Source organism: Acartia tonsa, chromosome 5 (genome assembly GCF_053477335.1).
Source record: "Acartia tonsa isolate MP-2025a chromosome 5, ASM5347733v1, whole genome shotgun sequence".
NCBI lineage: Eukaryota > Metazoa > Arthropoda > Copepoda > Calanoida > Acartiidae > Acartia > Acartia tonsa.
The window spans coordinates 18,451,586-18,595,764 of NC_137264.1; the positions used below are offsets into that span (position 1 = coordinate 18,451,586).

Genomic DNA, 144,179 nt, shown 5'->3' on the forward strand with positions numbered 1-144,179 from the left:
AGCACCTTATCGTTCTACTACTATTTTTAGGCCTTATAACACACACACCTTTACGGAATTTACTAGAAAATGACCTCCCCCTTAGTTAGCAATGGAGTTATTCGAAAGAAAATTAACTTTAACCAGGTGTTTTCTAAATTACACACCAAAATAAGCAATATTCCAAAAAATTCTACATATAGACGGATCAATTTAGAATTTCAATTGTAATAATGTCTAAATTTTATTTTCAGATTTTTAAAAATGAAGTTAAAACCTACAAGCTAGTTTTACCATTTGGACTTGAGGAGGGGTGAAGTGTTCACAAATAAAATATCACACAGGGATAAATAAAATCCCTAGAAGTGAAAAATAATTTAAAAGTGGTTTAAATCAAGTATTATAGCCTAGAAGAAGAGTTTGAAAAATCAAAATGTTTAAAATAAATTCAAAGTGAAGTGGTAGATTAACAAGAACATCCTGGTTGAATGGAGCATATCCTTTATATTTATATTTTATAAGGTATGTACATTTACTTATCGCATTAGCGTTAATGGTATCGTGCTAGCTGATTGTCTGTTCAATTCCGGTATTTATTGAAGGCATATATGTCTAAGAGGAGGGATGGAAAAGGAGGTGTTCTCTCAAACTTTGAAATCTCTCATTTAGTCATTATCGAAATTTTTAAATTTTCATTAGATCACCTCCCTTAAACCTTTGAAATCTCTCATATTACCCCCGTTAGAAATAATCTTGGATTTCTTGGCGTAAAACTTGTTTTGCTGTGTAACTAACGGGAAGTGGGTAGGAAATTGTGTTGTGGGGAAATTTTCACTCAAAATTGTTTGATATTATCACTGTCCCATGTGCTCAAATTCAATTTTTAAAAATCAATTTGTTCGGTAAGATAACTCTATAACTCTCAGTTTTTGTAAATAAGGAGTTAATGAGTTGACCAAGACACTTTTGTTTAGAATCTAAAAGTTAAAATCCTTCACAATATCTTTAGAAGGTAGAGGTATAATGTCCTCTCCCAGTATTTCTTTTTAAAAAGAGAAAAACAGAAAGAAGCGGATCGATTTGAGCTAGCTTTTAAACTCCTTCATATTTTTTTTCTGTAAATAAACTAAACATACCTACATTTATTTTCTTCCAAGTTTCTATGTCCCTGTAATTCAATATCTGATTGAAATGTAGGTTAAACTGAATCAGCATTCAGGAAGTCAAAAACTTTCATGCCATGAATTCAAGTTAGAATCGAGTTCCTCATATTTTATGTTGATGAATAGAAAGTTCTAAAATACATTATTGTTTAAAAATTACCTATTCTAGAAGTGATATTTGTGGCAGAGATTTTGTAATTAAATTCAAAATTCCAAGGACATGAAATGATCTAAAATAGTTTTAGGAAAAAGGTTTTTAACCAAGTGTGATTATTTTTTCAGATTTTTTTTATAAGCAATTAGAGATTTGTTGGTCTTTATAAAACCTTCTTCTAGAAAGGTTTATGTTTTTTAGTCTCTGACGTTCACAAAGTGTCTTTTTATACCTTGATTACGAAATCCGCCCTTCCTTGGTTAAACACCTAGGTACCTACTCAACTGAAAGACAAAAATTTTTTTACGTTATTTATCTTTTTTAAAGGACTAGACGCGCTGATTGTTATATGTCAGGTGTCCCACCGCAAGTTAAAACCTTACCAAACTTTTTATATTGATTTAGGTTGGGACTAAGGGGGTGTGTTCGCCCCCTGTGCTTCCCTGACCTGTCCCTGCCAGCCTCACCCTGGAGCTGATGGAATTAGAGAATATTGTGGCCAACACTGTCTACCTGAAAGCCAGAGAAGGTGGACCAGAGGGTAGCAAAGGCCGAAGGTAACCTTTTTTTAAAGCATTCTGTCATTTTTATGTCCGTCAGTCCGTCAAAGTATGTTTAAAAAAAAACTCGAAGTTTGGCTACAATAGGGCTAATTAAATGGTTCTTTAATATAAAATGCTATAACCGATCCTAATCAATCTAGGACACTACGGCGTCCACATTATGTCTTATGTATGTCTGTCCATTCGTCCGTCTAAGTAAGTTTGTAATAAATCTATCTTTGGCTAGAAAAATGGATTTTTTTTTAGGTTAGTTTTTATTTATGTTAAGGTGAATTTAGAGGACATTATAATTTCTATATGTTTAATGTTTTTATGTCTTTACATGTAAGGACAGTAAACTTTTTTTCTAATTTCAAAAAGGTATCAGTTGAAAAAAGAAAAAATATTCTTGTTATTAATGTATTATTAGCTCTATCTTGATTTCTTTACTTACTTACCTTGAGGGAATTAAACGGAGTTTGAAAATCCCAATCAAACCATTTTATCTTCAATTTTGTTCGTAATAAATTTTACCATCGTTCGTTTACAAACAAGTTTTTTTTGTGATTTACTTTTAAAAAAATGATATACTATTATTGTTACGTAAAAATACCAACAATTAAGGGGGGGGGAAGTTCTGCCACTTTCGCGTAAACAGTGTGCTGTGGACTAGGTATTGATTTTAGATTATAGGTTATTTAGGATAAAAGTTTAGTTTTATGTATTAGTTCACGTATATTTAATCATTTTTTGAATAGGTCTCCAGGTTCAGGTGCTGCAGGCTGGAAGGTCGTTTCTGGACAGGTAAAAAATTAAAAAAATTTTGTTTGAAGAGTTAGAGAGCAACTTATAAAACAAAATATGCTTCTTTTTAAATGTTATTAACATATCTGCAGAAAAAATTAAATTCGGCCTCCAGGTTCAGGTGCTGCAGGCCTCCAGGTACACTCTGGACAGGTAAAAATTAAAAACATTTATTTGAAGAGTTAGAGGTACACTTATTTAACCAAATATGCATCTTTTTGGATGTTATTACCATATTAGAGGAAAAAATGACAATCGGCCTCCAGGTTTAGGTGCTGCAGGCCTCCAGGTACACTCTGGACAGGTAAAAATTAAAATTTCTTATTTGAAGAGTTAGATGTACACTTATTTAACCAAATATGCATCTTTTTGGATGTTATTACCATATTTGAAGAAAAAATGACAATCAGCCTCCAGGTTCAGGTGCTGCAGGCCTCCAGGTACACTCTGGACAGGTAAAAATTTAAAAAAATTATTTGAAGAGTTAGAGGTACACTTATTAGACTAAATATGCATCTTTTTGAATGTTATTACCATATTTGAAGGTAAATTGACAATCGGCCTCCAGGTTCAGGTGCTGCAGGCCTCCAGGTACACTCTGGACAGGTAAAAATTAAAAACATTTATTTCAAGAGTTAGAGGTACACTTATTTAACCAAATATGCATCTTTATGGATGTTATCATCATATTTGCAGAAAAATTTAAAATCGGCCTCCAGGTTCAGGTGCTGCAGGCCTCCAGGTACACTCTGGACAGGTAAAAATTAAAATTTCTTATTTGAAGAGTTAGAGGTACACGTATAAAACAAAATATGCATCTTTTTGGATGTTATTACCATATTGGAAGGTAAATTGACAAACGGCCTCCAGGTTCAGGTGCTGCAGGCCTCCAGGTACACTCTGGACAGGTAGAAATTTGAATTTCTTATTTAAAGAGTTAGAGATACACTTATTAAACCAAATATGCAACTTTTTGGATGTTATTACCATATTTGAAGGTAAATTGACAATCGGCCTCCAGGTTCAGGTGCTGCAGGCCTCCAGGTACACTCTGGACAGGTAAAAATTAAAATTTCTTATTTGAAGAGTTAGAGGTACACGTATAAAACAAAATATGCATCTTTTTGGATGTTATTACCATATTGGAAGGTAAATTGACAAACGGCCTCCAGGTTCAGGTGCTGCAGGCCTCCAGGTACACTCTGGACAGGTAGAAATTTGAATTTCTTATTTAAAGAGTTAGAGATACACTTATTAAACCAAATATGCAACTTTTTGGATGTTATTACCATATTTGAAGGTAAATTGACAATCGGCCTCCAGGTTCAGGTGCTGCAGGCCTCCAGGTACACTCTGGACAGGCAGTTATAATATTTTTTGATACTTTTTGATTTGGACACCTTACCTGGATCCTGGTGACCACTGGTGAATGCTTGTGGCCGCTGGCAAGGTAAATTCCAATAAAGGTAATATTTGATATTAGAGGAAAGGTTTCTAAATAGAAAAGGGGAGGAGCGAAAGTGACACTTTTTGAAACCAAAACTAAAAGTCAAAGGAACTCAACTAAAAAAAGAGTTACAGGTCTGAGATTTTGCATGGCAGTTGCTTTATAGGGGTACAATATGGAACTGTGAAGAAGCGGCGGCGCAACCGCCGAAAACCGCCGAGAAAGGGCAAAAAAATATTCGGCGGGAAACGGCGGTTTTCGGCGGTTGCGCCGCCGTTTCTTCACAGTTCCATATTGTACCCCTATAAAGCAACTGCCATGCAAAATCTCAGACCTGTAACTCTTTTTTTAGTTGAGTTCCTTTGTTGAATTTTAGTTTTGGTTTCGAAAAGTGTCACTTTTGCCCCCCCCTTATTAAAATATAATAATATGACAAAATTTATTAAGTAAGTCTTCTATTTTTGTTCCAGGCAGGCTCTAGGTAGCCTCCAGGAGCCTGCTGGACAGGTTTAAAAAATCAATTTTATAATTTGTTTTATTTAGATGAAAGGTTTGAGTTGTGCTCCAGATAGGGTCAAGGTGGCCTCCAGGAGCCAGCTAGATAAATTTATAAAGATGCATATTTGGTTTTTTAAGTGTACCTGTAACTCTTCAAATAAGAAAGGGGGGAGGCGGATGTGCCACTTTTTGAAACCAAAACTAAAAGTCAAAGGAACTCAACTAAAAAAAGAGTTACAGGTCTGACATTTTGCATGGCATTTGCTTTATAGGGGTACAATATGGAACTGTGAAGAAACGACGGCGCAACCGCCGAAAACCGCCGAGAAAAGGCAAAAAAAATTTCGGCGGGAAACGGCGGTTTTCGGCGGTTGCGCCGCCGTTTCTTCACAGTTCCATATTGTACCCCTATAAAGCAACTGCCATGCAAAATCTCAGACCTGTAACTCTTTTTTTTAGTTGAGTTTCTTTGTTGACTTTTACTTTTGGTTTCAAAAAGTGGCACATCCGCCTCCCCCCTTTTAATTTTTACCTGTCCAGAGTGTACCTGGAGGCCTGCAGCACCTGAACCTGGAGGCCGATTGTCATTTTTTCTTCAAATATGGTAATAACATCCAAAAAGATGCATATTTGGTTAAATAAGTGTACATCTAACTCTTCAAATATGAAATTTTAATTTTTACCTGTCCAGAGTGTACCTGGAGGTCTGCAGCACCTGAACCTGGAGGCCGATTGTCAATTTACCTTCAAATATGGTAATAACATCCAGAAAGATGCATATTTTGTTAAATAAGTGTACCTCTAACTCTTCAAATAAGAAATTTTAATTTTTACCTGTCCAGAGTGTACCTGGAGGCCTGCAGCACCTGAACCTGGAGGCCGATTGTCATTTTTTCTTCAAATATGGTAATAACATCCAAAAAGATGCATATTTGGTTAAATAAGTGTACATCTAACTCTTCAAATAAGAAATTTTAATTTTTACCTGTCCAGAGTGTACCTGGAGGCCTGCAGCACCTGAACCTGGAGGCCGATTGTAATTTTTTCTTCTAAAATGGTAATAACATTCAAAAAGATGCATATTTGGTCTAATAAGTGTACCTCTAACTCTTCAAATAAATGTTTTTAATTTTTACCTGTCCAGAGTGGACCTGGAAGCCTGCAGCACCTGAACCTGGAGGTCGAATTTAATTTTTTCTGCAGATATGTTAATAACATTCAAAAAGAAGCATATTTTGTTTTATAAGTTGCTCTCTAACTCTTCAAACAAAAAATTTTTAATTTTTTTACCTGTCCAGAAACGACCTTCCAGCCTGCAGCACCTGAACCTGGAGACCTATTCAAAAAATGATTAAATATACGTGAACTAATACCCAAAACTAAACTTTTATCCTAAATAACCTATAATCTAAAATCAATACCTAGTCCACAGCACACTGTTTACGCGAAAGTGGCAGAACTTCCCCCCCCCTTATTATTTTTCTAGCTGTCGTCTAACTCTTAACCGGACGTAATATAACATGATAAGAATTTTATTTATTGCATACTAATAATAGTTTTGTTAGATTGATATTAATTTTGCATCGGAAATCCTGAAATTTTTACTACTTTATTATGAAGGAAAAGCAGCTTGATTAACAATTTGACGGTTTTAGACTATTTTAGGGTATGAGATACATTTCTTTTAGTATAGCCACTCTTTACTTACAGCCCATTAATTGAACACTTTAAATACTTTAGGTATAGAAGGGCAAAAAATTTCTAATTAAGGTGTGTTTGTACGTCCGTGCATAGGCTCTTACACTACCACACAGACACGCATACATAGTATTATAGTGTACTGTTTTTTTATATTTAAATAATGTACAATTGTTGTTTTTTTGCTCTATTTATGGACGTAATTGTCCTTGTTTATAATAAACTTTATGACTATCCATAATACATACCTACTTATTTTTCTTAATAAATAAAGCAAATATTTTTATCGTAAAAGTATTAAATGCAACGCTACTCCTGAGAGATGCAGAATAAAAGCAATTTCCTTTGCTATAAACAATAACATGGCTTAATGAAACTTTTGACTTTAATTAAAAAAAGGAAAAATGTCACGATATTAGGAATCTTAAACATGCAAATTAAGTTTACTATTTAGGAAAAAGGTACCCTAAATATGCATTTTATTTTTCAAAATAATTTGCTTGGTAACTCCGTTGGGGGAAGTGTGATTTGCTTGGCTGTTATAAAAAAAAGACAGCTGAATTTTTCCTATAACATATGCACCAAGTAGAGAAATGAATTTGTCCGTCTGTCGGCAGGTTTATTTCAGGTTTTTTTTTTGATTTTCTCTCTTTCTTTCTTTGTTATGACAATTAAAAATTTGCTCTCTAACCAGGGTTTCGGATCCGCATTGATTGTATGCGGATCCGGATCCTCAAAATTTGGTCAGTGCGGATCCGGATCCGGATCCTACCGGATCCGGTTCCGGATCCTTGACAATAAAAATAAAATCACCCAACTTTTCAAAAAAAGGGGGGGGGGAAAATGTGGTGACTCGTGCCACGACATACCAGCAATTTTATTTTGGGTGCTACTCCCTTAGTTTTAGAGATAATTGGGTGAAATCTTTTGGGCTGGGTCACTAATTACCCCAACTAGAGGTATCTTTCAAAAAAAAACGGCGGCGGGTCCGCCGCTCCCGCCGTTCGCCGCCATTTTCCGCCGCCGCCAAAAAAAATTTTTTTATTGCATTTCTCGCCGAATTAGGCCATTTGGAATCATTTGAGACCATGTTATTTTTTTCAAAAATTTTTCCCCTTATAACCAACCCTGCAGGGGGACTTAGTCATTTTTTTCAAATTCTCGTTTATTAAGGTATATCTTAAATTCAGGGCCTCTCCTAAGCTTTTAAAGATATTGAGACAAAACCTTTTGAGATAAATCAGTAAAAAATATTTGAATAAAAAATGGCGGCGGTACCGCCGCTCCCGCCGTCCACCGCCATTTTCCGCCGCCAAAAATTTTTTTATTGCATTTCTCGCCGAATTAGGCAATTTGGAATCATTTGAGACCATGTTATTTTTTTCAAAAATTTTTCCCCTTATAACCAACCCTGCAGGGGGACTTAGTCATTTTTTTCAAATTCTCGTTTATTAAGGTATATCTTAAATTCAGGGCCTCTCCTAAGCTTTTAAAGATATTGAGACAAAACCTTTTGAGATAAATCAGTAAAAAATATTTGAATAAAAAATGGCGGCGGTACCGCCGCTCCCGCCGTCCACCGCCATTTTCCGCCGCCAAAAATTTTTTTATTGCATTTCTCGCCGAATTAGGCAATTTGGAATCATTTGAGACCATGTTATTTTTTTCAAAAATTTTTCCCCTTATAACCAACCCTGCAGGGGGACTTAGTCATTTTTTTCAAATTCTCGTTTATTAAGGTATATCTTAAATTCAGGGCCTCTCCTAAGCTTTTAAAGATATTGAGACAAAATCTTTTGAGGTAGATCAGCAAAAAAATATTTGAATAAAAAATGGCGGCGGTACCGCCGCTCCCGCCATCCACCGCTATTTTCCGCCGCCCACAGGACGGCTTGTAAGGGGAAAAATTTTTGAAAAAAATAATATGGTCTCAAATGATTCCAAATTGCCTAATTCGGCGAGAAATGCAATAAAAAAAATTTTGGCGGCGGCGGAAAATGGCGGTGGACGGCGGGAGCGGCGGTACCGCCGCCATTTTTTATTCAAATATTTTTTACTGATCTACCTTAAAAGGTTTTGTATCAATATCTTTAAAAGCTTAGGAGAGGCACTGAATTTAAGATATACCTTGATAAACGAGAATTTGAAAAAAAATGACTAAGTCCCCCCGCAGGGTTGGTTATAGGGGAAAAATTTTTGAAAAAAATAACATGGTCTCAAATGATTCCAAATTGCCTAATTCGGCGAGAAATGCAATAAAAAAAATTTTGGCGGCGGCGGCGGAAAATGGCGGTGGACGGCGGGAGCGGCGGTATCGCCGCCATTTTTTATTCAAATATTTTTTACTGATCTACCTCAAAAGGTTTTGTCTCAATATCTTTAAAAGCTTAGGAGAGGCACTGAATTTAAGATATACCTTGATAAACGAGAATTTGAAAAAAAAAATGACTAAGTCCCCCCGCAGGGTTGGTTATAAGGGGAAAAATTTTTGAAAAAAATAACATGGTCTCAAATGATTCTAAATTGCCTAATTCGGCGAGAAATGCAATAAAAAATTTTTTTTTGGCGGCGGCGGAAAATGGCGGCGAACGGCGGACCCGCCGCCGTTTTTTTTTGAAAGATACCTCTAGTTGGGGTAATTAGTGACCCAGCCCAAAAGATTTCACCCAATTATCTCTAAAACTAAGGGAGTAGCACCCAAAATAAAATTGCTGGTATGTCGTGGCACGAGTCACCACATTTTCCCCCCCCCCTTTTATTCTTTAATTCGAAGTCAAAAATACTTTTAATTTTCAAGTCTGAACCTAAACCTTAAAGATTGGCTCTCATCAAGAGAATGTCTGAGATTTTATATAAATTTAGGTAGATTTTTCCATTTTCCCCGCATTTTTTTGAGTCCAAGGATCCGGATCCGGATCCTTGGAATCAAAAATATGCGGATCCTTGCGGATCCGGATCCGAAACCCTGTCTCTAACACACTTCGTGCGATTGTCCATCCATGCCATGATATTTTGGTTCTTCGCTACTCAGTACTCATGGATGTTGTCAACCTTCTTTTTTTGATTAACTTTTTTTATTTTTAGTAAAAAATGGAAGAAGCTGTTAACGTTTCCGCACATATCAGAATGTATTGATCTGGCTGGAACCTTGAAATCTGACACTTACGGGTATATAGTCGGGGAGCAACCCATTGGAGCTGCTCTCTTTAGAAAGTTCTGCGAGGTAAGTCTTAATTATATCTCAGAGAAAATTTTGTAAATGGATAATTCATTGTAGACATTTACTGGGTTTTAATATTTTAGATAGGGAATCTAAAACAAAAACGTTGCCGTAGCAAATGTCCATTAAATTTGTCGATTTGCAATTTTGAGACACACTAAGCATAAAACCATGATGATTAAGTTTTAATACCTAGGTACTTTTCATATAGGTAACTACCTATTTAAAATCATCAAAACTTTTAGTTCTTTTAACTATAAAAATTAAAATTGTGTCATTTGATTTTATTTTAAAAAGGAGTTAGATACCTACCTAATAAACTAGGTATATAGTGAAAAGTTAGGGTTATGGTAGAATTCGGAAATTCCTATCAGTGAAATATAGGAATGCCAAAGATGTTTACTTTTTTTCTCTTTCTATAGGAAAACTCTTTTTATATAAGAATGTGAGTTTGTTTTTGTGTGAGTTTTGGTATTTGTGTGGGAGTTTGCTTCTGTGTGTGTTATGTGTGATTCTATGTGTAAGTGTACGTTTGTTTTTGTGCAAGATTGCATTTTATTGTAGGGAAGATGATAAAGGTTCAGAGATGTTTATTGGGGTTCTATATAGGATTTCAACATCTAGACTTTAGATTCTACCTAGGGCTAAATTTAATAAAGTTTTACCTACCTATTGCAACTCATAAATAGTGTCTAGGTAGTTTTTAAAGATAGGTGCAAAATTGCGAATATCAAATTATGATTATTCAAAGAAATGTTAAGTTTGGAGTCAATGCTTTAAGTTGTAGCTTATTTCATTTTTAATGTTCTGTCAACTCCTTTTTAAAAAATTTTTTTTAATGCTATCATCAAAATTGTGTTCTGAATCTCCCTTCCTGTGTGTGTCAGGAAATCTACTGCAGCCAACGTCATATAAATTGGATTCATTTGTTGTGTTGGGTAGTAAATACATCTCAAGGGACACTCAAACATTGAGGTTTTATTCATTCATACAACCTTACTCAATAGGTAATCTAATTAAAGACATAAAGTTCAAGCCCATAGCTTTTAAAAAGGAGTTTACCTTTACTTTAATTTTACATATTGATCAAAAAATCTTTTAGGGCTCTTCTTTTTGAGATTTTGACCTATCCTTGTACCTTCCCTAAAACATACCTGGGAAAAAAAAGTTACTTTCATGATAATTGTAGACAAAATATTGTTGTACAGTTTTATAAGTATTAAAAAGCAACATTTTTATACCTAGTATAAATTGAAAATGGCGAGAAAAATAAGATTTTTAACTAGCTGCTTTTTTTTATCCAAATCTTTCAATCCCATATTAACTAGGAAATGAATAGGTACCTAGTCACTTAAGTAAAGCTAAATTTCAAGAAACCAAAATAGAGAAGTTTCCATTTAATTGCAAATGCTATATATGCTTTATAAATCTTTGTTCTGGGTTTTGAGTCCAGGAATAAGGATGAAGGTTTCGAAATTTAAACGGCACAGAAAGCTATTTTCCCTAAGTGCCAATTTTATAGTTCCCTTGTGAGGTTGCTAGGCGCCCTTTTTATTCATAGAATTACTTGATTTGTCGCTTTTTTATAAAGAATATTTATACCTGTTCTATAATCGCTGTGATACCTTCAGTGTTTTTGCTTCATTTTCTCAGTCCCTATTGCACCATCTATAACTCTATTAATTTTCATCAGATTTCACTTTAACCCCCTCAATGCTTTTTTGTATACCAAAGCTACTCTATTTATATATGGTGTCCAAAAGATTATTATAAATATTTGCTTATTGGAACCAAATAAACATTTCATATTAAGTGATTTATAGACATTTTTGTATCAAACTTGCCATATTAAATTTAAACTGGTGTTTTTTTTTGTGGTACTTTAGATATGATGAGGAAATTGTTAATAAATGTTGATGAAAAGAATTGTATCTAGTTGATATGTTGGTAATGCGAGCATTTTGCACGCCTCAAACTTTGCAAGGCCATGGCATTCCCGGCGGTGTGCGTTTACTTCCGCATATTATTAGATTTGCACAAGTTTTGTGTGTGTCTCCCCTACAGCTGAAATTATCATTATTCAATTTTTAAGAGTTTGAAATTGGAGGTTAGGTTTTAGGCTATTTTCTGGAGGCAATCATACACCTCCCCGTTTAAAGAGATATTTGGCAGAGTAAAAAATAATCCCACGCCCAAAATAATATTTTGAATGAACTGATCCCGTTGATTTTTGTAGCGGTAGTGAATGTACACTATTTCCTACACACTTTAATAAGATTAGGTTTCATGCAAGCTGTTTGCATATTACAGTGCACGAGTGGAAAAGTATTTTGATGAAAATAAACTTTACTTCATTTTTTGCTAATTAATTTCATGTCATTTATGTGATCATCCTTGGATTTAATGGGTTGGGTATTTTTTTTAATTATTCTACTTTTTAGCCAAAAGACCTTTTTTTAGAATCTCATCTTTTGCCTTGTAGTAAATCCAGTTTCTTAAGTTTGTAACTTTCACAAATATATTTCATGATTCAAATTGTTCTGCTTGCAAATATTATAATCACATGTTACGCCCTTATTAAAATTGTGTATTTCTACGGAGTTTTATCACTTTAAAGTAGTGAAGCTACTCTACAGTTCACTTTGTCCGTCAGTTAGTCCGTAACGCTGCTATTGAAGTTGGACAGCTAAAATTTCAGTAAAGATTCCTATGACATATGCGCATATACTCTATAAATTGTTTGTTCGTCTGCCTGTTGATCATGATCATGCTTCAAAAGACATAAACCTTATTTTCAAAGGTTTTGATTATCTTTGTTTTTTTTCCTTATTCTCTTTCTTTTCTTTGGTATGTCGTCACACTTGTTCGATTTGGTAATGCACTAATATACTATCTTTATTTTCAGGCGTCGAACAAGTCGTACCACTACTACAATGACTTCTTGGACGCTGTGGAGGATTATGAAACATGTTTAGAGGAACACAGGGTCAATGAGGCTAAAAAGATAGCCGCCAAATACCTCACGAAAATTAAAACAGGTTAACATATTTTTGAATACCACAAACTTTTCGACTTGAAATCACAGAAAATTTGGTACTTTTTTTTCGGTGAAAACTCGGGATAAATTGATTTGGGATGTAACAAAAGAGAAGTGGGTATTCAGGAAAGATAAATTGACTGCTAGAATCCTGGTATCTTGTCCCTTTTTAAAACGAAGAATTCTTTCTGTATTATCTTTAGCAAATATTTTTAGTTGGATTTCCCTAATCTTGAGATTGTTTAAAATGTTAATATATCAGCAATGACATTTACTACGTAATTTGTTACCCTAATATCATGATTAAAAGATTTCTGTTATCTAAATGAATAACATGTTGCGTTCCTTTTATATAATGTTGTCAGTTGGTTAATATTACGCTACTTGTGTACATGATTTTCCTTGTGTTACAGGTGACCATGACCTCAAAGAGAATGACACTCTTGACAACGGGAAGACTGAGGACAATTCCAAGGTGAGCATCAATGACATAGATAATTCTACACTAGTTACCTAAAACAAAAATTTACAGATCTTGCACTTCAGATAGTAATGGGGGGTTTTTAATGCAACCATCTCGTAATCAATGTATAAATGGCATTTAGAATTCGAATTTTGATCTGAAATTTTGCATGAGTAATCCTTGGTAGGTCTTTTTTTCCCTAAATCAAACAAAAAGTTTAAAAAGTAACGGCTAACGGCTCAGCCGTTTAGCCGTTTTTTGACTATTTTTAGGGCAAATCTGTCATATATTACGTAGGAATCAACTTTTTGAAACATATTTTTTCTTTAAATCATGTGAAATGATACCAAGAAACATTTTTTAGATTTCTAGTACCAGCAACTACTGGCTAGAACCGTCGTTTGAAAACGTTTTAGAGCGGAAAAGAATATTATGTGGAGATAGGTTTCGTGATGGATTTGAATTAAAAATAGCCCGATGGCTACAACAACAACAACATTAAAAGTAGCCCAAAAATAACTAAACGGCTGAACCGCCAGTCGTTAGCCGCTTCTTATCCAACTTTTTGTTCGATTTAGGGAAAATAGACCTACCAAGGATTTCTCATGCAAAATTTCAGATCAAAATTCGAATTCTAAGTGCCATTTATACATTGATTACGAGATGGTTGCATTACCCCCCCCCCCCCCCCCCTTACATCTGGTTTAATTTTTGCGGCTAAGCATAGTCATTTATCTTATCGCATATTTTGTACCTATTTTTGTAACATCTACAATAAGATTTGTTTTTATTGCCTTTACTATATTCACCCCTTTCCTACAAACAATCCGATCAAACAAACATACAACAAGACAAATTTTTAATCTTTAATGATCATGATTTTATTTGTTCTTTGCTTTACTGAATTTTGATGAACGCTACTTTTCTATCGGAAATAATCGTTCTTGTTTTGTAAATATGGTGTGTTTTTTAATTAAGCCGTGTGTGGTTGGCTGTGTGTGTGTGTGTGTGTGTGTGTGTGTGTGTGTGTGTGTGTGTTTAATTGTTTGTTGTATATTGACCTCTCTTCCTAATTTTTACTGCAGATAAATTAAAACAGAACATTAATCAGCTCAGAGCTAGTGATTTGTATAGATACTAGGGTTGGGCCGGATATCTGGCCAACGTTCGATGTCCGGCAATTTACCGGCTATCCGGCCAGATAACCGGATATCCGGCGTCAAAAATCAGCCGGATATCATGTAACCGGATAGTTTTAATATCCGGTATCCGGCCGGACATTGAAAATGGCCGGATATCCGGCCCAACCCTAATAGATACTAACATGGATGACAACGTCCATGGAAATTAGTTACAAAAAGAACTAAGTAGTTGGACGGATAAAGTGAGTTGAAAAATAGCTTCTTGACAATTACATTTTTCTCGTAGAATTCGAAGCTACATGAAAGGACAGCAGAGATTGACAAATTAAGTATAGAGTAGAAGCTCATTGATATTGTGAATCACGGAAAGGAATTTAAGACATCTATCTTTTAAGCAGCTAAAAAAACTTGGACGCTCTTGGCTGCGAATATTGTTCTGTACACTGTGACTAAACTTTAAATTTTTGTTTAGACTGACACAAGACTCGACAGTGGGGATGAAGAAGACTCGAATCACGAAAATCAGGTAAATTGATTTGGGATTGTTCCCTGGGTTCTTAAGGATTAAGACAATGGATGATAAACTCTTGCATATTCCCAATAATGACAAACAAAATTACCCAGCCTGTAGATTAAGATTATTGGTTACCTATACAGTTTGGACAATAAAAAGTTTGAATTGACCCAAACTTATTGCCTATTATGTAAAGAAGTAAGGTTTTTTCTCCGTTAATATATCGATATAAACTGTAATAATTGAAATTTATGAATTAGATAATAATAGGTATTTTACGACTAGAATCATATTTCGAACAAGGTACGTTTTCCCTGATTTTCTACGCAGATAATGCGTCTTATCTTTTTATTGCCCACAATAAAACATTTTTACTGTAATTCATTTTCTTTTTGTATTTGATTCTCAAACATTGCATCGCAAAGATATAAGTTAAGTTTTGTTTTTTAGCATTTAATTTACTCTAGTTGCATTATTACTTCCGCTTAGGATTATTTTATTTCTTTGCTAAAATGAATCACTTTGCAGGGAGCTATAGCACACTACTTGTTCCTTTATAGAGAAAAATACATCAAATCTGATAAAAGATATTTTAGATTTCTGGTGTAAAAATACAATATTTTAGTACCTCTTCTTTTGTTACAAAAATCAAAAGAAAAAAGTACTAAAATATTCTCCCATTTGTCCGTAACTTGAGATCCAGTTAAACACGCTTCTTTTATATACAATTTTTTTTTAACATCACACCCTTTCTTTTGATATTCTTTTTCATAACAATTTGATGGATTTTACTTGCAGCTTTACTTAAGGACATATTTGTTGTACATATTAATAACATACCTACATAATTGTGAAATGAATTTGAATAGAATATTAAGATATTTCAACAACAATTAATGGTTTAGTCATAGACAGAGATAAAGATTATTAAAAATAAATTATAATCATTAATCTAAAGATTGTTTTCGAAAATAAATATCTATCGAGAGCGCAATATTTGTAAAGCCTCAAATAATATTAATTATGCAAGGAGGGAGGGGACATTGTTTTTTTTTTATTACATAGAAGGTATAATTTTGTGTTTCATTATTGGTGATGTACAACAATTTATGGGACAATGTCTTATTCCTTTAGATATTCGTTAAGTATGGTAATATATAGGTAATCTTACGAACTCAACTTATTAATTTTTTTTTCGTGTTTTGATTCTTTACAACCTCGTGTAGGTGCGATCTCCATATATTTAGACTATCAGAACTACCTTTATTTTCTCTGCAATTATTTGAAGCTTATACAACCATATTTACTTGCAAGTGTATGTTTTTATTTAAGTGGTAGAAAATTGAAAACTAATTTTGCTAAATTACCACTTTAAGAGCCACTTATATAAGTGCCCGTGTATTCAAAAACAAATGTAGAAAATGGTTGGGTACTTATTATGTTCGTTTTATTATTCATCTAAAAAAAACGTGAATGACACTTCTCATTTATTCATCGTCTCAATAATCATCAAATTACGTGGTTGTAACAGGTTTTCTTTGAAAATCTTAAAAATATGAAAATATTTGTTTGGAAAATTACCTTGTTTATCTAAATTATTAACCAATATAATATTGTCCAACTAAATTGGCTCAATTGATCTCAGTTACTAATATAATTGATTACCTAGTGGAAACCCTACATTTATTTTAGTAATAAGTTACTCAATTTTACTTCTTGACCATCAAAAACCCTTATTTTAATTCTTTTAAAGGGAAAAAAGTATTTTTCTTAGCCCCTGTGGTGGGCTTTATCCTTGCTTGGCCCCAACCCTACGGGGTATTATTTCTGTGTGTATCATTTAACATTTACCTACTAAATTTAACTTAACTTAAGATACATTTTTTTCTTCTTAAAGTCCGTTTAAGGTCTAGGTGTTATTTGATATGAAGGAATGCACTAAAATTTGCCATTTCAAACTTAATACTTAATGAAAGAATTCCAACACGACACGCTAAAGTTTGAATCGTTTGCTTTAAATGGGCTTTAGTAGATTTTTTTTCAATACAAAGGTTAAGTTTCCAAATTGCTAATTTTGTTATAATTTAAGGTTGAAAACAAGGACGGCTCTGGTGATCAGAGGCGGGACACGAACCCAGACATTGATGTTATCAAATATATCAATATACTAAGGTAAAAAAAAAATTACATACACTTGTTGTATTGAATGCCCTCAAGTATGAGATGTAATGGTTCTTTTTCTTCAAAAGGGATACAGCTGCCCCCCTCTTTCCTTCTCTTTTGACAAAATAAAAAGATTAAATAAGATTACAGATATAAAAGGAATAAAATAATATTTTAATATTTACCTAAAATTTTAAAGTTCCTACTGTTAATCATAGTTGTTCACCTTCCATACTCAACTCAGGCTAGGTTTCGATAAGAAAAAGGAAGTTATGGTTGAATAAATATCAGCAAAAATCTTTGGAATCCATAAATAAAACAAACTTACTTGAGAACAATACAGTCTTTAGCTAAGCTTTATGCTAGGTTAGTGCTTGCCCAAAAGTGTCTAGTAAGGTACCCTGTATCCAATAAAACCTAACCTAATCTGAGAAATAAACTAACAAACTATATCCATCGAGATATTGTCAATTGAGAGGCCAATCAGCTCAGTCCACAATTTTCCGTACAGCTCAGTTTTATTTCAGGACATGTTTTAGGCTATTTTACCTATCTCTATTTATCTGAGTTTAGCTATGTTAATAAATTGAATTAGCCTATTTGAATTGGAAATGTCCCTACAGAATTTGAACAGACGTGATTTCTTCAAGTTAAGAGAGGTCTAATACAAAAATATATTTTTATTCAAAATACAGATTTGAAAAATTAGTCTTAGTAGTTCTTTTTTAGAAGTAGTTTTTGACAATAATATTTTGTTATCTTTTTTAATTTCTGGATTGACTGTAATGTTTTTTTTTTTGAATATGGAGGGGGCTTTTATGTATGTTAGGGGCGAATTAATTTTTTCTTGAAAACTTATCAAATACTATAGTAAAGTCAGAAGAACCAAAATAAAATAATTAAATATTGTTATACAAAATTATATAGGTATGTTTGATGGTATACTTGTAACTTATGCTTGAAATCATTTTTATGAAATGCACTTCATGCGACTATTCCTTTGTGTCAAATTTTAGGTGTCATCCCAACCAATTCATGAAAGGTTTATCTATTAAATACCTTCCCTGAACCTCACTTCAATGTCTTTTCTTAAAATAGATAGATATTAGAAATTTAAGATGTTATACAACTATTTTTACAATAACTTAATATTCTATTATACTTTCTTTTCTTTCAATTATATTAAGATCAGAGAGAGGGAACAATGATATTGTCTTTAAAATTTTATGAAATCGTTGAATCATGATTTACGATTGTAAAATTTTTGAGTTATCTAATTTTTCTTTCATAAGGGGTAATTTTATTTTTTGATAATTTGGGGCTAATAAATCTATATTACATTGCCCTATCTCTTTATCCCTAATAATCATGTTGGTTGAGAAAATAGAGGAGCATTATGAAACTATGATCTTTTTTTAATAAAATTTTTGGAAACAGTTGTGTAACTATTGGTTCAATATTATAGAAGAAGATTATAAATGAGTTATTTAATCTATCGCTCGATCATTTATTACCTTGGGATTTAAATATTCATTTATGCTAAATTTTGTTAGATTAAATAACATTCTATTGCAACAAAAAGGTGATGTTAGTAAATGATTTCTCGAATAAAATGATAAAACGTTTTTTCATTTAATTTTCTTTATTTTACTGTTTTGTGTTTGTTTAACTTTTATATTAAAAATAAAAAAAATCTTCCAAATTAAATAGAAAAAATCTTTGAATTATTGGTTAATTTAAGTTCAAAGATTTTTTTTCATTATAAAAATAATTTTTTAAAAAAATTTTAGAAAAAAAATCTTCCAACAAAAAAAAATTATCATAATCCAAGATGGCGTCAATACATGTAAAATTATTATTTTCAAAACAAAAATTAAATCTTGAATATCTTTTTTCACAGATTGAATTTCAAAAATCGGTCTGACAGTTTTTCCAAAGTCGGTATGATCTATCAAATGGAAAGGTTTGAAACTGATAGAATTTTTCTTTATACTAAAACATATTTTTTCTCACGTTTTTTCCAACAGTTTAAAAAAAATGAAATTAAATGGTTCTCACATTAAAAAAAAATTTCCCACGGGTCACAAATATGAAATTAAATGAAAAACATTTGTACCATTTAAATGAAAATTAAATGGTTCTCACGTTAAAAAAATTTTCCCACGCATGAAATTCTTGAAAAAACATAATTAATTGAATATTTAAACAAACCCAATATCGCGTTTTTTGCAATAGAATGTATATTCGGATACCTAAGGTATTATTAAATATCCACATTAGTTTCAAATTTTGTCCAAAATTCATTATAGTTATATGTATATGTTGTAAAGCAAAGCTTTAGTTACTTAAAGTTTCTTCGTCTACCTGTCAGTAGCGGATAGCTCTTATTGGCTGTTCAGAATCGCACCATTGATTTCAAACTTTGCCTTGGGTTCTTGAATATTACAAATATTAACTTTTTGGTTTCACTTGATAAGAATTCAATACTTATTTTAATCCGCTCTCACATATTAATTGCGGTGCTGTTATTCAAAAAAAAATTCCTAATCTAGAAGGATGTGCTTTCCCTCAAGGTGCATATCGAGCCCTTGAATGTATTTCTAGAATTCATAAATAATAACAATGTATTTCTAGAATTCATAAATTAATTTTTATATCAAAACATGGAAAATACTAACTGGCATTTAAATCTTTATTCTTAAACAATGCATGGATTTTCTGTTTTAAGAAAAACAACAAAAATACCTATATTTTGTTTCAGTGATGAGTTGGTAGAAGAGACCAAGATGAAGCTTGACTCGAAGGCTCGGGACCTGTTCAGATCCTGCGTGGACGAGGTCAAGGCATTCCTCTCTGAAGAACCTTACAAAGAATTCAGGAAATTAGAAAACATATTTCGTTTATTTTAACTGAGTTTTTTAGGTTTACTGAGGTGGGTGGTTTTTTTGCCATTGTCTCAACGTTTTGAAAAAATTTATTTCAAGAACTTCAGCAGAAAGTGTACCTAGATAACCTATTTATCTAAGACGGTTAATCTTTGCGAAAAAAAACCAGTTTACAAACAGAAATTTACACAATATAATTTGATTTTCGCTTTATAAAGTTGTCGATATTTCAGTTTTGTTGATTTTTCAATCTTGTTGACAAACTGTTACAAATCATTCAGGAAGGAAGGAAGTGGATTTCGGGGTGAGGGATTTACATTATTCAGAAAAGTTTGCCGATATTTTGAATTTGGATTAAGAACACTTAATTCTCATTAAATTCAGAGAAGACAATGTACAATAAATTGACGTGGATTACATCCCCAATTATGACGGACAAAATTAACACTATTGCAGATAAAGATTATTGGTGGAAAATTTTAAACATTAGACCACGAATCAAGATTTAATAAAGGCCTACTTTTTTATGTAAATGAATAGGTAAAGACACGAGTTTATTAAACTTTGGGATCCAATATAATTTTAATTCTTATACCGATAATTTTTGTATTCCCTTTTGAAGTCTTTTTGATCTGTTTTTTAACACTATTATCTCTTTCACTGAAGGATAAAAAAATGATGTAGTGTTGATAAGAGGGGGGAAATTGGGAGAGTAAAAATTTGTCCGTGGGTTATATATATGAGTTTAGGGTTTAAAATAGCCGAGAGGATAAATTGAGAGAGAAATATTGAACTGGAGAGAAAAAGGCCTCCATGCATTGTTTATGCAAAACAGTTAAAACTAAGATAATAGCTACAATATACGTAAGGATGATAGGACAATATAGAGTAAATTAGTATTTAGCCATTGCGTAAAACTCTGCCTTTTGAAGTTTGCAAACTTTCCTCTACCACTTGAAGAAAATCCACGAAATTAATTTTTGTCTGGATACGTGGACACCAACAATGTTGCAAAATTTATGTAAACCTTGAAAATTCTTTTGCAGAGTTTTTGCATTCTATAATTTAGCTACAGGGCCCTTCCAAAATATATATAGTAATAAGTAAAGTTTTATATTTAAAGGAAATGATTTTAAAGTGAAATTTTTGAAGAGTTATCCATAAGATCTGGGATGCAGTAATTTGAATTTCCCCTTCGCCTTATTTAGTTTCTAATCGTAGGGACAATTTAAATTGAGACATAATCTGGTGCTTAGGTTAATTTGATTAGGCCTTGGTTAGAAATGTGCCTCTGATATCTGATGATTGAATCATTGATGAGAGTACAATACGCTAAAATCATAACTAAGTAGGGAGGAACATTGAATTGAAAACCATTTTGTGCCTTAAATTTTTATATAATATACAAATTATTTAAAAACCTTGATTGGAATTTGATCCAGCAGTTTTTTTCCCCTAATGATTTTTAATCTAAAGTAGCTGTTATTCTTTTTATGGTCATTATTTTATCCTTTAATAACCATGGCTAATATAAAAATAGTTTTTTGTCTCTTAGGATTTTTGTATTTTATCCTTATGTTTGAAAACACTAAAGTTAAAATATCAAATGAGAATACTTATTTCTAAAACATCATGAATATGAGAATACTGGAATTGTTACACTAGCTAGTACTAGGACCCTGTCAGACTTACATAATATCCCTTCTGCCATTATTTCCGCCAACCTCATCAAAAGTTATCAATATTACCCTGCTTTTTATGCGGTTATTGTTTTTATCATTATTTCATCTTTTTGCGATTATGTTAACATTTGGTATTTTGAGAACAACACTTATAACAAACTTATTTTTTTTGATTTTTTGGCGGTCCTATGAAACTGGCTACGCGTGTGTGTGAAAGTGATTGCACACAAAAATGAAGGGCTTTCTATGTGTTGCTCATAAAGTTTTTGTACATTATTCAACAACAATAAAAAAAATGTTTACAATTTAAATATTTTTGGCTGCCTTTCTAAAATGCTATAACACTTATTACAAGGGATTTGTTAGTTGAAGCCAATGATGATACACAAAATTACCCCCTCTGGTTGTGGACCAACCTATCAAAATTTTAAAAAAGTCCCTAATGTTGTTAAGCCAACGAATAATAAAACGTTATTCATTTGGGGTTTAGTGTATTTAACAGCCCAATTCTCCTACCTCCATTTACATAAAACTTTAAAAATTGTTCCAACGGATGTAAAATATGAAATATCTTGTTAGACCTTCATTATATTTCAAGCAAGATCCTAAAAAAACTAAAATAAAAATAATCTTTATATTTTGATTTTAATATATTATTTGGGTCAATTTGATTCCTTTTCAAAAGTTGGAAATAGAAACGATTTTATAAATTTTTAAGTCATCATTATTTTTATCCTTATAAAGAAGAATGATTTCTATTAATATTTTCAATTAATCAAAAAATAACATTTGGTACAAAATTTCTTTAAAATAAGAGAAAAAAAGGATGGCAATATTCATAAAAGTGATGATAAAAAAGCCGGACAAATAGACAAACGAAAATTTAAAATTGTAGATTAGCTATGTTTTTGATAGGTATAACTTTTTTCTCTAAACACTCAATTTTTTGAAATTTTAGCTTAAAAATATTCGGTTCAGCGGTTAACTAGATCATTCGGACACACACACAGATCCTATAACCTTCATGTAAGGATAGATAGGATGAATTTAATAGCTTATTTTTTTAGATAAAATTCCTATAACAGACATACAGACTAACTCATCCTAATTATAAAAAAAAGTGTCAGTTAAATATGGATTCATGGAAGCACATATGAGGTTTGGTAAATAAATTTAATGGAATATGAATTAATAAAATAGAGAAGATCCTATAACCTTCATGTAAGGATAGATAGGATGAATTTAACAGCTTATTTTTTTAGATAAAATTCCTATAACAGACATACAGACTAACTCATCCTAATTATAAAAAAAAGTGTCAGTTAAATATGGATTCATGGAAGCACATATGAGGTTTGGTAAATAAATTTAATGGAATATGAATTAATAAAATAGAGAAGATCCTATAACCTTCATGTAAGGATAGATAGGATGAATTTAACAGCTTATTTTTTTAGATAAAATTCCTATAACAGACATACAGACTAACTCATCCTAATTATAAAAAAAAGTGTCAGTTAAATATGGATTCATGGAAGCACATATGAGGTTTGGTAAATAAATTTAATGGAATATGAATTAATAAAATAGAGAAGATCCTATAACCTTCATGTAAGGATAGATAGGATGAATTTAACAGCTTATTTTTTTAGATAAAATTCCTATAACAGACATACAGACTAACTCATCCTAATTATAAAAAAAAGTGTCAGTTAAATATGGATTCATGGAAGCACATATGAGGTTTGGTAAATAAATTTAATGGAATATGAATTAATAAAATAGAGAAGATCCTATAACCTTCATGTAAGGATAGATAGGATGAATTTAACAGCTTATTTTTTTAGATAAAATTCCTATAACAGACATACAGACTAACTCATCCTAATTAGAAAAAAAATTTTCAGTTAAATATGGATTCATGGAAGCACATATGAGGTTTGGTAAATAAATTTAATGGAATATGAATTAATAAAATAGAGAAGAGAAGAATATTTGAAGATAAATTCTTTTGAAATAAAATATTTATTCTCCACATTCTTCGTCAATATCCTAGATTACAATTGTGAATCACACATAAAGCCCCCCCTCTTAATTATTAAACAGGGTGTGTATATTCTGTATTTGATTTCCTACTAAAGGGGGGGGGGGGGGATAAATATATGTTAGAGGGGGAAAATATGAAGAAATAGTCATTTCCATATTTTCCCTCTCCTTCGGGTAGGAAAATTAAATATTTTCCACCCCTGGAAAAAAATCTTGTGCAGAATATACACCCCTGTTTTTAAAGCAGTTGTAGATGTACCACCCCTTGCTAAATCATAAGACACGCCCCAGCTGGTTACAAAAGTAATTCTATTATCCGTATTCATGAGAAATAATAAGAATAGGATTTCTTCTTATGATTATTGGACATGAAATTACATAATTCTGAAACATACCTCACATTGGAACCCAATACCAAAAATATTTAATCATAGATTATAAATATTATTATAGACAGCTTTACGTGGATATTAAAATAAAAAATCATAAGATTAAAACTGGTATTAATTTTATGTTTTTTTTTCATATTCGTGAAAAATTGTCTTTAATACAATGCTATACATTAGTTTTTCCAATATGACTGAGTAACGGTTCTAATTCAGTGAAAATTAATCGGTTTCGAAGCCATACTGTAAAATGTTTAAAAAATGTCAACGAATAAGAAACTGTAGTAAAGCATATAATTAGTTTATTGTTTGTATGCCGGGGCCTACAGTCATTCGGGTCCAACAAAACAGGAATTGATTCTACAATTTCATTTTCTTATCCTTGGACAACTGTCTATAATACCATACAATAGATAAATATTTTCTTTTGGAAGAAAAGAAATTGGCAATATGTGGGGTAAGATTCTAATCATCTACAAATTGTTACAACCAAAATTTGTTTTCAAAAGCGAAGCTTCTCCAAAACATAAGATGCAATATGCTCAGGAATTTTCTATGTGTACTCCTTTTTATCTATAATATAAAACTCAATTAATGCCCACCTCCCCCCCCCTAGATATACCACACTTTTCTGGGATCTTGCCAGATCAAGTATCAACTGTGGGGAATACCAAAGGATGACTCCATGCTAAATTTGAGCCGGATCCGGCCAAAACCGGCCGGGATTTTTATAAAAAAACGTTTTTTTCCGGTTTTTAGGGGGTATCTGTAAATCAAGCCCCCTCCTGGGTACGCCCCAATGATGATTTTTGCTTTAAGGTCTGATCTGAATTCCTCAACACTGGATATGACCCCTAGAGTTGAAAAAATGGTTAAAATCCGGTCTTTTGACCGGTTTCCGGCCATTTCCGGCCCAAAAAAAAAATTTTAAAAATCAAAATTTCATCTAAAATTAAAAAAAAAAATGCTTTGAATTACATTTTTCATTAATAATTTTTCAAAAACCAAAAACCTTAGGTAATGAAGATAATTTTAGCAACTTAAAATGTGAAAAAAGGTTGAAAATTGACAATCTTGTGTCAATTTGAAAAATGTTGGTAAATCTTAAAAATTTGACGGATTTATACATACATTAGAATTTAGGTTGACTATGGTCTTTAAGACACGCCATATCCAATAAAATTGAATGAGAAGGTCTAAATGTTTTTCTGAACCAAAATTCTACATACCCTGGCGGTTCCAGGGATATATCATTAAGGCCGTACGGCTGGCCAGAAAGCTTTTAACAGGTGGCCGACTAAAAGCCGGATTTGATAGTTATCAACCGTAAAAAGTAGCGATTTTCGTTTTTGTGGCCAAAACTCATGCAGGGAGTTGTTTTTTGAGATTGACACACAAAAGCAAGTTTGTACAACTTTTTGGGGCGGACATTTCTTTACTTACGCATTATCCGCCACAGGTGAACCGTTTGGCCGTTATTTGCCGCCAAAATCGCGATTTTCGGCGATTTTGCCGTTCACGAGGTTTTAACGACCATTTTTGAGGGGAAGGAGTCATCCAATCAATATAACTCTGAAATACTTCTCATTTGAAAATTAAATTGGCTACATTTCATGTGAAGTAAATTTTTTTGTGCGTCCAACCGTTTTTGTTCCAGTTGAAATTTAAAAATTATTACTTTTTAATTATAATTATTTTTTTCTTGTAATTTTAAAACTAATTAAACACTAATTGTTAGTACATCATAATTTTGATAATTAACTGCACATTTCAATCACTGATATTTACTACTTGGTAATTTTTAATTTATCTTTTAATTATCTGATTAATCTCTAATGATTATTACTTTGTAAATCTGAATAATTATTATTCATCTCTAGCAATTATTTATAAACTAAAAAGTAATAAAAATTACTATAATATATGTATTAGGTTAGGTAGTTCAACTGATAATCAAATAAAGTAATTTAGAAATGGCGATAGTTACTACATTATAAAAAAAAAATTATAACAATATGAATAAGTATTGATAAATTAGTAATAGGATATTTTATATGATTAATAATGATAAAATCATAAATAATAAGTAATAAAAAGTTAATGATAATTAATATGAGTTATTATTGATAGATTTAAAATAGGTTATGTAATATAATTTATTGATTGATTTGTAATAGGTTATATTATATGATAATTAATACTTATAATACTATAACTGAATAATAATAATAAGATAATCATAATTATTATGCATAAATATGGTAAGATAATAAAATTTATAATTATAGTGTTATAATCAATAATAAGATAATTTGGAGCCTGCGTCTTAAAAAATTATTTCACCCAAACTTGTTTCTTGTGGGGGGGGAAATACATTTCATAGGGTTGGTGTAATTAGTAATTGTTTTCCTTTTTTTAAAATTTCAACTGGAACAAAAACGGTTGGACTCACAAAAAAATTTACTTCACATGAAATGTAGCCAATTTAATTTGCAAATGAAAAGTATTTTAGATCTATCTTGATTGGATGACTCCTTCCCCTCAAAAATGGTCGTTAAAACCTCGTGAATGGCAAAATCGCCAAAAATTGCGATTTCGGCGACGAATAACGGCCAAACGGTCCGCCAGAGGTGAATGATACATAAGTAAAGAAATGTCCGCCTCAAAAAGTTGAACATTAATGAAGAAGTGTCCTAAGTCGCTAAATCGGCTCTGTCATTTTCCTAAAGGGGCAAAAAACCAAGATTTTTTGAAAAATCGTCAAAAATCGTGCCTTTGGCGGCGCGTATCGGCCAAACGGTTCACCCGTGGCGGATAATGCGTATTTAAAAAAAGTCTGCCCCAAAAAGTTGTACAAACTTGCTTTTGTGTGTCAATCCCAAAAAACAACTCCCTGCATGAGTTTTGGCCAAAAAAACGAAAATCGCTACTTTTTACGGTTGATAACTATCAAATCCGGCTTTTAGTCGGCCACCTGTTAAAAGCTTTCTGGATATATCCCTGGAACCGCCAGGGTATGTAGAATTTTGGTTCAGAAAAACATTTAGACCTTCTCATTGCAATTTTATTGGATATGGCGTGTCTTAAAGACCATAGTCAACCTAAATTCTAATGTATGTAATAAATGTATAAATCCGTCAAATTTTTAAGATTTACCAACATTTTTCAAATTGACACAAGATTGTCAATTTTCAACCTTTTTTCACATTTTAAGTTGCTAAAATTATCTTCATTACCTAAGGTTTTTGGTTTTTGAAAAATTATTAATGAAAAATGTAATTTAAAGCATTTTTTTTTAATTTTAGGTGAAATTTTGATTTTTAAAATTTTTTTTTTGGACCGGAAATGGCCGGAAACCGGTCAAAAGACCGGATTTTAACCATTTTTTCAACTCTAGGGGTCATATCCAGTGTTGAGGAATTCAGATCAGACCTTAAAGCAAAAATCATCATTGGGGCGTACCCAGGAGGAGGCTTGATTTACAGATACCCCCTAAAAACCGGAAAAAAACGGTTTTTTAAAAAATCCCGGCCGGTTTTGGCCGGATCCGGCTCAAATTTAGCATGGAGTCATCCTTTGGTATTCCCCACAGTTGATACTTGATCTGGCAAGATCCCAGAAAAGTGTGGTATATCTACCCCCCCCCCCCAAAAAAAAAACTCAACCCCTTGCACTTAGTTAAATATAATTCCCTATGATTAATTGTTAGCTTTGTTATTACGGATGTTGTCTTCCTTGTTTGTTCTCCATACCCATTCTTCCTTTGCACAAGCAAATCCATTTTATTTGTTTCTATGTGGCATATCTGTATGAACCAATCTAAAATGTGTCTGGCAATTGTATGTAGACCAAGGACGCAGGGATCTAAGGGGATAAGACAATGGCCCATAAATTTATGTACAATTACATCCACAATGATGATACACAAAATTACATCTTGTGTAGATTAAAGTTAGTTGTTGTAACTTTTGGTCACTCAACTTAATGAACCAACCAATCAAAATTCATAAAAAGTCCCCAAAGTTGTTAAGCTAACGAAAAAGAAAGCGTTATTAGTTATTACAAAACTTTGGGGACTAGTGAAATAGACAGCCCATTATCCCCTCCCTTCCTGCCAAGGACGTTTTATCTTTAAAATTACAAGTATTTGTTAATGTTTCTTATTTAATATTTTATTTAAACATCATGTTGCTAAAGATTATATAAAGACAAATCAATTTGAGTTTTATTAAGCCATTCTATTATTTTTAATGACATTACGTGCTTCATGGTTGATTTAAGTTTTACTTATATAATAAAAGTATTTTTGTTCATTTATGTATACAGAAGCCCACTTAGTTTATTTACCATAAAAATGCTAGAAAGCACTTGCCCTTGTTCCTTCAAAGTGTTCTATTAGGTTGTCCCTTTGAGTTTAGAAAAGTTTTCTATTTAATGCACACTATTCGTTTATGTGGCTAGCCAACAAACTTTTATATTTCTAGAAATTGTTATTAGAAAAAGACGGGTGGGTTTATTGTACATACAATTAAGCAATTAAAAAAAGACTTTTTGTCCTAATTTGTTTTTTGATTAAACAGCCAAAATTAATATTAGTACCTATTAATAATCTATTGAAGACTCATAAATTAAATTGAAGTGACATCCTACTAAAATTTTCTCCTTATCATGTGATTACTAAAATGTACAAAATATTTGCTTGGATATGTAAACTTAGTAGGGATATGGGTCATAAGATAAAGAGAATGCGAGCCCCAGGTATATATACAATATCATCCAGGGACCAAGACAAACATATTCAATAGGTAACAAAAAAGTTATTTGTCAACATAAATTTGTAAAATAAACAGGCATCTGAAGGAATAAGACATTTTACAATAAAAAGTAGTCACATTTTTTATCCATATGGCATAATATAAAATGCTTAAAAGATTTTGGATACTTTGAAAGCTTTCCTAAAAAAAAACAACCCAAAAATCCTAATTGATGTTAAGTATGATTTTATAATAATTTCAAGTCTTTGCCTTCAAGATTTTTATTTATGTGTGGATATTATTCATGTCCCTGTCCGAGTATAAGGAATATAAATACCTTTTATTTGTATAATTTTGCAAAGCTAAGCGATATTTTCCCCATCCTCATATAGGATAAACACTTACACAATTTACCAAACCATATGTTCTAATGAAAAACTTTGGGATTAGTCCCCTTCGTGTCAACGCCCCTTAAAGGGCGATTTGTAATATTTTTAAAATTGCTTTTTATTGGTTATTTTAGGTAGGTTAGGTTATATTGGGTTAGGTGATTGCCAAACAGGGATAGGCAATTGGCCCAGCAAGGTTAGAGCCCCCCCGCAGAGGCAAGAAATATGAGAAAAGCTTCTGATAAAAAAACGAAGAATCGCCCCTTGAGGAGCGTTGCCACGAAAGGCATGTTTGAATCGTCTTATCAAATTTAAATCTTGCCTGAAGTTTCCTTTAACAATAATTTTTATTAGGGTCTGTCCGTCAGAAGTATCATATGGTAATTTTCTGTTATCTTTTTAATACTATAATGATGATGAATAAACACAATTACTCCAGATTTAAATAATTGGTTGAAACATTTTGACACAACTAGTATGGAACTTTAAAACATAAAAATTTCATTCGAATACCCAAAGTTTTTAAGCCACGAATAAGTCACGTGTTTATAAATCTTTGGGTGCCAATGTAATTTACAGTCCTATGTCCCCTCCCTCCCTGAATTTAAGTTATAACCAGAAATATCCTTAAGGTTTATTTTAAGTCAATAATTTTTATATATGAGTAAAGTTTAATTGTTAATCTTAAATATATATGTATATAATATATGTAAGAGATATTATCCTTACTTTATAGCCAGGATTATAGCCTATCCACCTCTCTTTTATTTATTTCAGTAGTTTTATAACAAAAGGAAAAGTGTGTAAAGCTAAATCTTTTTAAAAAAAGAATTGTAAAAAACAACCGTATCAGGTAAAGAATACCTAAATAATTAGGAATCTTAATAAGCTTATGTGTCATACAACTGATGAAATCATATGTTCATTAATACTTTTAATATAGTATAGATTGACAAATATAGTAAAGGCAAGCCAACTGTGCATCACAATATGTTTGCGTAATAAAAAAACAGATTTACATACGAATCTTAATTAAAATTTCCGACGTCTATCTTATTGTTGCAGCTATTAAAGTCCCCTTTAATAATATAATAATATCTCCGTAAGCTCAAAAGACAAAAGTTTATTAAACCAAAGTGAGTCATAGAAAGAAAAAAAGCATAAGCTATGTAAATCTTCACAAAAGAGTATTCTATGCCTAAAAACAGCCTAGAAAATGTCACGAAAGAATCACTATATCAAATGAATGAATTATGTTTTCAATTTATATCAACTTTTAGAAAATCTATGTATTTTGATCGATATCTGCAATGGAAAAGTTTGGAGCGACAACCAGTAACATACAAAACCTTCAGAATGTACAGAGTTTTAGGTAAATATTTTATAATTGATTGTCAGAACTTTGTCTATTAGTTCTTTATGAAAAGTAGGTAGATCCAAAGCATTCAGATTTTTGGTAATTATTATCCCTTGATTGAATGACATTTGTATTATTTTGCTTTTAATGATTAGTTTTTAAACCTTTAGAATTCAGGTAAATTTAGTTTTAGATAAATATTATCATTTGATTACCTAACTTTTATCAAAAAGCTATACCCAGAGACAAAGGAATTATATCTTGACAAACAATTCTAAAGGAAAATTTCCCCACAACCCCCTTCCCCTTTTCCTCCCCTTCTTACCCACCCCTCTTCACTTACATGAGAAAACAGAATATACTTCCACATACTTTAAAAGGTTTCGTGATTTTTTTTTTTAGAATTGATTGTTACAATAGCTACCCCTGGCTATACCCTTCATACATTCCAGTCCACCCAATTGATTATTAGGGTGATATTTGATTTTTTAAAAGCATAATGCTATAATTTCACATACTACCCTTTCTAGCTAATACTACAGGGATGAAATAATCAACACTAATCCTATTAATTTTGATAATGATATTATCTCAAAAATAAGCACAAAAGATGCATTTCATCTCATTCATCATCAAAAAGATATGGATAAGTTTGATAAAAAAAAACATCTTTAAAGTAGGACATTTAATAAAGGAATGGGGACTAAATTCTATTTTCAGCTTTTTAGCATAATTGTATTTTGAATTGAAAACTATGAAAGGGTTGTTAATCTCTGGTCTGTCCAACAATTTTAATATTGAGAACACTGATTCCCCTCTCTGATTAAGAGAGAAAATAATGTTCAAACTTTTAATCAATTTCCTAACCTACCAAGTTTTCTCATCGAAAAAAAACAAGATTTTAATATATTTCATAAAAATGTTAAAACAAGAACAAATATGTTTATAAAAAAAATCAACAGACACATTCAAAGGATGGTACAAGGTAATAATGAAATTAATCTTATGCCTAACCTCTGGTAAAATATTTTCTCATGTATAACTAAAACTCAAGGAAGGAGGGGACACTGGCCGGTAAAATAGACTTTTACTTAGAAAGACATAAATACTATTTTTTTTTATAATTTCTTACTTTGATTTATCGCATGTTATCTCTCTTTTTATGGCAACTTAATAAATGCTCTAAAACTCACTGTGTCCGACTGTCCGATATAATTTTTTTGTATCTCGCCACTTAATGATGTTGTCGTCCTTGTTTTTTTCATTTTGATACCTACATAAATCAAATAAATATTGATTTCAGGTAAAGGTGGTTTTGGAGAGGTATGTGCTTGCCAAACACGTTCAACTGGCAAAATGTACGCCTGCAAAAAGCTGGAGAAAAAGAGGTAATTTATTATGATTTATTGCCACAATATATGATTTTTCTTTAGTTAATAAAGTAGTATATTTTCATATAACAAGGATATTAATTGTCATTAGTAGTGCAGCTAACACAAATCAATAACATTTTGAAGAGTTTGGCGATGAGTGAAACTAAAAATGAAAAAGGTTAATTTTGGTCATTACCTGTATACTGTATATTAATATATATGAACCTGATTGAAGTGTTCTGAGAGTTTAAATACGAACATTTATTACCTACTCAACTTATTTAATTTCATAATCTCTAATATTATGTAAATGAGATAGTTAAGAAGATAGAAGATTAAATAAATCTTCTAATCATTCTAAAATATTAACTATTAAATATTAAATATTAACTACAGGGTTTAGCAGTTGATGATTTGGAAGAAAAAATGGTTAATGCAATATAAAAGTCCATGGGAGGGGGAGGAGGAGAAAAAGACCGGTGTTCCCCCCCCCCCCCCCCACCTTTGAAACTTCTTATTTTACCCTCTTCAAAATAAAAAGCTTGGACGTCCCTGTGTTGTAAGATCTATTGGAAATGCTTTGTATTATTGACTGCGCTTGTTTTCGGATTTTACAGAATAGGGCATATGGCTAAATTTTAATTAAAAAAACTGCGGCTGACAGACCATGACTAAATATAATGAGGAAAATAAAAAATCTCATTTTGAAATGTAAAAGATTTACCTATCCAATTTATATAAATTTGAATTTTTTATATTAATATGTTATTGTCAATAATTAAAAGAGTAGTTACTTTATGATTAGTGTATGTCTGTCGGTGTAAGCGAACATCCGGATGTGAAAGTATTTTAGATGTCCTGTAATATAAAATCTCTTAAATCCTCCCATTAACCACTACCAACACTTTTTTAAGTTCAGTAAAAAGGATTGAAAACTAACTTTTTGTTTCTTATGCCTCATAACCCCAAATTAATTTTCTATTTAATTCACGCTTTAGTTTTAATATGTGCCTATTATCTTGAGATTCATGGATAAAGTCACAGACTTCAATTTATTTCCCCCAATAAGTCTAATGTGTAAAATTCTGCCTTTTGTACTGATATATCTTGTGAGGGTAGTCAATTAAACCAATACCCCCCCCCCCTGGCATACCTCTCTATAATTTCATTTTTTCCAGGATAAAGAAGCGGCGAGGTGAGTGTATGGTGAATACTGAAAAGAACATCCTACAGAAGGTCAATTCAAGATTTGTGGTCAACCTGGCCTACGCTTTCGAAATGAAGGACGCTCTATGTCTCGGTGAGTAGAGCCTGCCTTCATTTTAATTTATCTAGTCTCTCCGTCTCTATTGTTTATTTCTAACCAGGAGGTAAATGGGCTGATTATTACACTAGTCCCTAAAGTTTTATAATAACGTTGTCTTATTCGTTGGTTTGACAACTTTGGGGAATTTTTTTTTATTGATTCAATTTTGATTGGTTGGTTAATTAAGTTGGGTGTCTCCAAACGTTTCAACTACTACTAATTGTAATCTACAGAAGGGGTAAATTTGTGTATTATCATGGAGTATTTACATAAATTATCGTGGGGGGGGGGGGGGCGGAAATGACACTTTCTGAAACCAAAACTAAAAGTCAAAGGAACTCTAAGTGGAAGGCTGCTAATGCAGGAGAGGAGAAGCGTGGTTTTACTAGAAGTATGATGCCGTTCAATTTATATATTTGCACTTATCTCATATTTGAAATATTACAAGTGTGTCCAGTGAAAATAAAAAGGAAATTTTTTATAAAATTGAAAGTTTATCTCAGATGATTGAAAATTGTCTAATTTGGCGGTTCCGCCGCCGTTTCTTACAGTTTCATATTGTACTTCTTCAAAGCAACTGCCATGTCAAATCTCAGAGCTATGACTCATTTAGTTGAGTTCCTTTGACTTTTAGCTTTGGTTTCAAAAAGTGTCACTTCCGCCCCCTCCCTTTAAACTTTCAATTTAATAATTTTCATTCTGTTATCCCACAAACAGATCTATAGTATAGATGTATATACAGATAAATACCTCCCTTCTTTTTTCATTGATCTTTTTCATCTGCTTCCAAATTATTTTATGATACTTGTCTGTGATAATATAAGCGACATTATTGGTCGATTTTCAATGACCCAATTGAGAGTTGACACAATGACACTACGATGGGGAGATACAGTTATTTAACCCTTTCTTCCTCTAGTGTTTTACTCTAATATCCCACAACACTTAGTAGAATTGAAATTTTCTGTAAATAAGTTTAACATTTATTTAATATTTATGAAGCTTTTTTGACATTTTGCTCGAACTTTAGTTAAGTTTACTTGTTATTTTCATGTTTAAATGATATTAAATAAAGTTTTTTTTCTAAATGTTACTATAAGCTATATTTTAAAAGGGGACTATGCACAAACGATAGCAATTGATTTTGAGCACCTTCCAGCAGTGAAACTAAGTTAGTATTTTTTAGTCTATATACAAGGTTTATGCTCAATAAAGTTTTATCAACAAAAAAAATTTAGTTTCACAATGGTTTTATATAAACTTTTGAGGTGTTCCTCAATATCATTAAATGTTTTGTAGATTTCAAAAGACAAAATAAATGAACACGGCAAAAGATCATCAAATGCTGTAAATTGCAGAAGTATATGAATTAAATTGTTTACAATAAAAACATTTGATGATATTTCATCAAAAAATGCTCATCATTTCAAAGTTTTTTTCAAAGGTATAAAACCATAGAGAACTTAATTTTTTAGTGGATATAAAATCATTTCGTTGCCGCAAAATATGAGATTAAATTGATGTAAAAGTATTATAAGAAGAAAACGAATTTCTGATCTGTCTAGCAATGAAGCTCTTTTTAATGAAGAAAAGGACCTGTATAATACGGCCTTGAAAACAGCAGGTTACAAGCACAACATACAATACAAACAACAAGCACAACACACAACCAACACAGCGAGAAAAAACCGCAAAAGAAAGGTTAATTGGTTCACCATTCCTTACAACGCTGCAGTTAAAACAAACATAGCCAAAGAGTTTTTAAAACTAGTAGATAAGCACTTTCCTCCAGGCTCAGAACTACACAAGTATTACAATAGAAACACCATCAAGATTTCTTACAGCACAATGCCAAACATGCAGAGTATAATTTCTACTCACAATAAACGCAACCTTGGCGATTCCAAAATACCTACAATTGAAGGATGCAACTGTAGACAACCCCAAACATGCCCATTGGATGGTAAATGCAAAACTTCAAACATGGTCTATAAAGCCACTGTGACACTAGATTCAGACCAGAGCCAACATCAATATATTGGCCTAACCTCTGCAACTTTCAAGCAAAGATATAGTAGGCACAAATCCTCTTTCTCACGAGACACAGCTTGCACAAAGCTATCTGATTTCATCAAAACACAAAGACAGAAAAACACAAACTATAAAATTGAATGGTCAATTGAAAAACTAGCAAACCCTTACAATCAAAATTCCAAAAAATGCAATCTTTGCTTGACAGAAAGCTTCGAAATAATGAAAGCTTTCAAATCTAACATACAAACTTTAAACACCAGAAATGAAACCTTTAGCAAGTGTCCACACAGAGAAAAGTTCCTTCTTTCAAAGTGCATGACGTGAAACATATTCAAAGCAGTATTTTTTTTATATAATATGTATTAATTTGTAAAACTGCAAATGATAAAATATGACCTATATTTTTCTCTTTAAAGATTCTCTTTAAACACCTCCCCCGTTTTATATAAAGATGCTAATTCCCCCCCAACCCCAAGAGGATATAAGCAGTAAAAAACCCCGCAGGGGGTATAATTTTCTAACACTTCTTTCTTATTTAGTCTTTTAAAAGGATTCAAAATGCAAGGACATATATTTTTTTAACTCTTACTTTATACATCTTAATTGGAACTGATGATCTATTTTTATAGAGAAACATATGTATTCCATCAATAAAGAAAGTTAAAAAATTAAACTGTGTTTATACATATAATAAAATGATTAATAAAATATAACATTTTTGTCATTTTTCTTTCTAAAAATAAACATTTACGTAATAAGTATTTGTTTCGTGACCAACCCTTATAACATGTTTGGTAAGGAAAGGTGCATTAAAAGATTAGCCTTACAGGGTGTCCTTTTTATATTTTTAATAGAGAATCTTTCTTTTCATACTTTGGAAAGCAAATTATTTTTATATTTATGATAGATAGGTCCTCTTCTCTGAGCTGGATCTTTAAATGTGTAGGCGTAGCCGTGGCCGTATTCGTAGCCGTCGCCAGTGCTGCCAATAAAACATGGATTTTTAAATGTTTGAAGTTTTACGTATTATTATTATTATTAGTGGCTGTACCTCTGGCCACGGCTACGGCAACGGCTACACATTTAAAGATCCAGCTCTTGATTTTTAATTAAATTTGTCCTAAAAAATGAATTGTGGACATAGTGACATGAGCGTTAAGGTTGAGAAAAAATGAATACTGTATGTCCGTATATTTGTTTTTAATCTTCATATTCTTTGTATTTGTATTTGTATTATTTGTATTTTCCGCTATTAGAATATGTTTTTGTTTAAGTGTTAACAATAATGGAAGGCGGAGATTTGAAGTTTCACATTTACAATATGGGCGGAGAACCTGGCTTTTCTGAAGAACGGTGCAGGTAAAGTGTGCCCTCAATTCTACAAATCATCACATGCACATTAAAAAAAAGCTAATTAATAAGAAATTGGTGTTTTTTTTTATTTGAGAAAGGTAAGTTTATGGACAGTTTGTGCTTTAGTATTGATTAATGATTAGAGTTACTTATATTTTGATGATATGTTGATTTGAAAAATCTTTAAAAGCTACATCATAGATACCCTTTTCTTTTGATATATTTTAATTAATATTTCAGTAATTATTACTTACTATTACTTTCTTATTTATTAATACACTTTTTTATTAAAACACTTTAATTTAGATTTATTTTGCAGGTTTTATGCCTCAGAAATTTTGCTTGGTCTAGAAGATTTACACAAAGAAGGAATTGTTTACAGAGATTGTAAACCAGAGAATATTCTACTAGACAGTAGTGGTCATGTCAGGTATTAATAATATAGTCAGGGAATGTTTACAGAGACTGTAAACCAGAGAATATTCTACTAGACAGTAGTGGTCATGTCAGGTATTAATAATATAGTCAGGGAATTTTTACAGAGATTGTAAACCAGAGAATATTCTACTAGACAGTAGTGGTCATGTCAGGTATTAATAATATAGTCAGGGAATGTTTACAGAGACTGTAAACCAGAGAATATTCTACTAGACAGTAGTGGTCATGTCAGGTATTAATAATTTATATAGTCGGAATGTTTACAGAGATTGTAAACCAGAGAATATTCTACTAGACAGTAATGGTCATGTCAGGTATTAATAATATAGCCAGGGAATGTTTACAGAGACTGTAAACCAGAGAATATTCTACTAGACAGTAGTGGTCATGTCAGGTATTAATAATTTATATAGTCAGGGAATGTTTACAGAGATTGTAAACCAGAGAATATTCTACTAGACAGTAGTGGTCATGTCAGGTATTAATAATAATTTAATCAGGGAATGTTTACAGAGATTGTAAACCAGAGAATATTCTACTAGACAGTAGTGGTCATGTCAGGTATTAATAATATAGTCAGGGAATGTTTACAGAGATTGTAAACCAGAGAATATTCTACTAGACAGTAGTGGTCATGTCAGGTATTAATAATATAATCAGGGAATGTTTACAGAGATTGTAAACCAGAGAATATTCTACTAGACAGTAGTGGTCATGTCAGGTATTAATAATATAGTCAGGGAATGTTTACAGAGACTGTAAACCAGAGAATATTCTACTAGACAGTTGTGGTCATGTCAGGTATTAATAATATAGTCAGGGAATGTTTACAGAGACTGTAAACCAGAGAATATTCTACTAGACAGTAGTGGTTATGTTTTAAAATTAATTCAAACTACAAAATTTTGTACATCTACTTTGATATTGTTCAATTTTAGTTAAGTACAAAATCTTTATTTATTTTAGCAAAAAGTAAACATGGTTAGCAAACATTTTAACATTATTTTCTGCAACTTTATCCTCTAAAAAACTTGTTTTTCTCACATCTTTTTTTCACGCACAAACGTTTAGTTTCAAGCTTCGTCTCCCGACTTGGTTTATTTTTTTCTGCTTCCATTTTTGACCTAACTTTGACCTCTATGGTTTTTAGGCAATGAACGATAAGTCTATGCATCCTCAAAAATGATAAACAAAATTAAGATATGATTTATTAAAAATAACAAAAGTTTTCAAGCCAACGAAGGATGAACTTGTTTTTAATAGACTACAATTTTACAGACATCTTAACCTACCTCCTTGAGTTTTTGCCTACATACTACCTTTTTCTTACATTTTGTTATCCATTTTACAATTTGTGATTATTATAAAAAGCTAGGTATCTACTTTTATTATTTAAAAAGTCATTTATTATCATTTTAAGAAGTCATTATATGTTTTGATTTCATCTTTGTAAGTTATGACTATATTCGATCTTGTTTAAGCTTGGTAACGTGAATACGGATAAGATACATCCATCCATCCATATTTTTTTCATAAAAACCAACATGTTTACATCATTCTAACAAAAACATCAGATAATATCTGAAATTAGGACATAGCTACAGAGAAACATTTAGCTGGAAGGACATAAGCGAAATTTGATTGCAGTATTCTTCTAGGGGCCTCAAATGGTTATGGTTAAAAAAGTGCTATAAAAATAATTTTTTCATTTGTAAATAATAAAAGAGCTTATTTATTTACATAATTATCATAATTAGTATTTTTCTTTACAGAATGGCTGTCTTTGTCCCTGGTTTATATTTACAATTTATTTTTACATCAGTTTATAAAAGGAAATGAAAGAAATATTTTTCTCTAAAGAAATTCATCCTAAACATGTAAAAAGAAGATTTCCCAGTGAATTTTCAATTTTATTTTTCGTAAGAAATTTAAAAACTATTTTGTAGGTACATAGGTTGTGCATTTTTCTGTTCAATTTATCTGCTAGGTATTTCATATTCCAGATAAATTGATTTTTTAATTAAATCATTCAGCTAAAGATTTAGTATCATAAATGAGTTGAATTTTAAAATAAGCAAGGTCAGATAATAATGTCCTTATTTGTCATATGTCTCTATACTAAATATTGTGCGCATGATTTTTATATAACCCGTAAACTAATACAATTGCAATACATTTGGGAAGGTCTGCCTTCCACTTTTTTTCACTTCTTTTGTTAATTGCTGTGCATGCGTTCTACCCTATTTATATATTAAACAATTTCAGGATTTCAGACCTCGGGTTGGCCATAGAGATCCAGGAGGGCGACGCGGTCCGCGGCAGGGTGGGCACCGTGGGATACATGGCCCCGGAGATCATTGACAATGAGAAGTACACCTTCAGCCCTGACTGGTTCAGCCTGGGTTGTCTCATCTACGAGATGATTGAGGGCAGGGCACCATTTAGAGCCAGGTATGGTAGAACAAGGTAGAGTTTAACCATTTTTTGTCAGGGAGGGAGGGGACATTGGGCTGTTTATTACACTGGCCCCCAAAGTCTCATAATAACGTTTTCTTATTCGTTGGCATGACAAACTTTGGGACTTTCAAACGTTTCAACCAATAATAGTATTCTACAAAGGGATTAATTTTTTTATGGCATCATTGGAACGTACATTAGTTTATCGTCAATTGTTTTACCCCTTTAGATCCCTGATGTTTTGAGTAAAATTTGAGGTTATAGGTTATAATAAATGCCATTTTTAAATAAGAGGCTAATTGCTTAATTACATGTGAATTATAAATTCATCTGTTATTTGATTTTCCTAATATTTATATACTTTATAGTTAAATACAAGATTAAATTACTATTGTAAACAACTTATATCTAACAGTTGATTCAAACTTGATGGCTTTAAGTGCACTTACTCTATAATTAGGGTTTGTTATTTATTGTCCCTCGCTCAACCATCCGTCATCGTTTTCAATAATGGCTCTTCGATGGAGGAATTAAAGTTTTTTTTTCTTAGTCATAAATCTTTATATATATTCACTCTGATTTTATAATTGTTAATTTTGTTTCCTAGATAGCTAGGGACGTCCAAGTGTTAGGAGGAGGGGGGGGGGGGGTTGAGAGATTCCCCCCCTGCCCAAATTTAGGGTTACTATTAGCCCTCAATTTTTTTGTGCATAAATTAGGATAGAGTTTAACTTAAAGTCAAGAAAATAAAACATTATGATAACCCGTTTTACCCCATCCCTTATCCTCTACCCCACTTTTGCTTTCATTACAAAATTCTTCCATCCTAACTTAACAACGCTATTCAATAATGTAGCTCACCAAATTTACACATAAGGTGACGTTAACATGGGAAATACATATAATTAATTATGAAAATAATATATCCAAGTGCGTCTGTCGATAAAAAGAGAAAGACGCAATAAATCATTTAGCTCTTTATTTTAATTTTTTAAGTTTAAAAATATTGTACTCGGCTATTCCTTGGCCGATTTAGGCTTTTAATCATATCCTGGCCGAGACAAATTTAGACCGTTGACTAATCAAAAATCGGTTCAGTTAGAGGGATACCCAACGTCTCAATTTATTGCTACCAAAAGTCTTATAACTACGTTGCAATTATATAAAAACCCGTAAATTGAGTTTAATCAAAGGAGTATACTACACATTTCAATCACGCCCCCATCCCATGATACAGCGTGGCATTAATTTGTCATCGACCTAAATTAGATTTAAACCTCTTCTCCAAATGTAAATTACCCCTGTCCAGACCACCCCCCCCCTTCCACCAATAAAAAAGCTTGGACGTCCTTGGTACCAAGTTCATATTTCTGATTTTTTCCTAACCATTACTATTTTGTTTCAGAAAAGAGAAAGTGAAGCGAGAAGAGGTGGACAGACGGGTCAAAGAGGTGGAGGAGACTTACTCAGAAAAGTTTTCAGCCAGTGCCAGGTACTGTTTAGTGAGGACTTTGGTACCCAAAGGTTTATAAATATCATCTTTTATTTGATGGCTAAAAAACTATGGTACTGTTATTTAATGATGAATTTATCAAGGGATAATTTGTATGTACATCAATTTGTCCATTGTATTTTCTCTCAAGGTACCTGAGTTGGAAATTTATTTAACCCTTTCTAAAATTTTATAGCTTAAGATTTCAAACTACAAAAATTCAAGATATTGAGAACTATCAAGACTAATTCAAATTTTATTTATTATTCTAGATTTTTGTGTGAAGGGCTTTTGAAGAAATCTGTGTCAGAAAGGTAATCATGTTTTAACATTACAAGTACCTAAGATTATTAATCCAATTTTGTTAAGACAAAGCTCGCAGGGGGAGAGGGGACATTGGACTGTAAATAACACTGGTACCCAAAGTTTTATTACTGCTTTTTTATTCGTTGACTTAAAAACTTTTGGTACTTTTATTTGATTTTGTTTGGTAGGTTCAAAACAAGTAGTTTCTCCTCTTTCTTTCTCACTTTCTCTCTCTCTCTTTGCTATCATAATATTTCGTATTAAAACTTTATTTTTAACTTTACATGCCAAACTATTAATGAATATAATAGTCCTTGCTTTTGATATTAACATTCTTTGGAAATTATTAAATTTTGTGATCAAAGAAAAAGTTTTTCAAAATTCTTTAATTTTCTTCCTTATTCTTAGGAATTGGAAATTTTAAATTTAATTTATGTACCTAAAGAAGAATTCTTTTTTTTTTATTAAGGAATGATTTTCTCTTCCCCACATATCCTGTTTTGAAAGTGGGTTTTAGATGATATTAAATAGGGTAGTGCGGGGTTAATGCGGTAGGGGGGTCTAATTACGGTCACTCGACCAACTTTTTTAAAACCGTTTTTTAACGGTGTTCTAAACGTTTGCGAGAGATCTTCAGAAAAGCAAAATTGTAGTTTATTGCCTATACTTTCATTTCTTACTTCAGCAAATTTTTGTCAGATCACTCCTTCTATGATTTTTTTGCCCTCAAAAAGTTGCAAAAAAAAAAAATTCAAAATAGGCCATGTTCAATCTAAAATTGTGAAAAAATGGTAAGTCCTATCGACCCCCGGGTTTTTGTAAAATGAAAGATATGGCATTCATTTATCATTTGCAATTGGAGGCGTTGTTCTAACTTGATTTTTTCATAATTTTTTTTTCGTCTCAAAAAAAGGGTCTATTCCGGTCACTTTTTTTACTTTTTTTTATTACTGTATTTATAAATGTATAATACCCTAATGTTTTTTTCAGATGATCTGGAAGCATGAACAACCTAAATGCATGACCTAAGCTTTAATCATTGCCTTGCCTGTTGTTAGATTTACATTATTAGTCATTTTACTGCTTGTAATATGTCATGTTTTGTTGCCTAAGCTTTTCAATTTGTAAAGACATTTAAATTTTTTCAGACACATTTTTATAGTAATGGGAAGAGTATATCACCCAAAGGAACGCCTTAAATATTTGCCTGAAGATGTATCAGCTGCATTGGCTCATGTAAGAAGGGGTATGTCTATTAGAAAGACCGCTAGAAGATTTAAAATTCCATATGAAACCCTTGCATCTTTTTCGTATAAGAGGGTGTTCGCGATTTTTGCGCGGTTTGGATTTTTTATGTCAAATCGGTTAGGATTAAGCTAGAAAGGTGTTTAAGGTGTCTATAGAAAGCTCTTTGCATGTCCTAACAAAAACTCCCCAGGATATGGGTTCTATCTCCAAGATTTAGAGTACATATTCAAGATTTTGCATTTTCAAAATTCCTGTTGCATAAAATGTGTTGAAATATTAGAGTTAGACCCCATATCATTTCGAGTTAATTGTCAGGCATGTAATTTTGCATCTTTAGACACCTTAACCACCCTTGTAGGTCAATCCTAGCCAATTTGAGACAAGAAAAAATGTATTAAAAACTGCTGTCAAAACTGGCAGGATTTTTAAAATTAAATTTTTTTTGGAAAAAATCACTTTTTTCAAGAAATTCCAAGACCTGCGAATCAGAAATTGCCTCTAATTTATGTATAAAGCTTAAAAAAAACCTAATCATAAAATAAAAAGTATGATTTTTTTTTAAAAGTTTGCATGAAAAAAATCGATGTTTTTTTTTGCGATTTTACCGACTTTTTTAAAATGGGCAAAATGTGGTCAAAAAATTTTCTGATCTGCATGCGACTAGTACCGTTAGAAAGCTAATGACCTCAGCTTTCTACTCATAGTTTAAAATGTTAAAAAAATATTTAAGGGGGTGTTCCACCCCCCCAAAGTCAACTGACCGAAATAGCCCCACCGGTGGGGTTATTCCGGTATAGGCCAACCGCCGCCCTTAAAACCGATTTTTGACCGACTTCTAGTTGCGAGATCTTAACGGGACCAAGACAGGCTTCTTCGTTATTGCCATATCTTTCAAAAAGTTTTTGGGAAGTATGTTTTTTTTAAGTTGAAGCAAAAAATTGACCGGAATAACCCCGCACTACCCTACCTTCCCCCGCATTCTTTAAATAAGAATTTATCTTAAATAAGGCTCATTGTGATAATTTGAATTATTACTAATAGTCTTGACAATTAATCCTTATTATATGATATCAGTTATTAGAGGGGAGGATTAGTGAACAGCTACACAGAAATGTATTATAATAACAATTTTTTTTTATGAATAAATAGAGTATTTTTTAAATAGGTGTGTCAAAATTACTTTGGAATACAGGGATTCAATCGTTTGCCCCTAGCTTCTAGAAGCTATGCCCCAAGAGGTTTAATCAACATAATTTTTCGTATATTTAATTTTAAAGAAAAAGTACCTGAACAAAATATTTGGGTTGGGGGAATTTTTTTTGTGTGGGGGGGAGGGGGTTAGTCGACCCCCTATAATTAATTTCAACTTTGAAAAGAAAAAAAAATTCGTGTCCCACCCCTCCCCCCCTAAGAAAATAGCTTAAAACCATTACAGGACCAGTAGGTATATTCCCTAAAGAGTAGAGCCCAATTGGGTCAGTGGTTACTGTGATCTTAAGCTTTAGACAGACAGACAGACGGACGGACAGATAGACAGACAGACATCGTTCTACTTTGTATTATAGATTATTGGTTGAAAAGTTTGAATACTGTTATTTGTACCATATAAACTTAAACCAACCTTGCACCCGAATGGGGCTCAAAATCACTTAAAGTCAAATGTAAAATTACCTAGGTATTTAATAGGTGAAATTGAAATCCTGATATAAATAAATCCTTAACACCTTGAGCAAGTAGAAACTGTAACTAAAAAGAATTCTGAAAAACTAAACAAACACCTGGAAAATTTGATATTTTATTTTAAATATTGTAGAAGTACTAAAATTTTGATAAATTAAAATACGCCTTCTTAAAGTTTAATTACTTTGCAAGAATTTTATTAAGTGATGATACGTAGGAGTACTATTAACACATTTCCTTGGTAAATACAGATTCAAGATGTTTGGTTGTCTAGAATGTGTCATGTATAGGAATGAGTTACAGTTATTGTTAGCGAATAAATGCATGTAAATTTGGAATTAACTAATCATCTTGTCTATTAGATATTTCAACATTAGATATAGGTCCTATATTTTTAAACTGGTAGTCTTTTAGGTCAAATTCGTTCATTTAACATAGCAGGAGTAGGTACAAATTTGACTTTCTTAGTTATGACGCGGTTTGGGCAAAGATTCGACCCCATCACCTACCCATCGACAAGCGGATGCCCAGCGGGTTACGCTACATTCGCGGATGATAACCTGAACACTAACCTAAACCGTGCCAAGGCTTGGCATTTGTTCTACTGTAATTTGATGGGGTCTAAAACCTTTTCGTTTTTCAGACTTGGGTGTAAAGGTGGGCGGTACGGAGCTCGTGAGGTCAAGGCACAACCCTGGTTCCAAACAGTCAACTGGCGACGGCGGGAGGCGGGCATGGAACAGCCGCCGTTTATACCTGATCAACACGCCGTTTATGCCAAGGTAGGTTGCATTCTTTTAATTGACAGTTGTCTGCCAGTTGTCTGTCTATACAATACATATGTACAACAAAAAGGATGGAATGTAAAGAATATTTATCTACAACTAGAATATTATATCCAGCCCTTGTCGTTACTAAGGGATGTTTGAGTTTATAAATAACTTTTTTTTAATAATTCACGCTGCTCAGTTCATAATTCAAAAGTTATTAAAAAATTATTTTTTTTAAAGGATGTTTTGGACATTGAACAATTTTCCACGGTGCGCGGAGTGAATATAGAGAAGGATGACCATGACTTTTACCAGAAGTTTTCTATTGGAGCTGTGTCTATCCCATGGCAACAAGAAATACTGGATACTGGCGTTTTTAAGGTAAAGCGTTTAAAAAACCAAATACGTTAAATAAATGGAGATTTTAATGAACAATGGTATTTAAACACAATGTAGAAATTATTAAAGTGAAGTGTTAGTCTAAATAAATTAGAAAAATAATGTTAAAGAAAGTTCGAATTAGGTATTGATTGACTTATGCAATACTTTATATTGGCGTTATTTACGCAGCTCGAAGTTATAATTAATAATGCCACTTTATTCTGTTTATAAAATCTTTTAGGCATTTTTCATTTAGGTGTAATATGATCACACCTCTATTTAAATTTGTTACCAGGTAGTTGTAATAACATAAGTAGTGAAATATTAAGAGATGTAAAAATAAAAGATATACAAATCTGTCAAATTTCAGTATTTTTGTACTAATTTTGTATGCTGTTATTTCAATATAAACAATTTACTTTTTTCTAGGAGTTGAATGTTTTCGGGCCGAACAACACCCCAAGTCCGGACCTGCGACGGGACCTAATTCCGGAGCCGGAACAAAGCTCCGGGTGTCTTCAGTTTTTCCGGCGGAAGCGTCGCACAAACACTCTCTCAGGCCAGGGAATAATTAAGGAATAATTTATTTGCTTGGACGAATTTTCAGTTGCACATATGCTATAATTTCTAGTTTTTTTAATCTTTGCAAAATGAATTAGTTAAAATTTAATAATTTTTAGTAGCGCAGCTACTCAAATATTGGGTATGTCCGTCCATACGTAGTACGTAAAATTAAATATAACACCTACGCTTCAAAACCCTCAAAAATATCCTTTTTCTTTTTTTCTGTTCATTCACACACAAACACACACACACACACAAACACACAAACACACAAACACAAACACACACACACACCAAAACGCACAAACAAGCGGATGCACTACAAATCAAACTACAATCGTGGACTTTCAATTTTTATGGATGCATTTACATTTATTTAATTTTACACTTACATAACTGTACTAGTAGATGTTATAGTTGGGTAGTACGAATAAACGAATGCATAAATTAGCTGAGAATAAAATGACTTAAAGGTTTTAAATAAAGCTTAAGATTGTTAGTAATTAATCTAGCTTTAGGAAGCTGGAGGCCATTATTGACTAAGTCTCTTTCTTGGCAATTTGACTTATTGACTTTTCTGGGCAATTTGAATTTTTTTAATATCTTTCTTGAAAAATCAAAAATATTACCTATTAAATCAAGAATAAAAAATTCTCTTTTGTAAAACTAACTTAAATAGAAAATGCGACTATTTTTAATATTAAATTTGATATTTTTTTTGTTTTAACTTTCATTTATTATTTTGCAGATTACTTTGCAACCAAATAAGGAAAACAATTTAAACTTGATAGGATACGAAATTCTTTACATTCTTTACATTTACTAACAGGAATTATTGTAGCTTAGTGGCAAATTTTATCCTCAAGATTGCCAAAAATTAGGGGAGGAGAGGACAACAGCTAATATTTATACGGATTGGGATCTAGTGCATTTAACGGAAAATGCTCTTGGTGACGATTATATCCAAAAATCTATGAACTTCACAGGCTAATTGTTGTCAAGCGTCTAAACATAATGAAATGCCCGCACACCGAGGTTAGCGGCATAAGAAGACCTATAAATAATCTGCAATAGCCAAGATCCAATAACGCGAAGGGAAAGCTTCACTGGAGAATAAACGCATAAAATAATTCTGTTTTGCGCATTCAAGTGAATCGCAATTTAACTACATCATTGAATAATGACTAGGTTTTCCAGATTAGTTGTAGGCCTTTTTGGTCGGTTAAAATTTGTGCGAGCATAATCTATACGTTCCAACGTTTGGCCTTTAACACTAACAGCATTAACTGTTCATAGATTTTTGAAGTTAATTATTGCCAGGAACATCTTTCCGTGAACTGCATTGATCCCAAGTATATTAGGAGGAAGATTACCTTAAAAATGCTGCGCTACTTATGTACTAAAGTGCTAAAAAAAAACCAGCAACTGTGTTAATTATTAACTGTGACTTAAACTGCAGGTAGTGAAAGCACCCCTGCCAGCTCTCAAAACAGTGCCACCAGCAACTCGTCTTGCCCAGGTAATGTTTTCCATACTTTCATACCTTGTTCAGCACTACCCCCCCCCCCCCCTACCTCAACTTGTCATTAAATAAATTTAAGATAAGGGGAGGCTAGTGAGATTACAGTGGGTATTTGGTGTCCTCACAGGGTTAGGTCACCGCAGGTAAAGGCCTCGTATGGTTTTTTCCCATAACCATCCTCCTTATTTTTGATTATTACAAAAATCTGAGTGCTCAACATGCATCCTTCTTTATTGTTCTGTTAGCTATGGTAACTTTAGGTTTGATGCCTGATAAAGTATTATATCAGGATATACATGAAACATGATAGGATATACCAAAAATTTAAAAATTCTATGGGGGGGGGGGGTTAAATAACAGCTAAACCAGGGAGAAGAAAAATGCAGAAACAGAAATTCGAAAAAAGATTTTCTCAATATTTTTATTTTCAGACCGCTGAAAAGTTGATAACTACAAATGTGCACACAACTACAGAATATATTACATAACATCTACAAACAATTAAACCTAGAAATCAATGCAAGATAAATAAATAAAAAAGATTTCATAAACATTGCGTCTGAAAGAAATTTTACAGAATAAAGTTATTTTCTAACTGCTTATTTTCAAGGGATTCTAATTTAGAATTCCTAGAAAGACGTTTCTACTTTGTTACTGGTGAAACAAAATTAAACATTTAAAAATGCTTTGATAATTAATAATGGAAAAAACTTTACCTAAAAAAGATATTTTATAAAGAAGTGAAGATGCTTAAAAATTATAAAAAAACCATCATTCATGCAACCAAAAAAATACATCAAAATCATCGCACAAAATTTTGCATTTCAAATTTTTAAAAAGTGGACATTTGTCCCCACAACAAGATAACTCAAAACTTCCTTTGACAATTCTTCCCCTGCTAAATCTTCCCTATTTATACTGCTACCCTGACGACAAGGACAGTTTAATTGGCAACTGCTGAATCAAAAGTGATAAATTATTGAATTAAATACTACAAGAATTTTTATAATTATTCTACCTAAATATTTTCTAGTTATTATTAATATTATTGGTATACCTATTATATTCTGAGGTTATATAAATTTTGGTGTCCTAGTGTAAAAGAAAGTATTTTATTATTGTTCTTATCCACTGTAGCTTTCCTCATATGGAACTCAACTTCCTGTTTGTAAATCAAATGTTAATGTATATTTATCGTATGATTTTATAGGCAGTTGTCCGCGCGTAGGCCTGTGCATTGGGATCTATAAAAAGAATGATTTTAATTTCATTCTTGTGGACAATTTTTTATGAAACTTACATGTTAACATTTTTTTTAGTATGGCTCAAGACCGGCTTTATTCCAGCGGAAATGAATCTGATTTTTAGCTATACGTTTTTCTTCATTTTATAGAATAACATGATTCTTTATTATACTCGACACAAACATTTTCACACTTTTTTATATCTCAATATTGGCACACACAAAAAAAATAATTTCCCTCCTCAATAAGAAACGTTTTTTTCTTCGAATATAAATCGAGCTTTTAGCTTAAACAATTAGAAATAGTTTTGATACTTCTTAATGCATGTTATAAGTTTTTATTATTTTTATTTGCTTCATTAACAAATGAAAAAAATTTTATAAAATTTTTAAAGCTTTTTAAATGAACAGTGCTAAATCTAAAATTCTCAATTGATTTCTCTAACATATATCCATTTAACCGGTTCATATTCAACACCTCTTTGAGCTTCAACAATAGAATATTGTTTGAATTATATTGACAAGAGATTTTAGTTAAAATTATAATGTACTTTATAACAACCCCATTTCTTTTTGGAAATGGATATTTTGAATATTTGTATCTGTAAATAATGTTAAAAATTCTGATTTAAACTTGAACTGGTTGATTTTACCCCACAACAAATAAATAAAATGTAAAGCTATTTGCAACAAAAATATTAATTTCATTCGGTAAAATTATTTTAATTTGTTGTCACCCAAAAATAAAAATGACAAAGGAATAAATATCCTCGCCCACTTTGCACAACCTCATTCTTGATAGCTCAAAACAATGGGTATTTTTTAAAAAATATTGTCAAATGCATCTAAATTTCATGTGTATAAATGTTTTTTTTTTCCATACTTCATATATTACTGGCTTTAGTAAAGTTATATTTTTAAGTGAAAATCTTGAAATTTTTTACTTTAATACTCATTTTTGATGAGTAATTAAATTTTTTTATTGATATAAGGATAGAAAGAACTTCTATAAATTTATGCACCCCCCGTTATGATTAACCAAATAATCATTTTTGTATATTAAATTATTTGGTGGAAACGTTAAGACATGATGAAATGGGTTTAAGATGGGACAGTATAAATTACAGACCATTGTCGCTTTTATTAGTTTTATTTCATCAATAAAAATTATAATTTTATCTAAAGCCCTAATTGTTCGATATTGTTCATCATAACACATTTATAAATAACACATAACTCATATTTTTAAGTTTTCATGACCTGATTGTAATCAATAGCTTGCCTAATTTTAGTTTTTATTAATTTTCTTGAAATTATTTTATTTTGTAATAACTACGAGCTCCTACCTAGACCTACCTTAACACTTTGATGTTTAGTATTTTCAATGTTAAGTCCCTGGGGGAAAGAATAATTATTCTTTTTAAATCACTTACAGAATTTTTGTACAAAGTAGGTAATTGATAATTGACAAATTTTTAATTCAAACAAACTAACGTTTCAAAAAGGGATGTGGGGGCAGAAGTTTCACAGCCCAAAGCTTGTTTCTTTGTGGCAGTTTCTAAGTGACCCTTCTTACAACCCCACCCCGCCCTCTTTAAAAAAAAAATAAATAAATTTTTTAATACTCTTGTTAACCTTTTTAAGGAATAATTAATCTCTCCCCTTGGTAATCTAAATAGAAATACTAAGTGTGTATGTTTTTGTTTTTAGAATGGCTTTTATATCAAATCATTAATGACTGACATTGAAAGAATGTTTGAAAAATTATTTCATTTAAAATCATCAAAAATATAATGTTTTGAAATAAGGCGTTGATTATCTTATAATTTTATATTTGTACAAAAAATTCTGTTCTTATATATTTAAACATTTGTAATAATAAAATTGATTTTATGTTGAAAATTTAAAGAAATAATTAGGCAAATGATAGTAATTTACATATCTAATTAATGTTTTTTGTCCGATAAAAAAGATTGAGCTTAGCTGAAAATGCTTTCTGAATTTTTAAAGTGCCAAATAATTTAAACTTTCTTCCTTTCTTAGTTCCGGCTCTAAATTTATACTAACATAGAATTTATAATTTTAATTTAAATATTTTGAATGTTTGATTTTTATTTGAAAAGTCAATTCAATAATGAAAGCTTGTTTTGTGTTTTTAAGGCAACATAAGTAATGATCCCCGCCCTTTTTACAGTTCCTTTATTTTGTTTAAATTTGGTAATACCATTTCAGAATGGCACATTCCAATGCAAAATAAATTTATTTTCATTAATTTGGACAGAAAACTTTATTGCCATACTTCAAAAAAGCCACTACTTCCTACTCACTAAGAATTATTAGATTTAAAATTGTATTATAGATAAATTTTTTGTTTAGTTTAGATGCTTGTGGTTTACTTTTTTTTTTGGATCTCCAAAGGGATATTATAGGATCTCAAATGTTTCACTGAAATAGGATTTTTTCTTCTGGGAGTAGGTAAAAATAATTTGTAAACCTAGGGACAATATTTATCTAATACTAATAATCTTATTACTTCGTGTAAGTGTGGTAGCGTGTGGTTACTCGGGGGAGGGCCCTCCTCCGAATCGAGGTCAGGGTTGCCATACAGCATGGCCCAGGGTTGCCGAATACCACATAAGAAAGATTTGTCTGTAATTCTAATATTTTTCAAATTATTTATGCCTCATCCCTAGGTACGTGCTAAAAAATAATAAAATATCTCCCGTAGGTATATATTTTTCTACAAACTGAAAGAAATAATAATATGCTAAAATTTTTAATTTTTTTGATAGTTTATTCTAAAGATATTTTATATGTTTGTAGTGTGCCTGGCTAATGTGTGTTTGTACTCGTGTTATTTCCCTCAGTAGAATTCCTATAAATATGATAAGAATAGGGTTAGGTAGAGCCCTGCAGGGCTTACATTTCATTCTAGCCTAAATCCCTTAAATTTTATGATTATCCCTGCAGGGTTTACCCAGTCCTAATCTTGTGAATTGTGTGTAATATTAATTTAAAAGCCAGAAAGAATAAATGCACAATAAATGTTACTCAGTCAATTAGTTTTTTTTTATTATTTGGTAGTTTAGCTATATGATGATATTTCAAAAAAAACACAGCAAAAACTTAATTACAGCTGTTTTAATTCAGGTGTATTTTCCGTAAAAAATAAGTAGCAATTGCCGGACTTATCATTAGCTGCCTAGATCAACTTTTTGGATTTTTTTTTCATGATACTTTTTGGGTTATACAAAAATACAACATCTATAACATAGAAGCTTTAAAGATTGGACAAATTGAAAAATTGAATTAAAATGAAAGGTGCTTAGGTATATACTTTTAGTTTTAATTCTTAAGGAATCATCTTTTTAACGGTCAAGTTATCAGATTTATGTAAAAGATTAGACGCTTTTAACATATATCAAATTCGTATATTAATACATATTAAGCAGTAGGAATAAGGTATAACTAACAAACACGAAATGAATGGAAACTAATATTTGGACACAGATACCTCGAAGCGTTGCGAAAAATCAGCTGAAATTACCAAACATTTTTTTCGAGTTAATTCAGTCGTTGGTTACAGCTGAGTATAGTTATTTCTCGTGTCGTATTATAAACAGCTTTCCGCAGATATAAAAATATGTACAATTATAAGATTTAGCCCCGAGGTGCCGAATGCACCGGCTAAAAAAGGATACGAGAATAGTTATTTCTCGCATCATATTATAAACTGCTTTCCGCGGATATAAAATGTACAACTATGAGATTACCCCCGAGGTGCCGAAGGCACCGGCTAAAATAAAACTGGTTTTAATCTTATGATTGTACATTTCTATATTAGTAGAAAGCTGGATATAATACGATGCTAGACATAGTTTTTTTCGTATGGATGAGAACCGGTTCCTATCCACCGGATTCGAATGAATACAAGAAAAACTGTTCTATGCCGTTGCTCTATCCCCTGTTCTAATCATGTAGTTTGTTGTCCATCGAGCTGAAAGATTCAGACAAACAAGAAGTAAATCTTAGCAAGGTATGTTTAATTATATGGTCACACTCACAAACATAAAATATTTCCATAAAAATGGGGTTTTATTTATTAAACGCCATTCTTTATTCAAAAATACATTAATTATAAATATTCCATCCTGAGATGGGTTTTTGAAAGATGAATGCCGCGTTTTTTTCGACATTTGTTAGACATTGATGTGTGTACTTGTTTAAGACAGTCTAATATCCAATCTCACCAAGACAAACATAGAAACCAAACGAAGCTTTTTCTTCATTTAGTATAAAGTTGCTTTAGTTTCCTAACATTTAATTCAAAGATTATCTGTAATTAACTTTTACTTTAGTTTATATACTCGTCAGGATAGAAAAAAATACAACTTAAATGTAGTTATTTCTAAGACAATTTGGTATAATTTTGAAGGTTCATATGACTATTTCATTCGAGATAATAAATCATTTAAATCATCAATTCATTTATTGACAAAATTTTTAAATATCATAAATTATTTTAAATCACAATACGTAAAAAAAGTATACATAGTCTTAGTCATTATATAACGTCAATTTATAAATATAAAAAGTCAACAGAATAAACATAATATTACATAAAACAATAAAAGTATGCTGTTTTTAAACAGTATTATTTAAACATTTTTGTACATAGGCTTGGTTCCAAAATGGTTAGGTCTGGTTACCCATCAAAGTAAGAGATTAAGAGCCCCGAGGACCAGAGTACCGTACAGGAAGGCTGGAGCTACTACATGGTAGTCATTGAACGTTTCCCTGAAAAAAGAGAAAAAAAATAAATTGTATTGCATGCGAGAGAAAGAGGAACAAAGAACTGTCATTTATTCTTTCTGCAATTAGGTCTTGTTTTACTGTTAGGTCTTCTGTCCTATTACGTCTTTTGTTTCATCAGGTCTAATGTCGATTAGGTGTTTTACTTAATTAGGTCTTATGTCCTTTAGTTATCATGTCCTTTGGGTCTTATGCCTTTTAGTTCTCTTGTCTTTTAGGTATTTTGTCTTTAAACGTTTTTTGTCCTTCAAGTTTTTTTTTGTATTGTAAGTCTTTTTTGTATTATAAGTCTTTTGTTTTTAGATCTTGCGTACTTTAGAATGTTAAGGTCCACTAACGGCCAGGAGGGTTAATGCATACTTAATTTAGTAGAAAACAAAAACTATTTTTTTGGGGTTTCACCTGATATCTTTGGCAAAGAGATTGATAAACCAGCAGAATCCAGTTGAAAGAAATAATATAAGAATAAATCCATAAGCCATGATCTTATCACAACTCTCCAGTTCATGGTAGTGCTTCCTAGGTAAAGGTTTGTTTATAGAGTGGCCTCGTTGTCTTTACAGCAAATAATTAAGATGAGGATTATGGATGTATAACAGGGGTACAAGGAGTGAATATCTCTCCTCCCATTATAATTTAATGTATTTCATGTCATTAGCCTCCACCCCCCCCCCCCCTACACACACACACACGACAAAAATGGAATAGATGAACCCTCTGAAACCTTTCCAAAGTCCTTAATCTTTAGATTTTTTCAAACCCCCTTCGCCAAAAAAACTCCATCATAGACTTCCGGTGGGTAAAAATAAAAGCTGATATTCCAGTAAAAGCAAAGTTCAAAGCTATACTTTATGTATAAAAAAAAAACTAAACCTATTAATTGTATAAAAACAAGATTTACTATAGAATTACCTTAATCTTCTGGCTCTTTGAATAACTTTAGAATCTCCATTTTTATCCAACAATCTGGCTGCTAAATCTTCTTCAGAATTTTGCCCTAATCCTAATACCAAAGGATTATAGTCTGGAAGGCTATAAAATAAAACAATTATTTAAAAACAGAATTAGACCAAAGATTTAGAAGGTCAAATCTTAGGTAAAGTGGATATTAGCAGGAATCTAAAGGCCTATAGATATAATACATCCCCATTGATGATATACAATATTATCCCTTTAGTGAACTACAATAGTATTTGAAAAGTTTGGGCACTTTACTAAATGAACTAACCAATCAAAATCCAATAAAAGTCCCCAAGGATGTTAAGCCAACGAATAAAAAACCATTATTATAATAACCTGTCTAATAAACAGCTTATTGTGCCCTTCCTTTCTGGGATAATACCCATCTGAACTTGATGGTGGGCTTTAGGAAGTTAATACCCTCAACGAATTTAAAAAAAAAGTGGAACATGCCTGCCTTTAGCCCTCCCAACTTGGGACTGATTTATAATTTACGGAGTTGCTCCAATGCTCATCTCCCTTGTCAGATTTTAATAATTAATTAATAATGCAAACAAAATCAGGGAAGTTTCTATAATAATCCTTTCCTAAGCTTCTATCGTCAATAGTTACATTTCTTAATCTGCGTCGGGTTACCTCGTCCAGTCTCATCGTCAATTGGTCATCTAAAAACAAATAAGATTAAATGATTAAATTATGTCAAATTGACTTACTTTTATCTTGATTCAATTCTAGCCCACAGTGAATTATCATCGTTTTAAGACAAGCAGATAAACATAAGATCCAGGTCCTAAAGTTCATTTAACCCTTTTTTACCTGAACTGTCGGAAACATTCAGGTTGTTATTACCCTCTTTCACTGGAGAATTATTCTCGGAAGTATCATCTTTGTCAGTAGCGTCAGCAATTACTCTGTCGGTTTTATCTTAACAAATTAATAGAAAAAGAATGAGAGAGAGAGAGAGAGAGAGAGAGAGAGAGAGAGAGAGAGAGAGAGAGAAAGAGAGAGAAAGAGAGAGAGAGAGAGAGAGAGAGAGAGAGAGAGAGAGAAAGAGAGAAAAGATAATAAAAGTGAGAGAAAAAAAGTGAGTGAGTTAGTATGAGTAAGTGAAAGAAAGAGATAATGAAAGAAAATAAAAGACATACTAAGAAATAAAGAAAAACAAAGACAGAAAATATGAAAAAGGGAAAGAAAAAAGATGAGGGAATAGTTATTTCTCGCACCGTATCATAAACAGCTTTCCGCGGATATACATTTTTATATTCGTAGAAAGCTGGATATAATACGGTGCGAGAAATAGTTTTTTTCGTATGGATGGGAACCGGTTCCTATCCACCGGATTCGAATGAATACGAGAAATAAAATTAAATAATAGTTATTTCTCGCATCGTATTATCAACAGCTTTCCGCGGATATAGAATGTACAATTATAGGATTAAAACTAGTTTTTTAAGCCCCGAGGTGCCAAAGGCCCCGGCTAAAAAAAACTGGTTATAATCTTATGATTGTACATTTTTATATTCGTAGAAAGCTGGATATAATACGATGCTAGACATCGTATGGATGAGAACCGGTTCCTGTCCACCGGATTCGAATGAATACGAGAAAAAATAGTATAGGATACTGTATGTCAAAAGTACATAAGCACAAAGGAACTATAGTGTAGTCACTAAAAGACGGAGATTTTACAAAAATTTTATCAAAAGATGAATATTTGAAGTCTAAATAACCAATACAATAATTGGCACAACAGTGTAGGAGCAATCCGATTATATTATTGGTTAGAAAGGGTACAAAAGGGCCGTCTAAAATTTCGTTGATCTTCTTACTGGATATGTCACTAAAAATATAAGGGATATTGGACTGTTTATTACATTAGTCCCAAAGTTTTAAACAACGTTTCCTTATTCGTTGGCCCAAAAACTTTAGAGGCTTATTATTGAATTTTCATTTGTTGGTTCAGGGGTAATTTTGTGTATCATCATTGGGGATGTACATCAATTTATAAGTAATTGTCTTATCTTTATAGATCCCAGGTAAGAAATTTATTGATTTACTCAGAAGTATTTGTATGGTTGACCATCTAGATTAATGAATCTAATAACTTTACCTTCAGTTTTATTAACAATTCTTTCTGTATTAATAAATTTTCTTAATTGGTGGGTAATAATTCTACTCATGTGTACAGCCATTTTCTCTGAATGAAAAAAAACATTTTACTGTCATAACATAAGTCTTTCATAACAAAAATAACAAATTTTAATGTACAATTTAGGTGACATGCAAAATTTAAGAAAAATTTAAAAGATTTTTTATCAAACAATTCGGATTTTTAAATAAACTAAAGGCTTTGTAAAATAATTTTTAATACTTTTAAAATAATACATAAGAGACTCTGTTGTATTGAGTTTTCAAAAAAATAGTCTATATGATCTTTTTAAAACCTTTTTTCAATACACTGCAATTTTAATATGTAGGATTTTATTTTTAATAATTCTTTTCTAAAATAGCTTTTAATAAGCAGTCTGTAATATTTTAGTGACAAAAATTAACAATCATACATTTATTGTGCAATTATAAGTTATGGTATGCACAGCGATTCACCAGGGGGGGGGGGGGTGATACCTTGAAGAGTTGGAAAATGTTGCATTTTAATCCAATATAAAATTTAAGGGGGAGTTGACACCCCCCTTCCGCACGCAAAATTAGGAGTAATAATATAAAGAAAAGATTTTGTTAATACAATATATATACATACATACTAGGCTAGTAGTTTGTTTTTAAAAGTCAGAATTAGTAACTTAAAGCAGAAAAGCATATTTGCTGATACATAATTATAGGACAATGGACGATAATTGATATTCTCATAAGGCGAAGTTACTCTGCAACTATTCTAATAATCTCTGATGGTCATGTGATGAGAGTTGTGTGAATAGATTCTGCTGTACATCAAGTCTATAAACCGGATCCAGAAATCTCGGTTCCTAAAATTGAAATAGCATTATTTTTTACCAGGTAGTTTTGAATAAAAGGTCTATGATATATAAAATAGTATGTTGCAACGTAACAATATTTATCAATAGATAAGGTGAATTGAATTAGCTACTCTTTAGTATTTAAAAATTCTCATTGTTTATTGATGGATTTGTATAAAAATAATAGTGTTCAAGAAATTTAATTCATCTTGTAATAACGTTGGTCGTGTTTATTAGGTATGTTAAAAGATTAGCATCTATTAGACGTTATCGTCCAGGATTATTTTGTTTGTGACAAATTAATATCATGCTATGGTAACCATCAAAATAACAAAATAAGCAAAAATGTGAAATGTCGTCTTTTTAAAATTTCTAAATTAAGAAAATAAATAGGGTCAGGCAATAACTTACCATCAACCCCCCCCCCCCTTTTATTTTCAATTTATTTATAAAAAAGAGGGGGTGCAATTTTAGGGAAAACATCGATTACCTATCAAGAGGATTGTTTCCAAACTGATGATTGAAGCCAGGTGGATACAGATTATTGTCATCACTGGCGTCTATAAGGTCAGGTAGCTCATCAAACTCAACAAAGCCGTGGGGTAACTCACCATCATCATCATCATCATTGAGGTCTTTTAATTCAAGGTATATTTAATTTAAGTTAGAAAATTGTAAGTGCTAAACAAGATGTTTGTCTGTCTTTCTCTTTTTCCAGTAAGATCTAGTAAACTACCCTCTTTCTACAGTTCACAAGGAAGTTATTAAGGCTGAATATGTTCTAGGCACTTCAGAAGAAGGATTAGTCATCCCCCCCTCCTCCCCTTTAAAAGATTTTACCTATTTTGGGTTGGTGCCCCTAGAGTCTAGGGACGTATTTAACAACCCCTAAAATAATACATTATTACGCGCTCAAGGATTCAAACCCCCTGGTAAATCACTATGAATGACAATGTACCCATTGTTAAATCATCATAATTGAAAAAATTAACTGAATATACCTTGATTAGGACTTTCCCCACGAGATGCTGCATCCACTAGATTCGGCATATCTTCAAAATCCCCTGAAAATACAAAAAAAAGATTATTAATTAAAAGAAAAAGATGAAAAGTAAGATCAAGATTAGAATTAGATAGATAGCGAAATATCCTTATATAAACATAACAGGATGTATTGAGTCGGTGAGTCCATTTGTACCAAAGAATTTCGCAAACGCTGAACCGTATGGCGAAGCATCTCTTAGGTCCTTGGAAGGTTTATAACTATTTTAGGAGAGGATAGGACCCCCCCCCCTCCCAAGAGAAATCGAAAACATTTTCTTTGTTGATTCAAAATTGAAAGTGGGGATGAGCGACTTCCCCCTTCTCCACCAAAAGAGTGCCTTGGAGGCCGCTAGTTTACAGATTTAGTCTAGAGATTAAGAAATATTACGTAAAAATAAGTCTACCTTTAATAACAAGACATAGGTAGAGGTGGCAAGCATTTATTTCAATTCTAGTAGCGAAGCTTAACTATAATTGCATTACATACATCTGCAATAAAAAAATAACAATGAAAAGTTAAGATAACAAAAACATTACATATTAATAAAATAAAACAACTTATATACACATAAGGTTAATTGTTAAAACATTTTAACAAAATTTACAAAAAAAATATTCATTTTAAAATTTTTAGGGTTTTTAAACAAGTAAAACAGAATTTCTGAAGAAAAAAATAATTTAAAACTTTTTTGGAGGGGGTAAAATTTTTTTGAAGAGCTTTATGCGCCATTTCTTTCCTACATCTCATAAGTTGAACTACCGACTACCTTTTTAAAGTTTATACCCCCCCCCCCCAAAAAAAAAAAATGAAAAGCTTGGGCGCGTCCCTAGATTCATTTTCTAATGCACAGGAAAATTAGTAGAACAAGTAATATTGTGAAGTCACCATGACAAGAATAGGTGCTTTACCATCAAAATCCACAGTAAAAAAATTGGATATTGATATACAATGGTTTATGTCCGATACATTATAATAAAAAAAGTGGCAATAGTTGATATTTTATCTATATGTAGATTTTTGTACATATTATTTTACATTCATAAGTTTATACAGTAACTTTATAATAAGGTTTATTCTTATCATTCATATCAGCGGCGTGCACAGGATTTTGTCAGAAGGGTGCAAACCATGAGGTGAAAACGGGGACATTTCACAGTTGGTATCGACACCCCCTACACCTCCATTCTGTATACTTCTTGTTTAAATTATAATGAAGACATGTTGATAATTTTGTATAGATTGACCATGGAACAGATAAACATGAACAGGTAGACTATCCGCAGGTTTCTGGCCTCCAGGTCTGCAGCATGATGGCTGCTGCTGCTCACAAAACCTGAGTTATATTCCAATGGGTTCTTGATATTTGTATACAATGACATGCACAGGTTTTTTTTCCAGGGGGGTGTATTTATAAAGTAAAAAAGCATGGCATGCCTTCCCTATATTAGTTTTAAGAGGGTGTAACTGTTAACACACCCACCTCTCGCACGCTTATGCAAGATTTATAATTGTAAACCCATCAACTAAAATTATTAAGGTGATATTGCATGGGACGAAGCCCAAAATACATAACTTTTGCACCACGTCTTCTTCCTGTGACGTCATATTCTCCATTTCTTTTTTAGAGATTTTCTTTCCCACTTATCCTCTCATCTCCCTCATTTTATGACGTCACAGGAAAACGACGTGGTGCAAAAGTTATGTATTTTGGGCTTCGTCGAATCGTCATTGTATTGGTGTGAAATGGGCAACAGCATTTCAATTTTGATAGCAAAGCTACTCTACTCTACACAATGCTATGGAGAAATGTGAGTTGTTCAGCTGCTATTGAAGGTAGACTGCTGATTTTGTGTGTGAAGATACCAGGTTGGGCATACAAAAAACCCACCCAAAAAAACCCACCCAGGGTTTTAAAAAAAAAAAACCATAAAAACCCTTAAAACCCTGGGTTTTTCCCCACCCTGGAAGATACACTTTTTAATCTTTTATATAAACCAAGAAATTCACATTTCCCTTGTAAAAATGAAATTATATAGCATTACTGATAATCAGACCGACGGACAAAATAATGTATGCACCTAGGTCATAGGAATATTCACGAAAATTTAAGTTTATAAGCTGAAACTCTTTCCTTTTAACCGTAGCTAACATTTTAAAATTAAAACTTACCCAAATCTGCCTCCAAATTTTGATTGTCAAAATCTTCCGACTTCATTCTCAGTCTACACATTTCAAGGGGTGTCAATTTATCAGCTTTTAATCAAAATTTGTCAAAATAGTTGATAATAGTTAATAAGTCAAATATCTATAGTTACATAAATGTCTGAAAAGAAATGTAAATTAATTTAAAGATTATTATTTTTCTTACTTTTTTGTACTTTATTTCACTTTTTATTACGATTAATTTTCGCTGGATTAAAACCAGTTTAAAAAACGTGGGAAAAAAGCATAACTAGTATTGTTTTATATAATTTACACGGAACGTAAAAAGAACAAAATAAGTGTTTAGCCTATTGTAAAAAAATAATAATATTAAAAACTTTGTTAATTTGTAAAACATCATTAAAACCAACAGTATTTCCGATGTAATATGGTCAGATGATCAGTTTTATCAATTTTTACAGATATTATCGATAAATAAAACAACACCTAAAAATTTCAATTACAAATTTTACGATCTGATATTGTTTAATTGAAGTGCCCTCAAACCATGTATATTAATCAACAACCTAAGATTAAATGTGCAATAGAAGAAATACTAAATTCACTATCAATAAATAATACTTTTAAATAAGTAAAATAACTGGCATATTTAGCTATAAATAATCTTTTGATAGCAAGACAAACACACATACTGACCGCCAGGATAACGAGAATTATGGGGTTTGGGGGGCAGCAATAAATGGGTAGTGGGTTAATGGTGTAGATAGGAATAATTGGGTGGGGGCCCTGGGGGGGGGGGGGGGGAGCCAGGCGTTGCGTTTAAATTAGGAAAAGGGTTAAAAAAGAAACAGAATTTGATAAGAAAGGGCTCTTAAAAAAAGTGTTTCAACAAAATTACAAAATAAACTATAATTTGTGATATTTATTTACATAAAACATGCATTTTCTCTATTTTTTACAATCTTCTCATAGATCCCTAGATAGTTTTAGGCTATTTTTCTACATTCCTTACTCACTCGAATACAGAGCTTCTAGAGGCTAGGAGCACAGCCGCTAGTTATATTTAAACTATTTTGTATTAACACCAATTTTAGAAAAAAAATCAGAAAGGGAGGGGATAATTCCGGTAAAATTAAATCACAACCTTTCCATCTCCAAATTTACCAGCTAAAAAAAACAACAAACATCATCAAAATAAGACGTATGAAAAGGACAAAATTTATTGTCTATTGTCCTTTCCCTGATTTAATGAGAAACGGGATAAGTCAGGGATCAAAAGGGATAATACAATTGCCCATAAATTAATATAAATTCCAAAGTTTACCACTAGTTTAAAACCAACAGATCAAAAATTCAATAAAAGTTTTAAAACAAAAAAATAAAAAACGTGATAAAACTTTAAGTACTAGTATAATTAGCGGTACAATGTCCCCTCCATCCCTGTGTATTGGTCAACGATTGTGGTTCTCACGATATGATAATGTGATGCATTTAGCGGAAGTGATATCCTACCTAGTTAGTTTTAGGAGTCTTTCTTCTTGGGGGAGTGGGTAGGAGCGGAGAAGGGTGTTCTTCTTAAGTTTCCCTAATTTTATTTTGAGAAACTAGTGAATGCGCCCCTAGCATCTAAGGGCTATGAGTTCGAAGAATAAGAAAGCCTAAACCTATCCATGGACTTATATGAAGTTTCCCTAAAATGGAAGACCTATCGGTTCAGTAGTGATTAAAATCTAAAGCTTCACGCAAAAAAAATTTTACTGCTTTATATGATAGGATTAGGATGAATAATTAATAGTAGTATAAAATTTTTTGGGCCGCTGAAATTATAAAAGAAGAAGAAAAATATTTATAGAAATAAATTATCTGCACTTTTAATAAAAAAAATCGGTTTAGCGATTAGCAATAGCCTTCGATATAGACAGACAGACACAGATCCTGGTACTTTTATAAAAGGATATTTTGGGGGGTAAGTGGGCGGGGGGGGGGGAGTGGCTTGTACAGTTCATTAATAATGTATGGGCGCAGCCACAAGCACACTCTAAAGTACATCAACATGATAGAATACGAAAACGTGAATGTCACTTCATCAAAGGATATTCAACAAGGATGACAACATCCATAAAAGCGAAGCTCTGAAATGTTAGGACAAACGAACATTAACACTTGTTAAGTGTCAGAACAAATGTACAAGTCGGAACAAAATTTAACATAAATTTGTTACAAATTACGTAAATAAAGGATAAGTTTAAGGACATACTTACATTTTAGGGCTTGATTAAAGAAATGCCTCGCCTATAACATTTTACTTTGTTGTCCTAGGAATCACTTAAACATCAGATCAATAGGATAGTTATATATCACATAAAAATTTGTTGTTAAAAAAGTTAAAAATCATCATGTTTGAAATGGACATTATGGGTTATTTTATTAACAAATTTTATGCGTATGGTTTTAGGCTATTTTACTGACCTTCATCCCTAAGATGTTAGGGGAGCGTGACATCAAAATTGCAAATTATCTTCAATGTACTGGCGCATTGTAAATATGTTTCAATCCTATAAATGATTTATTTTGATAATGATATTTTGAATTTTGAACCTGTACAATTAAACAGACCTTAATTAATAAAAGCAAAGAATATTAAGAATGGGTCAAAGATGGGTCCTACTACATCTAAGAGAATCTACACAAAAAATCAGAACCCATTTCTTCAATATCCGTTGAGAAATCTCAATTTCATTGAATTAATCGGTTAGACAGACCAGCAGACCCAAGTTATAAAAGAGCTTTGCTACTAAAAAGTCACTGCTTTATCATATAGAATAACGTATAGAATTAATTAGGTTATGACAAAACAATATAAATATGTGTATATTTATATATATAAATAAAATCTATACACTTATAATAGATTTAAGATTTAGAGTCATCTCAGTTTAATAGAGGATATAATTATACAATTAGTAAAATCTAGTGATCTTAGGGGATAGGACAATGGTAAATAAATGTACCGCTCTATTAGATTAGACACTGCTAGACACTAACCAATTAAAATTTGATGAAACGTGTTTATAAAACTTTGGGTACCAGCATAATTTATGATTCAATGTGAACTAAATTTTTCTTCAGTAGTTTCAAAACATTTACTTCACATCAGGGAATGGTATTTTTCATTAAACACCCCCCCCCCCCGGCCCCCTCCCATACATCCAAATATATTTAAATTATGTCCTAAGTTTGAAAATCTTTTTCTTGTTATTTCTTAATTACAGATGTATTGGTAAAGTTTACAAATGGCCAGTTGGGCAGTGGCAACCCTCATCCCCCCCCCCCCAACCTTACTTAGAAAATGAATTTAAAATAAGGGGGCTGGTATTTTTGTTTTCACTTTAATTTTAATTTATATCAAAATAAAAATGGAGGAGTCGGTGGTTAATTGTGCCCAAGAGGGTACTTTTAATAGATATCCAAATTTATAAATAGTTTATAAAATTTTAGCATATAAATGTAAATTTGGAGATGCGACCTCCAAATTTCAAAATTCTTTGAATGTACGAACACGACCTTTACAGAAATGCTTCGCATCTAGTCCACTTACCTATATTCGCTATAAATTTTACACCATATAAAATTCTGATCTAAATAAATGATTGACAAGCCATGGTAATTATCGCGCGTAACTCAGGCACAAGATACAATTACTCTGGCTAGCCCTTAGGCACTTTTTATATGTTTTTACGAATTTATTAGTCTATTCTTACCAATATAATACCTTATATGGGTAATACTAGCCTAATCATGGTAAACTGTATGTGATTGAATATTGTTATATGCTTATAAAAACATTATATCTATTGTTAAAGTAACCATGTAACCATCCTGTACTAGTATGTATGCCTACAACCATAGCTTCATTTACATCACAAGTTTAACATACAAACACTTTATTAAACAGACAAGGGCTTAGATCCTGATAAATAGTTGTTGTTATAACTTGCACTTCTTAAAATATCTCAGTTATTCATTGACTCTCAAACCATCAAGTTCTTCTGGCTTAAAGGTAATGACTTAGTTGTTTTGGCATGCATTGTAGTTTAAATTTAGGTCCCTCAGTACTTAGCATGAATTGTGCCTAGGTCTTATGTTAGAGATCTAACACTATGCACAATTTAATGCTTTGGACTTAGGGCATTTTCTGTCCTACACTACTTATGTTTATTATCACTTATCCTGTAAATATTTTCATACTTAACTGATTCACTTGTAATGTAAATACACTTTATAAAACTATCTTCCTTCTTAAGTGCTTAATATACTTATATGATATAGATCGAACACCATAACCAGCCATTTATTCTTAGATTAAAGCAATATAATACTTCGCGTGGGTATTTGTTGAGCTACCACGGGTTCAACCAAATTCGTATTATACTTGTGGGAGTAAAAGGAAAAGCATTCTAAACTGACGAACCGACGATGAGAATGTCTATGTGTATTGCAGTAAAAGTAGGTTTTTAAGTAGTACTCATAGAAGAGCGATCTCCATACCACAATATTGGACAAGCGCCCCATTCGCACTACCAAATTAATCTTAACATATGCTAATTCTGTTTTTTTTTTATTATAGTGGATCAAGCAACTATTCATGAGGGATCTGCAAGTAATTGGTCCAATATGAAGTTAATAAAATGTGAAGACAATGTTTTGACTGGCTACAGTTGTATTATCACTGAGCTTCCTGTCTTTACAGGTATCAAAATCGTTTTTATTCTGGCGCATTTGTGTTCTAAAAATCTTATTTTCCCTAATTTTTAAAATTTTTATTGATTTTTTTTGTATCTATAAATTCAAGTAATAACTTTGTGTTTACTGTCTGACTAGTATAAAAATGTAATTTTAGATGGCTGTATTTTTTGTGAAGATTCTCCTGACCAATGATCATCTATTCTATATCTCACTTGGTTTGTCAGTCTTTCTATCATATGACTACACAGCAATTATTCTATACACCTCATTATGTCCGCCTATCTGTATGTTATGTTCTTTTCTCCTTTTTTACTTGCTGATCTTACTGTTGAGTTCAAGTTCTTTTCTACCTACATATGTTGTTGTCAATATTTTCTGAACACCTTTTTAGGTTTACCTGGACCTTTTGGTTTATCTACAGCTAACAAGATGGAAATTACAATGTTAAAACACCAAGAATCTGCCTCTAGAGGCAAAATAGTAAGTATGCTAAAGCTTTAAAATTATAAAATATTTGACCAGAATAATTCTGATAATCTAACACAAAAAAACTTTTATTAACCCATCCTTTTTAAGATTTAAGATAAACGGCTTAAAGTTTTTAGTTAATATTTCCTATACTGTTAAGCATTCAATTAATAATTTATTTGGTAAGTTGGTCTGTAAGTCTTGCAACAAATATATAATACTAACGGATTCTCCCTTAATGGGAAGTCCCCCTCCTGTTTCAAAATTACTCTTTGGCAAATTAAACCCAGGATACTCAACTTCCGTAATTCGGAATTTAAAAATTGGGGGGATTTTTTAAGAGGCTTTGCCATATTTTTTTTGGGGGGGGGGAGGAATTGGGGATGTCCAACCCCACAAGAAAATAGCTTAAAACCATCATAGGACCTGTAGATATATTCCTTGAACAGTAGAGCCCGTTCGGTTCAGCGGTTATCTTATGCTTTAGACATCAATCCACATTGTATTATATATTACATATTCCATATTCCATATATTTATTCTTGGTTATAATGACACTTATTATCTTTTTATTACGTCAGTTTGTTCTTATGTCCATTCATACTTTGCTACTTTTGGTTGTTGCCATCCGTGTTAAGTTATAACCCAAAATCATATCTAGCTTTTTTTCATATTTTGCCTATCCACCATCCTTGTCATAATGACAATGTTACCATTTTGAAAACTAGAATCACTTACCTTTAGCATAATCCAAGAAAACTTAAATGAAGAAAACTTCAAAAATCAAAAATACATTATGATGTTTAACTTTTTAGGAAATAAATAAGTACCTACAATAATTATTAATGATTAACATTCAAATGTTTGTTTCCTCTAGTGGATGACAGCTATACTATGTATGTTACCAAACATGTCTTTTGGAGCTATGCTGGCATTCATAGCAGTCGCACTTCCATATTATATGGACAAGAACAATCCATCAGGAAGAGATAATTTAAACAATTAATTTGTTTTAGTGCAGCTACTCTATATTTAAGAAAAATTTGTCGCTACTAACACAAAGAGTTTAGTTGTTTAAAAACTTATATTTCAATTAAGTTTTCTTTCCATTCCAATATCCTAAGTTATTTTACCAGTAGTATTAATTTCTTTTATTTTGCTGAGCTGGATCTTTAAATTATTTTAGTGGTGAGCCGGATCAGGGTGCGCCAGAGGTGGTCTCGAGGTGGGCCAAAGGTGAGCCACAGCCACTGCTAAAAAACATTGATATTTAAAAGATTTTTGGCGCGGTGATCCATATAAGGTGCGCCAATCTGGACCATTTCTGGCGCCCCCCGATCCAGCCCACCACCAAATGATTTAAAGATCCAGCTCTGGGCTTTTAAACTTTCATATTTTAAAGTGTTCTCCATTTTTGTGCTGTTGATCTTTAATACTGTGCTAATAATTTGTAGCCTATTAAACAAGTAGAGAAAACAATTTATTTATGTATATTTAATATTTATTTATTTAAATCAGTCTCTAAATTGTAATTTCACAAGTAGATGGGTAATATAAAATTAAAGTCTTGATTCCTCTCTTTTGGTAAATTCATACTTCTTTGATGATATATATCCAAAACTTTTTAAAACTACACCTTTCTTCAGTATTGAAAATTTAGCTCTCATTATTAAATGAAATATTGTTTGAAATTACTTGAAACTAGGCATTTACATGGATGACAATTTAAGTTCTTGGTTTGGTAAGTATATTTAAACTTTAGGAATGATAGTACTTTAAAAACTTAAAATTATAAATTCTTTTGTTATTATTTTTCTGTCCAATTAAAATTCAGTATGTTTATTTTTTAATAAGGTATACATTTCTACGTACTATTTATAGTTATACTGTATAGTTTTTTGAGGACATATTTTTTTTGCTTTACTGTTATATAAGTGTCTTTTTATTTTAATCACTTACTGTTTGACTAACTAGCTCAATCATTCACCTGATTATCTAGATTTTGTATAAATATTTAAACGGGTGAAAAAATGCGGACCTTTTAAAAATTGAAATTGTCACAACCAACTTAAAACTTGACCTGCGAGTAAATCATTAGAAATGAATATATACATAGACGTCCAAGGGGGGGGGGTAATGGGGTGGTTACCCCCCCCCCCCAAATGAATTTGGGGGTGCCGTAGGCACCCCCAAAACTTTTCAGTTTTTACCCCCTCCCAAATAAAAAAAATGCCTCTATGAAATAAAGATTACCTCCCCCCAAATTTTTTTTTATTTTCAAAATTTCCCCCCCCCCCCAAATAAAAAAGCTTGGACGCCCCTGAATATATATCTAAAGTACAAACTGCACGTCTTATGTTAATAGTAGAAAAAATCTATGCATTAGAATCGTCATAAGTTCTCTTTTTGGAAATATAATAACAATTTTTGTGCTATTTGTAGTTAAGGAGGTACGTTGAAAAATGTTAGAAAGTTTTTAAGAAGTTTTAAGTCAGTTGGATCTTTTTATCATAAAAATCGTTTTTAAACATATTTCTAAAAACTAGAGGTTATAACGGTCCTATTGGTATGCATAACATTTTTCTACTATTAACTCAAGACGCACAATTTGAAATTAAAAAGGTCTGCATTTATTTTGCACACCTTTTATAAGAATATTCAATTTTAGTGAGCTTGAACCAGCCCATCAGAATGGCAGGTAAGTTGTCTGCTATTCACATTGATTTTGAAATCTTATTTGCTGTATGGCTTCGAAACCGATTAGAAATGGTTCTGAGTCAAACTGAATAACCAGGCATAGCATCGTATTACAGGCAATTTTTCACAAATACTAAATAAAAAAATAAAATCAATCAGATTTGTTAGCTAACAAAAATGGTTTAAATCTTATAATTTTACATTTTAATATCCGCGGAAAGCTGTATACAAATTAAAACATTTTAATAAAATATTAGGAACACTGACAGCAACCTTGTTGAATGAAAAGATAGGAAGAAAGAAATCAATATTTGTGAGCAGTCTTATTTTGATTCTGGGAGGAATGTTAACTTACTTTGCTAACAGGTTGTTATTAACATATTTTAAGCATTATGTATACTTTTTTTCATGATTTAATTAATAGCACTTAATAACTATGAAATGATTAATAGAAAATAATCTATCCAGAACATTTTTCGTAGGGTAAGTAATAAGCATTATAATGAAGGCCCATATGGTTGCTTTATTACCTGAACGTTTTTAGAAAGAGCAAAAGATCTTCTAAAATAAACATACCGTACAAAAAAAATCTTGAATTTTGATAAGCCCTACCGCTAAGTGTCTCATATAATTATAAATAACTTTTTTTCACTATATATTGAGTTAAAAAGTGAATATATGTTAGGGTGGGTCGATTTTGGACATTTTTTTTCTGAGGCCAAAGCGGGGATCTGCACCCAATTTAAATAGATATAATACACCTCTGGGTGATTTAAAATTTATCCTTAGTCTTAAAACCGCTGACGACCAGACATTCAATTGTATAGCTATTTGTAAATGGGAGTCAAAACTTTTTTGAATCAGAACTATGGCTTCATGGTGCTCCCTGGAAATGCCTAGAGGAGCTGAGTCAGGAACTTTTGTCCATTTCAAAAAATCTCGTTCCTAGCCTGAGAAAATCTAAAAAACCTCTACAAATTGGACAATTCTCAATAAACCTTTAAAAATTTAGTTTTTTTAGTATTTCTAAGGCTAGGAACGAGATATTTTGAAACGGACAAAAGTTCCTGATTCAGCTCCTCAAGGCCTTTCCAGGGAGCACCATGAAGCCATAGTTCTGATTCAAAATTTTTTTTGAATGTCGTCTTTGCATACTAATAAGTAATGAATTATATTTTTAAGTGGTCGTGCTCTAAAACTCAATTTTTTTAAATTCTTTTTCGGTCAGAAATGTTTTTAAGGTTAATTTTATCTGTTGCATATCCCTGCTTTGTCTAATTCCGATATGAACCCACCCTAATATATGTTTATTTTTATATAATATAAAAGTGATTCTCCTCATAATAAATTCCAATAATATTTCAGTTATTATGTACTGATGATTGGATCTCAGTTGGCTGGGTTTGGATCTGGTCTAGTAGTCACCCCAACTTATTCTCTTCTCAATGATGTTTCCATTATCAAGTACAATAATCATCATTGGATTAACATTTAAATTTTTTTTATTAATTTAAAATATTTTCAATCTCAAATGCCAATTTTTATAATCAAGCCTCTGGTTACTTATTAATAATAATAAATATTTAAGATTAAGAGGAACCTTGGGTAGTTTGAACACCCTGACTGTCAATAGTGGCTACCTATATGGTCTAGGTACGTAATAATTCATAAATCATTGTTGAATTTAGGGAGATAAAAAACAAAAATAATAAGTTTAACAAAAATTCATTATTTTTAAAAATTTTAGTTGTTGGTATGGTGTTATCTGTTACTTACCTACCTTTGGTTATGATTGCTCCTGCTATTCTGTTTCTAGGTACTTAATTAAATAATTGATTATTTCATTAAAGTTTTTTGTTTATTAAATTATTATTATTTAGCTTTCCATTGGTTTCTTCCAGAATCTCCTGTATGGCTAGCTTCAAAAGGTTGTTATTTAAATGAAAATACTTTTTGAAAATTAATGCTGAATTTTATTATTGATCTAATTCAGGAAGGACAGAGGAAGCAACAAATGTGCTACAAAATATACGGTAACAATCATCTTATTTATTTTTGCTGCTTATTTGAATTTTATTTTTTAGCTTTAATTTAAAATTCTGACAAGAATTAGATATTATGTTTGTAATTTAGTGGAGCAAAATACTGTGTTGATCCTGAAGTAAAAGAAATTCTAGAGGTTGTTAATGAAAATCAAAGCACAGAAAAGAAATCAGGTATGGATATTTAGATACCTAGTTTTGACATAAAACACCATTGTTGCTTTATGTAAATTGCTTAAAATTAGTTTGTTTTCTTCATTGTTCTTATTATTAACATTATTTCTAACTTTTAGTACTTTTTTATATTTAGTGTTTAGCAAGGATCTGCTGAAGCCAGCTTTAATCATTGTTATCCTCTTTTTCTTCCAGGTAAGTCTTTTTTTAAGTTTCAGTATTATATCACCTAACTATGTAAATAGCTTTGTTATTTTGAACTAGGAAAGCATATAAGTATAAAAAGATCTAATAAGATATCATCTAAAGCAGATAAGAATCAAATCTTCAGTTTAGCATTACAAATGGGCTGACAAACAAAGTTAATTTTAGGGTAAATTATTAGATCATCAATCTGAGAAATCTTCAAGATTTTTCATATAGAACCTGTTTTAAATTGTAGGCCTCAGCAGGTGCAGATACACTGTGTTACTTTGCTATGGTCATCTTCCAAGGACAGAATGTGGATGCTAGTGTGATGGCACTTGTTTTCCAGGTAAACTGATGAATTTGGTAAAGTTTCAGGATTTTAGAAAATGTCACCATCATTACAAATATTAAGTTTTAAATAATCTGACTATATATGTATCTAAAAATCGGATCTTGGACAAAGTAGCTTCAGACAAAGTAGCTTCGGACAAAGTAGCTTCGGACAAAGTAGCTTCAGGACAAAGTAGCTTCAGGACATTTACTTAAGAAAAGTAGCTTCTTAAGAAAATAGTCTCCAATATGGCCGCAGCGCTCGGCCCCCTGGCCTGCCTAGCCGCGGGCGCTTGGCTCCCTAGCCTATAATTTAACCTAACCTATGTTAGCCTCAGAACACTTATTTAAGAAAAATATCATCAACTGATATTACATAGGTGGTTTAGAATTTCGAGGATTTTGCAAAAAGTGGTTGATAGATTTTTACAATTTGGTTAGGTTAGGTTAGGTTATAGGCTAGGGGGCCGAGCGCTGCGGCCATGACCTTTATTAACAGTGGAGGCTACTTTCCTTGGGAAGCTACTTTGTCCGAAAGCTACTTTGTCCTGAAGCTACTTTGTCCTGAAGCTACTTTGTCCTGAAGCTACTTTTTCCTGAAGCTACTTTGTCCGAAGCTACTTTGTCTGAAGCTACTCTGTCCGAAGCTACTTTGTCCAAGAACCTAAAAATCTATCTAACAATTTATAAAATTTAGTAGAGTTTTATAATTTTATAAATTATCATCTCAATTACAAATATCATCTTATGAATATTCGGACTGTCTATCCATCAATAAATCTAACAATCAACTTATCTACTTATCTATAAGTCAATTTATGTATAAATTTTTATATATAATATAATCAAACAATTTATCAATCAATTAAAATATCAATCAATCTACCAACCTAAAAATTAATTTAACTATTAATCTACATATCTAACAATCTATCTATAGATCTATCTATCAATCTGTCTTCAATCTACTTACCAATCTTTCTATCAATTTATCTATAAGTTTATTCATCAATCTATCTTTCAACCTTCTATTTATCGACACTACCAATCAATTTATCTATCTATATCTTTATCAATCAACCCATATTTAGATTATGATCACCCTTGGTTACACAATATCTCCTTTTATAATGGCCAGGATTAATAGAAGACCCCAGTTCATAACAGGTTTAATCAATAGCTTCTGGGAATTGTTATCTTAAAATATTAAGAATTAGAAGATATATATGAAGATTTTACCTAAAATGTATTATATTTGTAATCTTATTGCTGCTCGTTGTCCTTGTTAATAATTAGCAAATATGACTATAATGGATTTATTTTTACTTGGATTATCATGTACTCTAATAAAGTGAAACTTGTAGCAGGCTAAAATAACGATCCTCGATGAACCCCTTTTACCCTATCACCGCTCTTCTACTGGATGAACGCATTGAACAATAAATGAAAATTGAAATAGCAACCTAAATTGATGGCATTTTTCCCCCTGTCATAATATCCACGTATGTTCAATTATTATCTAATTTAGCTGTTATTGTGCATGGAATTGGTATGGGCCTGCTGGGGGCATCCAGCTATCTTCCAGAAAGTACATTTACATCTTATATTCCTATTTTCTGGTAGGTTTATTATTTATGCATATTTGTAAAGTTTTAAAAAAGTTTGCCTGTCTGTTTTACTGTCAATCTTACTTCTTGTAATTTGGCATATCATAGTCAATTTTCATCGGTTTGTGCTAATAGTACATATCAGAAATAAATTTAAAGTCAATCTCTGCAAAAACTTGTTAAAATAGTTGGATGTTTGTGTGTCTTTCTATATGAAATTTTACACATTTAAAAAAAAAATTTCATAGGATTTACAATTTTTTTGCCTGCACTGCAAAATAGGTTAAAATCTTGGTAGAACTGGAAGGTTTCTAGACATTCTATGGGTGTTGTATGACTGTTCACAAAAGGAGATAATTTTACTTGTTTAGTTTGTGCTTGACTGGATTGTGCTATGGGCTGGGAGTCGGACCTGTTCCTTTTGTACTCATGTCAGAAATGTTTGGCGTTAAGGTATATATCAAGAATTTAGGAGTAACTGGACAAAATGTCTCAAAAATCAGCCTTGTTACGTTATAAAAATGAGGGATCATCCATCTATTTTTTAGGCCTTTTCTTTACCACTTCTTCTCATCTCCCTCATTTTTATGACGTAACGTGGCTGATTTTTGAGACATCTTGTCCGGTTACATTAAGGAAGCCATGGGTTTTGCCATGTTGGAATATAAAATCAGAAATATATCAAATAAGACATATAGTTGTTTTAAAGATCTATAATCATGTCTTAAGAGAAAATTTTTTGAACTTTACTATTTTATATAAGGCACATTTATCAATTATGTATGTATAAAATTAGGTTTTAGATAAAAGCTTGAGGTAAAGATGTATGGAAGTTTTCTGAATCTTTTTTGTTTGATTTGTTTCTGTACTCCAACATAAAAAGGAAAATATTATTGGAAAGTCTAAAGTAGTAAAACCCAACAAGCATTTGGCTACTTATTTCATTTTAAGGTATTTCAATGTATGGTTTGTTGTTTCAAATGAATTTATTTCCAGTACAAGAGTGAGGGAATGGCACTTGGGATGGCAGCCAGGTGTCTTGTAGCTTTTACTCAGCTCAAGGTATTATTTACAAATGTAATTCTTGGGATGGCAGCCAGGTGTCTTGTAGCTTTTACTCAGCTCAAGGTATTATTTACAATTGTAATTCTTGGTATGACAGCAAGGTGTCTTGTAGCTTTCACTCAGCTCAAGGTATTATTTACAATTGTAATTCTTGGAATATCAGCCAGGTGTCTTGTAGCTTTCACTCAGCTCAAGGTATTATTTACAATTGTAATTCTTGGAATATCAGCCAGGTGTCTTGTGGCTTTTACTCAGCTCAAGGTATTATTTACAATTGTAATTCTTGGAATGGCAGCAAGGTGTCTTGTAGCTTTTACTCAGCTCAAGGTATTATTTACAATTGTAATTCTTGGTATGGCAGCAAGGTGTCTTGTAGCTTTCACTCAGCTCAAGGTATTATTTACAATTGTAATTCTTGGAATATCAGCCAGGTGTCTTGTAGCTTTCACTCAGCTCAAGGTATTATTTACAATTGTAATTCTTGGAATATCAGCCAGGTGTCTTGTGGCTTTTACTCAGCTCAAGGTATTATTTACAATTGTAATTCTTGGAATGGCAGCAAGGTGTCTTGTAGCTTTTACTCAGCTCAAGGTATTATTTACAATTGTAATTCTTGGAATATCAGCCAGGTGTCTTGTAGCTTTCACTCAGCTCAAGGTATTATTTACAATTGTAATTCTTGGTATGGCAGCAAGGTGTCTTGTAGCTTTCACTCAGCTCAAGGTATTATTTACAATTGTAATTCTTGGGATGGCAGCAAGGTGTCTTGTAGCTTTCACTCAGCTTAAGGTATTATTTACAATTGTAATTCTTGGTATGGCAGCAAGGTGTCTTGTAGCTTTCACTCAGCTTAAGGTATTATTTACAATTGTAATTCTTGGGATGGCAGCAAGGTGTCTTGTAGCTTTCACTCAGCTTAAGGTATTATTTACAATTGTAATTCTTATAATAAATTAAAGGGCCTAGCTGCTATTACAAAATTGAATATACATATTTACTGGTATAGTTCTAAAACTAAACACAAAGTGTCCAATTTAAAAAAAATTAATCAATAGTTTTGAAAGAACTTGGAGAATTTACTCAGCTAAAAAAGAAATTTAAGAAAAAAATTAAAAATTAAATGCCTAAAACATGATGTATAATACATCTTTTTATTAAGGTTTTTGTGAATCTGAGAGATATTATTGGAATGGATGGAATATTTTTGATTCACAGCTGTCTCAACTTTTGTGCTGCTATCTTTGTCTTCCTTGGTAGTTATATCTATATTTTTTTTTCTATCTGTCTTTAGATCTGCCAATCTGTCAATCTGTTAATATATCAAAATATCAATCCATCAATATATAAATCTATCTATCAATTTGTCTATGCATCTTATTATCCTTAAATCAATCTGTCTGTTTTTCTAATACGTATCAATCTAATTGTCTATCTATCTATAAATATGTTTATATTCATTCAATATATCTATCTCATTTTTTACTTATCTTTAATCTATCAATCTAATATTCTATAAATTGTCTATATCTCTTTTAATCTATCTATCTATCATTAATTTAATATGTATTTTAATTTATCTGTCTATCCATGTAAATATCTGTTTATCTGACTATCTATTGATAAAAATATTTTTCTATCTATCTATGAAACTATCATTCTATCTATCTATTAAACTATCACTCTATCTATCTATGAAACTATCAATCTATCTATCTATCTATTTAATCAACTCTATACTTAATTGTCTATATACCTATCCAGTGTTGCCAGAGACGAGGAACAAGAGCATGTCTGAGCTGGAGGATATCTGGAAAACAGGATCAGATCTCATCACACAGAAAATTAAGAAAAACGAAACAAAAATAAAAAAAGAAAAAGGATATGAAATCTAAATAAATATATTAATAAATATTGTTTTGATAATTAAGATCTTTAGGCATTTTTTTCTAATAAATAAAAGTTGATATTATTCTTTCTTCATTCTATAAAATATTGTTTTCTTCTACAGGGTGTTTCAAGAGAAATGTTATTTTAAAAAACTTAATTACACACATTTAAAAAGATTCAATTGACTTCGTGAACATCATAAAAGTTATAATCTTAAACCAAATACTTTTCTTATTACTTTTCCCGGCCACTTCTCCTTATTCTTAAAAGATATTAAAAGTAAAGTATTTCTAAATTTAGGGTGTTTCCGTGCGTCCGTTTATCCAAAAACTAAAATTGTTCTGTAATTTTAATGGAGGTACGGATTCATGGAAAGCTGCTAAAATGTACTTGTATTGCTAAAAGAATAATGCTATTATTTATTATATTTTTTTTTATTTCATAGGACTATTATGACATGCCTTATTCAACAATTAACGGAAAGGTCGACGGAAAAGCTTTGCATCCTAAAAACGCTGGCAATGAAATAGGGACTTTCTAGGCATTTTCATTAAAAAATCACGAAACCTTAAATTTAGTTTGGTAAATATCTATTTATTTTATTAAAAAAGTTAATTTCAAGAAAGACATAATATGTCTTTCAAATTTTTAAATCCTTATTGAGCAAGTAACTTTAAAATGGAGTAATTTTTAATCATCCTACGATTCAAATGGATTAAAATCGCTGAATTTCTGTTCCTGTCGCAGTATCCTTCTCCCCCCCCCCCCCTATTTTTCTTTTGATCCCAAAATTGACACTGTGAAGAATGAAAGCATATTTTTGATGTCAGTTTAGTGTACAATTGTTAAAAGCGAAGCTTTTCTATAATTAGGGTCGGTCCGTCCGTCCGTCCGTACGTCCGTCCGTCCGTCCGTACGTCCGTCCGTCCGAGATAGATAGCTTTTATTCGTTAATTTAGGCATGTTAAAATTGTCCTATCGATTTCAAACTTTGCATGATGATTCCTGTAGTAGTTGGGTACGATTTAGAAAGCGTAGCAACTCTATAATCATTACCAGAATGTCCGTACGTCTATTTTAAACATGTTGATTTTTCTACTTTTTTAACAACAAATTTTCAAGTGTTTTAATTATCCGTTTGATCTGATTTTTGGTATATTGATTCCTGGGACAATAAAGAACAATATTATAAGCGAAGCAACTCTATAATCAAGTCCAAAAATGTAAGTATGTCCATAAACATTATCCTGTTTTTAAGCAGTTTTTCAACAAATTTACCTACAATTTTAATTCGACATTTATACATTTATGTTCCGATTTTTCAGTTCAGATACTATACAAGTGTTAATGTCCGTTTGTCCTACCGTTTCAGTGCTTTGCTTTTATGGATGTTGTCATCCTTGTTAAATAGCGCTTTAAATCACTGTGCGGTCATATCTTTCAAAGTAGGAACACAAAAATCACGGCGTGGCTTATGTTCTTAAAATTGTTGCTTTTCCAAATATCACTGTGCGAGGCATAAAATAAAAAATATTTAAAATTCAATACATTGAAATTAGCTAATAGAACAAGAGTGACACAACAAAAAAATCTCATTTGATTTTCAGACCTTAAAATTTTCTAAGCACCTTTCGCTAGTTGAAACAAATTACTGACTGCTGATTAAAAAAAATATTCCCTATACCAATGAGCATCCAGTATGTAATTTAATTTGTCTTTTGGTCTGCCAGTTATGATACAAAATCTAAAATTTCATAAGAAAAGTTTCTTAACGAAAGGTTTCGTGATTTTTTCTCCAATACTCTTGGTATAACAAATGCTCGTTAAATCTCCTTGTCTGTATTAACATTCATGATTTTTATGCTTTGCTACTAATGGATGATGTCATCCTTGTTATATTATCAGCCATTACCTTGATAATCCTACAATAATTAGCTGTTTATAGTGAAGCTCCATATTGGCCCTCAGTGCAATGAGCATATTTAAAGTAGAGGTAAAATTTATGTTTGCTTACCTTGATTTAGTAAAATTAGTCACATTGAAGAGAAAAAAATATGAGGCGCTATTTAAAAAAATAGCTGCTGCGCCCTTAGTATCCGGAGATCAATTCAGTATTCAAATTGGTAAAAAGGGGTCAGAAATATAACTTAAAACCATCCCTAGGATTGAATCTAAAAGTAAAATAGCCTAAAACCATCCCGGAACCTAAGAGAAGCATCCATGAAATAGAGAACTCAATCAGTAGTTATTGATATCTTAAGCTTCGGACAAAAAACCTTACTAGTTTAGGATAAAATAAATGATTACAGCTTTCTCCTTCTTTTGGACAATAAACACTTATTTCTCGTTTAATGATGTGTTGCCTCACAGTGTACAAGGTGTGGGCAAGCAGGCATGGTTGAAGCCTAGGTCTAGCTATGGAGCTAGGACTTCTTCTTAGGTCTCATCACCTTGCAGTTGACAGCATAATAATCATCCTTTTGTATCCACAGATATAACCCATAGAATAGTAAAGTATAGATTAATTCGATATTTTTTTTGTGTATTATAAAAAGCTTTATAACCACGTTTTCTTATACGCTGTCTAAGGACCTTTGATCAGTTTTACTAAATATTGATTAGTTGATTCAAACCAGCAGTCTCAAAACTTTCCAACTACAAAATTACTTATCCCCTAAAATCTCTTTTTTTTGTCTGTCCAAATAGTGGGAATGGTATTATACTACCGTCATGCCCTTATCCTATCCTGTAAATCAAAATCTTAAGAGGCTAAGGGCAAAGCCACTATTTTCTACACTCGGAAACATAAATCATTTTTCACACAAATCCTGGAAAAAATGAGAATCTATCATATTCTAATCCATGTCTCTATATTTATTGTGTTGGTATGATGCCCCCCCCCCCTCATATCTATTCCTTTGGCTGCTTTTTTCACAAGCGTAAGGTATTCCGTAATTTAAAAAAAAAATTCACAATTATTTAAATAATAGTTATTTATCACATCGTATTAAACAGCTTTCAGCAGATAGAAAAATGTATAATTATAAAAACTGGTTTTTATCTTGTGATTGTACATTTTTATATTCGTAGAAAACTGGATATAATACGATGCTATATCATAAACGTTTATGTTTTAAACTTGCTATAGCTTTGTTTATCATTCATTAATTTTATATGAATTCTCTTTATTCTTGACTTAGTGGATGATCATCTTTATAGACTTGTAGTTCATTCTTCACAGGAATAAAGAAACCAGCAACATTCTTTATAATAATAACACTATCAAAATTGAATCAAATTCAGTTGAAGATAGATAAAATTCATCTTCCATCAAAAAAATAAGAATTATATTTTAAGTAAGGTTTTAAAACAAAAAGAGTAAAAATAATTAGTATTTTATTCAATAATTAAAGCTATTTTAATTTATCAATAATTATCGCATGAATTTAGTGGTCTTATAGTAAAGACTAGTAGATAGTAAAATATGATCCTTAGAAATATTAAAAACTAAATAAAGCCAAAGAATTTTTATAGGCATTAAACAAAAAAATTATGAAGATTCAAGTTTAAATTATTTAGAAATAAACCTAAAGATACTCTAAAGCTTCTTGCATTTTATTTTTTGCGAATGTTAATCATTTCAAATTATTTGTACAATTCAAAGCAATGCAAAATACTTTATATTAAATTTTCCATTCCTCTATTCCTGACCTTTCCCAATCTCACTGACCCTTGTATCAAGATCCCTGACAATTAAACAAGTTAGTATTGATCAATAAGAGAATGTCTTGGCCCATAAACAGGTGCAACTCATTACCGAGCACAATTAAGACTTCCAAACAAAGGTCGTGCAATCAAAGGGATGTTACAAATTTTTAAAAAAAATCTTCGCTAGACTAGAAATGTTTAGCTTTCTCGGGTCGTAAATGTAAGCATCAAATTCCTACTGTTTAAAGCTTATCTTTAACATGATGTTATGCAGCTAGGGACCCCTGTCCCTCTTCTCTTGTGTATAGAATAGAATGCCGACACATATTACTCAAATTTTCACAAAGGCCCCCCAAAAATCAGAAAGTCATTCATATTTGGCTTTACAAATGGATGATCAATTAAAGGCTCTAACTTTTTGTACATTTTTGTTCTTGTCCCCAAATTTTTATATTATCAATGAATTTAATAGTAGGGCCTTCTCGCAGCTTATTCTCTGATAATAAAAAAGACACATCACATGAAAATGGCCTAAAGCCTGACAGAGCTTTCTTTAAAATCTTAGACCTAAATTTAAACCTGAAATAAGAGTTTATAAGAATTTACTAGATACCACAAATAATGAATTGGATTATAATGAATACAAATAATAATATCATATAATTGATGCTCAAAATTGGTCATCTTCAAAGAGTGGGGAAATATTAGATGTAAGAGATGATTTAGAGTAATAAAAAAATCTGTAAGATGTATACAATTTTTGACAAGTAATCAAAAAAAAGTGGAACAAAACAAAAGAAGATATAAAATATAGACATTCAACTAATACTATTTTTTTCTAAGGCTGATAGCGATTTTATGCAATTCTTGACTGAAAATTCATTAAAAATTTTTTTTTAGTGAAGGATATAACCATCGTTCTTAAAGTTTTCCCTTTACCCAAGTAAGAAATCTTTAGAAAATTTATTTTATTCCTTTTTAAAAACCCTAAAATACAAATTACATCCCAACTGAACATCTCCACAAATTGATTTCAAAAGCTCTTGTTGATATAATGAATAGTTAATGTCGACGAGGGCATTTGACGAAAATGGTAATAGATGTCATTTATTCAAAGAAAATATAAGATCTCCATTAAAATAAACCATATGGCGCATGTCTAATAACGCATCATGACAATATTCTTCTCCTGTATATATAGTAAAAGTTTTTGGTTTGTCCATTAAGATCTTGCTATTCACTGAACAAATTGAGTTTTCCATTTTGTTTTTACTGCCCTTCCGTCCCAAGATGCCTCAAATTCAGAAAATAGCACTTTTTTTTAAAAGAGCCATTATCAGATTTTGTTGGTTGCCACTCTAAGCAAAATCTCTTATTTTTAAAGATACAAATTTTGTATAAAAGTGAAGAGGGTTTAATTTTACTCCTGTCGCTTATGCTTATCAAAATTTAAGCTTCGTTTTATTTAGGAAAATTTTTAACATGAAAGTTAGCATTTTATGTTTTAAAATTTGAAATATCTTTTTTTTTTGAATGGTGTTTTTTTTCTTTGACTTCACAAGTAGATTCTCTCCTAGCCTATTTTAAAATCAAAACGAAAAAAAATTGAAATAATCTACAAATTTTAAATAGTTTTTATTTTAAAATTTAAATCCTTTTATAAAAAGTAGTAAGGTTTTTTTGTCTGAAACTTAAGGTTTCAATAGAGTTCTCCATTTTAAGGAAGCTTCTCAAAAGTCTTGGGATGGTTTTAGGCTACTTTTAGCCTTGTCCTAACCCTTTGAATACAGGGCTCCTAGGGGCGCATGGGGCACAGTTGCTAATATTTATCATAAAAAATCATCAATTTTAGTGCTATAAGTAATACGATGTTGCTTTATCCATATGATGAAGTCGATAAAACACATAAAGCACACAGAGATTGCGCAATAGACAAAAATTCAATATTCTTCCAATATTAATATACAGCATGACTCTCAAAAAAGTATTTTTAAGCATCTGCAGCCCTTATTTCTCAATGAATTATAAAAAAATGCTTATGTCCTTGTTCTCCATAGTATTCCACATAAGTAGATATAAAAATATTTTTTTTACCTCCATTAACACCGGAGATTTTTAGAGCTAAAGTTTTGAAAAAGTGACTGAGAAAAAGAATTTTTTTTTGTTTCTCTTATTTTTTGGATGGTTATATTATGTTTTTCTGGCAACTGAATAATGATACACAAAGAAAAACAAGTTAACTAATTATTTCTTTTTTATTCCACCAAAAAATATAAATTTTTAATGGCAAAAAATACTACTGAATGAATTGATTATTTGCAAATTTTAGGTTATTTATTAACCCTTATTTGAGAAAAGGATTAATTATGACAGTTGCTCCGCCTACTTTTCTGACATCTCAATAATTTAATAGGGGGTTAATTAAGCTTTTTAGACAAAAAAATCATTATGTTTTAATTTTATTTTCTTTATAACTTTTTTGTTATTAAAGTTAGGATTGTGAAACAAAAACAATTTTCCTGCTATATTCATAAAGATTTATTTGGTTTTTTAATCTTAAACAATTTTGCCTAATAAGTAAGTTTTTCAAAATATCATTAAACTAAAAAGACTCAAAAAATATGTGTAAAAAAATACTTTTTACTCAAAAACTAAATTTTTTATTTCATTTTTGTATAAAGTTTCTGCTAGTAACAAAAATAAAAGGATTTCTACCTTAATTTTGCTAAAAAAGTCGTTTTATGTTAAAAGTTACTTTTTCCTCAGTCACTTTTTTAAAACTTTAGCTCTAAAAATCTCCGGTGTTAATGGAGGTAAAAAAAATATTTTTATATCTACTTATGTGGAATACTATGGAGAACAAGGACATAAGCATTTTTTTTATAATTCATTGAGAAATAAGGGCTGCAGATGCTTAAAAATACTTTTTTGAGGGTCATGCTGTATAAATTTTGCCTTCTGTAGTAAGATATATAAGTTTTCCGAAATTTTAAAGTTAGGGGGAGATTTGAAATCTGCATCAAATTTCGAGGATTTTTTATAAAATTCGTTTTTTCTATAATTCTTTATCTAAAAGCGGAAATGCAATTTAAGTTAATTAATTTTGGCATCTGTGATTGGTGGATTTAAAAAATCTGCGCTCTGATTGGATGGCGTACATCATTCAACCAATTAGAGCGCAGGTAGTTTAAAATCCACCTATCCTATTGGTCAAAATTAATTAACTTAAAATGCATTTCCGCTTTTAGATAAAGAATTATACAAAAAACGAATTTCATAAAAAATCCTTAAAATTTGATGCAGATTTCAAATTTTACAAATTGTTTAAGTTTCAAAGCTTTGATAATAGTAATTGTCAAATCAAATATCAATGAACTGTGTATTGGCGATAACATCTTAACCACTGAAAATTCTACAATATTACGTTAATTAAGTCCTATTGTGATAAAATAACAGCCAAGATCAGTAAGACATACAGAAAATTTGTTGTACAGACGTTTCCTCTTTTTAGATTAGGTGGACTTCTAAAAAGCATCTAAAAAGATTTAAAATTGACCACTGGTTAATTGTTTGAGTTTTATTACTTAAGTATAAAAATTTCAATCAACAGAAAAACGCCTCAAGTGCACTCTTTGAAAGCTACCACAAAATACAATAGAAATCTACTAAAAGAAAAGTTTGATTCTACGTATTTCTGCATTTGGATGTTTGTGAATGTATGTTACTAATAGTAGTAGTAGTAGATTATTTTTCAATATAAAAAAAGACAATAAAATGATATACAATAAAATAAGCGAATAAGCATAAGTTTATTTATAATTATATCATTTCATATTTGTGTATTTACATTGGCATTTCAATTTAATAGAAAACTATAAAGATAGAAAGATATCTAATAGTTGGCTAGTTAGTTACTATTACACCTGAATATAGATAGATAGATATCAAGTATCTAGATAGAAAGATATCTAATAGTTGGCTAGTTAGTTACTATTACTCCTAAATATAGATAGATAGATATCAAGTATCTAGATAGAAAGATATCTAATAGTTAGCTAGTTAACTACTATAACACCTGAATATAGATAGATAGATATCAAGTATCTAGATAGAAAGATATCTAATAGTTGGCTAGTTAGTTACTATTACTCCTGAATATAGATAGATAGATATCATGTATATAGATAGAAAGATATCTAATAGTTGGCTAGTTAGTTACTATTACACCTGATTATAGATAGATAGATATCAAGTATCTAGATAGAAAGATATCTAATAGTTGGCTAGTTAGTTACTATTACACCTGAATGGCTTAATCTTAGTAAAAATTGCCAAGGGCTGAAACTTCATATTTGTGTCATGGAACATATTGCTACTTTTATGGGTTAAAAATGGTTCAGTTTATAAAGGTTGAAAAAACATGAGTTATTTAAAATACATTACATTTATACTATAGGAGGGAGAATGCCTTGGTTCATAAACAGGCGTAACTCATTTCCATGGATGAGTAGAAGCTCTAGACAAAAAATATTTAATAAGTGTATTGTATTTGTTTTTGATTATAACGATAAATACAATTTTGCTGGAGCAATCTTATCGCCAACCTTAGTCCAGTAGTAAAATGTGTAAACATTTCATACCCCAAGGTTCTCACATTTTAACAGGCTGTTTATTCAATCCTTCAAAAAATTAAAATGGTTAAGTATAAAAAGTTAAAATTTTCCAGAAAATGTACGTTTGTTGTCAGCTATTTCTAATATTGTTGTGATAGAAAAGTCCAACCAAATCAAAATATCACTCTGAATAACCTAATAAAATTATAATATAATATTATGTGTCTATCTTAAGCAAAAAATCTCACTACCCATAGGACAAATTCATTTCTATTTTTCTGGAGAATATTTGTTTTTTGGTGGTGTTGGCCATTAACCCCCCCCCCCCCCCCCCTCCAAAGGAAAAGTTGACGAAATATTTATCTAAATCCAAACAAATGTTTTTTCTTTATAAAAAGTATGCAAAAATTTTTTTGCATAAAAGTTTGGGCACTGTTTGAGTTAAACCCGTGAATAAGGTAGCAATTATAGTATTCCTAACAAGGACAAGTGTATTCATATGGAGTGCAACAAGTTTCATATATATATACGTTAGTTTTATTCAGTACTCTAGCAGGAAAGCAATATCCAATCTAGCATGTTTTGATTTCAAAAGGAAGTAACAGTAAAATGTAATAAGGTAAGGGACGTCCAAGCCTTTTATTTTGAAGGAGGTAAAATGAGATGATTCAAAGGTTTAAGAGTTGTAATCTAATGTATTTTAAAAAAAAATTGACGAGGGTAAAATGAAGGTTTACAAAGATGAGGTAGGGAGGGGGGGGGGGGGTGATAATCACTCCTTTACCCCCCAACCTTGGACAGCAAGAACTTTGCTATTTTTAGGAAGGGTCGTTTTTTGTTAGAGAGTGAATATCTCTTAGAATGATGGATTTACCCTTCCAAAAATAGTTATAGGCCCCACCTGGACCTATGATAAGATTCACTGTAAAGAAGAACATTAAACATATAGCGATTAGCGAGATCTTTCTCTACATACATTATGTTACTTTTATATAGGAATGATTAGCTATACTACTTATAATTTACAAGTAACACTGTAAGTCAGATAGGCTAAATGGACGTTCAAAAACACTATATAAACCCCAAGGATAGAGAAGCTGCGCTCCTTGATTTAGCAATTATATTATAATACCCTATACAATTATATGCATTAAAAGCGTAAACAAAAATAATTTTTGCACAATTCCACTTGTTTTGCACAGTTAAGGACATGCAAACAATATTCGCAAATAATATACAACACAACAAATCAGACTGAAAGACAAACGATCAATATATATGTATGTATCGTGGCAGCGCTTATGATAAATAAATGTAAGCAGTGGCGTGTCCTCCCCTTTTTTACTTCCTTTCACATGGCCCCCTGGTTCATCGCTGTGCACGCCACTGAATGTTGGTACAAAATTCAGAAATCAAAAATTAAAATTGCTTAAAACTTAGGATGCTTAATATCAGCGCAGTTATTTTTTTAATGTAATTAAAGAGATGCTACGCTTGAAATGTTTTTTTGCCTGAATTTCATAAGAAAATCATTCTAAATTAAAGTTAAGAGAATATACTTTTTAAAAAATGAATAAAAATGAACGTTCTGACTTTCTAGTGATGAAATTCTCCAAAAGGTACCTAAAATCCTGCCAGGGCCTATACAAAGCTTCCCAGAAAATCATCTAACATGCAAGTCCTTTAATTTCCAAGTATACCCTGAAAGCACTTTTGTCTTATAACTGTTTTAAACTCTATATAGTGGTGTGTCATGATTTACGCATAGATATAAGCAGTATATATATAAATTTTTATAATCACTAGAATCATATGAAAAAAATATATAGATATATTTATGGTTCTTTGCGTTTTAGCTAGAAAATTAACCAATGTAAACAACAGTAAATAACTAAATATCAAAATTTGGAGGTTCTTTAAAGCGGTTTTGTGAGGAATTAATGGCCCACTCTATATAGCTGCTGTAAAAGTATTGAAATTACCCCCAGTTAAGATTATTAGTATAGGTGTTAAAAATTACAAAAATTTCCATGAAAACTTTACGATAAAGATATATTAGGTAAGCTATATGTGTATTAAATCATAATTGGTAATAAATTCTAGACATCTATCTTGTATATTATCTGCAAAATAAGTTTCTTTTTCAAACTAACAGATGGATGTACTTTTGATATGAAAGAGTAGCTTCGCTACTAAAGATGTAAAAAGAAACTTAGTGCACAACTTAAAGCTATTCTTTAAAATTAAAACAGACTAAAAAATTTAAGAGCATAAAAATAAATTTGAAATTATGTTTTTTTTGTAGCTCTCCTTTTAAAGATAACTATATAAGTATTGCTTAGGTTAGAAAAGTTTCGCCTATGGCAGACTTTTTAAAGCTTAATTTTGCCTGATTTTCAGGAATGTGTTTTTGAAAACTTAATTGTTGAAAATAAGTGTTTTTCTTTTTACTTTTCATTTTCAAATAGCCTTCCTACATCTCTATATATATTTAAAACAAGAATGATTGTATTCAGAAGTAGCATTGCATTTTAAGATTATTTTTTTATAAGAAAAGAACAGTGAAACAAAGTTATTCAATTTTAGTAACATTCAAAGACTGATTTTATAAATAGATTATCGTATGTAAATACTTTTTTACTTTTTAGTTCATTCAGTAGGAGAGGAGGGAATAAAGTGGAGGGGGTGGGCTTTAGCTAGCTGCAAGTATCACTTTATCAGATTACATGAAATCTGATGCAATATTCAATCAATATTATATCGATTAAAGCAAGACAAACTGAAACAGGCAATTTTGTTTGTAGCTGCACTACTACTAAAAAGTATAACTTTAGCAATTATTTTGGCATGAATAAAAGATTTTGAGAAGCAAATTGTAAAAAAAACCTATTCCATACTTATTTATATCCTATTATAGAAAGGTTTTTTGGTCTGTAGCTTAAAATTTCGATAACTACTTAACCGATTGAGTACTCTATTTTAGAAGCTAGTAAAAGTGGCGGCACAGATTATGACGTCAAAAAAAATTAACCAATGAGAGGCCAGTATACACTGTAATTGACCAATGGTAAAATTCATAGTGGCCTCTCATTAGTTAATTTTTTTTGACGTCATAATCTGTGCCGCCACTTTTACTAGCTTCCTATTTTATGAAAGCTTCTGATAGGTCGCTAAATGGTTTTAGCCTTTTTTTTATTTTTATATCTAAGTTTGGTTCTAAGCTATTTTTTACTCTTTTGAATACAGAACTATGTTTGTTTTTCCAGACCTGAGCAATCACTGGACCTTTTCATATTTTTAGTATTGTTCTAATGGATTTAAGGTATTTTTGGGGGGCTTAGAGAACCTCCACGCACAGTTAGAGGTAGAATTAAAAAGAATATTAAACATGATATTTGGGGAGGGTTATCTCATCCCTTCTTGTAAACAAGCCACTTGAGAATAGAAGCAAGGCCACTATAACTTACTTACCCCTTTAATTTTTTGGTTTCTATGATATCTCTCTTACTAAGCTAATATTTGTTATTACTGCGCTACTTGTATATATATATATCCTTGTTCGTTATCTGTATTGAGTATTCTAAAGTAACTTACTTACCCCTTTAATTGACAACTAGTAAGATAACTCTAAAAGGTAAGGTCACTATTCTTTAAATTACCTAAACTTTGAAGAAATAAAGAGAAAGAGAGAGGAAGTAATTAGATTGAAAGATATCAAAAAGAAAAAGATAGTGAGAGAGAGAGAGAGAGAGAGAGAGAGAGAGAGAGAGAGATGGTGAGAAATATGTAAAATATAGCTGTAAAAGGAGTAATATAAAATGAAAATAATATAAATAAATCTTAAAAATACAGATGTTAAATGACCAGAAAACATCTTTTCTTAAAATCATCTACTCAATTTAAGAAATGACTTTATTAAAGCATGAACAGGTATCGTAAACCACTCACAGAAATAGTCAATTATAAGAACTTTAAAGAATGTGGCGCTAGATGCTAAAACTAAAAGTGATTGGGTATTTTTAAGGACTATTTAGAAAAATTTGTTGCAACTGATAAGAAAAAAGTATATATGTTGACTATTTAGTAGTTTACAGCTTTTTCAAATATGAAGCTTTTCTATAATTCGTAATCTAGGGACGGTCCGTACGTCTGCATGGATAGCTCTCTGACGGTTAATTTAGAGATGTTATAATCATCCTGACAAATTTAATCTTTACATGCATGATGATTCCCGAAAAGCCCGATCATAAAAAAGTTCGTATAGTCCATTTTAAGGTTCAGATTTTAAAATAAATTTTACATCAAAATTCTACGTGGAAGGTATTCTATTACAATGAATTATTTTGAAAATATTGATTCTTAGTACTTAATGGCATTGTTTATTAAGCGCAACATCTCTATATTCAAGTAAGTACGTACGTTGATCAACTTGATATTATATATACTGTATCTATGCCAATTACCAACAGATTTTGTTAAATTCTTTTTTTTTCTTTGTTATAAAATATTCAGGCACTCTATAGATGTTTATTAATTTTCATTATCTGTCTGATTTGTTGGGCTTCGCTTTTTGGGATGTTGCAATCCATATTTTTAAGCAAAGCTACTCCAGAATTCCAGACAGTTTATGTGCAAGACACTATTCACCTTAATAATATTATAACGTCAACGGAGAACACACAATCACATAAGTTAAAACATAAATTATGGTTTGATGGAATTTACGAAAATATTATAATCCTTATATGAAAGTAACAGGATAACTATTTGTGTGTGTGTCTGTCTGTGCCGAAGAATCTCGCTAACTGCTAAACCGACATGGTTCACATTTTTGTAGCTTCTCTTAGGTCTTGGGAAGGTTTATATCTGCTTCGGGGAAATAATTTCATCTCTCGTTCTTCAACTCATAAAATTATCTTAAAAATTCACATTGAATATTTATTAAAAAATTTAAATGAAGTTGAAGATTAACTTTTTTTGAAAGCAACTATTAAAATGATGAAATGACGGTTAAATAATTAACACCTAAGACTTAAAAGCAACTAAAGCCAGAAGTTCACCTGAAATAACTGTGGGGATTATCAATTTCCCAATCATTGTCCTATCCCTTTATCCACCATCAGAACCCTTTTCTTTTCTTTTCCTATATCTATTTCATTCACTTTTATCTTAATCTCTTGCAATAAAGATACAAGATTTAGACTATCTGTTAATTATTTGAAGTAGGGGTCTAGATTCAAACTTTAAAATTTTAAGTTATAGGGCCAAATTCTTAAGGAGGTTGGGGGTTCATATATTCCCCCCCCCCCCTTCTTAATGTTTATATCCACTCATTTTAGGCGTTTAAAAGGCACATTTTTATGACTTTTTAAATTGCAAAAACATGTAACTTTTAGGGAATATTTTTTGGATCAGTAGTCACGGTACATTCTTTATAAAAAAAACTTTGTAATTCTAACAAACAGTACTAACTGTCCTAACTGTGCCTGGCAAAGAGTTGTGCCTGTTAAGAGACAAAGACATTTCTTCTTTTCATACAATTGATGTGAAAAATAAACAGAAGCTAGCTTTTCAAATAACTCTAGTCTCTATGAATTTGAAAAAATTTGAACATCTGTTTAAACCTTTTAATTAAATATCCATAAAAGATTTTAGAACCAAATTAGAAAGATAAAGAGATATTAACCTCTAAATCTCATACCCCTATTGTTACTGAAAAAATCTCCCTAGATAGAACTAAGGATACCAGAATTTAGAACCAAATTAGAAAAATATAAAGATATAGACCTCTAAATATCATACCTCTATTGCTACTGACAAAATCTCCCTAGATAGAACTAAGGATGCCAGAGTTTAGAACCAAATTAGAAAAATATAAAGGTATAGACCTCTAAACCTTATACCCCTATTGCTACTGACAAAATATCCCTAGATGTAACTAAGGATACAAGAGTTTAGAACCAAATTAGAAAAATATAAAGCTACTACTAAATCTCATACCCCTATTGCTACTGACAAAATATCCCTAGATGTAACTAAGGATACAAGAATTTAGAACCAAATTAGAAAAATATAAAGCTACTACTAAATCTCATACCCCTATTGTCACTGACAAAATCTCCCTAGATGTAACTAAGGATACAAGAATTTAGAACCAAATTAGAAAAATATAAAGATATGGACCTCTAAATCTCATACCCCTATTGTCTCTGTACATAATTATTATTTGATCTGTCCTTAATATTTTATTCATATTCTATTTTTTTGTTTGTATATGAATATTTAATACCTGTATTATAACACTGTTATTATTTTTACTTGTTATGTGTGTCATAAAATAAATATCTAATCTAATCTAATCCCTAAATAGAACTAAGGATACCAGAATTTAGAACCAAATTAGAAAAATATAACGATATAGACCTCTAAATCTCATACGCCTATTGTCACTGACAAAATCTCCCTAGATGTTACTAGGGATACAGGAATTTAGAACCAAATTAGAAAAATATAAAGATACTAACCTCTAAATCTCATACCCCTATTGTCACTGACAAAATCTTCCTAGATAGAACTAAGGATACAAGAATTTAGAACCAAATTAGGGGTAAAGTTGTCACCACAAAGATAGACACACAATATTTATATTATTACCCAACCCATGCATTCTATAACACTTTCTTTTTTTCTTCATTCATTTTTTTCAGTAGCATAGCTACTCTTTTAATTTGTAATTTGATGGTAAATAAGGCAGGGAAGAAAGAGACTTTGGACTGTAAATTATTTTGGTAACCAAACTTTCATAAATACGTTCCTTTATTCTAGTGCTTCAACCAACTACTTTTCTACCAATGATTTTAATTATGTTCATCATTTTATATGATGTATATTAATCTATCGTTCATTGTCTTATCTTTTAAGATTCCTATATAGAAGGTATCTGTAGCATTTTGCATAATAATCTTCTGCTTATAACGGATAGTTCTTATATATCTTTAATTTAGACATGTTAAAATTGTCCTATTAATTTCAAACCGAGAAATTCCTGTAATATTTAGAGTAGATGCAGCAACTCTATAATAGTTAAATTAAGAACATGCAGATTTTTGCTTTTTGACAAAAAGTTTATTATTTGAATAATGATTCCTGAAACAACAAAGTACATTTTTAAAAGCGAAGCATCTTTATAATCAAGTCCTTCAAATTTGTTTAGATTGTTTTAATGCCCTTTAATGTATTTCTTATTACTCTTTGTAAATATTCTTAATTATTTAAGCTTTTGTTGAATTAAATGAATTAAATATGATGGCTAAGTGTCTGTTTTTATGTCTGTACAAAAAGATCTAGTAAACCGCTGACCCGTTTTATTTTTTCCATTCAGGATAGGTAATTTGACAATAATAATATTTTACTAGTTGTTTAACCCTTACACTTGTGGCGAAGCCTTTAGTTTTTCACAAAGAAAATTTTAAAGTGTGAGTGGTTGAGAAAATAAGTTTGAATGTATATCAGATATGTATGGTTTAATTACCAGTATATCAGTAGCTTAATAGATACATAATAATAGAGTAGGATAAACCTTTAAGTAGGATTTAAATCAATGACCCATTTTTGTCAAAAGGTCTCTATAATTTTGCTTCATGTTGATGTCGATATTTTCAATGTTTGAAATCATAAGAGTTTTTAAGAACCCAGTAACAATAAGTTGTCTTTTTTTTATCGAATTACAATTTCATTGATTTTTATCGACTATATGGCATTAAATGAAGTGGTCGTGGCTGACACATTATAATGTTATCCTGTAAAACTACAGCATCGTGTTGATAGAACAACTTCTCAAATGTAGCAAAGGAACAATTGAATGATTTTCATATTCCAAGGTCATTGAAATTTGACATTAATGTCATTTTTTCAAGCACTGCTCTATAGTTTACGTCTGTTGGTAGTTATATCAGCAGGTTAATGGTATCCATAATCTTTACAACCCAGGGTTTAATGTGAGGAGTACAAAGGATCCGAACTTGGGTCTTTTTTTTTAGCTGATATAACACTCTGATACAACTTTCTGGATACTCCCTCTATTAGAGCAGCTAATAAACATGGATGTCTAGTCATAAAAAGCAATGAAGTTTTGATATTAAAAAAGTTGTAAATATTTTTGGGGAAACTTTTATCTATATTTCTCTATTTAACACAGATGTCATTTCCAAAAAGATATTATTTTGAATTTATTAAAAATTTTGAAGACTTGTAGGTATGGAAGGAATTATCAAGTTATATGAATCAATGCTTTTTGGAATAACTATCTACATGTAATACAATGTAGAATGATGTCTTATCCGTCCGTCTATCTGTCTCAAGCATAAGATCTCAGTAACCACTGAACCGATTGGGCTCTACTTTTTGGTAGAAAATGATTCTGCGGTGGTTTTCAGTTATTTTCATAGGTGTTGGGACACCTCTACCACCCAAAAAAGTAAAATTAACCCCTAAACATATTATTTTTTATATATAATTATTTGAAAAAATAAAATGGTCTACATTAGCATTGCTATAATAGCGCTTTCTAAATGAACCAAAAAGTATCTTTGTGTTTTTGGTTCTTGATGATTGTACTTTCATAAAAAAATAGCACTTAATAAGTTGACCATCTAACATGACAACGCTGACTAAATTAACCAACTAACTTGTACTTGAATCTTGCTCAAAATTTGATAACTATGAAAGATAAAGTTAGCAAGAAGTAGCACCCAATTGACAAACAAGGATAAAAACATTCAGCGAAGAGCCGAAATATTCCCAATCATTATAATATCTTGGAAAAATGAAGGATAAGAAAATGTAAGAAATTGTAGCAGACATAACACACTTGTAAATAAGTTTTTTTTTCCAGTATAGCTTTGAAACCAATTAATATCCGCTGGATTAGAACCATACTGAAAAATCATGTATAGCATCGTATTACAGACAATTTTCCACGAATGTCAAATTAAAAATCATAAAATTGATATCAGTGTTGCAAGTTTTTGGGCCCCTCGGGGCTAACAAAACTTGTTTGGATCTTATAATGTTTCAATTTAATATCGGCGTAAAGAATAAAAATAAACAATTTTAAATCAAATTAATCTAATCTATCCAAAATTATCATATTTACTTATTAATGACTACCTAACTTTTTATCTCATCATCGTTTTTTCAACAAGATATAAAAAAACCTATTCAAGAACAAAAAATATTATATATTTGCTTTGCTACATATGACATAATCAAATTAAAATGTCTCCATTAAAACTTCACGAAACCTTTCAGTATTAAAACAGTAAAACATCAATTGAGTGGCTAAACAAAGTTTCTAAAAAATCAGCCATGTGACGTCATAAAAATTAGGGATAATCCATTTCTTTTTTAGGGGTGTTCTTTCCTATGTAGAATATACGTGGATGTTATTACAGGGGAAAATTGTAGTCAATTTACTTGGCTATTTTTTCTGTCAATTCGTTAATTCAGCAGTAGGGAAGAGGGTGGGGCATAGGAGGGGATGGTTATTTTAGCCAGCCACAAAGTTCACTTTATTTTAAAACATCATATTCTGGTGTAAGATCCAAATCATAACAAATCCATTAGAATATCGTTGATGTACAAATCTCAAAGACATTTTATTTCGACTATATGGCGTCGAATATAGGTGGTTATGGCTGATAAGAAATCAACATACAATGATAGATTATATAACATACAAAGTGTTAATGGTTGACATAATAAAGACATAAATATACAATATTGTAATGTCATAATTTGTTTACATACATTCTAACAGGGCACTTTCATAATCGCCGTTTATATATCCCTGTACCTTGTCTTCTTTTTCATTGTTTTACAATGACCTATCCTTGAATCCTTGGAAAATTAGATAAAAATGAAGAAGTAAAAAATGTATTTATGATGAGGCAATAAATACCCCTTAATTAGACCAACTAGGACAATATTATTACAAAGCTAAGACAAATATGTTCAACTTGAAAATAAACCCCGTATAATCATGTAGAGCAATGTACGTATGTTTATTTATAAAAATCTCATAAACGTCTGGACCGATTGGTCCAAAAAGTCTTAGAAAAGATTATCAATGATATGATCTAAAGCATACTTAATATTAATATTATTTCCAGTATGAATTCCAAACCATATAATATCCGCTTAATCAGAACCGGTTTTGATCCACACTGAAAAAATCAAGTACTGTATCGTATTGAAGACAATTTTCTACAAATAATAAATAAAAATGTTAATATTGAAGACAGTTTTGTTAGCCACCTCGGGGTTGACAAAACTAGAATAAAATAATCTCTTCATTTTACTACAAGCTGTCTGTAATACGATGCGATAAATAAATATTATAGTCTTCTTTTTTCTAGTGCTACAAATAATTTGGTTTTTATAAGGTAAATCCATCGTTCTTCCTTTTTAAAAACTACAGAGCTGGATCTTTAAATCATTTTAGTGGTGAGCCATATCGGGGTGAGCCGAATTTCAGCCAATCACAGCGCGGCATTTCATAAAATGCTGTGCTCTCATTGCATTGGTGGAAAGTTGGCTCACTCCGATATGGCTCACCACTAAAATGATTTAAAGATCCAGCTCTGATATGTTAAAGTTATATAGTTGCTACGCGCTAACAAGACCGAGGGTAATAAAGCCTTATCAGGATCTAGGTTAGCTGAAGGTATTGTAGAAATTATTTAATTTCTGGTATTTTTACTAGTTTTACTACCCAAAATAGTCATAATAAGAAAAATATTCTTCGATTTTAATTGATTTAAATCGGCTTGCATTTAAATGATTCTCTTAAAAATCTATTGAGTGAACTGAATGTTTTAGTAATATAAGTCGACTGCTGGGTTTTAGAAAAAGTAATCATACTTGACATATTAAAGAAATCTAAGAACTGATTTAACTAAACGAGTCAAACTCAAATGTCTTATATAATTCAACTAGTGGCCTTTAGGGGCACCTGAGTGAAGAATGGGGTTAAATGAAGATAAAGTGTGGGGGAGGGGGTGCATTTTTTTTATTTTCTTGTTTTTTAATTAGGTTAGGTTATATTTTTTACTGGATAGCCCCGCAGGGTTAGGCTACAGTAGGTGTATGCTAGGAGTTCAGACTATAATAAAATCACCCTTTTTCCATTTTCTTTCCTTAAAAAAAAGGTGTTCGATGCTTGATATGAACTTTGAGGGAAAGCACCACACATTAATGACTGACAAAGATAAAAAAATCCCCACAAAAACTATCCCTGTCTCTTGTTATAGAATAAAAATCCTGGGCATCACGAAATTCTTATAAACAGGGAAATGGATTTCAATTTATCAAAGTTAAATTTAAACTCCAGAAATTAGATAAGAAATGCCTAAAACATTATCATTGGTTTACCTTTTTATATTAAAAGGTTGCATATTTCACTTATTTTTGGTTGTGTTAACTTTAAACATCTCCATTTGTTTTAAATATAATATAAATTTTGTCATCTAATAGGAAAAAATTTCGTTTATGAATTATTTCAATCATTGAAGGAATTTTTGTTGAATTTTAAATCTAAAAGTCATTTTCTTATGACATTGCGTTGTTTCTATATGATTTTTAGACTTTTTAAAGAAATATGATATCTAGAAAAAAACCCGTTTATCTCTTTAAAGCTAAAGATCTCAGCAACCGTCGACCTGATCAGGTTTCTTCTTTTTAGGAACGATTTCTTACTGTAAAGGTGCTGTAATTATTTCTGGACATTTTTAAGATAATTAAAAATATCCCCTTGCAAGAAAATGCCAGCAACCTCCAACATTAATTACATGTTTCATATCGACTGTAGGCATTAAAAAATGTGGCAATAACTGACTATTTATAGATGATCTAACATTTTAATGATGTATTATGTTGATAAAATTTTTTAGATGCTATAGTCGAAGCCATTATTGCAATAAAACATATAAAAAACTGAATTAAAATCTGATGATTAATTTAAAACTAGTAATAAAATTTATCATAAATCATTACTGAACAAGTATTAAAGCCAGGCATAACAGGATAAAAAAGTTAAATAATTGGTGGGTTGGGACGGTTAACTTTCTTCCCTTACTTTTACATTTTTGAAAAAATTTGTTTAGGGGGGCTGATACTGTTTTCCCTGGAACCTTTCAGTAAGTGGGGTTGATCCAAACCCTTGCTCCAAACAAAAATCATAAAGTATGCCCAGTATATTTTCTAACCATTACTGTAAGATTAGAAACAATTTTTTGCCAGACAAACAGACAGACCTAAAGAAATCCAGCTACTTCATTACATAGCATAATTTTAAAAAAATGTTTTTAAGTTTAAGAGTAATAATAGACAGAAATATATAAAATTTCTAAGGCTGGCCTAGAAATTAGGCTGTTCTAAGATATATGGAAAAGAATATACAAGACTTAGGAAATCCTAGACTAGGCTATCCTAAAAAATCTAATAGGATTTGCCCCAAATGTGGATAATTAATGCAACTTTTTGTTATATTTTATTTTGTTAACTATAAAAAATCACAAAACCTTTCTACATTTAAATAATTTGTTTATCTCAAAGTCTATGAATTAAAACATATTGACAGATATAACCATAAATTATTTTTGATTAAAAGGTGTTAAAAGAAAATGAAAATATTGTTTATTTTTTTGTGTCTTAGGTCATTATAAACATCTATATTAAAGATTATAACAATCGAATTGTGTTCCCCCCAAAGAATGAAAATAATATTAAAAAAAAAGAAAATTTGCCCAATCCTACCACAATTTTTGAAAATATGCAAATATTATATTCAATTACTTATCCTAATCTCAGTGGAAACTGAAACATTAAGGATTAAAAGCCAAGAAAAAACAGAACATAAATGAAATTTGAAAGATGGAAAAAAATTGAAAATCTAAACAAGATAAAAAAGGGGGAGGTAGGTTTTGCTAAAATTCCGTATAGGTGTCAGTTTTAAGGCTTAAAAACAATAGTAGAACGATAATATTCACAAAATATTCCTTATTGAAAAGAACTATGGACAATTTTTTTTTAAAAATTAACATAAATATTACCGTTCTACTACTGTTTTTAGCCTTAAAACTCACACATTTACGGAATTTTAGCACAACCTACCTTCACCATTTTTGCATGAAATTTACGTTAAATTTAAAAAATAAAACCTTGATTTAAACCCCAGAAACTTGCTCGGTGGAACCAGTGTAGAATTAGATACACGTCCCACTATCTCTAATTATCTATTTTGCTTAGTTTTAATACATATTTTAAAAGCAGACCAACATAAAAGATGTTTGTAAAACCGGTAGGTAGGGTTTAAATCTTTTTATAAATGCTATTCTATAATTTAATTAGTTAGTAATAAAAAGATTTATCTATATAATACAGTAATATGAAAAAAAGATCTAAATATAAAAACCCTTGTTAATTACCTGGTTGGGGTTCCCCTTTAATTTCAAGTGATCATCAAGTATTATCTTATACTTTAAAGTAGTAAGGTTTTTTTTGTGACTGCATAGATCCGTATTGAACGACTGGATCGTCTATGTTCTCTGTTTTAGGGAAGATTTATTTAGACCCTGGGCAGGTTTTAAGCTATTTCCCATTCCTAGCTAACCCTTAAGTACCAATCTAAAGAAATAGTAGTATTATAAATTTTCTAAATATAGTCTTAAAACTTGTTGTGCTTCCAAAGTATGGTATCATCCTTGTTAAGTCCCAAATGGTTGGTACACATTTATTCAGAACGTGTCTTTGGCCTAAACAATCAAACATTCAAATCTTGCATCAAAAAAATCTACGAGTCTACGTAGCGTAAACAACGCAGTCTCATTAGTCCAAAGTGGCGGCAAGTCAATAAACATCCGACCAATCAGATATTCCGGCGGCAAATTTGAAATTTCCCCTTCAGCATTGGTATAGAGAAAGGGGAGCAAATGCAATAAGGAAGGTTGATTTTGGTTAGGTCAAGATTTTTAGGTAGTTTTATAGGTGACTTTTAACGTATAATTATAAATAATAAATATAATCATTACTAACTATTTTAAATTATATCAAAAAGTATTATTTTATTGCATATATGCCTTAATTTAAGTCCTATTGTTGTATGAAAAGAGGAAGAGTCAAAAAAAGATTTTTTTTGGTATGGGGGTAAGCAAGGGGAGAGAAAGGGAAGGCCATATTTTTGACTCAGTTTAAGATTAGAGCGTTATCTGTGTGCTTACAAATATTAGTGCTACACATTTCTATATATTTATAAAGGCTTTTCTATAATAGGTTGCATCCATAAGTCTTTAACGGATAGCTCTGATTTAGTTTTGTAAGAATCATTTAGCCAACTTTAAACTTTGTTTCTGTAACAATGTTCAATTTTAAATCATATTCTGTACGCCAATAGAAAGTAACTGATATTTTTTCCTACCAATTTTGACTCCCACTTTTATTATAGTTATATTATTGAATTGGTTTGTAGAATGGTGATTCATAGGACGACTTTTCCAATGAAACTATTAAAAGTGAACATTTACCAAACTAAGTATGTAATCATTTGATTAATTAGTAATTAATAATTTGTACTTTTTGATTTTAGATATAATTGTAACAGCTGTAATACAATGAAATCTTAGAAAGGGATTATCATTATAATAAAGAAACAAGTATTATGAAAGTTTTATTTGACAAATAACTCTAAAAAACTCTAATTTTTAATTAGCTAAGCATTAACAACTGGAAAAATTAACGTTTCTGACGGTCAGTTATAGGATATCTGTAATTGAACTTTTAGGATGTTTTTAGCCTCTATTCATTGATTACATCTACAAGGTCCACAAAAATCCACCCCTTCATTAAAAAAGTGAGGTCTTATAAATTTCTTGCGAAAACCCCTCAAAAATAGCCAACGCTCTTAGGGGAGTTTAAAGGTTTTAGGGAAAAACATCAAAATGGAGAAAAAATTAGAGGAATGTACCGCACAGTAAAAATTGTCACATGATATGTATAAATATAATATTATATCCCTACTTCTTATTAATTAGTTAAATTTATTAATCAATAATTGTACACACTAATAAAGCAGTGCTATGATTTAGTACATGACCTTTTCAAAAAACATTTGTAAAATTTGATAAAATCCCATATGGTTAGAATATGTACTGTACACAATTCTTGTCTGCTGAAACGGAAATATTATATGGAAAGCATTATTTCTTTAGTTGCCATAGCCCTTATAATTTATCTTGAGTTAAAGGTGTCGAATGTAGTCTATTTGTACCAAAGTTCTTGCTAACCTCGACAAAGGAACGAAGCAAAAAGCTAATGGTACAGGGCAATAAATGACAAATTGATACCCTATTATAGACTCCCTACTATGATAAACAAATTACCATTTTTATAGATAAAGTTATTGTTTAATTACTTCAATCAAGATTTAAGCTGACGAATGAGGAAACGTGTTTTATTTGGTACAGGTATAATTTACAGCTCAATGTCCTATCTCTCCCGGGGGCATGGTCACTAATTCTTTACATAAAATGATTAACAAGGTTTTTATTTTTTTTAACAAATTTTCTATCTAATATGCAACATTTATTTAAATATACATATATTTAATTTATTCAAATGTTTTTATTATCAAATGCAAAATATCAAAACTATAACAGTATGTAATTTTCAGATTAGTAAAATGTATTTATTAATGAGCTTTTAATATCCTATATTGAATATTCTTTATATAGTACAGCAAGAAAAATAATAAGTTGTTAAATAATAAGGATAATTTTAAAATGAGTAGCGCAGTTTTCTCAGATGTTGGAAAACCTACATCATCAGAAGGTAAAAATAGAATGAATAGATTGATAAATACATGGATAAAAAGATAAATTTATAAAAAGATGGATAGATAGAAGGATAGATAGATAGTTGTATAGATAGATGGATATATAGATGGATGGATAGATAGAAGGATAGATAGAAGGATAGATAGATGGGTAAATAGATAGATATATATATGGATAGATAGATAGATAGATGGATAGATATAAGGGTATATAGATGGATAGATATAAGGGTATATAAATGGATAGATAGATAGATGGATTGGATAGATATATAGATGGTTAGAAATATGGATATATAGTTGAATAGATAAATGGATGGATGGATAGATAAATGGATAGATAGATAGATAATCTTGTTATAACAAGTGGCAGCTAAGAAGAGGTATAATTATATCAAATATAAAACTCATCAAAGAACTTTCATATTAGGGTTGTCGTCTTAGAAATTTTATTTTTATTAATAATGATATGTTGCAGTCATATCCACTTTAATGCTATATAGTCGGGGTAGATATCAAACAATTTAGATTTTGTATCAGCCGTTGATGATATGTCCAGTATGGCAATTAAAATATTTATCTTATGATTACGCTTCTTTCCAATTATGATTAACAAGATTCCTCTTTGGGTAGATTAAAACTAGTGGTGGAAAAATTTGGAGCATATTATCTTGTATTAACCTATTATTACTTTTCTCTAACAATTTTAGGCTACCAAAGACACACACTACTTCATAAAGTTTGGACAGAGAGTATATTTGTTTTCTATTGTCAAATCTCTCTCTCTCCTCTCTCTCTCTATTTTGAAATTTCGGCAAAACCCTTTTTTTGGTTTTGATTTGAAAATCTTTGCCGTGCAAGACGTTCATACACTTCAGCAACTAAAAATAAGATTAGCTCTTATTATTTTATTTCTAGAAAAGTTTTTCTATAGTTATGCCATTTGCAGGGCCTAAAGTATCAACGTTTTTTTTCTCCAATAATTTTTGATGGATATTTGGGAAGGTTAACTTTACTGTCTGTTCGTTCGTCCGTCTGACTGAGTCTATTAACAAAAATGAGATGTTTGAAATGTTCAGTTTTAAAGAAACACCCTTGCGCAAAGATCAATGAAGAAAAAACGTTGGTAAAAGTGTTGTTTCATTCTTATAATTTCTTTTAAGATAGATAGATAATTACATTTACAAAGTAAAAAATATACATAGAAATGCTTTATAAAAATATTTTTCCCCTGGCAAAAACATATTATAAAGAAATATTTTTTCTTGATTAAAAGATCTTAGTAAATGCAGTTTGTACAACCTAAACAAAATTTAAATAAAAGGGGGAAGGGGTTAAATAACTGTGTGTTCCCATACCAAGGACCTTGTGCCTACTCTAAATTGGGTCTTCAAATCAACCAATAGTTTCGGAATTAACACAGCAAAGTAGCAGAATATTTGCTAGCAGACGAAAAATGTCCTTGGAAAAGGAGGGCAGGTAGTTATCTGTATATACTATAGATCTGTTGCCCCCCCCCCCGCCCCCGCACAAACCCCATTGGCTTTCCAGATTACTATGTCGATGCAATGATTATGTTTTCCTTTTATCAAGTTAAGCAGAGCATACCAATACTCTGTTTTGGAATTATCTCCTTTACTTGTCGAAACATTGGTATGCTCTACTTTACTTGATGTAATATTGTCATACTTTTTAACTCAATCAGAATATTATTTTTTAAGCCACATGTTAAAACAATAAATAATCCATCATAAAAAGTTTGTTTAGTTAAATGGAACGAGCGCTCTATCACTTCTGCATATTTTATTAAGTGTTTATATTTGCAAAAGCCACAATAGCAAAAAAATGATTAGTGCTTTATAGTGTAGGGGCAACAAAGGAAGCAGTTTGTGGTATTGTAATAATTGCAATTATAATGATTTTATAATGTTTATAGTTTTTACGGAAATGGTAGCTTACTAATGGAAATCTGTCTTTAAAAAAACTGGTTTAAAACCCCCCTCTTATTCCAGCTAAAAGAGCTAAAAGAATTTAACGAAAATATATATTCAAAGGACATAAAAAAAATTGCATTTCAAAATATTTCTTAATACATGTTGCGCCCTTATCCTTTAAATTTTGAATGTAAAAATAAAAAAATCGTTGGGTGATTTCGTTTTCTGAATTTTCATCCCTCCCGCCCATATTGATAAAAATAATAGCGTAGGACCTCAGAGGCAAAGCCAATTGGTCCAGTTGATAGCGATATCCTTTGCTATAGACAGAAGTCCATTTAATTACACTACCTTTTTTTGAAGATGCATTTTTTTTCGAGAATCCCTAGCACCTCTGAAATGGCTAAAGCATTACACTTAAGATACATGTCTGACAAAGCAGCAGATACTTCGATTTGATCGTTTACATGTAGCTTTATTGTTGTTGAGCCCTATTAAAAGAATTTTAATTACATATCCCCTGGTATCTTTCTGAGTGTCCCATCCCTTCCGCAAAACGATCATCACATTATCAAAGCATAAGAACCGCAAAGCGCAGACTTTATATTATTTAATAACCGCATATTCTCTTCCTTTCATGACTTTTTAAATGCCCACTGAACATCTACTTTCTGTTTGTTGCTTCATTAGATATATTAATAATTGGATCTAACATAAGATTTTCATGTTTTCTAGTAAAGTGAAAACTGCAGCGGGATAATTTTTACCCCATCCTCTCCACTCCTACTGGATGAACGAACTGAGAAATAAACGAGTTCCATGTTAGCAACCTAAATTGACCAAAAAATTTCTCTGTCATAAGATGTCTTAGAGATAATATAAGATACAATAAAAAGCTATGAGAGTATGTGGTAGTGATAACACACCCTTTCTTTCACTCTATTTGTCATCCTGCAGTAAGGAAAAGTAAATAGTTCTATTATTACTTTGTGGTAGGTAGGAATAGAAAAATAGCATCAAACCACCACACAAGCATATGAAAGGCGTCCTGGTAGCAGAACTTAAGCTACAGAGAAATTTCAGAGATCTTTTATAAAAGACGATAAATTGTACTACTTAAAATTTTAGAAGACAAGTCAATTATCTCATTTTATTTGATCACTATTGTTTAACATTTTATTTATAATCATTTCGTATTATAGTTTACTGTTTTTTTTATAATATATATTTACTTTTTATGCTCAAAATAATTATTGGTTTTATCCCGTAAATCCATTTACTCTTTGATGCTTGAGTCTTTGGTCAGATCATTACAATAGCATCTACAGATTACTGTTAGGTATTTCTATAATTTAGCTAAATTATTATGTAATACTTGGGAACATTAATTAAAACTACCCATAGTTGTCTGCTCTCCCAATAGAATAGCTTAATACCTGCATAGGACGATTATTAAGTTTTTCTAGGTTTCTATTGATTTTTAAAAGCCATTAAAGGACATACAAAAATTTAAACATAATTTAAAAATAGTTAAACGAAAATGTATTGTGAAAAAAATATCATTTTACTTTCAGACTGGGTATTTTAATGATTATTTGTCTTTTTACTTTTGAAACTTTTTTAGTAAACAGGGTCTCTGTAATCAATTGATTTCTTCAGTTTATTTTTTCGGTAAAATGTAATCACTCTTAATAGTTACTTAGGCTGTTTAGTCACTCAATAAAAGCATTGATACGTGTAATAGTCTAAAATACTTTTAGGTAGGTACTAAGGTATTTAAAAATATAGATAGTTATTAGATACTTTATAGATAGCTATATGATATTTAGGAGTATATAAAATTTATTTTTGATTTATCAAAGTGATAGCTAAAAATATTATAGAAATCTATAAATTAATTGCCAGATATTAAAACGACTGACACTTATTAAACTGAGAATGTACTCAAGTTTAAAAATTTGAAACAAATGAGCACTAATATGGTGCTTGTAATAGGTAAACTTTTTTTTGGTTTTAAGAATGTCCTTATTTTTTACATTTTAGAAAATAAATATTTGTAAAACTCAAGTAAAAACTTATATGTACAGATTATGTATTTGAACCATCAATTTTAGTTAATCAGCCTATATAACTTTTGTGCTGTTATTTAATAAACATAAGACCCTGGTCATATTACTTGATATTTATGAAATTCTACTTAAACCTAGACATTATCAATGAATGTAGAATATACGTGGATATTATGACAGGAGAAATTTAGGTTGCAATATCCCCTCGCATTTATTGGTCGGCGGTTTATCCAGTAGGAAGGGAGGGGGGGGGGAAGGGGTGAGATCGTTATTTTAACCCGCTACAGAGTTCACTTTATTTTAGAACATGAAAATCTGGTGTAAGATACAAGTAATAATCAATTACAATTGTATAGCAGCCGTAAAGCTGCCTTAAATTTGCTAGTAGCTTTAAACTAAGCTCTTTTTTTCTTTTGTGGGTTGAAAGGGTGTGTGTGTGTATATTTTGGATTTGTCTCAGGCCCATACATAGATAGAAACCTTTCCATGACACACAGACAGACATCCTTTCTATTAATAAAAGTAGTATGTCTGTCCCTCAGCCTAACAATGTTAAGCTCAGCAGGTATTGTCATCACATGAAATTTACCCCCGAGCTTTAAAAACCTATTAAAATCCGAGCATATGCCATTGAAACTGGGGTCTCATGAATTCCGCATTATGTCATGATTTTTTTATTGTCCAAAATACGCAGTTACCTGCCCAATTATTCTTATTTTTGCAGATAATTTTTTATCAATAAATTTGTTCTACATTTTATCAAAAAGCTCTATCGTTAATATTATTGTTCTTCTGAGGACAACGCTAAAAATTGTTAAATAATTTTGAAGTACATAGATTGTCTATGCAGACTTCATAGATTTCATATTTTGGCCATTGTTTTAAAAAAACGTGCAAGCTAAAACATCAATGTAGTTGCATAATGGGGTTTGTGCTTGATAGGGGCACATATATTTAAAAATTGTTACTCTATTTATTAACTTTATTAAAGCAAAAAGTGCTTCTTTTGGTACATATGACACTTTGGTGGAAACTAGGGCACATCAAAAACTAAACCATATCATAACAAAAAAGCAGTGTTTTCATTTTTCTAAAAAACTAACAATAAAAATAGCTAAATAATTTTTCAATAAAAGATCAATGATCAAATATTAATGTTATTTAGAATAGAAAAGAAAATTTGAAAGACGATTCCCCAAACCAGTTAGCATCTACCTTACAGCCAACTTTGTTCGTCAGTCTGTCTTTGTTATTAACCTAAGAAAATGTAATTTTTTGTGTGTAATTTCCCTATTTTTAATGTGGTTTTAAATAGTTTTATGTTTGCCTGTCTATAACATTTTTTAGGATCTATATGAGTTCTACTGTCCTAAAACCTTGTTTTAACTATTCAGTTTAGCTAAAGTAATTCAAATATCTCTGCTGTCTAATAGAAACACCACTAACAAAGAGTAAAATAAATGAGTATCAGTTAAGTGAAATAGTTTTCATTATCATAGACTTAGGTTTAGGAATTTATTAAAGTTAAAAAAAGATATTTGGGTGATAATTGAAAACAAAATATAACTTTTTTAACAACGCTGCTTGCTTGGAAGATTAAACATGCAAGAAAGGAGAATTTTAACAAGGATGAAAACTTCAATGAGTAGCAAAACATAAATTAGAAGAATAACTATGAAAAATACAGAAAAAGTGGAACTTTGAACTTTCTTTAAATCATTACAAACGGTCCAATGCAAAAATATAGACATAGTAGACGTTCGTAGGTCGACTGTTGTCTAAAGATTTAATATATCAGTAAATTTAGATGTATTAGCACCAACTATTGTGTTAGGATTGAGTATGTCAGTTAAGTCAGATGTATTAGCACCAACCATTATTTTAGTATTGAGTATAATAGTAGTCAAATATATTACAACTAACAATTATTTTATGATTGAGTATATTAGTAGTCAGATATATTACCACCGCCTATTGTTTTAGATATAAGTATGTCAGTAAAGTCAGATGTATTACCACTGACTATTGTTTTAGACATAAGTATATCAGTAAAGTCAGATGTATTATCACCAACTATTGTTATAGGATTGAGTATATTAGTATTACCATCAACTTTTGTTTTAGATATAAGTATGTCGGTAAAGTCTGATGTATTACTACCAACTATTATTTTATAATTGAGTATATCATTAAAGTCAGATGTATTACCACCAAATATTATTTTAATAATGAGTATATCAGTAAAGTCAGATGTAATACCACAAAACATTATTTTTGTCTTGAGTATATCAGTAAAATCAGATGTTTTACCACCAACTATTGTTTTAGGATTGAGTATATCAGTAAAGCCAGATATGTTACAACAAACTATTGTCTAAGTATTGAGTATATCAGTAAAGTCAGATGTTTTACCACCAACTATTGTCTAAGTATTGAGTATATCAGTAAAGTCAGATGTTTTACCACCAACTATTGTTTTAGGATTGAGTATATCAGTAAAGTCAGATGTGTTACCACCAACCACTCTCCCCAAGCCCTTTTCTTCTCCCTTACCATTCCCCTTCTCACAGCTGTCAACCTTAAGAGCATTATCATCACACCAACAGCTGTTAGAACTTCAGGTAAGCTGTTTTTAGAAGCTGGCAGCTGTAAAAATCTTTAAAGCCTTTCAAGTGCGGTTATCAAATATCTCTTTGTTTCAAATAATCACAAAAGAAAGGGAATAAATTCTTTTTTTTTAAGGCCAGGTATGCAGTTCAAACAAGCACTTCAGGTCCAGTACTGCCTTCAATGGCGGGAAAACCGGTTCCAGTGCCCCTGACCATCAATGCCACTGGTGGAGGCTTGGGACCAGGAGGTGGTGGCCGTGTTCCAGGTAAAGGATTTCATGCTCTTCATGCCTCTATGGGAGATTGGAGTGGGGGGGGGGATGGGGTAGCATTATCCCTAACAACAGAATAAAAATTATTATTAATTTAAGGGTATGTACTATTGAAGGTTGACTAATATACAACTACTCTAAAAAGAATCAATAGAATTGAAAAAATATACAAACGGACAGACTTTCTACTACTTACAGATCGTATCATAAGAAATTATAATGATAAATAATCCTTTATAAATTTATAAACAAGATTTATTCTTGTGTTATTCAATTCGTCCTTTTTTGTCCAGGTATGATTGGAGGTTCGAAGCCTAAGGTAGCTACTCCAGAAGTGGTTGCCAAGATCGAGTCCTACAAACGGGACAATCCAACTATCTTTGCTTGGGAAATCAGAGAGAAACTTATTGCTGATGGTAAGTCTAGTTAATTCTTATCCTTATTTTAATGCACTATTGAAACAAATATAAGCTTCTAGAATGAATAGTCATATATATGATATGATATGATCTATTAGCAGTAAATTACGAATTAATTATATTATTTTACTTAAAAATTTTTAAACGACTGTCATTTTTTATTTTGAAGCTAGAAAAACTATTTTTTCATGAAATGTTTATATTAGAAATCTTAATACATAAATTTCAGCGGCCGCAGCTGTACTTGGCAGCTGCCAGCCGCGGCAGTCGGCGGTCTTCGGGAAAACAGCGGTTGATCTTTATGAAATTTTATATGTTATAAGAAAAGCTTAAGTTTAAAATTTGAAGTCTAAGTAAAAAATTGCGGTCACAGGAGTCTTTCAAAGATTTCTGGAAACCTGCAGGATCATACCTGGAACCTGAAATTGACTTGAACACCTATATTTCAGATAAGGATTTACTACTAGAGGATAGTTTAGTGTTTTGGAAAGAAAAAATACTTAAGTAGAAAAAATATATAAGTCAAAATGACATTTTTGCTCTTTACCTGGATGACCCTGCCAGGTTTGTTGGCATCCTGTGCCCGCCAGGATGGAGATATTAAAAAAATTTAACTCTCTGTTATGTGTAATACCCATATTTAAAAATCATTCAGTTATAGCCCTCTATCTATTACACACAGAAAATGGGATAGAAAAAAATGGAGGGATTAATATATATATTTTTCATAAATGATAAAAATTAGTACTAGCATATTTGCAGGGTATGGCATTAAGATAGCTTACTTAAGTAACTGACAATAATTATTGAGCCTAACCATATGAAAATTTTTCTTAGGCTAGCCTAGATGTTAGAGATTTCTCAGCATTACATAGATATAAAAGAAGATATAAGACTTAGGAAACTTTGGCCAATATATTTTAAAGATTTGATTCTTTTATCATAAAAAGAATAAGTTTTATTATCGCCAAATAAAATTATATACAGTTTAAATTTCCAAAATGACTCTAACGTATTATGTTCAGTTTTGATGTACATTAACAAGAACAATAATGTGTATAAAAAGCACATATTGAATAAAAAGTATGTACATTTCAAGCAAATTAAAAAAAACAGCGTTAGCATTTAAAACAGTGTTGAGGGGATGGTAAACTGTCATTGTTGTGGAATATAACAAAATAAGCGTTGCTTTTTTGGAATCTCAAACAAAAATACACCAGTTTATCTTACATATGAGCTGACTAAATCCCATTTTTGTAAAGCAACTATGTCATGCATAAGGCACATATTTTAATTAATTAGAAGCTGCAATGCAATATGTAAATGTTTCGAAAGGTGTATTTGCATCGACAGATAAACTGAAAAACATGTTACTATGAAAAGCCACACTGTTAAAGCTTGTATTATCATTGACAAATAAAAGCTACGCTGTTAAAATGTGTTTAAATATAATTATTGATTATAGTTGAAAATCACCTTCATTGATGATTATTTAATTAATTTCAATTTACTGTAATCAAATTATATTGATTAGTAAATTAATGTACTTAAGTCATTATGTACAGGCGATCTACATATATGTTGTTTCATTTTCTATTTGGGTTGATTATGTCCAAAAGTAACGCAGCAATAACATGCTAATGGATTTTAATACAAATTTCTGTATTTTACAGATCAATTGGTTAGGCTTTTTAGAGAAGTTTTATTTAGACTACATTTTTGGCCCCTGGTCTTAGAATTTTACTTGAAAATGGCTTTACCTTTCTTAAGCCAAATATAAAGTATTTTTTTAGTTTCTATATCAGTCAAATTTACAAACAGATATGCTTATCAAAGTGTAGATGCAATTTTATTTGTGTATATTTTGATAAAATTAATACCACATGTTTGTTAATCATGAATCGTTTTGAATATTGGCTGATTGGGTCTAATTTTGTACAGTAAAGGAATTTCTATTTCGAGTTTTACAAATATATTTTTTTATTTATAAATCACAAAAAAAATAATTACTCTGTCCTCAAAAGGATTTGCAATTAGGAATCATTTTAATATATACTTTGTAAGCCTTAAATAATTTTTACCTTCTTATCTTGACCCTAGACTTGTCTAACCCCCTAAATAATTTTGACTATTTTAATATTGTTTTTACCTCTTGAATTCTGATACCCTAAATATCATTGAATTGATTTCGACTCCATCGATGTTTTTTTCTCCCTTAAACTAATTATCAACTTCATAATGTCATTTTGACCCCTTTAGCATTTTGTTTTACCCCTGTTTCTAACCATTAGGTATTTTAGTCCCATAAATTTTAGACATAAAAAAGTTGCTTTTTATATCAAAGAAAGCTTGGTCAGTATGCATTAATACTTAATTAAATCTTCTTATTTCATATATCAAATTACGGAAAAGAATGATTAGAAAATATTTGAAAAATATTTGGTTTAGCCCTTTGATAATAATTGTATTTATAAGAATTAACATTAAAATCTTGATATCATTACCAATTTGAATTAACGTAGAATAGTTAATGAATTTTTCTTAAATAATTGATTTAATGCCAGTACTATAATTCTGGCTTCAGCAGACTCTCAAAATATATGATCGACCAAATTGAAATAATGAATTTTTTTCTACATTTTTTATAGTAGCAAAGCTACTGAACAATTAGTGCCAAGTATGTGTCTATCTGTATGTTCTTCTGTCTTAAGTAATACAAAATTAGATCTAGCTATTGTTTTTTTCGCAGCAATTTCTCTCTCTAATTCTTTCTTTTTATTTATCTTATCATATGTAATTTCTTATGCTTATCTATCTATTGTTTGATCCTTGGTGTACAATTATTGTGTTCGATTTTAACTATTGATACACAAGTGTAATAAATATATTTTTAAAAAGCTTATCTCAAAGATCAATCTAAAAAATTAATCTTAAAAATTCCAGTTGTTGTAAAAAAAAAATCTTTGTTTGTTGAAAGTATAATGAAAGTATGACAAGGATTGTTACAAGTCCAATACTAGCGAGGCTGTTTCAACAATTAATAAGCAAAACAGAAATAATGTTAGAGTTAGAGAAAGAAAAAATGTAAGATGGAGATAAAAAAAAGAATTTGTTTATGGGAAAAATTTAGTTATGTTCCACCCTAACCCATTAGTGCATTACAAACAGAAGGGCTAACAGACAGACAGACACCAAAAATTAGAAAGTATCTTTGCTTCTAAAAATGTTTGATTCTAAAAATTAAACAAGCAATTATTCTTGACAAAATATATTGTTAATCTGTCGTAAAATATAATTTAAAACAGACAGCAACGAAAATGTTGTTTTGAAATATGTCTTTCTGTCTATCTTTGTAATTAATGTTTTCTATTTTGGCTATCTATCTTTTCTTTACAATATACGCTTTCTATGTAATTTGTCTATCTAGGAGTATGTACGAACAGTACAGCCCCGAGCGTGTCCTCGATAAACCGGATTCTGCGCAATCGGGCGGCAGAACGTGCAGCCGCGGAATATGCGCATGCAACACAGGTAAGCAATATTGTTGATTGAATTGATTTTAAAGTATTTTGTTATTATTTTAATGGGATATTAGGATAATCGCGAATGTACAGTGGGACAAACACAAATAGTATTCTAATCCTTTTTTTCTTCGAAGTGGTAACAAGCACCATGACTGATGAAATTATAGTGTAAAAAATAACAATGACAGAATACTTTAGCTTATCTACACCCAAAAGTAAATCACAAAAACTTTTTTTAAAAGATCTATTCATTAAAAATACCTAAACTTCTTGAAATTATTACATAACATATCAGTAATGTAAGGAGATAAAACACATAAAGATTGATTTAAATTAGGCAATCAATGTGTTTAAATATTCTAAAGAATACTATCTGATTTTCAAAATATGATAAAACATCCACTTGGTGGCTAAGAAGCAGCCCTTGCATATACTCCATTATCAATTAATCATTTCTAATATCAATATGTATTTTCTTCAGGTTACCTATCCCTGGTTCTCCCCATTTAACCTGCCAACAGCTGCCGCGTTGCAGCATCTATGGGGCAGCGGTGCGGCTGCGGCCCTTGGACATCCGCAAAATTCTCAAGGTATGTTTTTTATTGTTCTGAATCATTTACCATGATGTAACAGCTATAACAACTTTGATACCTTTATATTTAGGCGGTAATCAACTTTCTGGAGGTATGAGTGGTCATACTGGTGCCAACACTATACGTGGATCTTTAATACCTTTATATTTAGGTGGTGGCCAACTTCCAGGAGGTATGAGCCGTCATCCTGGTGTGAACACTATATCTGGATCTTTGATACCTTTATATTTAGGTGGTGGCCAACTTCCAGGATGTCTGAGTGGCCATCCAGGTGCCAATACTATACCTGGATCTTTGATACCTTTATATTTAGGTGGTGGCCAACTTCCAGGAGGTCTGAGTGGCCATCCAGGTGCCAACTCTATACCTGGACCTTTGATACCTTTACTCACACAAAAACAGGAATGGATTATTTATTGAAGGAGTAATTATTTCAGTTGTAGCCAACAAGGGATTAAATTTTATTACAAAATCTAAGTGTGTAAATTCTTCCAATAAAAACTGCTGTTATTGGCCTTTTAGCTACTTTTATATATTTATTTTGCTTGTTGGTTAAACCTTATTTATGAATTAAAAATCATTTAAAATATAAAGCATACTAAACTGCCATTATTTAGTTTTACCTTCATAAATAAAAGTGTGTCGCTTAATCTGAGTGCTCTCCTAACCCTAGCAAAACCTGAAAAAAGTTTCACAAATAAGTATCAAATAGTATTTTGTTGAGAATTGTCAATTTTTTTTCTTTTTTATTACCACTGCATGGGCTGTCCATAATTTGGTCCTGAAAATACATAATCCTTTGTCCAGGAGCAGGTCTCTGGAGTCACAAACTTATTGTCACAAGAAAATAAACCTTCACAGTTCAATTTTGGTAAGGTTAATAGGTCTACTATCGGTAGATTGATAGTTAGAGAAATAAATAGATAGTTAGATAAAATAAATAGTAGATAGATATATAGATTGATAACTGATTTAATAGATAAAGAAATAGTGTAATAGATTTATAGATAAATTAGTATAAACAAATTGATGGATCAATATCTATTTAGATAAATGAAAACACAAATATGTAGATTAATGGATTAATAGATACATTTATAAAATATTTTCTTTTATGAGTAACTTTACTAAACATCTATAAAATAATGTGTTACCAACAAATAAAAGATTCGGATATTTATCCTTATATAAAAGTAAGAGGATGTTTGTTTGTGTGTATATGTAGCTTAAGATCTCGCTAATTTCAGAACTGATATGGTTCTCCATTGTAGTGAAGCCAATAATAGGTTCAAGGAAGGTTGAAGAACACAGTAATAGTGTCTGACTGATTATGACGTAACAAAAAAAATTAGCCAATGAAAGGCCGTTATTGACTTATGGTAAAATTTAAAGTGGCCTCTCATTGGCTATTTTTTTGTTACGTCATAATAGGTCAGACACTATTACTGTGTTCAAGGAAGGAACGTTTATATTTGTAACCATTTTAGGGGAAAGTACTTCCTCCCTTCCAAAAGAAATGCCCTATGATTCATCCAATACTCTAAACCCTGCAGGGACAAAAACATTTTGAATTGGGCCAAATAACCTAACCTAAATCAAATCCAAAAGACTCAAATTAACCTATGTTATTTTGATAAAAGGGTTGGTTAATTGTAAGACATTGTAGCAAAATGGGGATAGATGTCACTGCTTGGCCTACATATTCTATTGACGTCAGGAAATACCCTATACCCCATATATTTTCTAGGGGTTTCTTTCCCCCTTCCCTTTATCTTTCCCTCTATTATGACGTCAATAGAATAGGTAGGCCAAAAGCGGTGAAATCTATCCCCATTTTCCTAGGGCACTAAGCACAGCTACTAAGCCATTTCCCATAATTTGGTTAAGTTGGAGCTTTAAATTTTCAAAACCTATATACCCGTCTCTATAATTTATTTTTAGATTAAAAATCCCTTTCTTTGCAACAAAGTAAATAATATATATAGCATTTTTTTTACTATTCTAATGTTTGAACAACTGAAACTAAACAAATTATACGTTTTTTTTGCTGATTATTGATTAAAATATGTTATTATTCAAGAAACATAATTCAGAACAAATTATCTATCTATCTATCTAACAGGAATGAAGCTAGACACAAGTAGCGAAGGTGATATAGATGATGAGAGTCCACAATTCAGAAGGAGTAGAACGTCATTTGAAAGCGACCAGTTGGAACACCTTGAAAAAGTAAATATTTATATGCCATGTATTTTCCTGTATTTTTTAACAAAAGATGTTTGAAAAGTTATTTATTTTGCTATGATTGCACGAGCTTTGTTTTGACCTCCTAAGAACCTAGTAGTTCTTAGGAGGTCAAAATCAGAGTCAGACACTTTTACTAGGTTCCCACCTAACTGTGTATGGTATAGGGTAGCGATTCTACGAGCACCAATGCATTCAAGACTCCAACTAAACCGTTCATTAGCGCTAATGCCACGTTTTTTTCTTTTCAGGAATTTGAGAAGACCCATTACCCCGACCTTAAAACCAGAGAAGAACTATCTAACAGGACAGGACTATCAGAGGCCAGAATACAGGTATAGACAGATAGATAGATGGATAAATAAATAGATAAACAGATATATAGATAGGAAGAATGAGATAGATATATTAGTGAACAGTTGGACTGATAAAGAAAAAAAAAGAAATATAAAGTTTTATTTTAATTCTATTGCTAAGTTATTTTTATTATTTTTTTGTAATGTACACAACTGTTTAAGATTTTTATTTAAATAAAAAGTTCAATAATTTTTTTTTTGTTAAACAAGAAAGACAAAAATGAGGAAGCGTAGCAATTTGTTTTTATCTTTTATGTTGTTTAAATTTTAAAGGAATCAACATGCAAAGTTTGAAATCGATAGGACAATTCTAACATGTCTAAATTAACGAAAAGAGCTAACTGTAACAGACTTACGGACAGACCGGCCGTAGTTATAGAAAATGTTTTAAAAACCATTTTTCAAATGAACTACCTAACCTTCAATTACTTAAGACTTGTTAGGATTATTAGATTGTGGTATCCGCCGAGGATAAATGGCAGACACCGGAGTTCAATTAGATTACGGCAGTGTGACAGACGTGGACACCTTGCTATAGAGAAGCTACGCTTCTCTAGCATTCACTAGATAATAATCAACATCTATTTTCAGTTGTCACTTTATTGAAGGTTTAAAGGATACTAAAGCTATATACAACAAACAATAACTACATGGATAGGAATAAATAATCATAACATAAAAGCATTATAATACATATACAATAGTCAGTTTGGGCAATAATGATCCCCCATCCCTGGAAAGGGTGGGGGGAATTAAGAATACAGTTAACCATAATAAAACATGACAGATTCAATCATTAATTCTAGGCATAGGGAGGGGGTCGTCAGACCCCTTCCCCAGGACTCGGGGGAGGGCCATTGACCCTCCACCGAACCCCGGTCAGGGGTGCCATATGCATGGCTCACGGTTGCCGAATACCACAACTCTCCCCTCGGAAGGCTGGGAGAGGGTTCCCTACCAGACTTCCGACAGTGGTTGAGGCCTTCGGTCCGCTTCTTTAGGGCTAATATATATATACAAGCGATAATGATTCAATGGAATCCTAGTGGTGAGTGTTTCTCAGGGTTGGTGGGCTCCCAACGTGGGGTAGAATGCAGAGGCTGGCTTTGGTTGGACACGTTGTTCAACGCCGGCAGGTGTCAGGTTGGCAGGTGGCACAGTTGCTGCTGGGACAGTCAGCAGTGGGGCATGCTGGTGGTTGTTGGCCGCGGCTGGGGCACTGGCTGCCAAGTTGACCGTCTGGGTAGCGGCCTGCCCTCCCGTGGGGCCGCGGGGTCAGCCAGAGGGCGGTCCTGGCCTACCTGGGCGGTCATGCCCGCTATCGGTTGATTGCATGGACACCATTTCCTCGGCTGCTTCCCGGCCGATGGGTATGGCATCCCAGTCTACTGAAAAGTCCCGGGACTTGGCATGGGTGAGCCTGGCTCTAGCCAGGGCCTTCCTATACAAAGTTGGATGGTACAGGAACACTTGTGACACCGCATTCAAGGCCGCTCGGACGCCTCCCTGTGCTGCTGCCAGGGAAATGATGGTTAGGTCCCCCAGCAGTTTGAGGATCAACAACAGCAGACACAATATGGCTGCGCCATCTCCCCACTCGTGAATAGCTTGTCTGAACCCAGCCCAGACATCCAGGGCGGCCTCTCCTTCCTCCGCCAGTCGGTCGATGTTGTAGGACACTATCCCATGGTCGCCTGTGGCCGAACAGCTGCCTTGCTGAACGCATGACCCATAGGACAGGCCGGTCAGCATGGCGCTCTTATATGCTGGGAACGCCAGCAGCTGCTGCCAGTCGTTCAACTCGGCCTGCGAATACAAACCCCCTGAACTGAAGTCATCCAAGGGTTCTGTCAACAGTTGCCTAGGCGTATCCAGCGGGGGTGGCCTCTTCTTAGGAGCGGGGGTTAACTCTATCCAGCCTTCCTCCGCGTGCACAGTCAGGGGGTAGGTGGAGGAGCAGGGAATCTTGGTGGCGTGGCCGCTGTACACTCGTGTCACGGCGTCTACAAACCCTGTGGGCTCTACTGGCACTTTGTCCCAACACTCCTTGTGTTCACGGACAACATATTTATTGCGTTGGCAGGTAAGCTGGAGCAGGACATCTCCCCTCAGCACCGAGAACGTGCTCCCCTGGACGCGCACCGGGTGGGCCGGGTCTAGTTGCTGGAGCTTCCAGCAGTTGGCCGCCACTTCTTCTGCTGCTGTGCTTTTCATGCGGGTCTCCAGAGTAAATCCAATATAACCTGCATGTATCTGGGCCTGCAGGGGAACATCCACATCCCTGGCCGATACTCTGGGTAGCGCTGCCGCGGCTGGGTCAGCTGCCACGAACAATGCTGGGTGGTTGGTGGCATGGGCCTCAAAGTCGCAGTTCACTATTGAGGTGGGGTTGGTCATGTTGATGAAAAACTGGGCCTGATAGTCAACCAGGAACGCATCCATCACTAGGCTGGGCTGGAGGCTGCGAATCAGCCTCAAGGGGCAATCTCTCCCCAGGTGATCCCACACGTAGGTGGCTTCCCCAGTGATGCAGGACAGCTCTGAATGGGGACACTCCAAGGTCAGGTGGTCAGATTGGGACTCCACCCGTCCATCCTCTACTACGTAGGTCTCTTCCTTAACCAGCAGCCGTCACTCCTGGAGCACTAATTCATTGCGGTACAGCTGGCCCTCGAAGTGGACGTCCTCCCCCTCACAACCCACCCCCTCGGGGCTGTTGACGAGGGCGCCCACCATGTCGAGGGTGAAGAACAGGGGATGGTTCAGCTGGAACGTCAGTGGCTGGGTCTTGCCTGGCAGCGTGTAGACACGGTTCCTGGCCAGGTCTCGGCACGTTTCTGGATCTATCTTGGTTGGCCTCATGAGGGTGGGGACCGAGGTCACCTTGAGGTGACCCCATACCCCACACCTGAATGTCCACTGGGACACAGTGAGCTGGCAACTGTATCCTGTTGTTTCCCTCACCTTGACTTGCTGCAGGACGTGTACTTCATGGCCCAGGGGCACCTCCTGGTGTAAGGGTTCCGTGTTACACATCTTCTCCTTATTGTAGGCTGTGACGTGGGTGGGGTTGGCGCAGTCCCATCCCACCAGGACGTAGCTGGTTGTAGGCCACACGGCTGCCAGCAGGAGGCCCCACAGGACCATCCACCAGTGAGAGAAGCTTCCAGGCAGCCATCTACCTCGCACACGCGGCTGGGGATCTTCGGCTCGGGTCACGGTTGCTTCTTGGGGCTGGACACGGCTGGGCTGCTCCTGGCTAGATACAAGTTTCCATTGAGCGTTATCTTTGTGTGGCCGGGGCACCCCGATACCCTCCCCAATGACAGACTGGCAGGCGACTGGCACTTGCCTGGGTGTCGGCTCCCCTAGCCCCAAGTGGTCCCTTCCCTGGTCCAAGGCATGCCCAGTGGCATGGGGCTGAAGTGCGTGTGGCACAGGCTCGCCCTTACTCACGTCCCCCCCCTGCCCTAGGAACTCAGGTGCATGTGGCACAGGCAAGTCCTTATTTTCCCAAATTTCAATCTCCCCAGCCTCTGGTGCAGGGGGCACAGGCAAGGCTGGGGTTTTACAATGGCTTGGATACAACACATTTATCAAATTTAACTTATCCTGGCTCGACTGGGGTTGCTGGGTAGTTGGATTCCTTCGGCTGGCAGGGGGCTCTGGATGGCACCCCCTGGTGTCACCCCTTCCTCTGGGACTGCTGGCTCGTTCCAGGATCCAGGTCTCTCGGTGGCGGCGACGGTTGTCGCCCCAGACACCAGGTTGGAGGCTGGCTCGTTCCAGGATCCAGGTATCTCGGTGGCGGCGACGGGTGTCGCCCCAGGCACCAGGTGGGAGGCGCTGGATAGCACCCCCCAGTCATCACAGGTGGCGGCGCCGGGTGGCGCCCCATACATCGATGTTGATGCGCTGGCTAGCGCCTCCTGCCTCTCTCGTTCAGCGGCCGCCAGGGCCTCCCCGTACATCGTCTCAGTGACGCTGGGTAGCGCCCCTCCACTCTTGCTGGGTAGGCTCGGCCGAGCAGGCTCCATCATGTTGAGGCTAAAAGGCTGGGGCCTCAGGACTTCTGGCTCGGCGATGTTGTAGGGTTGCACCAGCTCCGGCCCCAGGTGGTTGAGACTGAAGCCCAGGCCAACCCGGTTGGGTTCAGCCGCGCCGCCCAGTACGTTGATCCTAGCTGGAACGGTCCCAAACTGCGGCATCCCGTCGGCTCGGTCCGCGGCTCTGGGGGCGGCTGCTTGCTGCGGTGGTGCTGGGGGCGCGCTCCCTTCCATGTGGGCCACTCTGCTGGGCTTCCCTGGAGGGGCACCCTTGTCGGCGGTGCGCCTGCGGCTGGCTACCTGGGCCCAGTCAGCTCTGCACTCGGCCGCCGTGTGACCGTCGTAGTGGCAACGCTCGCACTTGGCAGAACGGTCACGGCGTGGCTGGGTGCGTCTCTCCTCTAGGCTAACTTCCATCGGCGTCGGGCAGTCTCGAGCTCTGTGGCCTCTCCCCTGGCAGCGGAAGCAGCGACCTGGAACCTTGTCATCTGGAGCGACCCTCCCCATCTGGTGGAGACCCGGAGCCAAGGCGCCAATCTCCATTGGCTCCGACTCGTCATATTGGGGCAACTGGATGCAGGCAGATCCAGTCAGCCCGTCGGTCGAGTCCACTAAGCACACACCTTCCTTCAGTTGCTTGGTAATCATGGTGACGGTAAACATGGCCTTACGAGTGTACTCAGGTACACTCGTAATTTCATGTCCCATCATGATGCGTTTTACATTGGCGTTACGAATTCCACGATTTAATTCGTCCACCAACAACTCGAGATCCTCATGGCCGTAGGCGTCCCTATACAAGGCACACTTAGTTGATATGTACGCTTGTATAGGTTCTGTCGAGTGTTGCTTGTAATCCCTAAACGCTTGTTTAAGCGTTTGGGATTCAAAAGCAGGACGAAATAGCATTTCACACTCGGCCTTGACCTGTTCGTAGGTCAAGGCTTGGCCTGCCTCGCCAAACAGATGGGACGCCATTTCCGCCGCTTGCCCTACCAGTGACAGTAAAAGGGCGTTGCGGCGGTTGAGGGAGTCATGGGGTGGCACGCGGTAAGCCGCCCATGACATCTCGAGTCTGCGGATATGTGAACTCCAGGATTGCTTGGGCGGTTCTCTAAACTCTGGCAGGTTACTCAGCATCAGCTTGCGGTACTCGGCTGGAGCCGGCTGAGGGTCATCCTGGAGCCATCCTGGGGCTTGGTCACCTCCTGGCGCTTGCGGCTGTTCCATCGGGGCAACGGTTCAACGGCGGGACGCAAAGTTATAAAGTAAATAGAATAAATGGTTTGTCACTAGAGGCTTTCTAGCCTAACAGCCAACACTGTTTTTATCACTAGGTTGGTAGTTTAGTTACAAAAATATAGCTTAGCTGTGTTTATCACTAGTTGGATTCTGAGGTGGTAGAGTAGGCTGGTAGGGGTAGATAGATGTTGAGGGTCTGAACTGCTGTCAAGAACTGATTTGGTTTTCCTCTATCACACTATAGCTAGGGGGAGGGAGCTTAGAATTCTTTATTGTTCTAAAAATATCCCTGTTATATGCTATGGAGTAGCTCCGCTCCGGTGTGTGTGTGTGTGTGTGAAATCTCCCGTCCTTGCAACGCGCTTACGCACCGTCAAATCCGTGCACACGGGTAAAACGCGCACTTATCCCTCAACTCGCTCTCTCATTGGTCCGCTTGTCCGTTGAATTTTATGATATTTCCGCACTCCGTTGCGCTGTCCGTAAATGGCGCTCTGTGTTCCCGGTCACTAGCTCCACACCGTAGACGGACTTAGGTTAGTGTGGGTAGGAGGGGGGAAGCGCGTGAGGGGACGGGGGTAAATCCGTCCGTTCCCCCTGTGAGGAAGGGGGGAGTGCTGTGGGTTTGAAATAACTGTGTGATGAGGTAATGGTGCCTTTTCTCCTTAATCCTAGGCTTATCTATTATATCACCTTGATTGTATTTCCTTCAGTGGAGAGTGGGCTCCTCCCTTTCCTCTGGAATAAGGGGTGTATTGTTGTTGTGCTGTAGGCTTGAGGTGATTAGATTGTGTATCAGGGGCTTTGTTATATTACATTTAGCTTCTATTTGTGTCCTTATCACAATTACATAACAGATTTGTTTACCAACCCTGTTCTATTTTTAGTTGTTATCACAATACACAATAAATCCAAGCCTGTTCTATTTTTAGTTTTATCACAACACAACAATTTGTTTGCCAATCTTTGCTCATAAATCTATTGTTTAGCCATCACACCAGGGTGGTAATCCCTGCAAATGTGATATAATATCTGATTTTCTAGATGGGCGGCTGCGTTGTAGCCTCTCAGGATACTTGGAGTTGACGTAGTTTTCTCTGTTTTGGTGCACTACACTCGTATGTTGGCTCGCAGCTCGCAGCTATGTGGCGTGTTTCAGCCTATCGGCGGCAGGGAATGTCCCGTCCTGCTAGTGCCGCTGATCCAAATCCGGCTGATGGCGGCAGGGAATGTCCCGTCCTGCTAGCGCCACTGGTTTGGATCCTGCTATCTCTTGCAGTAAAGTTGGCCTATTTTCAGCCGTTTACACTTATTTGGCTTGTTTCAGCCGGTCCGCAGGCCTGTTTCAGCCCTTTGAGCGCTCAATTCTCCGTTAGATGTCGGCGCTTCTCGCGGTTCTTCGTCAGGTTTCGCTGTCTCGCTTCCACAACTGCCGGGTGCAGAGTTAGACTTTGCTGTCCAGGGTGGGTAATTCAGGTTGCTTGTGTCAGTTTTGCCAGTTTCACTGCTGGGAGTACCTTAGCCTCAGATGCGCGTCTGCTCTACACTTGTGGTTTGCCGTAATCTCACACAGCTGTCACCAAAAGTTGTGGTATCCGCCGAGGATAAATGGCAGACACCGGAGTTCAATTAGATTACGGCAGTGTGACAGACGTGGACACCTTGCTATAGAGAAGCTACGCTTCTCTAGCATTCACTAGATAATAATCAACATCTATTTTCAGTTGTCACTTTATTGAAGGTTTAAAGGATACTAAAGCTATATACAACAAACAATAACTACATGGATAGGAATAAATAATCATAACATAAAAGCATTATAATACATATACAATAGTCAGTTTGGGCAATAATGATCCCCCATCCCTGGAAAGGGTGGGGGGAATTAAGAATACAGTTAACCATAATAAAACATGACAGATTCAATCATTAATTCTAGGCATAGGGAGGGGGTCGTCAGACCCCTTCCCCAGGACTCGGGGGAGGGCCATTGACCCTCCACCGAACCCCGGTCAGGGGTGCCATATGCATGGCTCACGGTTGCCGAATACCACAAGATCATCATTTTTGTTACTGGGATCCTCATAAAGGGATGTAGTGGATATGAACTGAAGATTCTACTGTTACCCAAAGTTTAATATTCACGTTCTCTCATTCGTTGGTTAAACTATCCGTCGTGAATATATATATGAACGTACGGACAGACAGTCACGAGAGAAACTTATAAAAGTTCCAATTTAAAAAGCGATGAATACTTACTAAATGTTTAAGCATAGTCATAACTGTAAATCATTATAATTACTTAAGTAATATTGTAAAGTTATATTATTTCTAGTAATAATTATTGCAATAGTGGAACTACTCTATGATTAGGGTCTGTATTTACGTCATTTATCAGGAACTAAACGTATATTATCTACCTTATAGGTCAACCGTTAGTATAAGTGAAGATTTTTTGTATGTTTGTCTACTAAAAAAAATGAACCTATTTAGTTATTCATTTCAGAGGAGCTTAGATTGTTTAATGCTGTTTCTAAATCTATATATGGGATGGTTTTAGACTCTTTTCCTGTCCCCAAAAAATGATTATAGAATAGGTAGCTATTATGACGTTGGAATTTTGTCGTCAAAATTTAGGTTGATAATAAATTCCTTAGCTATTGGTCAATACGTTCCTCCTTTGTCAGGTTACTGGTCAGGGGAATGGATGGGGTAAAGTCATGAGGGGGGGGGGGAATTTATCGAGAAATTATCCAACTGGGAAAACATTTAATCAGGGTATGCGAGAATATCTCACATTATACACATTACACATACTCTATCTATAATACAAAGTAGCTTGGTGTCTGTCCGTCTGTCTGTCTGTCTCTCTGTCTGTCCGTCTGTCCCTTAAGATCTCTGAACCGATCGGATTCTACTCTTCAGGGTATATACCTATTGGTCCTATGGTGGTTTTAAGCTCTTTTCTTGGGGGGGTGGGACACCCCCATCCCCCCCAAAAAAACAAAAAAATCCCCCCATCATTTTTTAAAAAAGAATTTGCTGAAGATTTTCTTGGTCCTTTTACGAATTTTGCCTTAATTTTATTTTTTTAAATCACCTCTTGGGGCAAAGCCCCTGGAGGCTAGGGACGAAGCCGCTAGTAATATACATATATAATTTAGTTTTATTGCTGTTGACAGTTGTTTGGTTTGTTAAACTTGAATTTTATTGATTTTGTCATCCTTGTTTTCATATAATAATTTAATAGAACAAAGAGTAGATTCAATAAGAATTCTAAACACTTGTGTCGTTATCAGGGAAGCAGGGATAGATTATAAGATATTAACAAAAGCGTTCTAGACAGTATATGTAGTATTATGTCTTTAGTTCTTAAAGAAAAATCTCCAATTTCCTAAATTTGCTGCGCCCCTAGCATCTATTGTTTTTTTTCAAGGGGGCTTCAATAGCCTGAAACCATCTCAAGATTTTAATTTAAAAATAAAATAGCCAGAAACCATCACAGGATCTATGTAAAGCCTATCAAAAATAAAGTATTCAATAGGTCCAGTAGTTACTGAGATCTTATGCTTCACACAAAAAAAACATTACTGATCGGATTCTCTCTTCAGGGTCCTGTGGTGGTATTAGGATATTTTCTTGAGAGGTAGGACACCCCCAACCCTTCCTTAAAAACCCAAAAATCTCCCCCCCCCCCAATTTTTTTTACGAATTTTGCGAATTCGTTATTTATTAGTAAAAACTTGTGACCCATTCGCATTTTTTCGGCTGGGTAGGTAACAGAAAGTTTAATTATATCTCTTGGGGCAAAGCACCAAGAGGCTAAGCCCCAAGAGGCTAGGCAAAGCCCCAAGAGGCTAGGGGCGATGCCTCTAGTAGGATATATAAAGTATTTATAATGTTTTTTTAAAATATCGAATTACTACTCCTAATCAAATTGTTGCTTGTCAATAATACCTATGAATACTTTTAAAATTACTAATTTTGATTTATCCGTCCTATTGAGACCCTCCCTCCCTACATAAAAAATACAAAGCTTGACCGTCCTTATACACTGAAATGTTACAATTATTTCCCTTGGTGAAAAGTAATTTATTCTTTATTGACCTATCCTTAAATGCCTGGTAATTACATATAATTCTATTATCTACCTAATCGTTTTTAGATAAAAATAATACTTCCTTTGTAAGTACTTTTTGGCAAATGTGATTTGTTTTTAAAAGCGAAGCTTTTCTATAATTAGGGTCGGTCCGTCCGTCCGTACGTCCGTCCGTCCGAGATAGATAGCTTTTAGTCGTTAATTTAGGCATGTTAGAATTGTCCTATCGATTTCAAACTTTGCATGATGATTCCTGTAGTAGTTGGGTACGATTTAGAAAGCGTAGCAACTCTATAATCATTACCAGAATGTCCGTACGTCCATTTTAAACATGTTGATTTTTCTACTTTTTTAACAACAAATTTTCAAGTGTTTTAATTATCCGTTTGATCTGATTTTTGGTATATTGATTCCTGGGACAACAAAGAATAATATTATAAGCGAAGCAACTCTATAATCAAGTCCAAAAATGTAAGTATGTCCATAAACATTATCCTGTTTTTAAGCAGTTTTTCAACAAATTTACCTACAATTTTGATTCGACATTTATACATTTATGTTCCGATTTTTCAGTTCAGATACTATACAAGTGTTAATGGCCGTTTGTCCTACCGTTTCAGTGCTTCGCTTTTATGGATGTTGTCATCCTTGTTTAGAAGCATAGTTGTCTCAACCATGACACTTTGGTTGAGTTTGACTTCCGAATTAGCGGGAAGTTCTCGAGATCTGTTGGCGAACATACAAACCCCCAATACCAGGAACCATCAAGTTTCAACAGCAGGTTTGAATATAGATTTATTGATGAAATTATTTCAAAGTCCTGAAATTACAAAATCAATTAGTTCATAATTCCAGTTATTTATAACCACGTAATCTTAATTGCTTTTTAAAATCATTTTTCTCTACGGTTAAGAATCTTTGGAAACTTTGGCTTTAAAGGAAAATTATTTGGTTAAATAAATCATTGTTAAATGCAAAAATAAAGGCACATAAAAATTACTAAAACATATATTAATCATAATTAAGTTTCATGCTTAGCTGGCTAAAGCCTTTTTAAAACTACATATAATCGTCCTATACACCATTCTTCCTAATAAAATTAACAAATTCTACCTGAAGTTCTTATGGTTTCAAATCCCTGATATACTAGGGTCGTTCACACACTATGAGACCAATGATAGGCCCAATTTTGTTCTCCGAAATCTTCACACACTCATATCTCATTCAAAAGTAACGAACGTGCGCATCAAAATATACAAACAATCCTTGCCGCGTCACATTATGAAAGGAAAGCCAAAAAAGACGACATTTGCGCTTAGTTTTGGGATAATGATAAGGAATTAATTTCGAACTTGATAAACACAAAGCTTCCTCGAAAAGAGGTTAAGACACACCCCCCGTTTGAAAGTCAAATTAACTTCCTTAACGAGATTCAAGGTTTTTTTTTGCGCTGAGCACTAGCAACATTTCTCACTAAACTCAACTCACCATAATCACATGAGAATGGCCACATCCCGAAAACGTGACAATTTTGCTCCTAACTAAATGAAACCCCGTGAACTGCATACACAATATTATACTCCTCACTAGGACTCATAATACCTCACATTTTAGGATAGAAGGATGGGGATTGGTTTGTACCATACAACATTCCATGCACATGACAATCACAAGATCACATACACAAATCCTAAAATAGATAATCCTATTAATCATGATGTTGTAAATATAACAACTGCACTAAATAATAATCATTTCATAATCAATAGGTAATAAATCATTATTAATAAATCAATAAGTACCTACGAAATCAGGTTGAAATGTAAACAATAATGGTAAAATAAAACGAAATAAATCTTAGACAAGAAAATTAAGATTTATAGGTACTTAAAACTAAATTTGTTAAGCATCAAAAAGAGTAGTAAGAAAAATATTTCAAAATCCTTGGGCAGAAAGTTTTTCAAACTTAATGAATAAGAACTGTACTATCTTAATCAACAATAAACTTTTTAATACTTAAAGAATAGCAAAATAATAATATCTTCGTTAGAATTTTCATCGGAATTATAAAAAAAATACCAATTTTTCTTTGTAAAAAATATGAGACTTTAAATATGAATTTTCAATCATTCCTTGATCTGAATAAAAAATGTTTTACTTGATTGAAATTCATATTAAAAAAAAAACTTGATTTTTTTCTTAGAATAAATATCGAATCACGCAACCTCGACACATTTATTCCTTTTTGTTAAACTTTTCAGGTAAGTTTTATAATGAATTGTACTTTTGAAAAGAAATTAAACTCAATAAAATTAAATTTGAGCATATGAAATAGAATAAAAATTAATCGCAGTTCATTTGATTCTTATTTTAGGCATAAAAATAGGCATATGAAAAATGTGGCTTTTTACTAAAAAAAAATCTCAATTTCCATAAAATAAGAATCAATTATTAATCATAATTTTTAACAACTGCCTGACTGATACAGCATGTTCTTCCAGGGGAGATTTATCTGTCAGCCTGAACAAGACTCTTGCAGTCTTTCTCCCATCCTCAATTCTCGTCACTCGGCCCATCCTCAAACATCTCATCAGCGGATTGGTACTCGTAATCAGAACTATATCTCCGTCAGCTAGTGGCTCCGCCATCTCATCCTTCCACTTGGACATCCGTAATATCTTCGGTAGGATCTCCTGGCGGTAGGCAGTCCAAAACTGGGCAGACAAATCTTCTAACAACTTCAACCTGGAGGAAATTTGGTCCTCCGGTTTCATCGCCACATTGCACAACGGCTGGCGGTCAACATTTCCCAGCAGCTGGCCAGGGGTAATCAGCCGCCAATTCTCCACGTCGTTCGCAGCTTCTATCGTCAATGGTCTGCTATTCATCAACTTGCTAACCTCCGCCAACAGCACCAGGAGCTCGTTGAAATTAACAGAACTATTCACCAACTTCTTGGACAGCAATCTCTTGGTTAACCCCACCATTTTCTCAGCTTGCCCAATGAAATGGTGGGCTCGGGCCGGGATCTGAGACCAAGAAAACTCTACCTGGCTGCCCAACTTCTGCTCTAAAACCTTGCGAGCACCGGATAATTGTGTGCCCATGTCGCTTACTATGACCTTCGGCAGACAATGAACAGCTTCCAACTTGCGCAGGGACAACAGGATACTGCTGGTATCATACTTTTCCAAGGCATCTAACCATAACGCCCCTGAGAACCTGCAGACCACCACGAACACCCACACCTTCTTCGTTGCTGTCTGACTCCTCGTTTTGGCGGCAGCTCTCCTCGTAACCAGCGGACCCATCAGGTCGACTTGCACAGCTTCAAAAGGCCTGCTCGGGACCAACTTGTCAGGTAACACATCCTTCATGGTAGTACGACATTCCTTAGCCCTCTCAACACTGCAGGGCCAACACTTCTTCACTTCCATGATGGACAACCTCCTTGCCTTCACAATCCAGCACCAACGGCGGCTCTCAGCTAAAGTTCCACGGACTCCAGAGTGAAGCTCAACATGCGCTTCTCTCATAAAAACAGCAGCTAACCAATTACCAGGCTCCAAAATTATTAACCCTGGCATGTCTTCAAATATCATTTTACGGCCACCAGTAATGGCGTCAATGACGGGCTCTCCACGACCAACCATTTTAAGAATTCTCATCTCCCTGGTCGCATAATTTCCTCCGGGACCAACGACAGGCCAGGTCAATGATACTTCATGCACTAATGGATTTAATGACGCATAATTGCCTTTAGCGTCATTTATCCACTCATCCTCTTGGCTTCGTGACACAATGAAAAGTTCCGCCGCCGCCATAAAATTGTACAAAGACGGCTTGTACACAGAATCTGCGGCTGCTACATGACTACCAGCGGCTGTAGTCTTACCTTCTTGTCTGCTCTTTAGCTTCTTCAACCAGGTGTTCGCTACTTGCAGGACAGCTGCCATAATACGTTTGGCCTGTCCAAATGATCTCCTGTGCTTAAACCTAAAGACATCTTCAGCGGCTTCTCCGGCAACTTTCATTGAACATAACTTAACCATTTTGGTATTCAACTCCTCTGGTGGTAAATCCTGCTTGACTTGTTCGGCAGTTTTCACCGGCCACGCACTTTCATCCTGGCGCAACCATTCTGGGCCCAATCTGTACCTGGAACCTGGTCCCAAATCTGATACCTTGCAGGTGCTTCTGGTGCCCAAATCTGCAACATTGTGTGTCCCCGGGACCCACCTCCAGTCATCCTTGTTGGTTGCAGATTGAATTTCTCCAATGCGATGAGAATTAAATGTGTTCAACATAGCACTGTTGGAAACTATTTGTGATAAAACACACGATGAATCAGTAAAGTACATCACTCTGACAATATCAAAGGGCAGGGCATCTCTGATGGACTTTGACAACCTCGTGGACATCTGGCACCCCATCAATTCAAGGCGTGGAATTGATTCACACTTGACCGGCGCAACTCTTGACTTGGTGGCTAGCAGAAACGTTTCAAATCCTTGTCTAGTTGGCCACCTCACATATGCATTACATGCATAAGCCTCTGATGACCCATCCGAAAACATCATCAAGGATGGAAGGCCAGTTGGTTCCTCCGGGACCACACAACGGTCAAACTCCAATTTAGCGACCTCAGCTCTGTCCTCCAGCGACTTAACAAGTTCATCCCGTAGACTTTTTGGAATGAAATCTTGCCAGCCCAAATTCAGCAAACATGTTTTCCGCAGGACAAGTTTAATTCTCAACAGAATAGGGCTGCAAAGCCCGATCGGGTCGAAGGTTTGGGCGGCAAACCTGTGGACCATCTTCTTTGTCAGATTCTCGTCCAAGGCGTCCTGGAGGTTGTACAAATCAGCATCCTCTTTCACCTTCTTTCCCTTGACTTTACCATCTTGGTTGACTCTTGTGGCGATGGACAACACATCGGTGGCTGGCTTCCATATCAGCCCGAGAACCTTGGTAGGCTGGCAATCATCTCCAGAATAAATGACTTGTTTGAAGGAAAAACTACCTTTGCCGATAATTCTGTCGGCCTCTTTCATCATCTCCTTGGCTTCTGGCTTCGATCCTGCTCCCGAAATAACGTCATCTATGAAGCTGTGCTTCTCAAGCTTGACTGCAACTGGAATCTGAGGTAACTTGAATTCCTCATCAGGGTAGGTAGGTATTTGTGGCTCCTTCCATAATTCAGGTTTAGCAACAATTTCACTACCATTTATCTGCCCCTCTCCATACATCTCCTTGACCTCTGCTTCACTCTTTCCGCCGAACAGGCGGGACGTCAACTTCAGGGCTGTAACTGCCAAGTTTCCCGCAGCTAACTCGCCAAAATTCACAACTTTAGTCAGGTAAATTTCCAGTGGACCGTCTGGCGTCGGGGAAAATAAAACTCTCTTCATCTGGCTGTCGAACTCTGTGGCCAGGATGGAGTTATAAAACTTGGAAATATCCGCGGTTATACCAACCTTGTAACCGCGGAAAAGCATCAAATGATAAAAAATCTTCTGCATCGGCGGCGGGCCTCCCAGCATTATGTTATTAAAACTGGTACCTTTGAACGTCAGAGAACTATTTGCACACAATCTCATGGGTGTGGAACTTGAATCTTCCTTGAAAGCAACCACTATTGAGGAACAAGACTTAGGCCCTTCATACTGCAATTCTTCAGGCGTGGCTTTTTGAAATACGCCTCTTTTTATGGCGTTGTTGAATACCTCCACATACATTCCATAGGTACCTTCCTTGACCATCTTGGCACGATCCTTTTCAGCAATTTTGCGGGCTAAACTCTCATTGTAGGGTAAAGTGTGAGGATCTTCAATATAAGCATATTGACCTGTCCACTTGTTGGACTGCAAGTCTAGTGTTAAACCTGCCTCAATTATCCTCTGCCTCTCACGCTGGTCCCAGGTAGTGCCGTCGGCCATAGCCTTGCACTCTTGACAGGCAGTACATCCTGGACAAAGTGCCTGCGGCTGTACGCCAAACGATTCAGACATCAGAAAGTCTGGCAAGGTGCCTCCACTGACACTGACAGCCTTATATGCCGACTTTTGATCTCCAGCTCCACCGTCAGCACTCGTACAGATAAAACCACTACCAAAAATGGTTCGCCACAACATAGACTGGCCCACTTTCTGGTAGGTTGAAGGAAACACGTCAGGATGTGTATTTCCAATGATGATATCTAAGCCTCCACTAATATATGTAAACCTTTCTGGCGGCATTTTAAATATCTCGGCGGCAGTTTCGGGGTGGACCGAGCGCATCTCGTTGGCCCCGCCGAGGGTAGGCATGACAGCTGCCTCAAACTCCCTCAAATTGCCGTCCCTATCCTTCAGATAAAACACAACATTGCGGCAGGAAGACTCACTGCCGTCAGCTACAGAAATAGTTGTATATCTGCCGGTAGATTTCAGCTTCAACTTGTTGGATAACTTCTCAGACACAAGTGGCAAATTTGCCCCAGAGTCGAACATTACAGTGGCGTGGCAGGTGCCGCCGCCAGGTGCTACAACAGGAACTAACTGAAGTAAGAAGGTACAGGGGCTGGGTGCAGAACTTGACTTGTAGACTGTATTCACACCAGCACTAGCCTCATGGAGTAACCTAGAATGGTATCTGTCGCAATTATTGGTACCACAAACACCAAGCTTATCCGATTTATTACACTTGTCAGCAGTATGGCCGTCACACAGGCAGAGTTCACATAACTTCTTCTGCTGGACAACTTTCTTTCGGTCAACCACATCCATCTTCTTAAACGTGAGGCAACGGAAAATCGGGTGTTTCTCCTTGCAGCTCTCCACAGGACATGCACTGTTCCACTTGGAAGCCTTGTCCTTTCCAGCCTTTCCATTCTTATTGTCGCTGCGGCCAGATACTTGCGCGGCGGCAGCTCTGTCACGATTTCTCTTGCCGGCGTTAGTGTCATAGGACATATCACCGGCCAACATGGCACCCCTGGTCCTCTCCAGCAGTTCTACAATCTTCTGGATGTTTGGTTGGTTCATGCTACCTAGCTCCATCATAATTTTATCTCTCAAATTTTCAGGGCACTTGTCTTTAAAAATATGAATAAGAGTTAGATGATTGTAATCCTTAGCTGCAGAACCAACGATGGTTTCTACTTCCTGCATCATGCTCTTGAAGGTAGCAATTGCGCTAACCACGTCCACAGGTTTATCCACAGGTTTCATCTTGTTCAGCTTAGTTAAAATCCTCATGAACCGGCGAGTGTTTGATAAAAACATCTGATCAAGAAACGACCATTGTTCATTATGATCTCTAATCGCTGACACTTGCTTGCGTAGTTCCGGGTTGGTTATCACCTTCTCCATACACAACATCAGACTTAACCTCTGGTCAGCAAATCCATAACCAGAGCATAGATCCTTAAAGACCTGTTTAAAGTTTGGGTAATCCGTGTCAGTACCGTCGAACGACGGCAACAAACTGTTGTCCCAGCGCCCATACTGCGGGTTGGAACTCCGAATATCCACGGCAGACATACTTCTGGAGAGCATGGCAGGTGTCCCACTCTCATCCAGATTAGATGAACGACGTTCCATCTCTCTAAGCCTTCGGTACATATCACGTACTTCTTGGCGCAACTCCACGGAAATTTTAAGCACTCCCATGTCCATCTTCACCTTCTCAATGACGTCGAGGTTCCTGGCGACAGTGCTTGACCTCGCGTCATCCGAATCATTGTCAAGCCAGTACAGAATTTTTGTACACTGCTCCAACGACGCATAAACTTTATCTGCAACAGTTTTCTGCTCACTAGCTTCATCCAAATCACGCTTGAACTCGCGCAGCTCACTAGTCTCCACGGCAGGTTTTAGACTTTTTATTAGGTCAGATTGGTCCTTGACCTCACTAAAAATGTCACGAATTGATTTTACATTCACATTTTCACATGAACTAAAACTTTGGCAGGCTTTTAGATTGTCATAAAACACTTTTAACTGTTCGTCAAACACTTCTAGCCTTTCACTGCCAATAGCGATAGCTCGCTCAATTTTCTGCTTTTTGGTTAGTGGCATATTGATTCACTAGGTACTTATTTCACAGAAAAATTGTCACAGTTTATTGCATCAATAATTCACTGGATGCTATTGATCTCTTGATGAATGCTAACGCCTATTCATCAGATACTTTGAAATTGTCTCAACCATGACACTTTGGTTGAGTTTGACTTCCGAATTAGCGGGAAGTTCTCGAGATCTGTTGGCGAACATACAAACCCCCAATACCAGGAACCATCAAGTTTCAACAGCAGGTTTGAATATAGATTTATTGATGAAATTATTTCAAAGTCCTGAAATTACAAAATCAATTAGTTCATAATTCCAGTTATTTATAACCACGTAATCTTAATTGCTTTTTAAAATCATTTTTCTCTACGGTTAAGAATCTTTGGAAACTTTGGCTTTAAAGGAAAATTATTTGGTTAAATAAATCATTGTTAAATGCAAAAATAAAGGCACATAAAAATTACTAAAACATATATTAATCATAATTAAGTTTCATGCTTAGCTGGCTAAAGCCTTTTTAAAACTACATATAATCGTCCTATACACCATTCTTCCTAATAAAATTAACAAATTCTACCTGAAGTTCTTATGGTTTCAAATCCCTGATATACTAGGGTCGTTCACACACTATGAGACCAATGATAGGCCCAATTTTGTTCTCCGAAATCTTCACACACTCATATCTCATTCAAAAGTAACGAACGTGCGCATCAAAATATACAAACAATCCTTGCCGCGTCACATTATGAAAGGAAAGCCAAAAAAGACGACATTTGCGCTTAGTTTTGGGATAATGATAAGGAATTAATTTCGAACTTGATAAACACAAAGCTTCCTCGAAAAGAGGTTAAGACAATAGTAACTCTACAGTCTACAACTGTAATTTAATAATAATTTAAAACAAGAGAAATAATTATGGCCTATAATTTAATTTTTATTTTTTATTTTCTTTTTCGCAGGTGTGGTTCTCTAACCGTCGCGCAAAATGGCGGCGCAACAATCGCAGCAACCTATTCCGCCCGTTTGAGCCCGACCACGGCGATGGTAGTCCAGATCCCGGCTCTGCCTCCTCGCCTTCCCCGCCTCCGGCCTCCCCGCCACGGCTAATGCCCATCACTCCCCTGTTTATGCCACAAATACTGCGCCCCCAGCCACAATTTCTGCTGCCCCATGCAGGTGGTGGGGGTATCAACCATCCCAATTCAATTTCTCTTCAACAACCTTCTCCTCGCAGCCCCAGTCCTGTTTCGTCAGCTGATAATGATGAATCAGCTGATGTACATGTGGACGTTGAAAGTGATTGATTGATTGAGGCGCAATAACTGTTATTTTTTTAAATACCGCATACAAGATCAAATTTCCCTTGTTATTTATCAAACTATATTATAAAAAGTGATTGATTGATCGAAGAGCAAAAACTGCTGAATGCCGCGAAAACACACAAAACCTTTACTCAAAACATTAACTATTAATAAGTATAGTGCAACTGATTGATTGAATTAATGTTTATGAATACATCATTTACATTTAATGCGGATTTTGGATTATGTTACAACTACAAAAACAGGATTTTATGTGATTGATTGATTGTCTGTATAAAAATAAAAATGCCAAAGAAATTATAAAATTAAAGTTTGTACCAGTCAGATTACTTCAATCATTAGTTGTTATAAAACATAGGGAATAAACATTAAGACCTACTATACAAAAATTAAAGTAGGGATAGACTAAAAGAAAATATTAGATATCCTATTATATAAAGCAGTAAGCTTTTTTGTCTGTAGCGAAGGATCTGAAAACCGATATGGTTTTTCTTTATAATTAAGGTCCAGGGAAGGTTTTTAACCATTTTATATGAGGGTATCTTCACCCTCCCAATAAAAAGACTTTCACTTTTTAAAACTTAAATTTAAATAGGGGTTGGGGTCGAATCCCCCTCACCTAGAGGCCTCTAGGGGCGAAGCAACTATTATATGTTTTACTTAATTTCCCAAATCTACATTTTTACACAATTTTTTGTTCTAATTTTTCTAAAATGTTTAATGACATAAAACTGTTTTAACAAAATGTGATTTTAAATTATTAGTTCTTTTTATAAATAATAAGTAGAATTAGTGAACTTTTCAGATTTAAATTATTTTTTAAAACTAACTGTTTAAAACAATGTTACAAAAACCACTTTTGTTATGTAAAATACGCGTTTTCTTCAAAGTGCACTAAAATATCAAAACTAAAAGAAAACTAAATAAATAAGAAGCAAAGCTCAAAAATTCAATAGATAGAGTTCTCAATTTTGAGCGGAATTATTGGATTGCTCTTAGACTGCTTATAGCCACTTTTATCTTTGTGTTTTTATTTACTTTTTCTTTTAAATGCAAAGACATGTAGTAGAGCTTCAATCTAATTGAAAAAATTGTCACAGAATAGTTATTTATCAATTGTATTATAGACAGCATTCCGCGGATATTGACATAAGATTTAATCCAGTTTTATTAGCCCCGACAAGCTGAAGGCCCGGGTTACCAAAACTTGAACTAATTTTATGGTTTTTATTTTGAATTCGTGAAAAATTGTTTGTAATACGATGCTATACATGAATTTATGGTATGACTGAGAACCGGTCAAAATCCAGCGGATACTAATCGGTTTCGATGCCATACAGGAAAAATTGTTATGACTTAAAATTTAACTTTTATTGTTAACATGTAGAAATTAGATAATAAAATTATAATAAAAATATTTTTTTTTTACTATTGTTTTAATGTTAGTTTGTCGCTTTGTCGAGCATCCGATTTTAAGGTTGTTGCCATCCTTGTAAATAGCAGGACTACTCTATAAATATGGTATGTCACTGCGTCCGTCTGTACATTGAAGTATTTTAGATTTATAGGAACAATTTTCTTTTTTACCAACTCTTTTAGACAATTTAGACAACCAATAATGTTAAACCAATTTGTATTAGAATAGATAAACAATAAACATATTAGTGAGAATCACAAACGAAGATAAGTGTCCTTAATGGTATTTTCTCATGTCAGGCTTATGTAAGCTTTTAGTTAAGTATACCTTTGGAGTTTCTTAGTTATTGTTAAGTATTCCTAAATGTAGTAATGTCAAGTAAGACTTAGGAAAGGTTTAAGGTATCTTATAAAGTTTACTAGGGGTTCCTATTTTGTTCTTAGTTACATTAAGCTATGTAAAGAAAAAGCAGGTTTGATGATATACGAGTACCTTTTGGGTTATGTCTTAAAACAGCCAATTGTTTTTCTAACTAAAATTTTTTAAAAATATTCCTATCTTTTTAAAGTTTTTGAGCACGGTTCCTTGTAAATTCCGCCACATACATCCTATCTGTGTTATAAATAATAGCAAGTAACCAAAGATATTTTTGATTTTTCTAATTATAAAGAATGGTTACTTAAAAATATTTTTATAGGGTGATTTTTTTAATAGAAAATATGGTAAATTAACCTCCCCCAATATATATAAAAAACACAAATCATATTCAAATATTGGAAATGGGCAGGTGTGCTAAACATTTGCAAATTATTTTTTTTCGTTAAAATGAATGAACAACAAAATAGATGTAATTATTTGATTCTACATTTAAAGAGCTATAATTCAAATTTTATTACAATGAGTACACTTTTAGTTATTTATAATGTTTCTTTTTTTCTATTTATGTAGACGAAAAAAAACTACTCTAATTCAGACTTATCTTTCATATTTTTTAATTTTATTTTTTAATTATTTAATTTGGATTACATAAAATTACTTAGGTATACTTAACATATAAAAGGTATCTTATCTAGTTAAGTCAGGTAGAAAGCAAGTACAAATTCTCATTCAATCCAGGGAGGGAGGGGTCATTGGGCTTTCTAAAATATTACATTAGTCCCCAAATTTGTATTATAACGTTTTCTTATTCAATAGCTTAATAACTTTTGGGACTTTTTTTTCGAAATTTAATTGGTATGTTCATTTATCTTAATATCCAGCCGTTTCAACCACTAATTGTACAGGACAAGGACGTCCAAGCTTTTTTTATATGGGGGGGGGGAGATCAAAATTCAAAAATTTTGCCTAGGCATCCCAAAATTCAATTTGGGCGGGGTATCAATTTATCTACTATTGTCTTATCCCTTTAGATCCCTGATTTCATCTACATTTAACTGATTGATATATTCATTTGTGTTCCTTCATATGCGCTAAAATCCGTATACTAAAGTAGCAGGATGTTTGTTTGTCTGTGTGTCTGTACCAAAGGATCTCGCTAAACGCTGAACCGATCAGGTTCTCCTTAATATGTAGATTCTCATGGTTTCTGGGAAGGTTTATGACTATTTTGGGAGAGGGTACAACCAACCTCCCAAGAGAAATGACAAAAAATCGAAATATTTAAAATATATGGGAGACTTTATTGTAACATAAAGAGAATTATCGTAAAATAAAGAAGTAATGTAGAGACTTTAACAAATAAAAACATCTAGAGTGCCACTAGAGGCCTCTAGGGGCGTAGCCGCTATTTTAGAAATAAAGTAAAAGTGAAGGTAAATACAATGGTCATAAAAATAGAGATATAATCAAGGATGTTTAAAATATCTTGCTAGCTTCTGGAATGAATAGGTTTCTTTTCATGGAAGCTTCTTATATGCCATTAGTTATATTTAAAAAAAGGAAACTTATTCTTGCTTTTAAAAACTTTTAAAGATACTAAAAACTGTTTTCATGCGTAGTTCTAGTCCAGTCCTACACACACAGACAGACATACACCATATCTTTTGGCTACCCCTCTAAAGATATTAGATTTATATGAATTGCTTCAAAATGTTTTGTACAGGATGATTTTTAAAAGCGAGGCTTTTCTATAATTAGGGTCGGTCCGTCCAAGATAGATAGCTTTTATTCGTTAATTTAGGCATGTTAGAATTGTCCTATTGATTTCAAACTTTGCATGATGATTCCTGTATTAGTTAGGTACGATTTAGAAAGCATAGCAACTCTATAATCATAACCAGAATGTCCGTACGTCCATTTTAAACATGTTGATTTTTCTACTTTTTTAACAACAATTTTTTATGTGATCTAATTATCCCTTTGATCTGCTTTTTGGTATATTGATTTCTGGGACAACAAAGAACAATATTATAAGCAAAGCAACTCTATCAAGTCCTTAAAATGTAAGTATGTCCATAAACATTATTCTGTATCTAGCAGTTTTTCAACAAATTTACTTACAATTTTGCTTCGACTCGTATACATTTATATTCTGATTATTCAGTTCTGACACAATACAAGTGTTAATGTTTGTGATTTTTTAAAATTAATTTCGTTATTGGTATAAGCTGGTAATAAATAGCCCATTGTCCCCTCTTTCTCTATCAAAATAAAACATGTGATGTTTTATTAGCAATTTTCTTAGCACAGTAAAAAATGTTTTCAGTGTTCTCTTTTCCCTAAATCAACACTTCATAATAGATAGGCGAAGCATTGCCGTAAAAAAATGTAATCAAAAATAAGTCATTAAAAGCTGTCATTCAAGATTTGAAGAAATAAAGGAACACCAATAAAGAAATTATCAAGTAAGAATTATTAAAAGGTATAATCTAGATACATACTCCCAAATTCAGCCAATAGGGGAGGATCAATCTACCATATTTTGGTTAGAAAGTAAACAAAATTTGGTTAGAAAGAGCAATTATCCTTTGATATCATTCGCAAAATGAATCATCTATAAATAGTCTTTCATAGGATAAGTCTTTGCTTTAGTTAAACTGTTTTTAACCTATTTTTTTATCATATATCAAAAATATACTATAACACCAGTAGAATCAGACTGCAGAGCCCAAATTTGAATTAAGTCCCCAATAAACTTTTTTTGGGGGATTTAAAAATCAATTTTATATGTTGCTGTGATCATTTTGATGGAAGCAAAAGCATTTATTAGTTTGGGGTTAAATTGTTTCTTACAGAACAATTTGATGTGATTCAGATTATATCAATACAATAATAAAAACTCTACTCTGTTCGATGCAAATAATTTTTTTCTAAAACAATAATTTATATAGAAGAAATTCAACATTAAAATAAAACATATTATTCTGAAGTCTGAACCAATTAGAAGTCTCGTTTCATTTCAGTTTTTTACAATTCAAAAAAGAGTGTTTTCACAAAGTGACTTATTTCCAATGTAGTTAAATAATTTTTATTTAATTAAAATGAAAAGAATGAAAACTATACACATAAAAGATACATGCTTTTTAAAAATATTTAAAAAAATAAGTTTGAATAATCTTATATTTTATCATATTTGTGTATGTGACAAAAAAAATTTGTTGTATTGCGTTAACGTTTGTTGTCATCTTTCACTATTTAACCCTTTACAGCCAATTTTTTTGTGTTTTAAATAAGTGATGGAAAACAAGCACGATAAAGTTAATTCATTGATATATTGTAAAGAATTAAGTTTTTAATGAATTAATTTAGATGAAATCAAAAGGCCTAATTTTACTCTATACCAGAATACTATATATATGAAGCAAAACACTCTAAAAGCTACGAATTTTACCCAAATAAAAAAAGACCTTTTGCTCTGATCAAAAAAGACCACAGCAACAGTAAAATTAATTTTTAAATCCCCTCAAAAAAATTTATTGGGGACTTAATTCAAATTTAGGCTCTGCAGTTTAATTCTACTGGTGTCATAGTATATTTTTGATATATGTTTTAAAAATAGGTTAAAAACAGTTTAATCATATGGTTAAAAAATTTCTTCCCTCGCATGATTTAAAGCATATGACATACCATATATAAGAAGTCATCTTTAAATAGTTAACTTTCTTGGGATAAAGTTACCTCTTTGGATATTCCTTATTAAGTTTCACAACTTATTGGGCCCGATTTACCATCTAGATCTACTATATCTATTGGTTCATTATAATATACTTTTGTACTTTCTTGGTAGAATATTTTTTTAAAGGTTATTATTTAAAACAGCTAACTGTTCTTTTAGCTTAAAAATTAAAAAAAGTATTATAGCCTTCATTAGTTTTTAAGAAGTCTCACACACACAGACACACATCCTGTATTTGTTATACATGATAGCTACAACCCCTCTAATATTTAAAGATGTTAGATTTTTTAGTTAGGATAAAAAACGTTTTTTAAAAGCGAAGCTTTTCTATAATTAGGGTCGGTCCGTCCGTAGGTCGGTCCGTACGTTCGTAACAGAGAGTTAGCTCTTTTTGTTAATTTAAACAGGTTAGAATTGTCTTATTGATTCCAAACTTTGCATGATGATTCCTGTAGTAGTTAGGTACAATTTAGAAAGCGTAGCAACTCTATAATCAATACCAGAATGGCGGTACGTCCATTTGAAACATGTCAATTTTTAACTTTTTTGACAACAAATTTTGTATATTAAAAGTATCCGATACTTCTGATTTTTTGAAAACTGATTTCTTATGCAACAAGGTAAAATGTTATAAGTAAAGCATCTCTATAAACAAGTCCCAAAAATGTTAGTATGTCCTTAAACAGTATCATCTATTTATGCAGTTTTGCAACAAATTTACTTACAATATTTTTTGTACTGATGTATTAATATTCTGCTAATTAAGTTCTGACAATCTACAAGTGTTAAAGTTCGTTTGTCCTTCCATTTCAGAGCTTCGCTTTTATGGATGTTGTCATCCTTGTTATATAGTGATTTCTTACCATGTTATAGGCACCATGTGAAATATAGGTAAAACTCATGACACATAATCAAATATTAGAAATAAGCAAGTGTTGAACCTATGTACTTTTTTGTTAAAATGAATGAACATCTATATAGATGTTAAAATTAAAATCTACAAAGAGTCACATATTATCAAATTTGATATGTTTATTACAAAGAGTAGCTTTTATTTCTATAAGATTTTGCCTTATAATTTTTTTCTATTGTAGTAAAATTAAAAATAATCCACACAAAGTCGACATCAAATTGTCTGCATATGAAAGAATTTTAATTCTTATTATTTTTAAAATTAATTAAGGTAACCTTTATTTTTCATAAGTAAGGCTTGGAGAAGTGGATCAAAAGGGTTGATATATGAGTTAGGGGCATTGAAAAGGGGGAGGGGATTAGACTAGCTTTACATAAAGAGTTAGGTATAGCTAAAGGGTACTTAATTGGAAAGAAAGCAGGTAGAGGAGAGAAGAGAGGGGAAGGGGGGGGGGGGTTGATAAGGGTTACTTAGGAAACTTATGTAAGGTTTTTAGTTAAACTTTAAGGTAGGCTTACATTAAAAGTTAGGGACACCTAAATAAATTAAGGTATTCTTAAATGTATGAGAAAGCAGGTAATTTTTCTTTCTTCTCTAACTTGTTTTAAAACACCTTTGACAACCAATGAATAGATATTTAAGATCTAGATGGTCTATCTGGCATCAAATTCTGTTATACATATAAAGCGGTTCCTATAAGACAAACCCCTTTGTTAATTTTTCAACTTTTTTATTTCATGGGTGGGTGATCTCCAACACCACCTTAAATTTTTTTTAAAAATACTTTTATTTTATATTTTTTGGGGGTTGAGTACCCTCCCAAACCCCCTTAAATTAAAAAAAAATTAACTTCCATTTTCAATTTTTAATTTTTTTTCTTTTATTTTTGAATTTTTTTGGGGTGAGGTAACCTCTCACACCCCCGTAAAAATATTTTATCTGAAATTTTTTTATCTTCCATTTTAAAATTTTTCTTTCATGAAATGGGGTGACTTCCCACACCCCCCGGTACAAATATTTTTTTCTTCCACTTTTAATTTTTCTGGGGATGGGGTGACCCTCTTAAAAAATGTTTTGTCTTCAATTTCAAATTTATTTTTTTTTGGAAAAGGGGTGACCTTCCACACTCACTAAAAAGATTTTTCTTGTCAAATTTTTTTTCTTCAATTTTCAATTTTTTGGGGGTTGGGGCGACCTTGCACAACACCCTACAAATTTTTTTTTTAAATTCTGTTTCTTTCATTTCAAAAAACGAGTTTTAAAAAAATTTCTGGATACCTGGAGTGGGACGGCCAAGCTTTTTTTGTGGGGGGGGGGAGAGAAATTTTTTTTAAGGGGGGATAAAATGGCGTGCGAAGCGTGCCGCAAATTTTATTTAACCTCCTTAAAATTTTTACCCTGGGAGTAAAATTTGCTTGGGGGGGTAATTACCCCAACTGAAATCTGTTTGCAGGGGTAAATTTTGTTTACCCCCCCCCCCAAATTTACTCCTGGGGTAAAATTTTTTGGGGGGTAATTTAAATTTTATTAAATATTTAGTATTAAAAATGTGCGGGAAGCGCAGCAAAAATTTTTATGTTAGAGATTTTTATTTTAGGGGGGGGTATTTATCCCTCCTCAAATTGTTTGGGGGGGTAATCCCCACTTCACCCCCCCCCCCTTGGACGTCTATGCTTGGAGGATCAGTACCTTCAGAATCATACATGGAACCTGAAATTGACTTGTATGCCTATATTTCTTACAAGCGGCTACGCCCCTAGAGGCCTCTAGGGGCACTTGAGGAGGGGGAGTCGAATTTGATAACCCAATTTCTTATTTTAGATTTTATAAGAAAAAGTAAAAAAAAATTTTGTGGGGTAGAAATTTTTTTTTTTTTTAGGGGGGGGGGCGTGCTGGGTGCCCCACATCATCATTTTTAATTTTATTTAAAAAATTAAAAAAAAAAAAAAATTGGGGGGAAGGGTATTTTTCATTTTTGGGGGCGTTGGGGGTGTCCCACATCATCGTTTTTAATTTTAGTTAAAAATTTAAAAAAAAAAAAAAAAATTGGGGGGAGGGGTATTTTTCATTTTTGGGGGCGTTGGGGGTGTCCCACCCCCCAAGAAAATAGTTATAAACCTCCCCAGGACCTATGAGAAGCTACCTTGTTAAGGAGAACCAAATCGGTTCAGCGGTTAGCGAGATCCTTTGGCACAGACACACAGACAGACACACAAACATCCTGTTACTTTAGTATAAGGATGAGGATGTACTACAACAGGTTTGGGGGGATGTTTTATGGGGTTCAGGAACCCCTCCCCCAAATAAAATAAAATGGAGGGGATGAAAAATATATCTCCCAAAAAGTTGTATTTTGTCCCAAGTTTTTTTTTTATGTTTTTTTGGTGATCCCCCCCCTTAGGTAAAAAAGGACGTAAAAACAAAGGTTGTTGAATAAAAGTGTGGAGGAAGCGAAAATTGACTCTCACTCACTTAAAGTCGGAAATTCATTATCAAACAGGGGACTTGCACAATTTTTTTTAGCCCTCTAGCTTTAATAGGAGCTGAGATAATGGGGGGGGGGGGGCATTGAACTACTGATAAAGGTGCGGCAAGAGGCCCAACTGTTACAGGTTAAGTCTCACAAATTATGGATCCCGATTGACCATCTAGTTCTATTATATCTATTGGTTAATTATACTGTAGTACGGCTGTACTTCCTTATTATTTTTTTGGTTATTTTATTAAACAGCAAATCGTTCTTTTAGCTTGAATTAAAAAAAATATTATGGCCTTAATTAGTTTCAAATGAAGTTTCTATTCAATTCCCACGCACACACAGACATACATCCTATATTTGTTATACATAATTGCGGCTACTTCTCTAAACTTTAAAGATGTAAGATTTATAAAGAAAGATTTAAAAATTTTTTTTGTACAGAGTGATTTCTTTGCTTGGTATACAGGCACTACATGAAATATAGATAAATCACATGACTCATAATCAAATATTTGAAATGGAAAAAGTGCTGAATCTTTGATCCTTTTTTGTTAAATTGAATGAACAACTATGGCGATGTGAAAATTAAATTCTACAAAGAGTTATATTTAAAACTTATTACAAAGAGTATGCTTTTAGTTCTATATGATTCTATAAGATTTTTTTCTATTGTATTAAAGTTTAATTTAATCCACAAAATTTTTTGTTAAAAAAATATATCAAATTGTTAAGCTAAGAAACAATTTTATTCATTATTTTTTTTAATAAATTAACGACACCCTTAGGTAACCCTAGGTGGAGAATTATATGAAAAGGGAGGATTTATAAGGCTGGGGCATCATAAAGGGAGAGGGGTTTATGATAGGGATTCCTAAATCTTTTACTTAAAAGATAGGAAGAGTTTTTATTAATCAGCTAAAAAATCTCTAAAGTAGTAAAAACAAGATTAAGATTAAGGGAAAAAATGTAGAAAACTTAAAATAGAATATACAGCCTCATTCATGATAATTTTTAACGCCTCTAAGTCTAATGAAACTTTGCTAATGAAAATTTTCTTATATAACCCCAATTGAAAGAACACTAAGGGACGGGTGAAGGAGGGGAATGGTGAGTGTTATGGCGGCTATTCATTGGGGGGGAATCGTTTGAAAAGGGTAGATGTGGGGGGTACCTTATATTGATATGATAGGTTTATGTAAGGTTAAAGTATTACTATCAAAATCTTTACCTAAGCTTGACATTACTAAATTTAAGGGTAGACTATCTCCCCTAAACTAAAGTAAGGCTAAAGATACCCTTATTTTTAAGGGGTCCCTAATAATCCGTTTGTGATTAGCTTTATTATGTATAAAATGGGGATACATACTTTCTTGATATGAAAGATAACAGAGATGCTTTTCTTTTGGGATTGTTGACAATTTGAAATCTTTTAGAAATGCCTTAATTTACTAGCCTTGCGTTACAGAAAGCACGAACAGACACATAATAAATGTAGAAATGCTTTGAATCTACCAATTTGTATAATTTAGTTTCTAGATCTTAGCAAGATCACGACTCAAAAGTTTTTTTAAAGTGTTGTCATAAATCGAAAAAATTCGGGAAAACAGCCATTTATAGGTTGGTTTCCCAATGCTTTGCAATAAGGCAGTAGGTTAAGAAATATGAAAGTAGAGCAGTTCATAATCTAAACAATCTTTAACCTTGTTGGCTTATGCCATTCTTTTTTTTTGCTAAAAAAAATTTAGTAGTATTGCATAAACTTGTCTTGGCTTTAAATCACGATTTTTGGTCAGCACTATGCTTATTGGCTGAAATCACCTTTAAAATTTATATAGCATCCTATATTTTACTAGTGAAGGACGTCCAAGGGGGGGATTAAATGGAGTACCACCTCCACTACCCTCCCCCTCCCCCCAAAAATATAAATATTTATTTATATATTAGATCCCCCTCAAATAATAGATTTATCCCTATTTGAAGGTATGTGGAGGAGTGAGAACATTTCGTAAAACATTTGATACAAATTTTTTTTACATTTTGTGCCATAATTTTAACAAATCCGGCGAATTTGACATTCTGTTGTCCCCCCCCCCCAAAGAAAATTCACACTAGACCTCTAACCTCCCCCCCCCTCAAATAAACATGAAAACGCTTATTACAAAACATTTTTCTGATTCTATTATTGAGCTCTAATCCCTTAAGCCCCTAAAAAAACGAAATAGCAAACTTCCTTTTTAGTAGCGAAGCTACTCTATAATTTGAAATGTCCGTCTGTCCGTCTGTCTGTCTGTCTGTCTGTCTGTCTGTCTGTCTGTCCGTCTGTCCGTATGTCCGTCTTAGTTTAGGGGAAACGTGATTTTCTCGGCTCCTATGAATGCTAAATGGCTGAAATTTTTTTACAACATTCCCATTATTAAGGAGCACAATTAAGTATAAAACATCAATGGCGGTAGGACCGCTTTTTACAGGTTTTAGGCTATTTTTGTATTTTTCATATTTTTCTCCATATCTTTGGTGTTTATGGTCCGATTTCCAAAATTTTTTCAGTTAAAGTATCAAAATTAAATTTTCTGTCGTTTTAAGAAAACAAATATGACGGTCAGATTGCCTTTAAGCAGG

At 32.9% G+C, this 144,179-nt stretch overlaps 5 protein-coding genes across 13 annotated transcripts; 3 read left to right on the top strand and 2 right to left on the bottom strand.

The window, feature by feature from the left end:
• Positions 1-206: 206 nt before the first annotated feature.
• Gprk2 (G protein-coupled receptor kinase 2) lies at positions 207-51,549 on the top strand. Of its 7 annotated transcripts, XM_080160616.1 has the most exons (23): positions 207-501; positions 1,702-1,853; positions 9,370-9,508; positions 12,411-12,543; positions 12,956-13,017; positions 14,620-14,673; positions 16,751-16,833; positions 19,586-19,700; positions 30,245-30,338; positions 31,627-31,711; positions 32,875-32,996; positions 36,311-36,395; positions 36,709-36,819; positions 39,093-39,293; positions 40,690-40,776; positions 41,049-41,090; positions 44,654-44,792; positions 45,021-45,161; positions 45,591-45,735; positions 47,183-47,244; positions 47,679-48,298; positions 48,778-49,393; positions 49,676-51,549. In XM_080160616.1, the coding sequence occupies exons 2-21, from the start codon at positions 1,774-1,776 to the stop codon at positions 47,733-47,735; spliced, it is 2,037 nt and encodes a 678-aa protein (XP_080016742.1). In that variant the 5' UTR covers positions 207-501; positions 1,702-1,773; the 3' UTR covers positions 47,736-48,298; positions 48,778-49,393; positions 49,676-51,549. The 7 variants fall into 7 exon arrangements, with proteins under 7 accessions (XP_080016742.1, XP_080016741.1, XP_080016743.1 ...); XM_080160615.1 differs by having other exon boundaries at positions 47,679-49,393; XM_080160617.1 differs by lacking the exon at positions 48,778-49,393.
• A 1,411-nt stretch (positions 51,550-52,960) lies between these two features.
• On the bottom strand, positions 52,961-56,706 carry LOC145318917 (uncharacterized). Its single transcript, XM_080160622.1, has 6 exons — positions 56,373-56,706; positions 55,079-55,186; positions 54,848-54,927; positions 54,215-54,303; positions 53,705-53,821; positions 52,961-53,287 (listed from the first exon to the last, which is right to left on the bottom strand). Exons 1-6 carry the CDS (start codon positions 56,452-56,454, stop codon positions 53,203-53,205), a joined length of 561 nt encoding a protein of 186 aa, XP_080016748.1. The 5' UTR covers positions 56,455-56,706; the 3' UTR covers positions 52,961-53,202.
• A 175-nt stretch (positions 56,707-56,881) lies between these two features.
• LOC145318918 (uncharacterized) lies at positions 56,882-60,607 on the bottom strand. Its single transcript, XM_080160624.1, has 4 exons — positions 60,452-60,607; positions 58,239-58,301; positions 57,728-57,872; positions 56,882-57,246 (listed from the first exon to the last, which is right to left on the bottom strand). The coding sequence occupies exons 1-4, from the start codon at positions 60,510-60,512 to the stop codon at positions 57,156-57,158; spliced, it is 360 nt and encodes a 119-aa protein (XP_080016750.1). The 5' UTR covers positions 60,513-60,607; the 3' UTR covers positions 56,882-57,155.
• A 4,468-nt stretch (positions 60,608-65,075) lies between these two features.
• On the top strand, positions 65,076-75,732 carry LOC145318919 (trehalose transporter 1-like protein). 3 transcript variants are annotated; one of them, XM_080160627.1, is made up of 21 exons: positions 65,076-65,195; positions 65,583-65,671; positions 66,537-66,640; positions 67,363-67,400; positions 68,328-68,357; positions 68,614-68,722; positions 69,722-69,820; positions 69,945-70,009; positions 70,104-70,172; positions 70,237-70,284; positions 70,350-70,389; positions 70,490-70,572; positions 70,709-70,767; positions 71,015-71,107; positions 72,183-72,258; positions 72,620-72,710; positions 73,070-73,151; positions 73,695-73,732; positions 74,261-74,288; positions 74,923-75,016; positions 75,525-75,732. In XM_080160627.1, the coding sequence occupies exons 1-21, from the start codon at positions 65,120-65,122 to the stop codon at positions 75,653-75,655; spliced, it is 1,542 nt and encodes a 513-aa protein (XP_080016753.1). In that variant the 5' UTR covers positions 65,076-65,119; the 3' UTR covers positions 75,656-75,732. The 3 variants fall into 3 exon arrangements, with proteins under 3 accessions (XP_080016753.1, XP_080016752.1, XP_080016751.1); XM_080160626.1 differs by lacking the exon at positions 74,261-74,288 and having other exon boundaries at positions 66,537-66,644; positions 67,367-67,400; positions 73,695-73,760; XM_080160625.1 differs by lacking the exon at positions 74,261-74,288 and having other exon boundaries at positions 65,078-65,195; positions 73,695-73,760.
• A 23,967-nt stretch (positions 75,733-99,699) lies between these two features.
• Positions 99,700-134,025, top strand: LOC145320041 (paired box protein 6 homolog). Its single transcript, XM_080162479.1, has 11 exons — positions 99,700-99,853; positions 106,342-106,481; positions 106,603-106,735; positions 107,035-107,157; positions 110,588-110,691; positions 111,166-111,274; positions 111,591-111,688; positions 112,085-112,148; positions 113,400-113,506; positions 113,773-113,856; positions 132,275-134,025. Exons 1-11 carry the CDS (start codon positions 99,805-99,807, stop codon positions 132,617-132,619), a joined length of 1,356 nt encoding a protein of 451 aa, XP_080018605.1. The 5' UTR covers positions 99,700-99,804; the 3' UTR covers positions 132,620-134,025.
• The last annotated feature ends 10,154 nt before the right edge of the window (positions 134,026-144,179 follow it).

What these genes read in the sequence shown, in the direction of transcription:
- Gprk2 (XM_080160615.1), top strand. Translation starts at nt 1,774, where the DNA reads ATGGAATTAGAGAATATTGTGGCCAACACTGTCTACCTGAAAGCCAGA. An exon ending in AGACTGAGGACAATTCCAAG is followed by an intron (nt 13,018 to 14,619) that starts GTGAGCATCAAT and finishes ATTTTTGTTTAG; the next exon opens with ACTGACACAAGACTCGACAG. An exon ending in AAGTTTTCAGCCAGTGCCAG is followed by an intron (nt 40,777 to 41,048) that starts GTACTGTTTAGT and finishes TTATTATTCTAG; the next exon opens with ATTTTTGTGTGAAGGGCTTT.
- LOC145318917 (XM_080160622.1), bottom strand. Translation starts at nt 56,454, where the DNA reads ATGGCTGTACACATGAGTAGAATTATTACCCACCAATTAAGAAAATTT. An exon ending in AATTGTTAATAAAACTGAAG is followed by an intron (nt 55,187 to 56,372) that starts GTAAAGTTATTA and finishes TAATTTGTTAAG; the next exon opens with ATAAAACCGACAGAGTAATT. An exon ending in TTGACGATAGAAGCTTAGGA is followed by an intron (nt 54,304 to 54,847) that starts AAGGATTATTAT and finishes TTGGTATTAGGA; the next exon opens with TTAGGGCAAAATTCTGAAGA.
- LOC145318918 (XM_080160624.1), bottom strand. Translation starts at nt 60,512, where the DNA reads ATGTGTAGACTGAGAATGAAGTCGGAAGATTTTGACAATCAAAATTTG. An exon ending in AAATTTGGAGGCAGATTTGG is followed by an intron (nt 58,302 to 60,451) that starts GTAAGTTTTAAT and finishes TTGTATTTTCAG; the next exon opens with GGGATTTTGAAGATATGCCG. An exon ending in GGAAACAATCCTCTTGATAG is followed by an intron (nt 57,247 to 57,727) that starts GTAATCGATGTT and finishes TTTCAATTTTAG; the next exon opens with GAACCGAGATTTCTGGATCC.
- LOC145318919 (XM_080160626.1), top strand. Translation starts at nt 65,120, where the DNA reads ATGAAGTTAATAAAATGTGAAGACAATGTTTTGACTGGCTACAGTTGT. An exon ending in TCTTATATTCCTATTTTCTG is followed by an intron (nt 72,711 to 73,069) that starts GTAGGTTTATTA and finishes TTACTTGTTTAG; the next exon opens with TTTGTGCTTGACTGGATTGT. An exon ending in TAGCTTTTACTCAGCTCAAG is followed by an intron (nt 73,761 to 74,922) that starts GTATTATTTACA and finishes CTTTTTATTAAG; the next exon opens with GTTTTTGTGAATCTGAGAGA.
- LOC145320041 (XM_080162479.1), top strand. Translation starts at nt 99,805, where the DNA reads ATGAGTAGCGCAGTTTTCTCAGATGTTGGAAAACCTACATCATCAGAA. An exon ending in AGAGAAACTTATTGCTGATG is followed by an intron (nt 107,158 to 110,587) that starts GTAAGTCTAGTT and finishes TTGTCTATCTAG; the next exon opens with GAGTATGTACGAACAGTACA. An exon ending in AATATGCGCATGCAACACAG is followed by an intron (nt 110,692 to 111,165) that starts GTAAGCAATATT and finishes TATTTTCTTCAG; the next exon opens with GTTACCTATCCCTGGTTCTC.